The sequence below is a fragment of the Schistocerca americana genome, chromosome 5 (assembly GCF_021461395.2).
Source record: "Schistocerca americana isolate TAMUIC-IGC-003095 chromosome 5, iqSchAmer2.1, whole genome shotgun sequence".
In the NCBI taxonomy this organism is placed as follows: Eukaryota; Metazoa; Arthropoda; class Insecta; order Orthoptera; family Acrididae; genus Schistocerca; species Schistocerca americana.
The window spans coordinates 559,629,204-559,745,599 of NC_060123.1; the positions used below are offsets into that span (position 1 = coordinate 559,629,204).

The window sequence follows — 116,396 nt, forward strand, 5'->3', positions numbered from 1 at the left end:
AATGACGCACAAACTATATAAGCAACGTGTGGATGTTTTATCTCATTGAAAACTTTGTAAAATATATGAGCGGGAAATTTCTTGTGCTACCAACAATCATGTGACGTATTTAAAGTGTGTCCTAGCGTGCATGCTTTTGTATAAAAGCAGAAAGAACAAATTGTAGGTGTTAAATTAGTTAGTAATTCATTTCTGGGAATAAATCGTATTTTGCTTTACTTAAATTAATTTTGGTTTCTAATTATATTAAATTTCAGCCTCCAGTTGCACAAGTAAATAAACTTTACCTAGGTTTCGGCTATAATAATGTAGCCTTCTTCCGAAATGTCACAATATAAAATTAAAATTAAAACATGCCAGATATTGGCGTTGTCAAACTTAAAATGTTGGTGGTACAGTACATAGTCATAAGGCTGCGTCACTTCTACTGATGTTTTGCCGATAGCACCAACATTTATGTATATTGAGCAAGTAATAAAGGAAACAAAAGAAAAGTTCGGAGTAGGTATTAAAATCCATGGAGAAGAGATAAAAACTTTTAGGTTCGCCGATGACATTGTAATTCTGTCAGAGACGGCAAAGGACTTGGAAGAGCAGTTGAACGGAATGGACAGTGTCTTGAAAGGAGGGTATAAGATGAACACCAAAACAAAAGCAAAACGAGGATAATGGTATGTAGTCGAATTAAGTCGGGTGATGCTGAGGGAATCAGATTAGGAAATGAGACACTTAAAGTAGTAAAGGAGTTTTGCTATTTAAAGAGCAAGATAACTGATGATGGTCGAAGTAGAGAAGATATAAAATGTAGACTGGCAATGGCAAGGAAAGCGTTTCTTAAGAAGAAAAATTTGCTAACATCGAGTATAGATTTAAATGTGAGGAAGTCGTTTCTGAAAGTATTCGTATGGAGTTTAGCCTTGTACGGTAGTGAAACGTGGACAATGAATAGTTTAGACAAGAAGGGAATAGAAGCTTTTGAAATGTGGTGCTACAGAAGAATGCTGAAGATTAGATGGGTAGATCATATAACTCATGAGGAGGTACTGAGTAGAATTGGGGAGAAGAGTAGCTTGTGGCACAACTTGACTAGAAGAAGGGATCGGTTGGTAGGACATGTTCTGAGACATCGAGGGATCACCAATTTAGTATTGGAGGGCAGCGTGGAGGTTAAAAATCGTAGAGGAAGACCAGGAGATGAATACACTCAGCAGATTCAGAAGGATGTAGGCGGCAGTAGGTACTGGGAGATGAAGAAGCTTGCACAGGATAGAGTAGCATGGAGGGCTGCATCAAACCAGTCTCAGGACTGAAGACCACAACAACAACAACCAACATTTTAAGTATGACAAAGCCAATATCTGGCATGTTTTAATTTTATATTGTGACATTTCTGAAGAAGGCTTCATTATTACAGCCGAAACCTAGGTAAAGTTTATTTACTTGTGCAACTGGAGGCTGAAATTTAATATAATTATATTTTACAGTTGCTGACTCTGCTGCACCATGCTAAAAATATTCAAATTTTGTTTTCGTAAATTCAGGATTTCTTTTACAAATTCATTTTTGTAAATCTCTTACATGATTTAAGAAATACCACTAGAGCTGCTCTTTTCCAGCCGTTAGGTGCCTTTCGTTACTCAAGCGATCTGCGATAAATTACTGCTAGAAGGGGAGCAGCTTCTTTCGGATAATTGTTGTAGAATCTCATAGGTGTCTCGTCTGGTCCTGGCGCATTTCCACTACTAAGCGATTGTAGCTGCTCTTCAATTCCGCGATCGGTTGTCTCAATATCTGCCATTTCGACGTTCGCACGACCATTGAAAGGAGGGACAGTGTTACGATATTCCGGGTGAAACAACTTCGGAAGACCGAATTCAGTATTTCGGCCTTCTCTCTGTTATCTTCCGTTTCGGTGCCGGTGTGGTCGCTGAGAGAATGAATAGATGATCCGGCCGCTGTGGCCGCTTCAGTCCGGAACCGCGCTGCTGCTACGGTCGCAGGTTCGAATCCTGCCTCGGGCAAGGATGTGTGTGATGTCCTTAGGTTAGTTAGATTTAAGTACTTCTAAGTTCTAGGGGACTGATGACCACAGATGTTAAGTCCCACAGTGTTCAGGGCCATTTCGAATGCAGGATCATTCATTAGTTCCTTAAATTGTGGACCAATAAACATGCGCTCTTTGATCTTGGCGTCACTGACCCTAGGGAATATGATTCTGAGGAACTCAAAATCTTTGCCAGTGCGATCTCTCACTTTGACAACATTCTTAATCAACATCAGCTTGATGTGTAGTGGTGGAAGATGTTCTCCGACTTCACAACTACATTTTTCGTTTCAACAGTGAGAGTTTCTCTCTGTGGCCATTGTTTCCAAAGGTAGTGATTTTTTTCTGTCCTTACTGTCTCACTCACAAAGGAAACAACTTCGTATATCTTAGTTTTACCCCAAGAATCAGGACTATCACCTTCAGATCACCACATATATGCCGTTCACAGGTATCATATTTCATACTGTTCAGCACAAGCTTCAAGTTGTCAAACGATTCCATCATATAAGCAGCATACTGCAAGAGGGATCGAAAACATTGGTTGAGATAGTGCAGAAGGACTGTTTTGAAACTAAAAAGCTTCAAAGAAAAGTCGCCATTCACTGCGATTGAGCGGATTCCCCATGACTTCAAGTAAGCACTCCACATCATTACTGTACACCCAGTTATCTTACTGGAAGAAAAGATGTTCAAACTGTTGATGTCTTTTCGGAAAATAGTATGCCCTCGCATTTTTATCCAGAACGTTCCATCCTTTCAACCTTAAAGCCACAATCTCAGTTTGTTTCTTTGATAAGTCAGCACCACGAACGAGATCGTTTAATTCAGACTGTGTAATCATATGAGATTCAGTTGAAATGTTTGTGTAGGTATAAAAACAATGGGTCCTGTCTTTCACTATCAGAATGTAACTCAGCCTCGAAAAATCTATCATCTTTGGTCTCATCAGTATCCATACTCCATATTTCTGGTCTTTGAGGAATGGGTGGGCTTGAACTGTGAGGCTTAGGCCTTCTAGCTTACGCAATATCACATACTGGATAGCGTGCATGGACTGCACGATTACTCCAGAGATCTGTGCAATGTAGAAGCAGCAGTCTGTTGTGTGGTTCTATGGTTCTCTTCAAACCATAGCTCTCCAAATCGTATGTGATGAGATCCAGTTTTCAGCCATCTACTTAACAGCGTCACACATGAAGCACAACAAATGTATGGGGCCCAGGACTTATCCTGACCACCTATTTTACCGTCAAAATAACGTTCACATGATTTTCTTATCAGTAGGGTTACATTTCTCTTGAAAGATTTGAGTTATCTATCCACAGATGTAACAAAAACAGTCTTGGTGGTTAACATGTACATGGCATTGTTAGTATGCAAACATTATACGCGACAACAAAACAAAAATTTGGGACGTTCTTAATCATACTTCTTAACAAAGTTTATAACATCTCAAACATAGGTTTTTGATTTCACCTATATGCGTCTCTGGTTAAATACTCTTCTAACAGGAAGATATTATTGCAGTATAGTGGTACTTGCAAATAACAGAAACAAATGTTGGTATGCAATAATAACTAATTTAGCTCCAAATAACAAAAAATGTTAGTATGCAATAATAAACAATTTAGTTGAAAATATATTCACATTATGATAGACAATGGAGTTCAATAGAACGATTTTAACTTCATATTCAGCAGACCAAACGGTTTACAAAAAACTGGAGCCCAATATAGCAGTTCTAACTTAATATTCAGAATCAGCAGCCCAAAATACACAAAAATTAGTGAAAATTTATCATTTAACAAAATCACTGTTTCTCAGTGTTACACTGAAACGCAAATGAATTGCTGAAAATAACTTTCATCAGTGAATAAATGTAGTCAGGCTACAGTTAATATTCCAATCGTGTCACACAAATGCCTACAATATCATCTTACATGAATGCCACACATAGTCAAATTGCTTTACTTTGCAAACTGGATACTTGTTGTCTAAGTGAGAAATTATGCCAAAATAATATGCCAATGAGCAAGAGTGTGTAACTCACTGATTTATACGTTCCTAAAATTGCCATTTATTCTTGTGATGAACTTAGGTCAGAATAACCGCATTAGGTAATCTAGAATGTTTTCAGTTCAGGCTGTTGGCTACATTCATACATGAGATTAAAAATTTCTACTGTGTTTATTAGTTCTTGTTGTTGCAATACATGAAATGCAGAAAATAGATTTTTGACGGCGTAAAACAGGATGAACTGAGTTTCTTAAAGTTTAAAAGGCAGCTTATTTATTCAAAACCTTTTAGTAACATTAAAATAAATTTATTATTTTCATTGTTGACGCTTACCTAATTTGACAGTATAATTGTACAAAGCCATTTCACTCGTGTCGTTCTATATTATTTTAGGATTAGCACTGCGAGATAGGGTGCTGAACATTCAAAAGCCGTCCATCATTATCGTTATCATCTGATGCAGGTCACTGACATACATCAGCTATGTCTTTAGTTTTTGAGACTGCCGGCAACGAGTACGACCCGGTAGTAGTTTCAATAATTCAAAGTTAAGTCATTTCAGTATTACCAAGCGCTCACTGTGAACTATTTAGATTGGACCCCGTTAAGAGACTCACAGTGTATTGTTATGTGTGGATGGAGCAATAACAGCAACTTGAAGTTTGATCTAGATGTATATGCTGATTCGCAAACAAAAGGGTAGTTACAAATATTGGTTTTTATAGTTCAAGTGTGGATCATACGGTGAAGATAGCCTACAACTTACGGCAACCCTATACATTCGACATAAGTATTCATATATATATATATATATATATATAGCATTTATTTGAGCATTTATTGCATTAACGTGGTATTTACAGGTAATCACGCCGTAACAGCATGCGTTCTCAGAAATGATAAGTTTACAAAGGTACATGTATCACATTGGAAAAACCGAAATAAAATTTTCAAACGTGCCTACGTTCTGTATTTTAATTTAAAAAACCTACCTGTTACCAACTGTTCGTCTAAAATTGTGAGCCATATGTTTGTGACCATCTGCCACAAAGCGAAAAAAGTGGTCCAACTAAAACATTCATATTTCTTTACGTACTACACGAATATGTAATAAAAATCGGGGTTCCTATTTAAAAAAACGCAGTTGATATCCGTTTGACCTATGGCAGCGCCATCTAGCAGGCCAACCAAAGCGCCATCTGGTTTCCCCCTTCAAGCTAGACAAGTTTCATTCTTTGTAGTTTTTTCGTTTGATGCTTATTTCGTGAGATATTTGGCCCGGTCACTGTCAATGGACCACCCGGTATAGGAAGAAAAACGGCGTAAGATCGAGTGGTGGCTTGAAAGAGACCGATGCAAGAAGGTGAATACGGTTATGGCGGGGCAATGGAAGCGATCAGTGTTGAAATTCGTACTGAACACGCGTAACGAAACATGGAATGTAAGAAGTAACGTGACGATTTTCCTTTGGATTGCCGGTTCATCACGTGTTCCAAATGCAATATGGCCGACTTCCGCTGATCACCTCGAGATCTTGTGACAGAACGTTTGTTATCGGAACGACCTCAGCGGATGTCAGCGCTTAAAGATAACGACTGATAACTGGATATTGCACCACTGCTGGTACCGAGATACACAGTTTATATGCAGGGAGCAGGCACACTGGGAGTACCAACAGACGTTAGGCGCCACACAGGTGAGTACTAACCAATAGCTTATTGGAAAGATTACGGTAGCAACATATGTAGTGACGCGCATCAGCTACTCTGCTTTGCAGTGCGGAGAAATTTACTCAGTCTATGCAAATGCATACGTAGACATGGTTTTCAACTATTCTCCTTCCCAGTATGGCAAAACTTAATACCCCTGAAAGCCATGGCTTTTTTTTTTACTTTATTGAGTTTCGATTCCCCCCCAAAGCAGTCATCTAAGTTTATTATCCGCCCAGACCAAATAACGAGAACGATGACGAATAAAATGAAGAAAAAAAAGTGGTTAGTTTCGCTGTGTGAAGATGACGGGCACCTGCGTTCGATTCCCGGCCGGGTCGGAAATTTTCATCGCTTGGGGACTGAGTGTCTTGTGTTGTTCTAATCATATCACCTCACTTTCATTTACGTGCAAGTCGCCGAAGTGGCGTTAAATAGAAAGACTTGCAGCTGGCGACCGAACAACCCCACCTCCCGGCCAGTAACAAATACGAGCACTTAATTTTCATCGAAAGAGATCACATGGGACATGACGCGAAATTTGTGACTGGAATGAGGATTTCTTGGTAAAGAGGACGCAGCATGTTTTTCTTCGGCGGGAAAGTCATCGACAAGTGTAGATAATTAATACGCCCCTGGTAAGTGTGTTGAGATTTTTGCCATTCGTGTTATACTCTACTTGGCCATTAAAATTGCTTCACTAAGAAGAAATGCAGATGATAAACGGGTATTCATTGGGCGCTTCCAATGTGCGTCCACCGCGATGTAGCCAAACACGGATGCGACCATCATGATGCTGTAAACAGAACCTGGATTCATCCGAAAAAGTGACGTTTTGCCATTTGTGCACCCAGGTTCGTCGTTGAGTACACCATCGCAGGCGCTCCTGTCTGTGATGCAGCGTCAAGGGTAACCGCAGCCATGGTCTCCGAGCTGATAGTCCATGCTGCTGTAAACGTCGTCGAATTGTTCGTACAGATGGTTGTTGTCTTGCAAACGTCCCCATCTGTTGACTCAGGGATCGAGACGTGGCTGCACGATCCGTTACAGCCATGCGGATAATATGCCTTCCATCTCGACTGCTAGTGATACGAGGCCGTTGGGATCCAGCACGGCGTTCCGTATTACCCTCCTGAACCCACCGATTCCATATTCTGCTAACAGTGATTGGATTTCGACCAACGCGAGCAGCAATGTCGCGATACGATAAACCGCAATGGCGATAGGCTACAATCCGACCTTTATCAAAGTCGGAAACGTGATGATACGCATTTCTCCTCCTTACACGAGGCATCACAACAACGTTTCACCAGGCAACGCCGGTCAACTGCTGTTTGTGTACGAGAAATCGGTTGGAAACTTTCCTCATGTCATCACGTTGTAGGTGTCGCCGCCAACACCAACCTTGTGTGAATGCTCTCAAAAGCTAATCATTTGCATATTACAGCATCTTCTTCCTGTCGGTTAAATTTCGCTTCTGTAGCACGTTATCTTCGTGGTGTAGTAATTTTAATGGCCAGTAGTGTATGTTAATGACCTCGCAGACAATGTTAGTAATAACCTCAGACATTTTGCAGATAGTGCAGTTATCTGTAATGTAGTACTGCCTTAAAAAAGCTGCACAAGCATTCAGTCGGATTTTGATAAGATTTCAGAGTGGTGCAACGACTGAGAATGCCTCGTTAGTACGAAACTTAGTTTGTTGTTTTCTTGCATGATATCTTGCGTACCATGTATGAAGAGCAACAGGCAGATTCCATATTCCTAGATTTCCGGAATGCGTTCGACAAAGTGCCCCGCTGCAGACCGTTAACAAAGGTGCGAGCATGAGGAATAGGTACCCAGATACGTGAGGGGTTTGAAGACTTCTTAAGTAATAGAACCTAATACGTAATCGTCGATGGCAAATCTTCATCAGGGACAAAGGTGCCGTCAAGAGTGCCCCAGGGAAGTGTGATTTGACCGCGCATGTTCTCTATATGCACAAACGATCTGACTACGACTGTTTGATGACGACGTTGTAGTGTACGGGAGAGAGTTGTCGTGGAGGGGCTGTAGGAGATACAGGACGACTTATACGGGACTACTATTCGATGTGAGGAATGGCAGCTTGCTCTAGATGTAGAAAAACGTAATTCAATGCAGATGAGTAGGAAAAACAAAGCTATAATGGTTCAAATGGCTCTCAGCACTATGGGACTTAACTGAAGTCATCAGTCCCCTAGAACTTAGAACTACTTAAACCTAACTAAGCTAAGGACATCACACACATCACACAAAGCTGTAATGTTCGAATTCAGTTTTTGTGGTGTGCTGCTTAACGTCGTTCAAATATCAAGGCCTAACGTTGAAAAGCGGTATCAAGTGGAAGAAGCACGTGAGATCGGTAGTAGGGAGGACAAATGGTCGACTTCGATTTATTTGGAGAAGTGTAGCTCATCTGTTAAGAACACTACTGTGACCTATTCTTGAGAACTGCTAGAGAGTTTGCGATCCCCACCTGGTCGAAGAAAGGAACACATCGAAGGTGCTACATTTTTTAACGATAACTTCGAACAACACAGACGTATTACGGAGATGGTTCGGGAAATCAAATGGGAATCCCTGGAGGGATAGCGACGTTCTTGTCGCGAAACAGTATTGAGAAAATTTAGAGAAACGGCATTTGCGGTTGACTGCAGGACGATTCTACTGACACCAACGTAAATTTCACTTAAGGATCACGAAAAAAAGATGACAAAAATTAGGGCACGTAGAAAGCGTACAGACAGTCGTTTTCCCTCGCACTATTTGCGAGTGAAATAGGAAAGAGGATGAGTAGTTGTCGTACGAGGTACCTTCCACCATGCACCGTATTATGATCTAATTACAAGGGTCAAAAAGCCGCTGGAACAATTATTCTCCACGTGTTCCAATATGAATGGAACGGGGAAAGGTCTAATTGCCGATACACTGGGAAGTACACTCTGCCACGCACTTCGCAATGGTTTGCAGTATATGGATTTAGATGTAGATACCTCTAGGAGTACGTGAACTGTAACTAGATGTCACGGTTTCAGCTGCGGGAATGTTAAACTGTTGGTATATGCTAGGATAGACAGAAAACATATACCGTTCATAAGGGAACGGACTGTAGATGAAGCCGTAATTAAAAACGTGTTGAATATAAAACAAAAGTGGTATGGAGTTGTAGCCAGGTGAAAGAATGATAAGTAGAGCTGGGCAATCTTATGATGGGTTACAAGAGATGAGAAAATGAGATGTCACCTCAATGGCAGTTGGGTGGGTGACACAAGAAAACACGTGGGTACAAAGTGGATATGTATAGTTGAAGACAGTAGTGCATCGAGAATTCTGTAGAAGTCCAGTGTCCCGTACGTAGTCTACATCAAATTACTGATAATGATAATGACGATGCCATCGTTAATTAAAAAGGTCTATCATTGTTATATTAGGTGTCTCGAACTTGGTCTGAGGCCACTAAAAGAATGCAACAGTAAATTACACTGAAGAGTCACAGAAACTGATACATCTGCCTATATCGTGTTGGGCCCCCGCGAGCGTAATGAAATGCTGCAACACGACGTGGCACGGACTCTACTAATGTCTGAAGCAGTGATGGAGGGAATTGACACCATGAATCCTGCACGACTGTCCATAAATCCGTAAGAGTACAAAGGGGTGGAGATCTCCTCTGAACAGCACGTTGCAAGGCCTCCCAGATATGCTCAATAATATTCATGTCTGGGGTATGTGGTGGCGAGGGGAAGTGCTTATTCTCAAAAGAGTGATCCTGGAGCCACCCTGTAGCAATTCTGGACGTGTATGGCGTCACATTGTCCCGCTGATTTGCCCAATGCACAACTGACATGAATGGATGCAGGTGATCAGACAGGATGCTTACGTACGTGTCACCTGTCATAGTTGTATCTAGACCTATCAGGGGTCCCGTATCACTCCAACTGCACACGCCCTACACCATTACAGTCTCCTGCTGACATGCAGGGTCCATGGATGCACGAGACTGTCTCCAAACCCGACACGTCCATGCGCTCAATGTGATTTTTAACGGATTCCTGACATCCAAGGTACACTCTTGAAATGATCTTATGGGAAAATTCCCACTTCATCGCTCATGCGCCGACTGTAACACCACATCCTAACTCACTTAAATCTTGATAACCTGCCACTGTAGCAGCAGTAACCGATCTAACAACCGCGCCAGACACTTGTCTTATACAGGCGTTGCCTATCGCAGCGCCGTATTCTGCCTGTTTAGAAATCTCTGTATTTGAATACGCATGACTATACCAGTTTCTTTGGCGCTTCAGTGTAATTGACACGTGTGGCAAATCAACGAAACAGTGGAAAATTTTGTTACACTGTTACTGTCGATAAGCGTGTTTCTTCGATTTGTTTAAACGTTAAAATAAATAGGCCGCGTAGTTATTTGTTGGCAGCGCTCACACGTTTCATAGAAATAGACACAAAGTAATACAGTGCACTTATAAAACATTTTTATCTAAAGGCATGGATGGTAACATCATACAAACTGTGTTGGAAAAAGGGGTGAGGGGACGGGGATTCCGCAACAGCACCCAAGGCCGTTTATTGCTAACAAGGGAACCTCCCCATCGCACCCCCCTCAGATTTAGTTATAAGTTGGCACAGTGGATAGGCCTTGAAAAACTGAACGCAGATCAATCGAGAAAACAGGAAGAAGTTGTGTGGAACTATGAAAAAAAAAATACAAACAGAGTAGTCCATGCGTAAGATAGGCAACATCAAGGATAACATGAGTTCAGGAGCGTCGTCGTCTCGTGGTTAGCGTGAGCAGCTGCGGAACGAGAGGTCCGTGGCTCAAGTCTTCCCTCGGATGAAACGTTTACTTTCTTTATTTTCGCAAAGTTATGATCTGTCCGTTCGTTCAGTGACGTCTCTGTTCACTGTAATAAGTCTGGTGTCTGTGTTTTGCGACCGCACCGTAAAACCGTGCAATTAGTAGACGAAAGGACGTGCCCCTCCAATGGGAACCGAAAACATTTGATCGCAAGGTCATAGGTCAACCGATTCCTCCACAGGAAAACACGTCTGATATATTCTATACGAAATTGGTGAGGGCATGTGCGTCATATGACAGGAATATGTTGTCGACCCACCTAACTTGTACACTTGGCGAATGCGTAAAAAGATTCTTCTACCTTGCACGATATAGGTTTTCTTGTGGATGTGATAATCACTTCCAAAAAAGTGATGAAAACATAAGAGTTTGTCACATAAACTGCAACAAATGAATGCAACAGTTTCACAGTCGCACACTTTTCCCTGTGCTCTGTCGAAACATATGTTTTTAACGTTTTCAAATTTTTCCGTGTGTAGACCATCAAATCCTGCATATGTCCAAGCAAATCTGAACATGTCCTGGAATTTTGGAGAGGGAAGTTGATTATGTGTGAGTGCCTGAACTTTGATAATTGTCTGAAAATAAAACTTCTAACTCGAGGTGAGACCTCTCGTTCCGCAGCTGCTTACGCTAACCACGGGACCACGGTGCTTCTGAGCTCACATTGTCCTTGATGTTCTTATCTTGCGCATAAACTACTCAGTTTGTATATTTTGCTTATTTTTTTCATAGTTCCACACAACTTCTTCCTGTTTTCTCGATTGATCTGTGTTCAGTTTTTCAAGGCCTATTCACTGTGCCAACTTATAATTAAATCTGAGGGGGGTGCGATGGGGAGGTTCCCTTGTAAGACTTTAATCGTAGCCTGTAACCACTACTATCGGCGCGATCGAGAATTCCTCTGTGGAAACTGTTCACACAGTTGATGCTATCGTCATAGAACACCGTCGCACTGGGGTTCTTGAGATCGCTTCCATCTTATCTGAATGTGACCCCAATATTCCAATAAAATTGTGCGTACTATGAAGCAGTTAGCACGCAGTGTCACGTATGTACTGATTGCAGAACTGCGACTGGAAACGTTGAAGCACAATCATGCAGGCTCCTGACGTCATGAGGTGATAGTAGCCAAAAGTAGACCCCCCCCCCCATTACAATTAACGTTAAAGTTGCGTGCTAAGGTGAAAACGCACCGCCCAGTGCAAGGATCCTTTTGTCGATAGAAAAAGTGCTCATACCCTAGACACTACGATGACAAAAGTGCGCGATCTATGTTTCTAAATAGTTCTACCGTCCACTCTGTTGCACCAGATTTTGTCCCAAGTGCCTTATAGGTTTCCTGACCTCGGACAATTACTCGGAGTGAATATACTATCGTCAAGTGAATAGGCTATTCATGCTATAAATGAATATTATTTAGAATTATCAGAATTGCGTAGCTTCCCAATAGTGCCATTAACTATTCAGTGGTTAGATGTTTTGCTGTATCCAAGAGAATAATGGATATGTATCAACACAATGTTATGCAAAAGAAATGGGAATAAACAGAAATGGGAATAAACAGAAAATTTACTTATCTATTGTAGTTATCCAGTACGGTTCAAAATGGTTCAAATGGCTCTGAGCCCTATGGGACTTAACATCTATGGTCATCAGTCCCCTAGAACTTAGAACTACTTAAACCTAACTAACCTAAGTGCATCACACAACACCCAGTCATCACGTATTCAGTACGGCCATCGTTGTTTAAGTTCTATGATAATTCGCCAGGTCCTTGACAGCCATTTTTAATATTTATTCCCTGGCCATTGGTATTTCAAAAAATATATTTCTCCGAAAACATTTTTCGTTAGTGATTCCGTTTCATTTCGGAAAATTAAGCATCTGATTACATTCGCTCACCATGAGCTCAGTCCGAGAACTTTGTCACGCTGAGCGTACTGACTACTTCACAAAAGCCACATTTGCCGAAGTTGATAGGAAGTAAAAAAAAAAAAAAAAAGATAGATACAATTTTCATCTACCAAACGATGTCCGCAGAACTTCAGTATAAGATAGAAATATTTAAAAATATTGAACGTTACAAAACCAACTAGTTCATTCAATTTACAAGTTTTTGAACATAACGTAGAAAAATTAGAATATGATTACAATACATATTATTTTAAAGTTTACTTGGATTGGCAGAACCACAGCCATGTACGAAATATGCGATACCCCACGTCTCGATAGTAACGTATGGACATACGTGTATCCCCTCCCACAAAACCCTGTACTGAATGGCCCGATAGCCCTGATAATATCATAATTCTATAAAACTTTTTCTGAGAAACTAAAGAGGTTCAAATTTCGCCGAAAGAAAACTCAATGAGATCACTGACTGCGAATTAAATCGGAAGATAAGTTTCGTTTTGTATGTATTACAAACGTGTCAATCTATCCTTGTATCTTGCCTGACACTCGGGATCTGATATGAGTTAGAGAAGAGTTGGAATTTACCATTTCTTCGATATCTAATACACGGGAAAAAGAAGGTTAGTGTTCAAAGTCCCGTCGACAACTAGGTCATTACGGACGGAGAACAAGCACTGGTTAGGGAAGATTGAGGAAGGAAATCGTGCGTGCCGTTTCAAAGGAACTATCCCGCTGCGGAAAAAGGGAAGCTGGATCTTGAGGACCAAGTGTACTGAGCTAAACGAAGACTGTGGTGAGTTTTAAATGTTTCATTTTGGGAAAAAAATTATTTGCTATTTTACGACACGTGAAGTTCTTAGTTTTAGCTGCCGGTGGGCACTGATTTAGATGACGGGGGATGCAGAAGGCCCGGTTTCGCATCCCAGTCCGGCACAAGTTTTCAGCTTTCCTCATTGATTTAAATCAATGCCCATTGGCAGCTAATGTCATTAATTCCTTTGTGTCTTGATTCACAGTTGTTGCAGGATGAAAACGGTGCCCGTTCTTTCCGACACTTCCGAAAGAACACACACTACATATGTACTTGAAGTTCTGTCCTCGTAACTGCCTCCTCTGTTTAATGATCGCGATGTTGATTTAGTCGAGAATTCATACCGTCTGTGTTCAGTTTCAATGGTCCCACGATGCCGCTCCTTCCAACTGACAGTAATAGCGATAACAGTAGTTGCGTTCGGCAGATTTCCCTCCTACTCTTCTGCAACTTAGTTAATCCATGAAGGGGAAGACGTCTACAGTATGCTTGAACAGTGCTTAAGAAGATAGCGCAAGTATAAATAGCTTTTTCTGTCGAGATATCGCATAACGCTCGACACTGCAAATAGTTTAGTTTAGCAGACGTAATAGCAGATAACACAATTTGCAGAAATGCGCAGATACCATAACGTTCTGTAAAAACATTGAAATAATATGATGAACTTGCAAAGAAGCTTCGTAGCAACATGAGGTATGTACGGAATTGCATTCGATAAGCAGCAACTGTGTCACTGAAACAACATCCCTTCGATCTTCCAGAGGGATCAAGATGGGCATCTACTTCGACTCGTGGCTCACGGAGCTGCTGGTGGTGCTTTCACTGCCGATAATCTACATCTACCTCAAGTTCGTCTTCATCCACTACCGCTTCTGGAAGAGCAGGGGCGTACCTTACGACGAGCCGACCTTCCCATTCGGAAGTCTGCGTGACAGCTTCTTTGGCAAGCTCTCGATGGGCTTGACAATCGCCAAAGTGTACAGGAAACACAAAGGTAAGCTTTCTGCACCTGTAATTCGCTATTCATCCTCTCCTCAGAATTTTAAACTCTGAACCTCTCAGGCCTGTCATCATCTGCTATCTTCTCACTGCTTATGTTAAATCGCTAATATTATTAGTAGGAGTAGCAGCTTTGTTACTGTATGCAACTTTGTTAGAGTACGTAAAATGGTAAACAGCGCATCAAGTCAGTCAGGCACCATGTCTTAACCAGGGACCAAATGACTTTCTGCTGTTATAAAGTGAGCTTCATAAACAAAAATGTAAAAGATATATTAACTGTTGTCATAATTACACCCGCAGCCTATCTGCTTTTTTATGCTTTTTTTTAGGGGATCATCTGTGTCTGATGAGCAAGGAAATGTATTGAGTAGGCACAGGGTGGGAAGACTTTTCAGAACCGTGGAGGAGTGTGAGCAGCTAGGGTGCTTAATTTTTTTTTTTCCATCACGCTTCTGACTCGTTTGATGCTGTACGCCACGAATTTCTCCCTGTGCCAACCTCTATCTCATAATAGCACTTACACTTAACGTACTCAATTGTTTGATGGATATACTCCAAATCCTGTATTCCCATACAGTTTTTACCCTCGACAGCTCCCGCAAGTACCACGGACATACTCGTATGTCCTGCCATCCAGTCCTTTTTTGTTCCAAAAATTCCTCTCCTCGACCATTCTGAACAGAATCTCCGCATTTCGTATCCTATCAAACTACCTAATTTTCAACATTCTTCTGTTGCACCCCATTTCAAACTCTTCGATTCTCTTATTTTCCGGCTTCCTCACAGCCCATTATTCACATCCATGTAATTCTGAAATCCAAACATACATTATAAAAAATTTCTTCCTCAAATTAAGTCCGATGTTTGATACAAGCAAACTTCTTTTGTACAGGGATGCCATCTATTCCTGTGCTAGTCTGTTTTTTACGTGCTCCTTCCTTTATCCATCATGTGTTATTTTGCTTCAAACGTAACAGGACTCCCTCCCTCACTTCGACTATTTCGTGATCCCCAACTTTGGTAAGTTGATCGTTAAGCTCAGTCCCACTATTCCTTGTTACTTTCATTTTGCGTCACTTTACTCTCAGTCCATATTCTGCACTCATTAGACCAGGGGTGTCCAACCCGCGGCCTGAGGGCCATATGCTGCCTAAGGCAAGTATCAATGCTGCCCAAGAAGTGAGCATCTATCACAAGACTGGGGAAAAAATAAATCCCATAAATTCTATTTAAGAATTTATGATAAATTGAATATTTTCAATCTGAAACTCTCGCCAAGCGCTGCTATTCTCTCATTGGTCCACCCCGGCTTTTTTTCTATTTTTATTTAGCAGCAGTTATTGTCAGTGGTGTTGAGCACATTATGTGTGGCCCAAATATACTTCAAAATATACATCAGAGCTCGATGTTCTCTTCTACAGCATCGTTCATTGGGGTTCAATGAATTTTCCATTTCACTTATTTCTTGGTGCTGCGGATATCGATAAAGTCTCTCAGGACTAGCTCTGACGTCACGACATCGGCTGCTGCGACCCACCGTCGCCCATAGCCCAACGAATACTTCAAACAGAAGTAGCACAATCCCAACCTGAGATGTTGTTGTTGTTGTGGTCTTCAGTCCTGAGACTGGTTTGATGCAGCTCTCCATGCTACCCTATCCTGTGCAAGCTTTTTCATCTCCCAGTACTTACTGCAACCCACATCTGCTTAGTGTATTCATCTCTTGGTCTCCCTCTACGATTTTTACCCTCCACGCTGCCCTCCAATGCTAAATTTGTGATCGCTTGATGCCTCAGAACATGTCCTACTAACCGGTCCCTTCTTTTTGTCAAGTTGTGCCACATACTCCTCTTCTCCCCAATTCTATTCAGTACTTCATCATTAGTTATGTGATCTACCCATCTAATCTTCAGCATTCTTCTGTAGCACCACATTTCGAGAGCTTTTATTCTCTTCTTGTCCAAAGCATTTATCGTCCATGTTTCACTTCCATACATGGCTACACTTCATACAAATACTTTCAGAAACGACTTCCTGACACTTAAATCTATACTCGATGTTAATAAATTTCTCTTCTTCAGAAACGCTTTCCTTGCCATTGCCAGTCTACATTTTATATCTTGTCTACTCCGACCGTCATCAGTTATTTCGCTACCCAAATAGCAAAACTCCTTTACTACTTTAAGTGCCTCATTTCCTAATCTAATTCCCTCAGCATCACCCGACTTGATTCGACTAAATTCCATTATCCACGTTTTGCTTTTGTTGATGTTCATCTTATACCCTCCTTTCAAGACACTGGCCATTCCGTTCAACTGCTCTTCCAAGTCCTTTGCTGTCTCTGATAGAGTTACAATGTCATCGGCGAACCTCAAAGTTTTTATTTCTTCTCCATGGATTTTAATACCTACTCCGAATTTTTCTTTTGTTTCCTTTACTGCTTGCTCAATATACAGATTGAATAACATCGGGGAGAGGCTACAACCCTGTCTCACTCCCTTACCAACCACAGCTTCCCTTTCATGCCCCTCACCTCTTATAACTGCCATCTGGTTTCTGTACAAATTGTAAATAGCATTTCGCTCCCTGTATTTTACCCCTGCCACCTTTAGAATTTGAAAGACAGTATTCCAGTCAACATTGTCAAAAGATTTCTCTAAGTCTACAAATGCTAGAAACGTAGGTTTGTCTTTCCTTAATCTTTCTTCTAAGATAAGTCGTAAGGTCAGTATTGCCTCACGTGTTCCAATATTTCTACGGAATCCAAACTGATATTCCCCGAGGTCAGCTTCTACTAGTTTTTCCATTCGTCTGTAAAGAATTCGCGTTAGTATTTTGCAGCTGTGACTTATTAAACTGATAGTTCGGTAATTTTCACATCTGTCAACACTTGCTTTCTTTGGGATTGTAATTATTATATTCTTCTTGAAGTCTGAGGGTATTTCGCCTGTCTCATACATCTTGCTCACCAGATGGTAGAGTTTTGTCAGGACTGGCTCTCCCAAGGCCATCAGTAGCTCTAACGGAATGTTGTCTACTCCCGGAGCCTTGTTTCGACTCAGGTCTTTCAGTGCTCTGTCAAACTCTTCACGCAGTATCGTATCTCCCATTTCATCTTCATCCACATCCTCTTCCATTTCCATAATATTGTCCTCAAGTACATCGCCCTTATATAGACCCTCTATATACTCCTTCCACCTTTCTGCTTTCCCTTCTTTGCTTAGAACTGGGTTTCCATCTGAGCTCTTGATATTCATAAAAGTGGTTCTCTTTTCTCCAAAGGTCCCTTTAATTTTCCTGTAGGCGATATCTATCTTACCCCTAGTGGGATAAGCCTCTACATCCTTACATTTGTCCTCTAGCTATCCCTGCTTAGCCATTTTGCACTTCCTGTCGATCTCATTTTTGAGACGTCTGTATTGCTTTTTTCCTGCTTCATTTACTGCATTTTTATATTTTCTCCTTTCGACAATTAAGTTCAATATTTTTTCTGTTACCCAAGGAGTTCTACTAGCCCTCGTCCTTTTACCTACTTGATCCCCTGCTGCCTTCACTGCTTCATCCCTCAGAGCTACCCATTCTTCTTCTACTGTATTTCTATCCCCCATTCCTGTCAATTGTTCCCTTATGCTCTCCCTGAAACTCTGTACAACCTCTGGTTCTTTCAGTTTATCCAGGTCCCATCTCCTTAAATTCCCACCTTTATACAGTTTCTTCAGTTTTAATCTACAGTTCATAAACAATAGATTGTGGTCAGAGTCCACATCTGCCCGTGGAAATGTCTTACAATTTAAAACCTGGTTCCTAAATCTCTGTCTTACCATTATATAATCTATCTGATACCTTCTAGTATCTCCAGGATTCTTCCATGTATACAACTTTCTTTCATGATTCTTGAACCAAGTGTTAGCTATGATTAAGTTATGCTCTGTGCAAAACTCTACCAGGGGCTGACTCTTTCATTTCTTAGCCCCAATCCATATTCACCTACTATGTTTCCTTCTCTCCCTTTTCCTACACTCGAATTCCAGTCACCCATGACTATTAAATTTTCGTCTGCCTTCACTACCTGAATAATTTCTTTTATCTCATCATACATTTCTTCAATTTCTTCATAATCTGCAGAGCTAGTTGGCATATAAACTTGTACTACTGTAGTAGGTGTGGGCTTCATGTCTATCTTGGCCACAATAATGCGTTCACTATGCTGTTTGTAGTAGCTTACCTGCACCCCTATTTTTTTTATTCATTATTAAACCTACTCCTGCATTACCCCTATTTCATTTTGTGTTTATAACCCTGTATTCACCTGACCGAAAGTCTTGTTCCTCCTGCCACCGAACTTCACTAATTCCCACTATATCTAACTTTAACCTATCCATTTCCCTTTTTAAATTTTCTAATCTACCTGCCCGGTTAAGGGATCTGACATTCCACGCTCCGATCCGTAGAACGCCAGTTTTCTTTTTCCTGATAACGACGTCCTCTTGCGTAGTCCCCGCCCGGAGATCCGAATGGGGGACTATTTTACCTCCGGAATATTTTACCCAAGGGGACGCCATCATCATTTAACCATACAGTAAAGCTGCATGCCCTCGGGAAAAATTACGGCCGTAGTTTCCCCTTGCTTTCAGCCGATCGCAGTACCAGCACAGCAAGGCCGTTTTGGTTAATGTTTCAAGGCCAGGTCAGTCAGTCCACCAGACTGTTGCCCCTGCAACTACTGAAAAGGCTGCTGCCCATCTTCAGGAACCACACTTTTGTCTGGCCTCTCAACAGATACCCCTCCGTTGTGGTTGCACCTAAGGTACGGCCATCTGTATCGCTGAGGCACGCAAGCCTCCCCACCAACGGTAAGGTCCATGGTTCATGGGGAAGGACCTGAGATGAATGTCTACAAAACATTTATGAATCACAAGTTCGCAGAATAACATCATATAATACGAAACAGTACAAGAATAACGGTATAACTCCACACGTTTATTCATTCAGATCGTCATAAAAGGAACAAAAATTTTAGTGTGATAAACTTGCGCGTACGTTATCCCAAAGCGGCAAATTCAAATTTCAATCTCTTTGGTTGTTATGGCATTTCGTACCATTTCATTTGAACACTCCTCATATAACCTTGTTTAGTGTATTTTTTGCGAGGTAGTGAGGTTTAATCTCTTCTTGTTTTTAGCTCTCTACGGACGTCCTCTTCCATAATGGGATCAAATTCAGATAGCAATTATTTTTAAGAAATTACGGGTATTAGATTTGAACAACCTATCCCTTATACCTTGAAAAGCCGGACCAGTTTTACCAAGAAATTTAGGAATTGCTGCGATTCTTAGAAGCTTCTCGTTCCCATGATTTGTTTCTGTGTTAATAATTCTTTGAACGGCTATGCCCGTACAATTTTAAAATTCACTACGGCTATGTCTGTAGTTTTACAAGCCTTCAATCTTCGGTTCATTCTTAGCTACGATTTTTGGGCCTGAATATGATTTTTTGAAATTTCATGCTCTTTTTAAGTTCTGCCGAGGAACTTCCAAATTTTAACATCGTCCTTTGAAATAGAACTATCTACGCAGCCAAAATTTTTGCCACCCGAAACAGTAAATGCAGTTTTTTTTCAAAAAAGCATTAGACACTGTCATGAAACTTGCTCTCAATTGCTTAAAATTCGTTTACAATAATTTACTCTTAAATGTCCAGTGTCACTGGTAGGAAACTGGTGATTCTGCAATGGTTTAGCTGGACCTTGTCTCACTAAAAGACTTACTTTGATGTCTCCTAAAATTCTTTATCACAGATGTGGAGCTGTACTGAAAGTTCGTAGAACGCTTTTTGTGGGTACCAAGTTGGTGTCAATTTTTTTGATGATTTCATATGCTGATGAGAATCAGAGTGTAGTCAGTTCCAGTTGATTCAGAAGCATCGTAGTTTGGTTGTCATTGTCATCCGTTGATGATCCCGTATTTTCTTTTATGCCCATAATTGATGTTTTATATACGGTCTGTCTCCTCATGTGTTTTGGTATAACTTTGAATATAATTGTTGACGTATCAGCTTGCGTTTTGCCTTTCAGCTTCCTTTTCCAGCCTTCTTTGACTGCTAGACACTCTGGAAAAGCCATGCACGTAATTCAAATTAAGGAATGGAAACTATAAAAAATAAAAATTTATCCTTGTTCCAAACAAGCTAGAACCATGTTAGATTTTGTTAATCGGCATAAAAATATTTACGGCCTACACAAAATACTTTTCATATGCTGTTGACATTCGATAATCGATATGCGATAAACTAGTATATCCCAAACTAAAGAAAAGCTCAGTTATAGATGTACCTACTTAAAAAAAAAAAAAAAAAAAAAAAAAAAAAAAACGGCAAAGGGCGGTTAGGACTGCCGGCCTGAGGGTTCCGCACCGCGAATGGCGCATGGCTTCCACTCGCTTTACCGCAAGCAAAATAACAATAAGCCACACAACTGCGACAATGCTTTCTCTCAGCGAGCTGAGAAACTTCGCCACAACAGGGAGCGGCAAAGATCAGATGGGCGCTTTCGATCGCGTAGTGGGAGACGTCATCGTAATAATGAAAATTTAAATAACCAATGAGTCGGGAGCCACTCGCATGACTACAGTTTACATTTTATGTTTGTATGCACTAATACTTTTCTGTTATTGGATCTTAAGACGTCGATATTTTTGTCACAAAAAATGGTTCAAATGGCTCTGAGCACTATGGGACTTAACATCGGTGGTCATCAGTCCCCTAGAACTTAGAACTACTTAAACCTAACTAACCTAAGGACATAACACACATCCCTGCCCGAGGCAGGATTCGAACCTGCGACCGTAGCGGTCACGCGGTTCCATACTGAAGCGCCTAGAACCGCACGGCCACGCAGGCCAGCATTTTTGTCACATTTACAGCCAAAGTGGCGCACCTAAATTTTGTCGCCCCGGACGAGTTTTGCCCGCTCCTTTATCATGTTAGAGTACTGGTCGAAAGGTCATTTATTCGTTGTTACTGGAGAGTACTGGCATAGCTTCATCGAACAGAAAAAATGTGAGAGACTGGTATTTGGGCTTGGCACGGTTGCATCCCTTGTCTACCACTACCAAACGAATATATTGCAACATCCCTATGTTTCTACCGTTGGACACCCATGGCTTTCAGTAAGTGTTTTGGGAGTCTTGTGATCCTTGCAACTGATAGATGGGGACAGTGCACCCAGCTGACGCGCATAATAGTTCTATCGCCAGGTAGGATACCTTTTTTTTTACTTTATGAAGGCAACTTTTTGGTTCTTTTCGTTAGAGCCGGCTCTACTAAAACGATGTTGTGGGAGGAGCTAGCAAAATTTTGATGGGAAGCGCATCACTCATATACAACAATTCGATGGCTTTTTATTAAATGTTTGACAGTGAAAGATACTAGTGCACACTGCTCTTTGATTTGTTTTCGAATATTAAACGTGAACATCAGAATGAAAAGAGATTGGGAATCTGCCATGGAAAACAAAAAATAGTTTAGGAATAACATCGATCAAATGTTTCACAGTATGTACACTCCTGGAAATTGAAATAAGAACACCGTGAATTCATTGTCCCAGGAAGGGGAAACTTTATTGACACATTCCTGGGGTCAGATACATCACATGATCACACTGACAGAACCACAGGCACATAGACACAGGCAACAGAGCATGCACAATGTCGGCACTAGTACAGTATATATCCACCTTTCGCAGCAATGCAGGCTGCTATTCTCCCATGGAGACGATCGTAGAGATGCTGGATGTAGTCCTGTGGAACGGCTTGCCATGCCATTTCCACCTGGCGCCTCAGTTGGACCAGCGTTCGTGCTGGACGTGCAGACCGCGTGAGACGACGCTTCATCCAGTCCCAAACATGCTCAATGGGGGACAGATCCGGAGATCTTGCTGGCCAGGGTAGTTGACTTACACCTTCTAGAGCACGTTGGGTGGCACGGGATACATGCGGACGTGCATTGTCCTGTTGGAACAGCAAGTTCCCTTGCCGGTCTAGGAATGGTAGAACGATGGGTTCGATGACGGTTTGGATGTACCGTGCACTATTCAGTGTCCCCTCGACGATCACCAGTGGTGTACGGCCAGTGTAGGAGATCGCTCCCCACACCATGATGCCGGGTGTTGGCCCTGTGTGCCTCGGTCGTATGCAGTCCTGATTGTGGCGCTCACCTGCACGGCGCCAAACACGCATACGACCATCATTGGCACCAAGGCAGAAGCGACTCTCATCGCTGAAGACGACACGTCTCCATTCGTCCCTCCATTCACCCCTGTCGCGACACCACTGGAGGCGGGCTGCACGACGTTGGGGCGTGAGCGAAAGACGGCCTAACGGTGTGCGGGACCGTAGCCCAGCTTCATGGAGACGGTTGCGAATGGTCGTCGCCGATACCCCAGGAGCAACAGTGTCCCTAATTTGCTGGGAAGTGGCGGTGCGGTCCCCTACGGCACTGCGTAGGATCCTACGGTCTTGGCGTGCATCCGTGCGTCGCTGCGGTCCGGTCCCAGGTCGACGGGCACGTGCACCTTCCGCCGACCACTGGCGACAACATCGATGTACTGTGGAGACCTCACGCCCCACGTGTTGAGCAATTCGGCGGTACGTCCACCCGGCCTCCCGCATGCCCACTATACGCCCTCGCTCAAAGTCCGTCAACTGCACATACGGTTCACGTCCACGCTGTCGCGGCATGCTACCAGTGTTAAAGACTGCGATGGAGCTCCGTATGCCACGGCAAACTGGCTGACACTGACGGCGGCGGTGCACAAATGCTGCGCAGCTAGCGCCATTCGACGGCCAACACCGCGGTTCCTGGTGTGTCCGCTGTGCCGTGCGTGTGATCAATGCTTGTACAGCCCTCTCGCAGTGTCCGGAGCAAGTATGGTGGGTCTGACACACCGGTGTCAATGTGTTCTTTTTTCCATTTCCAGGAGTGTAGATGCCAAAAAGTAATATGAAAAAGTCTACTTCATTTCAAATGGACGTACACTACTGGCCATTAAAATTGCTACAGCACGAAGATGATGTGCTACAGACGGGAAATTTAACCGACAGGAAGAAGATGCTGTGATATGCTAATGATTAGCTTTTCAGAGCATTCACACAAGGTTGGCGCCGGTGGCGACACCTACAACGTGCTGACATGAGGAAAGTTTCCAACAGATTTCTCATACACAAACAGCAGTTGACCGGCGTTACCTGGTGAAACGTTGTTGTGATGACTCGTGTAAGGAGGAGAAATGCGTACCATCATGTTTACGACTGTGATAAAGGTCGGATTGTAGCCTATCGCGATTGTGGTTTATCGTATCGCGACATTGCTGCTCGCGTTGGTCGAGATCCAATGACTGTTAGCAGAATATGGAATCGGTGAGTTCAGGAGGGTAGTACGTAACGCCGTGCTGGATCCCAACGACCTCGTATCACTAGCAGTCGAGATGACAGGCATCTTATGTGCATGGCTGTAACGGATCGTCCAGCCATGTCTCGATCCCTGAGTCAACAGATGGGGACGTTTGCAAGACAACAACCATCTGCACGAACAGTTCGACAACGTTTGCAGCAGCATGGACTATCAGCTCAGAGACCATGACTGCGGTTACTCTTGACGCTGCACCACAGACAGGAGCGCCCGCAATGGGTTACTCAACAACGAACCTGGGTGCACGACTGGCAAAACGTAATTTTTTCGGATGAATCCAGCTCTTGTTTACAGCATCATAACGGTCGCATCCGTGTTTGGCGACATCGTGGTGAACGCACATTGGAAGCGTGTAATTGCCATCGTCATACTGGCGTATCACCCGGTGTGATGGTATGGGGTGCCACTGGTTACACGTCTCGGTCACCTCTTGGTTGCGTTGACGGCACTTTGAACAGTGGATGTTACATTTCAGTTGTGTTACAACCCGTGGCTCTACATTCGATCCCTGCGAAACCCTACATTTCAGCAGCATAATGCACTACCGCATGTTTTAGGTCCTGTACGGACCTTTCTGGATACAGAAAATGTTCGACTGCTGCCCTGGCCAACACATTCTCCAGATATCTCACCAATTGAAAACGTCTGGTCAATGGTGGCCGAGCAACTGGATCGTCACAATACGCCAGTCAGTACTCTTGAACTGTGGTATCGTGTTGAAGCTGCATGGGCTGCTGTACCCGTACACGCCATCCAAGCTCTGTTTACTACGGCCAGAGATGGTTGTTCCGGGTACTGATTTTTCAGGATCTGTGCACCCAAATTGCGTGAAAATGTAATCACATGTCAGTTCTAGTGTAATATATTTGTTCAATGAAAACCCGTTTATCATTTGCATTTCTTCTTTATGTAGCAATTTTAATGGTCAGTAGTGTATTACAGGAGATACTCTTTCCTTCGCCAACGTTAACCATAGTCCTCGCCAAATTACTAGGGGCGTTCAATAAGTAATGCAACACGTTTATTTTCTCAGCTAATTTCGGTTGAAAAAATGTGGTATTTATTTGGGGACAATGTGGATTATTCTTACTTCAGCCCGTAAAGTTTCACAAAGTTGCGATGGTTGGCGGCGCTATACGTAGTATTCGAAATGCTGTGTAACTGAGGTGCGTTCCAAGTAGAGAGCAGTCATTGAGTTTCTTTTCGCGGAAAACCAGAGTGTCGCAAATATTCGTAGGCCCTTGCAGAATATCTGGGGGGCCTGATAGTGAACAAAAGCATGGTGAGTCGTTGGGCGCGGCGTCTGTCATCGTCGCAACAAGGTTGCGCAAATCTGTTCGACTTCTCGCGTGCCGGCCGACCACAATCAGCTGTAACACCCTGCAATGCTGGAACGTGCAGACACTGTGATTCGAGGTGATCGACGATCACAATCAGACACCTCGCTGCTCAGCTATAGTTGGCGGTCGAGTTTAGGCTTGTTCTGCACACCTACGTCACTCACCCTCCGACAGCCAATGAGCATTCAATAGTGCTGTGAGCGGTCTGTTCTGAATACCGTAGCTAATGCGAGCTTTAAACGTGTTCGTATCGAGTTGTCTAGTGGATTTTTATTCCATTTGTTGCAAGTTGTCATTTTTGATGGTGGTGGCAAGTGATGCATTCCGCATAAGTAAGGGAGAGACATAATTTGCAGTATATACGCTTTCTTCGAGCGGAAAGCACGCGCACGCGCGTAGCGCAGCTGTCGCTTGGAATTGTCAACAATGTGCTTGGACATGCGCGAACCACCATCGTTGATAGTGCTGTCACACTTGTTCACCAGTTGGGTTACTCAAAGGTGAGTGTCCGCTGGGTTCGTCTCCAAGAGCAACGAAGGGCGACCCGTGCGGAACTGCTTGGGCGTTACGAGGCCGATCATGACAATTTTTTCTCGTACATCGTCACAGGCGATGAAAAATGGGTTCATCACTTGGAACCGAAAACAAAACGGCATGCAAGGGGTAGCATACTCCTCTCCTCCGAAGAAAAAGTTCAAAACCGCACCTTCACCTGGTGAACTGTCCGCCCCCGGTAGCTGAGTGGTCAGCGCGACAGACTGTCAATCCTAAGGGCCCGGGTTCGACGATTCCCGGCTGGGTCGGAGATTTTCTCCGCTCAGGAACTGGGTGTTGTGTTGTCCCAATGATCATCATTTCATCCACATCGACGCGCAAGTCGCCGAAGTGGCGTCAAATCGAAAGACCTGCACCAGGCGAGCAGTCTACCCGCCGGGAGGCCCTCGTCACACATTATTACACCTGGTGAACTCGTGGGAATAATCTTCTCGGACTTTGTAGGGTTATTCCGTTTGATGCCCTCCCTCACGATGAAACGATCAACTCTAATGTTTACTGTGCTACCCTCAGCTGCCCGGTTTGGCCGAGCGGTTCTAGGCGCTTCAGTCCGGAACCACGCTGCTGCTACGGTCGCAGGTTCGAATCCTGCCTCGGCCATGGATGTGTGTGATGTCCTTAGGTTATCAGTAAACTCTTCCGGGCTAAGATGCCGTGGTCGATCTGTCTCCCTGACGTTTCGTTCTTAACTACGGAAGATGTTCTCCGTAGTTGAGAACGAAACGTCAGGGAGAGGAAGTTCTACAGATCGACCACGGCAACTTAGCCCGGAAGAGTTTACTGATAAAGACGCCGGCCGTGAAAGCCTACATGGAATGGTCCTTAGGTTAGTTAGGTTTAAGTAGTTCTAAGTCTAGGGGACTGGTGACATCAGATGTTAAGTCCCATAGGGCTCAGAGCCATTTGGACCATTTGTGCTACCCTCAGGAAATTTAAGAAACGAGTGCAGCGTGTTCGTCGCCACAAAAATGAAAAAGAACTTCTCCCTATCCATGGCAACCCAAGGCCTCATACAAGTCTGCACACCAGAGAGGAGCTCACAAAACTTCATTGCACTGTTCTTCCTCATCCACCCTGTAGCCCGGATCTCACACCTTCCGCCTTTCATCTGTTTGGCCCAGTGAAGGATGCACTCTGCGGGGAGCAGTACGTGTATGATGGGAGGTTATTGATGTAGTAAGACGCTGGCTCCGACGTCGACTAATACATGCAGGCATACGGCCCCTCCCTGTAACGTGGCGTAAGGCCATCGCATTGAAGAGAGGTTATGTTGAAAAATAGAGTTTTGCAGAGAAGACAATGGGGAATAATATAGTGTATTGGAACCCTGGATAAAACAAACTTGCTTTTAGAAAAAAAGAATGTGTTGCATTAGTTACTGAACGCCCCTCATACTCAGAGGGTAGTGGTCACTGGAATGGTGCACCGCTGACCGAGAGCCAGATCTCGTCGCTGTCTGTCAATTTCGTGGAAATCCAACTGGGTGGGCCTGGAGCTGGGGAGGGGGGGGGGGGGGGAGGGGGGGGGGGGGGGAGGCGGAGAGTCAGCAGCAGGACAGCCTGGCCCAACTGCCAGCTCCCCGTGTCCGCCGCACATTACACGAGACGCCTTGAGGTCGGCATTCAGCGTTGCCACATGTAGCGGAATGGGGATAGACTGGTAGACAGAGAACGACAAAACATGACAACTTCTTGCGTGGCTATCAGGACAAGAATTAATTGACTTCCACAGGTCACTTTCTACAGCATATCGTAATGATGTGGAATGATTCGTTTTACGGAATATTATGTGACTGCGTGCCAGTCGTTTATGGATTGGTCACATAATTTTTGCACTAAACAGTCTTCCGAGGAATAGCAACACTTTGCGTTGATTGTGTTCTATTCATGATTGTTGCTAGCGTAAGGGTCTTCTCAACAGCGGCCATTTTCCTTCTTCTCATTGCGTTCATTGTAACAAATTTAGTTTATTATACGTTCTTTGGTACAGGTAAGTACGCTGAATAGTCAAAGAAACAGGTACACTTGCCTAATATCGTTCAGGGCCCCCGTGAGCGCGCAAAACTGCCGCAACACGACGTGTCATGGACTCGACTAATGTCAGAAGTACTGATGGAGGGAACTGACACCAAGAATAGTGCAGGGCTGTCCATAAATTCGTAAGAGTACGAGTGGGTGGAGATCTCTTCTGAACAGCACTTTGCAAGGCATCCCAGATATGTTCAATAATGTTCATGTCTGGGGAGTCTGGTGGAAAGCGGAAGTGATTAAACGCAGAAGAGTGTTCCTGGAGCCACTCTGTTGCAAATTTGGACATAAGCGGTGTCGCATTATCCTGCTGGAATTGTCCAAGTCCTTCGGAATGCACAATAGACATGACTGGACGCAGGTGACCAGACAGGATGCTTACGTACGTGTCACCCGTCAGAGTCGTATCTAGACGTATCAGGGTCCCATATCACTCCATCTGCACTCTTCCCACACCATTACAGAGCCTCCACCAGCTTTGACAGCACCCTGCTGACATGCAGGATCCATGGATTCATGGGGTTGTCTACATACCCCTACACGTCCATCCGCTCGATGCAATTTGAGACGAGACTCGTCCGACAAGGCAACGTGTTTTCAGTCATCAACAGTCCAATGTCGGTGTTGACGGGCCCAGACGAGGCGTAAAGCTCTGATTCGTGCAGATATAAAGGGTACACGAGTAAGGCTTCGACCACGAAAGCCCACATCGATGATGTTTCGTTGAATGGTTGGCACGCTGACACTTGTTGAGAGACAAGCATTAAAATCTGCAGCAATTTGCGGAAGAGTTGCACCTCTATCAAGTTGAACGATTCTCTTCAGTCGTCGTTGGTCCCGTTCTTGCAGGACCTTTTTCCGGCCGCAGCGATGTCGGAGATTTGATGTTTTAGCAGATTTCTGATATTGACGGTACACTCGTAAAATGATCGTGCGGGAAAGTCCACACTTCATCGCTATTTCGGAGATGCTGTGTCCCATCGCTCGTGCGCGACCTATAACACCACTTTCAAACCCACTTAAACCTTGATTACCTGCCATTGAAGCAGCAGTAACGGATCTGACAACTGCGTCAGACTGCGTTGGCATTGCCGACCGCAGCGTCGTATTCTGCCTGTTTACGTATGTCTGTATTTGAATACGCATACCTTTACCAGTTTCTTTGGCACTTCAGTGCACTACGTTTCAAAATGATAGTTTCGTAAGAGGCATCCCAGAGTATATGTTACTTCCGTGCGAAATCTGGAGGCTGCTTTCCTCTCCCGCCGCGTTGCAGCGGAAGGAAGAGCTTGATTGTGGCGCGCGCCCCATTTGAAGGCGGCGGTCTGGAACGTCGCGTTTAACGCTATGCGTAAATTGAGTCTTATATAGAGCGTGTGATGCAGTGCAGGGTAGCGCGCATTTTCTAATCTAACAGATTCAAGTGCGTTTGCACAAACTGGGAGCAGCGTAATGGTGACGCGACACGCATCTGCGACAGGTCACGTGCCATTCTTGTTGTGGCAGAATTCCTCGCGCCGCGCGCCACTGTGGGAGAGGGGAGATGGGGACCGGAAAAACAGTGCTCGCTTATGATCCTTTCGGCACCACGAATATGGACAAAGATAGTCTCGGGGGTCCGATAAATATTGCCTTATTGTCACGCAGTAGCGTTTCGTTTTTCCCCATTTAAGCTATCGGTCTTTATTCATTAGTACAATATATTTTTAAGTGATTCATATCCGTATAGTTTTGATGTTTTGTTCCGCTATTGTTTTTCCTTTGTCAAGAACAATGGACATTTCAATGACTGGTGAACCATTAGTCACTGGGATTATACCTTATGGCTCCACAATGTCTTCAAACTGCAAGAAGATTAGTGAAATGGGAAGTAATATTATAAAATCATCTGATCCAAGAAACAAGGCAGGGAATTTTAAATCTTATACAGTGAAACAAGATTGTCTAAGTGCTGTGTATTATACTGGTGTGTATGTACGATCTCTTACAAAAATTCTAAATCTGGGAAGTTCCACAGATGTATCCCCTTTGTGTTCAAGATCTGAAATATATAAGTTTCATTGTGATTACTCGAATATAGATGTAATGAGAGTACATGGGAACATCACATCTACACTGAAAGCTATAAACAGTCGATAAACATCCATGAATGTCAATGTTTTATTGGCGTATAGTGACGAGAAAATTCATTGGATACAAAACTGAAGGATGTGGTCAATATTATACCGAAAGTATGAGTATCCTGAAAGAGTCTGGTGATATAAAATATATTTAATTTGCTGAAATGTATTACTAACAAAGGCAGGCCAACATTCACGACAATCTTATGGATTGACTTTTTTCGGCTTCATAAACATTTTATTTTTATCTGTTATTACCTTTGTGTTCTAATCTCATCTACTGACATGTTCCATGACCTTGGAGATTTGTTCCTCAATTTGGTCCTGCGAAACTTGACGTGTAAATAAACAGATATAACGACAGGGGTAGACAACAATGTGATCCCATATGGGTTCCGTTTTTTCTGATTGAGGTAAGGAACCCAAAAAAGGCGTTATATGTTCCTTTGTTGTGTTTGTACATATAAGTTTTCGCGAGAAACGGAATTCTGGTGTTTTTAAATGTTTCTGCAATAATTTTTCTGCTCTTTCAGTTATTTGGCAGTCAGTATAATTTTTCAGACGACCTTTGTCGAGAATATCCAATATGAACTGCAGTACCATTGCTATTTCTTTAAGTTGGTGCTATATTCCGTCATTTTATAAGACGGGCGATTTCGCATAAGCTCACTTCATCGTTCACTACCGGGATTAAGCGATATGAAGCTAGGTTGACGTTCCGCCTCCTCTGAACACACCACCGTTTGATGACAAAGTCCCTTACCGTTGTTTTTCAGTATGGGTCCACCTTAATGCTACCGAGAGTTATCATATGACCAGAGAGGAATCTCCCTGACTGACTTCTCTCTATCAAGGCCTGTTGCAGTTCATACAGCTGAGGCTGCTAAAAAAATTGAAGCTTCTGCAGCAGTCTTGGATAAGGCACGTCTGCCTGGCTGAAACCGCTCTGCAATCGTCTCTAGAGGGTGACAAATAAAAATTGAATTTCACGAACAATGAGACAGGCTGTAGTGGTAGTACAGCAGCATCGACGGACAATTAAAAGCACTTCTCTGGTGTACTATTCAACTTAGGCTCACTGCAGCCATATTTATAATATAGGCAGTAATTGATACAGTTTGTAGCTAACTCTCGAACCAGGATGAATTAGCGAATATACACTTATGTTCATAAATTAAGGATAATTGCAGAATGTAGTGCCACACAACGTGGCACTACACAAAACTGGTGCTAAAAACATACGTACATAGGGAACACACACGACACAGACCAGTAAGTTCACGGCATTGGTGATAACCGTCCCGAAACACATGTGCTACAAAACGCTACTGTTTCCTGCGCATGTATCCTGACATTAATATGGGATATGATCACCATGCACACATACACAGGCCGCACAACGGGTTGGCATACTCTGGATCAGGTGGTCGAGCAGCTGCTGGGGTACAGTCTCCCATTCTTGCACCAGTGCCTGTCGGAGCTCCTGAAGTGTCCTAGGGGTTTGAAGACGTGCAGCGATACGCCGACCGAGAGCATCCCAGACGTGCTCGATGGGGTTTAGGTCTGGAGAACATTCACCTGATATCTTCTGTTTCAAGGTACTCCTCCACCTCCACGATAGCAGCTCGGTGGGGCCGTGCGTTATCATCCATCAGGAGGAAGGTGGGACCCACTGCACCCCTGAAAAAGCAGAAATACTGGTGGAAAATTACGTTCAGATACACCTGACCTGTTACAGTTCTTCTGTCAAAGACATGCAGGGGTGTGCATCCACCAATCATAATCCCACCCCACACCATCAAACGACGACCTCCATACAGGTCCCTTTCAAGGACATTAAGGGGTTGGTATCTGGTTCCTGGTTCACGCCAGATGAAAACCCAGCGAGAATGACTGTTCAGACTATACGTGGACTCGTCCGTGAACATAACCTGGGACCACTGTTCGATTGACCATATACTGTGTTCTTGACACCAGACTTTATAGGCTCTGCTGTGGCTAGGGGTCAGTGGAATGCAACTTGCAGGCAAATAAACCATGTCTATTCAGTCGTTCGTAGACTGTGTGCCTGGAGACAACTGCTCCAGTGGCTGCAGTAAGGTCCCGAGCAAGGCTTCCTGCAGTACACTGTGGCCGTCTGTGGGCACTGATGGTGAGATATCGGTCTTCTCTGTGGTGTTGTACACTGTGGACGTCCCGTACTGAAGCGCCTGGACATGTTTCCTGTCTGCTGGAATCGTTGCCATAATCTTGAGATCACAATTTTTGGCACACGGAGGCCCCGTGCTACGGTCTGCTGTATTTGACCAGCCTCCAGCCGCCCCGAGGTGATTTAAACCCACAAACCGCCCACTAGAGCGTTGTTTTACCGTGTATCAGCATTACCCTTAATTTATGAGCATTAGTGTATGATGTGCTGAACATCTGAGGCAAGCTACAGACTGTAAACTGTGTCGCTAGTGTTGGGGACAGCGTTCGTACCAATTGTGCTACTCAAGTGCGCCTTATCGACCCGACTAAGCTTGAGGTAAGAGAAATTCCAGTGATAAGTTGAAAATTTAGTAGCGCGCTACTTACGAAAGACAGGCATATGGATTCGATTCCCAGTCTGGTAAAAATCTTTTGCTTCTTACTCCAGGACGTCAGGGCAACGTGCAGGCCCCTGTTTTCCACTGATATCCCATCACATCGCTGTCACAATTCGCTTCTCTCTCTGCTTCTTTCCGCAGAGCGCCCGTTCTACTAGGCTTACACCACAGCTCTGTCTGCGCATCACTCCCTCTTCTCTCCGTCATTTGTTTTCCTGTTAGTCTTGTTCCCTGCTGTGACATTACTAATTTTCTCGGTTTACTAACTATTGTACTTTTCAGGCAAAAAGATCGTCGGCATCTACGCTCTTCAGCGACCAGCGCTGGTTGTCAGGGACCCAGACGTGGTGCGAACCGTGCTGGTGAAGGACTTCCAGGCGTTCCAAGACCGCGGTGTCACCATGGACAAGAGGGACCCCATCAACAGGCACCTCTTCGCCTTGACTGGAAACGAGTGGAAGAGGCTGAGGGTCAAGCTCACTCCCACCTTCACTTCAGGGAAGCTCAAGATGATGTTCTCTGTAAGTTTACCTAAAGCTAGAGCGTTTCTCGATTCAAAGTGACATTCAGATTCTGTTTACTATACAGAGATTAGCCACTTAATACCGAAATAAATTTCTACTTGAATGAAAAAATCAAAAATCATACTTTGTAACTATTAATGAAGCGTTATAGAGTATATAAGGTCAGTTATACCTGTTAGGTACAACTTGGTATGTCGTAAACTTGCTACAACAGGCATTCAAGAAATTAACACGTAGATCATTTAGTAAAATATTTTTAATTTAACATTTCGACAGTACATTGATAGGATTTACTTGATCAAAAATGAGGAATACATGGAGGCACACATTTTAAATGATTATGTATAATACAGGGTGCTTCAAAGAGACTGAGCCGCGCGGAGTAGCCGTGCGGTGTGGGGCGCCTTGCCACGGTTCGCGCGGCTCGCCCCGTCGGAGGTTCGAGTCCTCTCTCGGGCATGGGTGTGTGTGTTTCCCTTAGCGTAAGATGGTTTAAGTTAGATTAAGTTATATGTAAGTCTTGGGACCGATGATCTCAGCGGTTTGGTCCCATAGGAAATTACCATAAATTTCCAAAAAAATTCAAAGAGAATGACCTGATTTCAAAATTCCATATTTATTGATTAAAACATACTAAAAATGGTATCAATTTCAAAATACAAATTCTTAAAGTTATAGCTATGCTGTTAGAGATGTTCTGAGCGTCCACCAGCAGCTGCACGAACAACATCTAGACGATGGCTAAAATTCGTCATAACTTTACACAATGTACCTGCTTTCACTGAAACTATGGCGGCTGTTAGTCTGTCCTTCACTTCTTCTACGCCACGAAGTAAAGGGGAGATAAACACACTTTCCTTCACGTATCACCACAAGAAAAAATTCGCATGGGGTCACGTCTGGCGATCTTGGACGCCAGGAATGCAGGGCATTGTCTCGGAGTCCCGTGCCCCCTATCCAGCTTTGGTGCAGAGTGTCATTGAGAAAGTAACGTACTTTATTGTGACAGTGTTGTGCAGCTCCATCCAGTCGGAAAATGAAGTCATCGGAGCCCTCCTGAAGGGGTAGAAAAAAACAATTTTACAGCATTTGAAGATAGTTCAACATGATTAGAGCGCTTGGGACCCCGAGATACTGCCCCGCTTTCGTGGCCTTCAAAACCGCCAGACACGAGAATTTTTTCTTGTGGGGATACATGAAGGAAAGTGTGTTCATCTCACGTTTACCTCGAGACGTAGAAGAAGTGAAGAGAATAACAGCCGCCATAACTTCTGTAAAAGCAGACACACTGTGTACAGTTTATGAAGAATTTAGCTATCGTCTAGATATTGTTCGTGCTGTTGCTGGAGGACACATAGAGCATTTGTAATAGCATAGGTAACACTTCAAGATTTTGTATTTTGCAACTGTTCCCGTGTTTGTAGTATGTTTTTATCAGTGGATATGGAGATTTGTCATCAGTCCATTCCTTTTGAAACACCCGGTACGATTTCACAAAATTCGTGAAAATCTCGGAAACAGTGTATTGTCTTGTTTAGAGACAGATGAACATTACACTTGCTACACACAAATGATATCTGTTTTTACAAGTTGGTCTTTTACAGTTTTGCCTTGTGTCTGTAACGTGAGGCCAATGACACATTACATCAGACCATGCAAACTTATCTGGAACCGGTTTTGTTGAACGCTGATGCTTCTTGCGTAGGGATGATTGGAGAGTATCTCTGCTGTATTGGATTTGAATTCTTGTAAAGCATTTTGTTCGTAACCGAGAGTTTTGAAACTGTCGTAGTCCCTCTCCTCAGTTGGTACAGGAGCTTTGAAATCTTAAATTGTATTTCATGGAGCATAAAACTCCAGGGATCCATTGCTAATAAAAGAAAAGCTTCAGGGTATAGGCAATTCATTAAGTTTGCATAACGCAATAAAAGTGAAATGTAATCAGTCAAAACAGTGTTGATGCCGTGCAATACAACATGATTTACTGGGAACTTGTAGTGCAAATGGTTCAAATGGCTCTAAGCACTATGAGACTTAACTTCTAAGGTCATAAGTCCCCTAGGACTTAGCACTAATTAAACCCAACTAACCTAAGGACATCACACACATCCACGCCCGAGGCAGGAGTCGAACCTGCGACCGTATCGGTCGTGTGGATCCAGACTGTACCGCCTAGAACCGCTCGGCCACCCCGGCCGGCGGGAACTTGTAGTGAATTTAAGTATGTATATGTAAATAATGAACACAATCGGTCACTGAAGTATTCTGGTGGTACAGATCAACGGAAAGATCTGCTTTGACTTCAGTTGATTTCATCTCCTGCACACTCACACAAGGGTTCACAAACGCCTAATGGTACATACACTGCTGGCCACGTAAATGCAACACCAAGAAAGACAAGAGGTAGCACAACAAAATTTATTTTGTAGATAACATGTTGACCAAGTATCAAATGATTACGTTTACAGACGTATGTGACATGTGGTTCCTGCCAGAATCAGTAGCCAGAGTAGCCGCCATTGTTGGAGATCACCGCTGCCACACGTCTCGGCATTGAGTCAAAGAGACCTTGGATGTGTTCCTAGGGTACAGCAGCCCAAGCAGCTTCCACACGTTGCCAAAGATCATCTGGTGTGGCAGCTGGGGATGTAATCTGGGTCACTCGTTGAGCAACCATGGACCACATGTTTTCTATCGGCGAAAGATCCGGAGAGCGAGCCGGCCAGGGAAGCAATTCAATCTGGTTATTGACGAAGAACCTTTGGACAATGCGTGCCACGTGTGGTCGCGCATTATCCTGTTGAAATATGGCTGTGGCCGAGCCCTGAAGGTAAGGAAGGACAACTGGCTCCAGCACCTCGGATATGTAGCGCCGGCTATTTAAAGTACCGGTAATGCGTACTAGAGGCGTGTGAGAGTAATATCCAATACCGCCCCATACCATAATACCCGGTGCAAGACCAGTGTTGCGGTGCATAATGCAGCTGTCCAGCATCCTCTCTCCACGGTGTCTCCACACTCGAATCCGACCATCGTGGTGCTGCAGACAGAAGCATGCCTCGTCAGCAAAGACAACGTCATTCCATTCTGCCGTCCACATCCGTCTGTCATCACACCATTGGCGACGGAGACGTCTGTGGTTCTGCGTCAATGGTAGACGAAGCAATGGACGTCTTGTGGACAGACCACTCTGCTGTAAACGGCGTCGAATGGTACGCGCAGACACTGGATGATGCGTTACAGACGCAATGTGCTGTGCTATGGTTCGGGATGTCACTGAGCGATCCGTCACTGCCATGCGCACAATTTGCCTATCAGCACGTGCAGTGGTGCACCGAGGTGAATGCGATCGACCACGTCGGTCCGTCGTACCCTCCTGCATCCAACGGTCACATATCCACATTACAGTTGTTTGGTTTCGTCCAACACGACTAGCGATTTCTCTGTATGATAATCCACAATCTCGGTAAGCCACTATCCTTCCTCTGTCGAACTCGGATACTTGATCAAAAGATGTTCGCTGTTGTCTACGAGGCATAACTGATCGTCTTGTGAAACAACCACAAGGTAAAAACACGTGCCGAACGTACACTCGTCGAAATCGCCAAGCCTTAAATGGCGCTATGAGGTGGCGCCACAGGCGCGCGTGATGTGCGTCTGCGCTGAAATTCTAATCAGTTGCATATCTCATCGCTGCAAACTCATGGAGTAAATTTCACTTGATTCGGATGCTTCCTTCAGGGTGTTGCATTTACGATGGCCAGCAGTGTATTTTACACAAACAGTATTTTCGAATTAGCTTACACCTACAACTAGTTTAATAAATCGAAATGTGATTTGCATCACGTCACAAATACTATAGAACATATAAATAATTTTCAGAAATGAACTTTCCTCTTTATCTAGCTGTAATGATGTAAACAATGACAATAATTACTCGTGTTTGTGCCGTGTGCAAACACGCGAACAGCAAGTCGCTCTAGAAGTATTCGAAACGCTCAGGAGAGGGAAGCTCATGTCAGTGACGGTGTTAGGTTCGTGTTGATCTACAAATACCATCAATGGCGCTCCATTTATTAGCGTCGCTATGGTATGACACGAATTCGGGACGCTCGGCGTTAAAGGGTTAATAGTAATTAATGACCGTGCAAACTTCATATGGATAGATGTGATCAACCTTTCTCGTTTGAACTAGGAAAATTCAGAGAGCGAAAAAACTTCCACCCCACCACACATTTGACTTTAAGCGTTGTAACATACGTCCGTTAGTGTTTGAAGCAAGGGTAACGATAGTTGTTTGGGTGGTTTCTCTGTGACAACCCTGATGTTATGTCAGCTTAAAAGTCAAATGAGGTATGTTTTTAACTGATCTGTTTTACCTTATATCCAGTGACCGAAACCAGTAGATGACATATATGTCAAATAAAATAGCTGACAGTGAAAATGAATTTTCTAAAGTACTAAATGGCTGTTGGTTCTCACCTGATGAAAACCTCAAATAACAGCTGTGACCGTGTGCCAAGCGTCGCTTCCAAATTTCTTTTGTAACATAGACTGATTATACTGCAATTTCATAATTGTAGGAAGCACATGCTTTATATTCAGTAATTCTGATGAACGACATTTGCAGTTATAGTCACCATTTATTAGACAACAGTTTTATCCTAACAATATTTCAGGCCACTCTCATACTCGCCTTTGCCTTTACAATCCCACTTCACTGAGATTAGCGCCATTCTTCAACTACTTCTTCTTTGGCCCTGCAGCCCTTGATAGGCCTTGGCCTCCTCAGCAATCACCCTCCACACAGCTCTCTTCTCTGCTTTTCTCATCCATACTCTCATCTCCGTCGTGATAAGGTCAGCCAACACGTTATCCAGCCATCTAGCTCTTGGTCGGCCTTCTGACGGAGGACAATCTGCCTATCGCTAACGGTTTTGGCGTCCTGTCTTCTGTCATCCTCTCCATATGCCCTAACCAGCTATTCTTTGAGATTTAACATATTTCCCTATATCCTTCTCTTTTATAAGCTCTTGTATTTCAAGGTTGTACCTTACTCTCCAGCTCTCTGTCACTCTCACGGGCCCATAAATTTTTCGCGGGACTTTCCTTTGAAATTCATTTCTTAAAATTACCCCATGAAAAGTTCTGAAGTTTAGATGAGCCTCCTGTAGAACAACTACTCTTTTAATCATTGCAGCGATAGTTGTAAATCTTGAACACTCGAAGCAATCAAATCCGAAAGAAGCTTCCTTAGACCTAATGACTTATCATTACTCTCGTTTTATCCTGAATTAATGTTCTTCATCTCATCGCACTTTCACTTCTTACTAGTGTTCCCAAGTGTCAAGAGTTTCACGGAATGACCCAATTTTCACAGGCGTCATGACTGGTCCCACAAAAGCCATCCGTTGAAGACCCGACTTTTGGAAACCGCTAAAATTCCAAATGCAGTGGGTATTCAGATGAGTAAAACTCGAGAGCATCAAAGTTCTGGACGTGTCACTGGTACTATCCAAGAGAGTCAGAATACCGTGTGCTAGGACGTCCCGATAGCCAATGAACTGAAGGGACAACTCAGCGCATGTCCGGACTGTATGTTCTGTGTTGCGTACGGCTTTGTAAACAACGGCTAGTAGAGGTGGGCTACAGTGTGTTGCGGTAACTATCGCCGAACGAAAGCTGGACAGTAACAGAAATGATTAGACTGAGCAAGTTAACACAGGAAACGGAAGATTTTCTCAACTCGTATTTCTCCAAGCGTACAAAGACTCATTACAAGTAATGACGAAAGAAATTGGACTCAGCCATCTCAATAACGACAAGAATGAGGTTCTCTGAACAAAAGCACGAACTGTGGTGTCTAAGCTGTGGTTAGGTGGCGTCTGCATAACATCATTTAGCGGTGTGGCTCCAAGGCTGCTGCCAGCTATCCTATATATCATGGCAGCAGTGGGCGTTCATGATACAGTGCTGCTGGAGGCGTGGCTCACCCGCCGTGCTCCAATGGATCCTTCAGATCCCGCACGACCGCTGTCGACCTTTCAATTCTGTTGCCAACATTGACGCCCTTGGGATGGTATCGATATGTGATGTCACATTCTGAAACCACTCTGCTGTGCGAGGTCCATTGCTGTGTTATTACCGCCCCGCTGCCGTTTTGTCACATCTTCTTCAGTTCATCCACTCCTAAATCCTATTGGCTGGCCTCGTGACTAACCACGAATTCTCTTAGTACCAAGTTTTTACAGTTAAAGTTCAGCTACTCACGGAGGTGCAGTCTGGGGTGTAATTATCGTATGGCAGCGGAAGTTGGTAGATATGCTACTCAGTTAACGTGCGACCCATTAGTTCCAATTTTGGCCACCAGGTGCAAATCTGACGCTGTGAACGCAAGATAGCCGTATAGAAATGTTCGCAAATGTAATGGGTTAGGAGCAGCATGTGGGGAGAAAGGTCAAACGAGTGAGAATCGCATAATGTTGATTTTATTATGAACCAGCCTGCATGGGAACAGTGGTTTCTACAAAGTTGCGGTCTTCCTAAGCGGGAATCACATGCTGTACAAAGAGGTCTTCGTGTCAGCCTTACCGCACTCGTCGACAATATTCTGCGACCCGTTTTGTTGACCTTCATAGCAGGCAATCATGGGCCTACATTTCAGCAAAATAATTCACGTCCCCACACAGAGAGAATTTTTACTTCATGTTTTCGTGCTTACCAAACCCTACTGTGGCCAGCAAGGTCACCAAATCTCACCCCAACTAAGACCATTTGGAGCATTCTGGGGATGGTCCTTCAGCCAGCTAGGAGTGTTGACGATCTAATGCGCCAATTGGAGAGCATTTAGTACTAGCCCCACAAAAGGACATCCAGCATCTCTGTCAACCAATTCGAAGCCGAATAACTGTTTTATAAGGGTCAGAGGTGGACTGACGTGTTACTGACTTGTTCACTTTGTGAAGCTCTTTCTCTTGAATAAATCATTCAATTTTTCTGAAATTGTAATAATTTGATTCACCATACATGTACTTCACATCTATCAATTTCCGTCCCATTTGGTAAATTCCTTCGTGGCTTTAAAAAATTTTTCTTTTTATGGGTGTAAATCAGATGATGCTGAGGGAATTAGCTTAGCAAATAAGCAGTTCAGACATGAAGAGACTACAAGCTTTTGAAATGTGGTCCTACAGAAGACTGGTAAAGATCAGATTGGTAAATCGAGTAAGTGATGAGGAGGCACTGAATCGAATGGGGAAAAAAGATACTTATGGCACAATTTGACCAAAAGACAGGATCAGTTGATAGGATACCTCCTGCGGCGAGAACCTATCCTCAGTTTCGTAATGGAAGGAACTGTGGGGATCAAAAATCGTAGCAGAAGACCAGGGATACTTGTTCGGAGATTAAGAGGCTTGCACAGAATAGAGTAGCGTGGTGAGCTGCATAAAATGGGTCTTCGGACTGATTACCACAACACCAACAACAGCATCATCTTAGCACACGCATTATTATTCACTGTCAACCCTCTTTCCCCTAAAAACCGTGTTTTTAATTTCGCACGCATGAAACTGATTGCAGACTATGACAGACTGTGGCCGCGAGCTGGTGTCGGTGCTGGAGAAGACAGCAGCCAAGGGCGAGGCGGAAGAGATGCGCGAACTGGTGGCGCGCTACACCACTGACGTCATCGCTTCCGTCGCCTTCGGCATCAACGCCAACTGCCTGCAGAACCCGGACTCCGAGTTCCGCCAGTGGGGCCGCAAGATCTTCGAGCCGTCCTTCGCCAAGACGATCATCATTATCGCTCACTTCCTCGCCCCAGCACTGGGCAAGCTTCTCAAGTAAGAAACTTAATACTCCGACGTAACCACCCTTTGGTGTCCGGTGGGGAGTACATTAAGTATAACTGTCACTTTCCCCCTTCCTCCTTCCAATTGCGGATGGTTCACAGGGAGAACCGTTCCTGGTAAGCTTCCGAGTTAGCTGGCATGTCTGTCTTTTATGTTCACGATCTTTTCTCGAGATATACACAGCTGGAAGCAATACACTCGAAGAAAAAAAAAAGTAGCAAGGCACCACGAAGGACCTATCCAAATGGGTCGGAAATCGATAAATGTGATTTACATGTACAGACATAACAAATAGCTACAATTTCCATAAAAACTGGGTGATTTATTCAAAACAAAGCGCTTCACAAACTGAGTAAGTCAATAACACGTTGGTCCACCTCTGACCCTTATACAACCAGTTATTCGGCTTGGCACTGATTGATAGTGTTGCTGGATGTACTCCTGAGGGATATCGTACCAAATTGTGACCAACTGGTGCGTTAGATCGTCAAAATCTCGAGTTGGTTAAAGGGTCAGGCATCTAATGCTCCAAACATTCTCAACTGGGTAGAGGTCCGGCGACCCTGCTGGCCCTGTAGGGTTTATGAAGATGGTATCTGTTCCTTCGGGCATGTCCGAAAGAACAGATGCCATCGGTGACCCTGCATCTCTCTTAGAATGAAACGATAATTAAATCAATACCCTAAGCTGTCGACAGACGTTGATATACATCAACGGGGACAGATGAAAATGTGCGCCCCGACCGGGACTCGAACCCGGAATCTCCTGCTTACAAGGCAGATGCTCTATCCATCTGACCCACTGAGTGCACAGAGGGTACTGCGACTGTACGGATTTATCCCTTGTATGCTCCCCGTGTGACCCACATTTCCACCTTAGTGTCCACACACTACATTCGTAGTGCCCCTGCCCACTACACTCATTACTCGCGGCAGACAATCTTACAGAGTCCCGTAAGAGTTCGAGCAATGCTTGTGCATCCAGCACAGAAGAAGAAGGTCAATGGCCGGTTAGCCTTAAATATACGAAGATGGTATCTGTTCTTTCGGACATGACCTTCTACTTCTGTGCTGGATGCACACGCATTGCCCGAACTCTTACAGGACTCGGTAAGATTGTCTGCCACGAGTAATGAGTGTAATGGGCAGGGGCACTACGAATGTAGTATGCGGATATTACGTTTGCAATGTGGGTCTCACGGGGAGTGTGCAAGGGATAAATCCGTGCAGTCGCAGTATCCTCTGTGCCCTCAGTGGCTCAGATGGATAGAGCATCTGCCATGTAAGCAGGAGATCCTGGGTTCGAGTCCCGGTCGGGGAACACATTTTCAACTGTCCCAGTTGATGTATATCAACGGCTGTCGACAGCTTGGGGTCTTGGTTTACTTATCATTTCAATGTAGCGTTTGGCAAGCACGAAGGCAAGCAGTAGAAACTCCTGCCGTGTGCGGCCGGGCATTATCTTGCTGAAACTTAAGCCTAGGATGAATCGTAATGAAAGGTAACAAAACAGAGAGTAAAATCTTTTTGATATACCGCCATAATGTACGGGTTCTGCGAATGATAAGCAAAGGGATCATGCTATTAAAGAAATTGAACCGCAGACCATCGCTCCTGGTTGTCCGACTGTATGGTAGGCGACAATCAGCTTGGTACCCCAACACTGTCCAGGGTGTCTGCAGGCACATCTTCGGCCTGGAATCACTTTGAATGGAGTAGAATTGCCTTCAGTGATGAGCCCTGATGACCAACGAAGAGGTGGCTGGAGTCATTGCTGACAACAGTGAGATACCAAAATGACAGTGGCTCGTCATACGGCCTGACAACCAGGAGTGATGGTCTGGGTTGACATTTGCTTTCGTAGCAGGACCCCTTTGGTTGTCATCCGCGGTACCCTTACAGCACAGCGGTAGACTGACGATATTTTACGTCTCGTTTCGATACCCTCCATGGTAAGCCATTCTGGGCTTACATTTCAGCAAGATAAAGCCCGCCCGCACACTGGGAGAATTCCTGCTGTTTGTCTTCGTGCTTGCCAAACCCTACCTTAGCCAGCAAGGTCGCCGGATCTCCTCCCAATTGAGAACGTTTGCAGCAGTATTGGCAGAGCCGTCCAGCCATCTCGTGATTTTGACGATTTAAAGATCCAATTGGACTGAATTTGGCACGATATCCTTCCGGAAGACATCCAACAACTCTGTCAACCAGCGCCAAGCCGAATAACTACTGTATAAGAGCTAAAGGTGGACTATCGTGTTAACGTGTTATTGATTTCTTCAGTTTGTGAAGCTCTTTCTCTTGAACAAATTATCCAAATTTTTGAAATTTTAATCACTTGTTTGTCTGTACATGTACATCATATCCACTGATTGCCGTCCTCTTCGATAAGCCATTTGCGGTGCGTCCTTTTTGTTTTGTCTAAGACTGTATACTGACTGACTCTTCTAGGAACGTACGCTCTCGGAATTTTACGAGTAAACCACTCCGTGGTCTCCTACAATGTCTCCCACTGATGGATGAGCATCTCCGTGACGCTTTCGTTCTTACTACATGAGCCTATAGCGAAACTCGCTACTATCCTTTGGATCTTCTCTATTTCCACTGTCACTCTCATTCCAGACTGACGAACAGTGTTCAACTATAGATTGAAGGGGTTTTTTGTAAGTTACCCCCTTTGTGGATGAACTACACTTTCTGAGAATTTTTCCAATAAATCTCTTCCAGCACCTAAGTCACTTGAGATTTTATGTGGTCGTTCCACTTTAAATCACTCCGAACACTAACTCCCAGGAAGACCTGCATTTCGCTACAATCTTCCTACAGTAGCGACTTCGTTTGCCGAAACTCTTCATCTCAGTCACACAGTTGGTCTGTTATAACGTGCGCTGTTATTTTGTTCATTAGGCGACAGTGCGGAATTGTAACGAATGCCTTCCGGAAGTTATGGAACACGGCTCAGTTTGGGCGCCTGTATCTACTGATTTTTGGGTGTCATGGATGGGCGGCTGCGTTACACACGATAGTTAATGTTGGAATCCTTATTGATTCCTATATAGCAGGTTTTCGGTCCCCAGAAATATCAAAACATAAGAGCGTAAAGCAAGTTCCAGAATTCTACGTCAGACTGTCAAGATTTATGTGTGTCTATTCGACTACCCTTCTAGCAAGGAAAGGTCCTCAGCGGTGCGATCGACTTTCGGAAACTATCTATACGATGATGTAGGTTAATATCCCAGGTATCACACACTACAGCCATTCACTGTGGCGGGTCCTCGCTTGCGACTAATTGAGGAAAAAAATCCGGAATTTTGTGCGACACTCAATAGTGTTAAAGAAATGGCAGTATGCAGTGTGGTTGCGTGGTGTAATGGATAGGATAACAGCTACAAATGCAGGAGGTTGTGGACTCGAATCTCAGCAGGTGGAGTAAGCTTCTTTATATTTTTAAATCTTTTCGAAGTGACTTTGATCATCATTTTTATTCAATTAATTGATTTAAATGTAATTTTTAATTCCATTCCTTTGTCAGCTAATCTGAACCATAATTTCAAATTCTTCATTTGCTCTCATTTTTCTTTCTATCGGTCTTTCTCCAATTGAAATCTCTGTTCATGTGTTTTTTCGATTTAACTTCTTTTGTTTTATCACCCGGTTTTTTCGTCCACAATATTGCGTTCATTATATCTATTTCTCCTTTTGCTTGAATTTCGTTTTACTTATAAACCCGACTTTGATTTCAATTTTCTTCTGCGTTATTTTGTCCGTAGTGCAGCAGGTATTTACGCCATATTTCAAATGTTTGTGATACAATTACTGTGCAAATAAACTGCACATCTGGTAACAAAAATACATTTTTCACACCATTGCACAAGGATAAATAGATATTTCGTCTTTTGTTTTTTAACTGGTAGATCATAATTTTCAAAAAATGGATGTTATGAGACAAATATAATTAAATTCATATTCACGAAAATTCCGATTGGAAAAATAATGATATAAAGAAAAAATGATAGAAATGAAGTTCATATGGTGATTAAAATTATGTAGCGAAGGAATAGTTACAAAAAATAAGTGTTAAACCAATTAAATGTACAAAAATAATGATTGAAGTAATTTCGATAAAGATTTAAAGATAAAAAAAAAATCTGTGCACCTGACGAGATTCGAACCCACAACCTCCTCCACCTGTAGCTGTTATCCTATCAAGCAACCAGGCTATACGACACAACTGTTGTAATGTTATTGTCGCACAAAAGGCCGAATTTTTTTCGTCAATTACTGGGAAAGGAGATCCCAAGAGGGTGAATAGCTGCAATGCGTGATACCTGGGACCTTAACCTACATCACCGTCTGGATAGTTTCAAGAAGTCGATCGCCAGGCTGGGGACCTCTCCATGTAAGGCTTTTTGCAATCATTGGAACCAGCGGTACACGACTGCTAGCAGAGGATCGTGTTTTTTTCACAAACTCTGTGTTGCATAGTACTGCTGTCCCATCAGGTCCCGTGTCCTCTCCTCTGTTGAGATGCGGTAGTTGGTTTTCTGTCCAGTGATCACTTGTTTACACATCTGTCACTTTGAAGTTCGTGACACGGTTTTGGGAACAAGCGTTCAGGACTTCTCTGTGCCGTTCTCCATTGCGCCGCCATTACGGCCACAGAGTGTCTGGACAGGTGGAATCGATACGTTTATTAGGATTCCGTATCTTAACCGATAGAAACGGGACCCTTGTAAAGTCATTTAGTTCTCCATCTGGCTCTCTGTTTGTTCGTCCGACTGTAGAAATCCCCTTTTCTCGGGAAAGGATAGACGCATCAAGTTGAAATTTATGTTTCTTACTTAGGCCTACATTCCTTTGACGGTGTTAAAAATTGATGGTGGTACTCGATCTTAATGAGACCGTTAGCCCTGAGTGCCATCAGATATTAACTAATACCACCCCTCCTCTCCCACCTCGCTTCTCCATTATCAGCATTTGCCTCTAACTAAACTTTACAGTGAAAAAGAATCTTTGAACACTTTCGTTTTTAAAATGACGAAAGGTAAATGATACTCAGCGTTTGTGGGTGTTTCTTTAAAGAAACAACTAAGTCAATTGGAACTGATTATTCCTAAAAACCTGTTTTTATAGAATGATGAAACATTTGTCACTGCATTTCAGGTTCTACCTACAACTCTTGTGTTTCGTAACAGCCAGGATGTCATAACTACTCTACTGTCCATTAAAATTGCTACACAAGAAGAAATGCAGATGATAAACGGGTATTCATTGGACATATACATTATACTAGAACTGACATGTGATTACATTTTCACGCAATTTGGGTGCACAGATACTGAGAAATCAGTACCCAGAACAACAACCTCTGGCCGTAATAATGGCCTTGATACGCCTGGGCATTGAGTCAAACACAGCTTGGATGGCGTGTACAGGTACAGCTGCCATGCAGCTTCAACACGATACCACAATTCATCAAGAGCACTGACTGGCGTATTGCGACGAGCCAGTTGCTCCGACACCATTGATCAGACGTTTTCAGTTGGTGAGAGATCTGGAGAATGTGTTGGCCAGGGCAGCAGTCGACATTTTCTGTATCCATAAAGGCACATACAGGACCTGCAACATGCGGTCGTGCATTATCCTGCTGAAATGTAGGGTATCGCAGGGATCTAATGAAGGGTGGAGCCACGGGTGGTAACACATCTGAAATGTAACGTCCACTGTTCAAAGTGCCGTCAATGCGAACAAGAGGTGACCGAGACGTGTAACCAATGGCATCCCATACCATCACGCCGGGTGATACGTCAGTATGGTGATGACGAATACATGCCTCCAATGTGCGTTCATCGCGATGTCGCCAAACACAGATGCGACCATCATGATGCTGTAAACAGAACCTGGATTCATCCGAAAAAGTGATGTTTTGCCATTCGTGCTCCCAGGTTCGTCGTTGAGTGCACCATCGCAGGCGCTCCTGTCTGTGATGCAGCGTCAAGGGTGACCGCAGCCATGGTCTCCGAGCTGGTAGTCCATGCTGCTGCAAACGTCGTCGAACTGTTCGTGCAGATGTTTGTTGTCTCGCAAAGGTTCAAATGGCTCTGAGCACTATGAGACTTAACTTCTGAGGTCATCAGTCCCCTAACTAACCTAAGGACATCACACACATCCATACCTAAGGCAGGATTCGAACCTGCGATCGTAGCGGTCTCGCGGTTCCAGACTGTAGCGCCAAGAACCGCTCGGCCACCCCGGCCGGCTGTTGCAAAGGTCCCCATCTGTTGCCTCAGGGATCGAGACGTGACTGGACGATCCGTTACATTCATGCGGATAAGATGCCTGTCATCTCGACTGCTAGTGATAAGAGGCCGTTGGGATCCAGCACGGCGTTCCGTGTTACCCTCCTGAACCCACCGATTCCATATTCTGCTAACAGTCATTAGATCTCGACCAACGCGAGCGGCAATGTCGCGGTACGATAAACCGCAATCGCGATAGGCTACAATCGGACCTTTATCAAAGTCGGAAACGTGATGGTACGCATTTCCCCTCCTTACACTAGGTTTCAGAACGACGTTTCACCAGGCAACGCCGGTCAACTGCTGTTTGTGTATGAGAAATCGGTTGGAAACGTTCCTCATGTCAGCACGTTGTAGGTGTCGCCACAGGCTCCAACCTTGTGTGAATGCTCTGAAAAGCTAATCATTTGCATATCACAGCATCTTCTTCCTGTCGGTTAAATTTCGCGTCTGTAGCACGTCATCTTCTTGGTGTAGCAATTTTAATGGCCAGTAGTGTATTTACAGAATGATCCGATCACAAATTGCGCAGACTTACCCTTGCTAAAGAGGCATATACCCACATGTATCACAGTAGTTTATGGAAGTTATTTTGCATTCACTGAATGAATTATGATTGCTGGTGTTGTCCGGAACAGGTTTAGCCGCTCTAACGAGCCTCCCGTGACGGATCATTTCCGGAAAATGGTAAGCGACACTGTCAAGTATCGCGAGACAAACAACGTGACGAGGAACGACTTCATGCACCTGCTGATCCAGCTGAAGAACGTCGGTTCCGTGGAGGATGACAAAGCAGCCAGCGCCGGAGCGGACGCAGATGCTGCCCGATGGAGTGAGTATTCTACGAGACAGCCAAGTAAAGGGAGATAAACAAGGTGTGAAGGAATTAAATGAAGCGGAAAATATTGTTCCTCAGACTCATATTACATTTTACTGTATTGGTATCTTTAACTCTGTATGATTGCTCCAAACTAAAAATGGGTCTCCACGACTAATGGGCAACTGTGTAGTTATACATCTGTATAAGTTTTTTTCCTTCCACAACTGAACTCTTCATGGAAAAAAGTGTAATCTTATTAACAAGAAATTGTTCAGACTCAGAAGTCAGCACACTGGTGTACAAAACTTCAAGTCCAAAGTACCTTTTGCGTGTTGTGTATCATAGCTCGGTGAAACTTGGACCGTACACAGGAACAACTGCTGTAATATACAGGGTGTAAATTTTAAGTTGACAAATCAGAATAACTCGAAAAATAAGCTTCACACGAAAAAAATGTGTAGAATCCAAAGTTTATTATTTTCGAGGGGGACGTCTGCTGGTGCTAAAATTAGCCCGCCCCTATTTTTTATTGTAGAATCATATTCTACATAAAAATAACTACGTACATTTTGTCTTAAACATTTGTTTTGATCCTTGGTAGTTGGGGCTGTAATTCAAGAAAATCCATGTTCTCATTTTTTGCGTGGAAAATGGTTACAGATAAATAAAAAATACTTATTTACTTCGTAAATTTTGATTCACTAAAACTAGTGTGGGTGGGTTGAGAGTGAGGACCACGAAACAAACAAAACTTATCCGAATCTGAGGAAAAAATTAATATGCGGGTCAACATTCGTAAATCTCTAATTACTCTCTCTCAAACCCCACCCTATGGGGAGAGAGGGAGAGTTTTAGTTATAGCGAATCAAAATTTACGAAGTAAATAAGTATTTTTTATTTACCCGTAACCATTTTCCACGCAAAAATGAGAACATGGATTTTCTTGAATTACAGCGCCAACTACCAAGAATCAAAATAAATGTTTAAGACAAAATGTACGTAGTTTTTTATGTAGAATCTGATTCTGCAATAAGAAATGGGGGTTCCGATTTGAAATTTTTAAGTTGCGTCCCGCCCCGACCACAGTGGGCTGGGGTGGCGGTCTAATTTTAGCACCAGCAGATGTCCCCCTCGAAAATGATCAACTTTGGATCCTGCACATTTTATCATGTGAAGCTTATTTTTCGAGTTATTCTGTTTTGCCAACTTGAAATTTACACCTTGTAGTACAGACGGTACAAAAAGAAAACAAACACCATCAGAATAGGCCTTGATGGTCCAACGGTGCCGACCGACCGCCGTGTCATCCTCTCAGCCCTTATGCGTCACCTGATGCGGATACAGAGGGGCATATGGTCAGCACACCACTCTCCCACCCGTTGTCAGCTTTCGTGACAGGTGCCGCTTCTTCTCAACAAGTAGCTCCTCAATTGTCCTCAGAAGGGTGAGTTCACCACACTTGCCAACAGCACTCGGCAGATCCGGATGGTGACCCATCTGAGTGCTAGCCAAGCCCGACGCTGCTGAACTTTGGTTATCTGATGGGAACCGGTGTTACCACTGCGGCAAGATCATTGGCTGGTACGGAAGGTAACTGAAAGAAATAGACGAATTAAACGAACAGTAATGACACTTTTATTCAAAGAAAATAATTACGCTGCATTTACCACGATTTATGGTGGCCCCCTGTACATTACAAAAGGCGTGATGTGGTTCTTACAAGGGTGCGTGGCAACAAAGACAGTAATGCAAGCTATGCTGCTTGCTCCCATGCTGGTCGTGAGGTTGGTACAGAGTTCTTGTGGTAAGTGCGTTGCATTCCTCCACCAGTGCGGTTGACAACTGCTGGCAGGTCGTTGTTGCATGTGGTCGCGCGCTGTCATCCAAGAAAATGAACTCATGGCTGAATGCTCTCCTGAAGGTCGCACATGGGGAAGGAGTACAGTGTCGCAAGAACGTTGACCAGGAGTGCGCCGTACCTCAGAGATTTGGAGGTGGAACGCCAATGCAACATTATGCCTGCCCACTCCACAACAGCTGGGCCACCAAACAATAACTTTCGACAAAGGGTGCATTACATGTTCCCACCTCTCGCCATATGGGGGTGCGTCCAGATTAACTACTTGTACCGAATCTGTTCTCGTCCGAGTAGAGTGCGCTATCGCGCTCCTCGTTGCTCCAGTCCCTGTGCTCCTGACACCGCAGCAAAAGGTGCCGCTGATGTGCGGCTGTCAAATGGAACACAACGTACTGGGCGTCGGGCAGAGGGACCACCTCCATGCAGTCGCCGCGCCACCATGGAGAGTGAGACCGCGTGCCTTGCAGTCCTGCTAAATGTGGTTGCAATTGGACACGCTGCTTGACGTCGCGCCCTTCTTGCCTGTTACACAATGTAACAGTCATCCGATACCGTAGTCGACCATCTCCTCTCCTTTGGGTAGCAAGTGCCTATGGTTCGGAATGCTCTCCACGCACGTGAAAGAATGCTGTGAGCAGCACCAGACTCCTAGGCTACACTCATCACACTTCGTCCTTCTTCCAGGCTCCCGATGATTTTCACAGTATGGAGTTAACCAATTTTTTCCCCCGAATCATGTTGTAATGAAGAACACCATCAGATTGTACCGTAGGTGCTCGCTGATTGACATGCACTGTCTTTCCCCAGTCCTCCGACTGTCGCGTGTTGCGAGGCCAGCCCTATCTGGCACTGTCGTTATGCTAAACTCAAGCCTATTGTGGCGTCCAACTTTCAGTGCTCGACTGCGAGACCTCTGGCAACACGCCCCCGCACTTTCATTAACTTCCACCTACTACCCAGTGTGTTATGTTACTTGATCTAGCTCGTCCTTCAATTTTTATAGCTTTCTATAGAAGCTCCTTGAATTCATATAAAACGTGCCACACTGTTTGGGAACGAAAGTGAGGAAATTATACAGCCCGCCCGGTTAGCCGAGCGGTCTAACGCACAGCTTTCCGGAGTGGGAAGGATCGCCTGGTCCCCGGCACGAATACGCCCGACGGACTTGTGTCGAGGTCTGATGACCCAGCCAGTCTGATAATGGTTTTTAGGCGGTTTTCCATCTGCCTCGGTGAATGCGGGCTGGTTCCCCTTATTTCGCCTCAGCTACACTACGTCGGCGATAGCTGGGCAAACAAGTTGTCCACGTAATCGTACACCACCATTACCACGCAAACATAGGGGTTACACTCGTCTGGTGTGAGACGTTCCCTGGGGGGGGGGGGGGGGGGGGGTCCTCCGGGGTCCGAACCGCACAGTAACCCTGGGTTCGGTGTGGGGCGGCGGAGGGGTGCAGTGGACTGCGATAGTCGTGGTGGGGTTGTGGACCACTGTGGCTGCGGCGGGGACGGAGCCTCTCCGTCGTTTCAAGGTCTCCGGTTACCATACAATATAATACATACAATACAATACAAGGAAATTATACCAGTTTGCATCTTTTTGTCACCTTTGATTGACAATATCTGCGTTGCTAATAATGATTTGTTTAAGAGTTTCAACAGGTTCGTGGTTCATAGTCTTCCTCATCTGATTGTGTTATCAAGCTCTATTTAATATCCAGAATGACATTTTCACTCTGCAACGGAATGTGCGCTGATATGAAACTTCCTGGCAGATTAAAACTGTGTGCCGGACCGAGACTCGAACTCGGGGCCTTTCCCTTTCACGGGCAAGTGTTCTACCGACTGAGCTACCCAAGCACGACTCACGACTCCTCTTCACAGTCTTAATTCCGCCAGCACCCCGCTCCCACCTTCCAAACTTCACAGAAGCTCTCCTGCGAACCTTGTATTCCTGGAAGAAAGGTTGGCAGGAGAGCTTCTGTGAAGTTTGGGAGACGAGGTACTGGTGGAATTAAGGCTTTGAGGAGAGGTCGTGAGTCGTGCTTGGGTAGCTCAGTCGGTAGAGCACTTGCTCGCGAAAGACGAATGTCCCGAATTCGAGACTCGGTGCGGCACACAGTTCTAATCTGCCAGAAAGTTTCATATCTATTTAATATAATTGAGAGGTATCACCCTCTTCTACCACCACGTCCCTATATTTTATACTTACGCTGTTACAGGCTCTGAAGTACAAATAAGGAGTCTTTTCGAAGTTTATTGATAATGAATTCTTTACAAATGATTTATTAATTCTTAGAAAATATCATTAGGAGTCGTTTCTAAATTTGCATCTGACTTGTTATTTGTCATAATATTTGTATGAAGTGAAAACCAAACAATCTTATTGTCTGACAACGTAACTGATGAAAGGTCATTACCATTTGTAAGGAGGATCAATGACAGGCGACTGCTGCCTAATCAGATGAAACATAGAGTCACATCATTTCTGCAAGTCAGGGTCGCAGATTTCTTACGTGAAACACGCAGGAGTTTAACAGAAAAAAGAAACAGTCGTGTATCATGCTGTAGATAGCCATCCCTTTTTGTACCTATATGCAGAGTGACTGTACAGCCGCGGAATGCCGTAAAATACGCTGGACGCTGCTAATACGAGAATATTTGCCAATTTTTCTCGCCACAGTGTTCTAGCATTCGAGCAATCAGATGAGGACGTGCATATCTTTTTTTTAATCAAGTGCAGAGACGGATAACAAGGATATGCCGAAAAATGTCTCATTTTCTCTTCAGAACAGAATTGAAATCTGCGTAATTGTACCCAGAACATCCTTTATTTTCTGAATTTTCTCTTTTCTTTAGAGCAGATATACATATATCATCGCAGACTGCAAGCATGTGTAAGCGTTCGAACAAATTGAAAGTATGTTCATTTTTATAACGGCCAAAGAGGAGATTTAATTCAACCTTTGAGTTTACTTGATGGAACACTGTATCACTCAAATAGAACGGGCCCGCACGTGAATCTATTTGCACATTCCGTGGATCTTGCTGTCGAAAACTCTGTAATGTAGAACATATCTGGAGGTGTAAATGAGAAACATTTTTTTCTGTAAAAGTACGACTAGATACTGGCTTCCCCTTGATAGGATATCCACAGCTGATGTAGAGATCATTCGTGGCTGATGACAACTGCATATATTTCTATTAAACTTTATTGCTCAATAAAAGGGAAGCACAACCAGCTTTCATGAGAACAGTCTCATCTTCAGGAACATTTGAAATGTTACAACCAAATGTGATGACTATTTTCAAACTCAAAGAAAACCAATAAAACTATAGTAACATTATACAGAGGGTACCACAATACGTACAGAGTATCCGTATACATATGTAGCTCAATTGTGTTTTATGTAGGCCCAGTTCCTCGAGAGTTCTCTCCACGCGGCCGTAGAATATATGAGATGAATTTTCTGAGTACATGCTATGTACCAGAAAATCACTGCGTCACCCCCTTATAGCTGACTTGTATGTATATTCTGTACGTATTGCGGTATCCTCTTTATGTTATTACATATTTTTTTAGTTTTCTTAGAGTCACATAATATTAATAGTCGTCACATTTACTTTTAATTTTTCAGATGCACTGGAAGATGGGACTATTGTTCTGAAACATGGTTGCACTTTCCTTTTATTGGACAGTAAGATTTAATACAAGTATATACGGATGTTATCAATCATGAATACACACTGAATAGTTACATAATTGCATTTTTACTTTAATCTTGACCAACAATAAATATTAAGAAATATAATCCTACAAGAACAGATATTATCCATTCATAGATGTTTGAATATAAGGAGCATCGAATAAATACTAAATCAATTTGATTTCCAAATTTTCATAGCTGCCACTAACTTTAATCCACAAGGGCAGCTAGAGTATTTTTATGGTTGTGAACTTTTTTGTTGGAGAAATGTTACTTCGTCTACAGCGGAAATCATTTTTTATTCCTTGTGCTATATTTACGACTTTGTAATTTTTTTTCAAAGTATGAGTTCTTCATAACCAATTTCGTAAGAGAGTAATCTCATATATTTGAAGCTGCTGTTCAGATGCCAAGTTTTTCAAACAGTTGCCTACATGAGGTTCCAGGATGGACGCTACATATTGTCCTTACAGGATGTTTCTACGCAGTAAATACTTTTTGCCACATCTGGAATTTCTATAGAAAATCAATCCACACGATATTTATGAACGGAACTGAGCATAGTAAACAAAAAAGAGAACTTTATTATGGTGCTTTCATCACTAAAATCAGCAGTCATACGTAAGACAAATATTACTGAACTCCAACATTTGAAAAGATCTGTTGTGTGGTGTTCAGTTCAACATAAGATCGGTTTGCATGTTAAGGTACTTTGTACATTCGGTTTCATATGTTTCCTTTTCCCCATGCTCTATGGCTGATGGTGATGCATCCTGCTTTATACAGAATTCAATGAATTGTGTTTTTTCTAAGTGAGAGGCCGTTTACCAAGAACAAATAAAAAAGTTTCTGATTCTTTCAGTTCTTGTCTATTGTACTGTGAAACCTGTAGAGGGTTTGCATCTTCACCAAAGAGCACTATTTCTACTTTATCAGTGTAAGATGGAAGGTTATTTACAAACAAGAATGGTCTCAGTATTGAACCTTGTGGGACACGAGTAGCAATTTATTTCCAGTCAGAAGCAGATTAATTACAGAGGAAAATTTCGTTCTTGTTTCTAGCTTAAGCCACAAATCTCGTCCTACAGCAATTATGGAATGTTATAGTTTTTCAACTCATGAGCAATTACCAGTAAAGTAATGAAGTTACAAAGAAGCACATTTGTTTCAGAGCTGACACTGGACGACATAGCGGCCCAAGCTTTCGCGTTTTACCTCGGCGGCTTCGAGACGTCATCCACCACAATGAGTTTCGCCCTGCACGAGCTGGCGGTCAACCCAGGCATCCAGCGGAAGCTACAGGAGGAAATCGACAGTGTCCTGGAGAAGGGGGGACAGGGCCTGACGTATGATGCCATCAGCCAGATGAGCTACCTCGAGAAGGTCGTATCTGGTAAGAGACATAGATCTCCTTATGGACAATTGCCCTCGCCTAATACATGCCCAATCCTTATACGAATTAATGCTTTATAAATCTTTAACATACATCATCATTCTATGCATCTTCTTCCTTCAAGGATTAGGGTGTTCCTCTTTAGAAACTCACTCCATTGCTTGAGTGTCTGCTTATTCCTCTTTCTCTAGGTAGTCGACACTTTGTTATTCTTCAAACTTTCATATATGTTGTAGGTAGGGAGCGTGACTTTATTTGCTTAGATCTGGTTTAGCAATTATTTCACACTAAATTTTTCAATTTTGTTATTAATGCGAGTATGATGTAACAGCGTACGTCTTTTGACATTCATAAATTTCGTTTCTACTGCATGAGTTTTACTTTCATCAGCTTTGAAGACGATCCATGGATCAAACACAGTACAGCAATATTGGAATTTTGTACAATTTGGTACTATTTTATAAAATTTAAGTTTTATTTCTTTATCAATGATACAAACTTGTTTTAACCTTTTACTTCCGTCTCCTAAAAACAATGTGTCGATGCAAAATTCACTTTTACGGAAATAGTACTCGTGAACAGTATTGCAATACAGAAAACATTTTGCAGTAAGTAGTATTTATTGAATTACATTAGTTTTTTCTTCTACTGTTTCCGAAAATTATATTGTCTAACGCGGGACTGCAACAGGCACAATGTTTTTATAAAGTGCAGCATCATCACTTTTTCTTCTTCACTTCACGTTTAGACTTTAAGCCTTGCTTCAGTTACTGTCTACTCATCTCTACTTAAAAACTTTGACTGTCAGATGTTAATCTGACAGGTACTCGAGTTATGCGCCTAGCACAAATGAAGGGCTTATTTCAATAGTGGTACAAGTCCATTTTTGTTCATTCTGAGATACAGAGTCCTAAAGTTAAATGAGTGCTGAAAAATCTGCAGTTGAGATACCAGAAATACTCAGCTATATATACTTGAATATTTCTGGTATCTCAACTGCGGATTTTTCAGCGCTCATTCAACTTTAGGACTCAGTATCTCAGAATGAACAAAAATGGACTTGTACCACTATTGAAATGAGCGCTAAAAATCACGTCGCAATCTTCAACCTCCTACCTTCTTTTATTTCCCAGACATGTAATATCGAAATTTGAGCATCATTAGGGTTTTTTTATTACCTTTCTTGTTACCACATGCTGTGGTTATCCAGGAGTTTTGAGTTTTTTGTTGCAGTTGTTTTCTTTCACAGTTTATCATTTTTTGCTGGTTCCCGCATTTTTCTCACTGTGAAGACCTGCACTAAGTAACTTTCACAGTCACTGTTTACAAACTACAGTCACAGTGAAAGCTACTTTGAGCAGGACTTCACAGTGAAGATAATGGGGAACCAGAAAAAAATAAAAGTCTATTGATGATGCTAAAACTTCAGTGAAACATTTCTAGGAAATAAAAGAAAAGATAAAAATTGTGTTTTGCTCAAGGCGGACCCTCTCCAAAATCAAATGTGTTTGAAAGCAAACACAGTAGAAGACCTTCAACCTCAGGATGATTAGTAACAGCTGTTCGCTGCAGTCGACAGGGCGTGTCATGCTACATCAGAACCACCTTCTAGCATGTATAAATTTAAGTTACAAACCACAGCATAATATTTAAAGTAATCGGTCAGTTAGTTATCGTGTGCTTATTACCGAATTCTGAATATAGAAAGTGGTGGATTCACGAAACTGTATCACTAGCTTTATTATTGCCTGGACTTGAAACTACATTAACTCACTTAAGACAGGGAAAATAGCGTACATACGTTGCCCATGTGTTGTGCAGTAAGTGTTATATATTGTTTTGTGTTACAGTAGCTTGCTTAATTCGAATAGAAACTGGAAATCGCCCCAATATTAGCACAATGGTCTGTAAAAATGAGCTAAAAGTAGTGTAAGTCATTTTGCAGTTCAGTGTGAGAACTTGATGCAACAAAAAACTCCTCGAGTGGAGCTTTTTCAATAAGAATCTCGAGCTTTCGACAGTTGTCTCTGCTCTCGTCATCAGTAGTAAAAAACCACAGACTGTCATAGTTGACATGACGTTCCGCTTATACAGGGTAGTCCATTGATCGTGGCCGGGCCAAATATCTCACGAAATAAGCGTCAAACGAAAAAACTACAAACAACGAAACTTGTCTAGCTTGAAGTGGGGAACCAGATGGCGCTATGGTTGACCCGCTAGATGGCGCTGCCATAGGTCAAGCGGATATAACCTGCTTTTTTTTTTTTAGATAGGAACCCCCATTTTTTTATTACATATTCGTATAGTACGTAAAGAAATATGAATGTTTTAGTTGGACCACTTGTTTCGCTTTGTGATAGATGGCGCTGTAATAATCACAAACACTTGGCTCACAATTTTAGACGAAAAGTTGGTAACAGGTAGGTTTTTTAAATTAAAATACAGAACGTAGGTACGTTTGAAAATTTTATTTCGGTCGTTCCAATGTACCTTTGTGAACTTATCTTTTCTGAGAACGCATGCTGTTACAGCGTGATTACCTGTAAATACCACATTAATGCAAGAAATGCTCAAAATGATGTCCGTCAACCTCAATGCATTTGGCAGTACGTGTAACGACATTCCTGTCAACAGCGAGTATTTCGCCTTCCGTAACGTTCGCACTAGCATTGACAATGCGCTGACGCATGTTGTCAGGCGTTGTCGGTGGATCGCGATAGCAAATATCCTTCAACTTTCCCCACAAAAAGAAATCCAGGGACGTGAGATTCGGTGAACGTGCGGGCCATGGTATGGTGCTTCGACGACCAATCCACCTGCCATGAAATATGATATTCAATACCGCTTCAACCGCACGCGAGCTACGTGCCGGACATCCATCATGTTGGAAGTACATCGTCATTCTGTCATGCAGTGAAACACCTTGTAGTAACATCGGTAGAATATTACTTTGGAAACTAGCATACATGCACCATTTAGATTGCCATCGATAAAATGGTGGCCAATTATCCTTCCTCCCATAATGCCGCACCATACATTAACCCGCCAAGGTCGCTGATGTTCCACTTGTCGCAGCCATCGTGGATTTTCCGTTGCCTAATAGTGCATATTATGGCGGTTTACGTTACCGCTGTTGGTGCATGACGCTTCGTCGCTAAATAGAACGCGTGCAAAAAACCTGTCATCGTCCCGTAATTTCTCTTATGCCCAGTGGCAGAACTGTACACGACGTTCAAAGTCGTCGCCATGCAATTCCTGGTGCATAGAAATATGATACGGGTGCAATCGATGTTGATGTAGCATTCTCGACACCGACGTTTTTGAGATTCCCGATTCTCGCGCAATTTGTCTGCTACTGATGTGCGGATTAGCCGCGACAGCAACTAAAACACCTACTTGGGCATCATCATTTGTTGCAGGTCGTGGTTGACTCACATGTGGCTGAACACTTCCTGCTTCCTTAAATAACGTAACTATCCGGCGAACGGTCCGGACACTTGGATGATGTCGTCCAGGATACTGAGCAGCATACATAGCACACGCCCGTTGGGCATTTTGATCACAATAGCCATACATCAACACGATATCGACCTTTCCCGCAGTTGGTAAACGGCCCATTTTAACATGGGTAATGTATCACGAAGCAAATGCCGTCGGCACTGGAGGAATGTTACGTGATACCACGTACTTATACGTTTGTGACTATCACAAAGCGAAAAAAGTGGTCCAACTAAAACATTCGTATTTCTTTACGTACTACACGAATATGTAATAAAAATGGGGGTTCCTATTTTAAAAAACGCAGTTGATATCCGTTTGACCTGTGGCAGCGCCATCTAGCGGGCCAACCATAGCGCCGTCTGGCTTCCCCCTTCAAGTTAGACGAGTTTCGCTCTTCGTAGTTTTTTCGTTTGATGCTTATTTCGTGAGATATTTGGCCCGGTCACTATCAATGGACCACCCTGTATAGGCATGTAAGCAGTGCCTGGAGCATTCCAGCTTCTGGCAGCTCAAGCGCGCAGTGAAAATTCGTGACGTCAGTTGGAACGAGGGGCCGGTGCCACGACTGAAATTGTCTCTTCCACCTCCCTGTTTGCCTTTGTTTCCATTTGTGACCAGAGCTTGCCCCCAAGCCGTATACCTCGGTTTCCTCTGAAAATATTGCAAATTAATCTAATCTCACGTGCCTCTTTTGTAATTAAGTCTTCTTATAAAGAAGCAAAGGCCATAATATTCGTCTTTTAAATTTGTATTTTATATCTGTTCTCCAGCAACGTTCAGCCACTGCCGACTTTCCATGTTCGCCTACTGCATCTTCTTTCTCCGATTTCACGAATGGTATGAGGGACAATGTACGGTATCTTATCGGGTAATTCCCTTCCTTTTTTTCTCGAAGCATTTTCTTGTAAAAAATTGGGAGAAAATTATGCGAGTAGTAGAATGGTGCTTCTATGAATCTAGAAAGGAAGGGAATTGATGCATTAAGTTGGTAAAAGTTATATTTACGGTAATTTGTGAAAAGTGGTACCTACGGGTATTTGTTTTCGATTAACACGAAAGAACTGGATTCATACTACGGTTTCATTATGCCTACAATGAAGAGCAGCAGTGCATTGTTTCATTGTTTCTTTTCTCTCACTATTCTGCGGCCTCGCTTTCGTCAAAATCGTCACTATTTTCAGGCTCAGATAACACATCATCTTCTCCAGTTTCACTATTTCACAACATGTAGGCCTCAGAACCGTCAATGGCACAAGAACTTCCAGTTTTTATAAAACTCTTCTTAACAACATCTACACTAATTTTCTGCCATGCGCCTATTATACACTCACATCTTCGGTATTGATGGCTTCCTTATCTCGCCCCTTGGAGTCAGCTGATTAGATCCCCCCGCCATCCATTCTGAATACAGATGTTCTTTGAAAGGTTTGTTGAAGCCGACACCTAAAGGTTGAAGAATGGACGTTAAATCTCCAGGGATGATGACTGGATGGGAATTCATCCGTTTCATTTTCTGCTTTACAGTGTCTACCAGATGACCCCGTAAACCGACCAGGACGAGGTGGGACGTCTTTTGCAATAATGCCTCTAGTCGTCATCCCCAAACTTTCTCCAACCAATCCACCATCAAATCTGCTGTCATCCTGACTTTTTCCTGAATTCGTCAGTGAATTCTTTACTGGATGGTGTCCTTTGATAATGTCTTCCTTTTAAAGATGGCATACGGTGGAAGTTTACTGCCACCTGCTGTAATGCACATCATCACTGCGCATCTTAGTTTCTCCTCCCCAGTCGTCTTCACAGGGACACTTTTGGAGCCAGTTGGAGCAATGGTGGTATTATATGGCATATCAAAAAACACTGGTGTCGGGTCAGCGTTACCAGCCTGGGAGAGCGAATAGTCATATTGCTGTCGCACTTGTATTACGTAACAATGGAACTCGATTACCTTATCTGTGTAGTCTCGAGGTGAACGCTGGCACAAAGATACTCTCCTGACTGAAATTTTGCTCTCTCGTAAAACAAATCAACCCAACCAATACCTGCTTTAAAATCCTTTCTGTCAATGTTTAGCGTGGCAGCTATCTCGCGAGCTTTGTTCTGAATCATTTCGCAAGTGACAGCACAACCATCATTCCGAAGTTCATTGACATAAGCAATTACACCATTATCAATTTTGTTATATTTCTCTGTTTTAAGCCCACGGAAAGTTTTGGAGCTTTTCTTTGCAGCCACGTGTGTATCTTTTTGTCCCCGCCAACACCGCGTTGAATTAGGATCAACGGAGAAATGTCTTCCTGCATCTTTCACTCCGTTTGTATAGGCGTAAGATAACACATTAAATTTAAATTTTGCCGTGTAGTTTAAAAATTGTTTCGACATTATGACGACTTGTAACAAACTGACCTAGAAATAAGGCTGCAATCTCACTTTTAAAATTTACTGTATGTTGTGACAATGGAAATATTTTTATGCCGAGTATCGCTGTGTCTACTGTTGTTCATTGTCAAGTCATTTGAAGGCCGCTCCAGGAAGAACGAACCAGGAGAGGGAATTAAGCGCGATATTAATAAAATAAATAAAAAATCGTAGGAGAGGGGAATTTGCGAAGCGGAAGCTTGTACATTAAAATACGGTAATATGCTCTACTATTCTTCGAAAGTACTCTGTAACGGGACATCCTCCTCTAGCATTACTTTTCCTCAACAGTACTTGTCGATACCAGTATTATTTTTTTTTTTAGAATTTTGGACACGTTATTATTATCTCAGTTGCTTTTCTGAAAACTTTATACACGGTATGTTATATTTCAACTAAAATTTATGAAAAGGAATTACTTCATAAAATATTTTGGTTTCGATGTTATAATCGGTAAGTACTAGTTCTGAATGTACAGTTAAAACTATTTATTTTACAAACATTTGAAATTACGAATTCTTTGCAAACTTAAAATTTCTATTATTAATTACGCAATCCTGTACTGTTTGCTATGTTTACTTCTGGATTCATTTCTGAAATAATAATCGAAATCAATAATGTAACGAAAGCTAGCAGGAATTCATTTGTGGAGAAAAATTGTAAATCCTTTGGATTATTCTTATTTCCACATAGTGTGGGAGTCGTAAGCTTGCCTCTGATGTGATCGGACGTATTTTTGTATACTAGGTGCGAACAATGTAACTTCGGCTTTGTTAATGTGAGAAATCAAAATACTGTTATGACATACTAAAATCAGCGGAAAAAACATTTACGTAGAAAATTCTGCAACCGCAGTCTTCCAATTTATCTAGTCCAAACCAACCGTGAGGACCTGATAATAGATTTTCAGCTTCAAGAATCAGACGCCTAGACAAGTAGAACTGGAGCCATCTCAACATGACAAGTCAACTAAACTTGAAAGTTTATTGTAACCTTCGCTCGTCTCAAATCTTCATAAAAGACTTTGCGTATTCATTACTTGGACTGGGCGTTGTTTAATGTGGACAATAGTTGGAAGAAGGAAGGAGTTGGGGGATTACAGCACTCTCAGAATACGCACAGTAAACCTTCCAGTGGTGCACAATGTCTCTCTTGTATCATCTGCCACTAGAGTCTGTTGAGCATCCCCATAACGCTCTCGCACCGAATATAGGTTTCCGTCACGAAACGTGCCCAATTCTTCGGATCTTCACCATCTCCTATAGGTCCAACATAATAAGGGTCCCATACTGATGAGTAAAAGAGTTCGTCGAACACATGTTTTGCACTCCATTTCTTTCGTGGATGAATTATAAATCCTGAAGATTCTCCCAATGAATGTCAGCCTGACAACTGCTTTACCTACAACTGTGACTGAAGTCTTTCCACTTTAGGTCGCTCCGGATGGTTATTCCAAGGTATTTTATGGTAATTGCTGTTTCCAGTGAGTTTGTCGCCAATATTGGTTTTTAGTTAGTGGCTGCTAATAACAATAAATACTGTATGTGTGAATCGCAGAGACGCTGCGGAAGTACCCCATTGTGCCGATACTGAATCGCGAGTGCGGCGTGGACTACAAGTTCGCCGGCAGCAACATGGTCATCCCCAAGGGCACGCCGGTGATGATCTCCGTATTTGGGCTTCACCGAGACCCCGAGCACTACCCGGACCCAGAGCGCTTCGACCCCGAGAGGTTCACTGAAGAGGCGAAGGCCAAGAGGCATCCCTACGTCTACATTCCGTTTGGAGAGGGCCCGAGAAACTGCATAGGTGAGTACTCACATTTCAATTAAGGCTATCAGCGTAATACCGCACGAGAACTAAACATGAAGTAACATTATTACACTACTGGCCATTAAAATTGCTACACCACGAAGATGAGGTGCTACAGACGCGAAATTTAACCGACAGGAAGAAGATGCTGTGATATGCAAATGATTAGCTTTTCAGAGCATTCACACAAGGTTGGCGCCGGTGGCGACACCTACAACGTGCTGACATGAGGAAAGTTTCCAACCTATTTCTCATACACAAACAGCAGTTGACCGGCGTTGCCTGGTGAAACGTTGTTGTGATGCCTCGTGTAAGGAGGAGAAATGCGTACCATCACGTTTCCGACTTTGATAAAGGTCGGATTGTAGCCTATCGCGATTGCGGTTTATCGTATCGCGACATTGCTGCTCGCGTTGGTCGAGATCCAATGACTGTTAGTAGAATATGGAATCGGTAGGTTCAGGAGGGTAATACGGAACGCCGTGCTGGAGCCTAACGGCCTCGTACCACTAGCAGTCGAGATGACAGGCATCTTATCCGCATGGCTGTAACGGATCGTGCAGCCACGTCTCGATCCCTGAGTCAACACATGGTGGCGTTTGCAAGACAGCAACCATCTGCACAAACAGTTCGACGTCGTTTGCAGCAGCATGGACCATCAGCTCAGAGACCATGGCTGCGGTTACCCTTGACGCCGCATCACAGACAGAAGCGCCTGCGATGGTGTACTCAACGACGAACCTGGGTGCACGAATGGCAAAACGTCATTTTTTTCCGATGAATCCAGGTTCTGTTTACAGCATCATGATGGTCGTATCCGTGTTTGGCGACATCGCAGTGAACGCACATTGGAAGCGTGTATTCCTCATCGCCATACTGGCGTATCACCTGGGGTGATGGTATGGGGTGCCATGGCCTCCGAGCTGATAGTCCATGCTGCTGCAAACGTCGTCGAACAGTTAGTGCAGATGGTTGTTGTCTTGCAAACGTCCCCATCTGTTGACTCGGGGATCGAGACTTCGCTGCGCGATCCGTTACAGCCATGCGGATAAGATGCCTGTCATCTCGACTGCTAGTGATACGAGGCCGTTGGGATCCAGCACGGCGTTCCGTATTACCCTCCTGAAACCACCGATTCCACATTCTGCTAACAATCATTGGATCTCGACCAACGCGAGCAGCAATGTCACGATACGATACACCGCAATCGCGATAGGCTACAATCCGACCTTTATCAAAGTCGGAAACATGATGGTACGCATTTCTCCTCTTTACACAAGGCATCACAACAACGTTTTACCAAGCAACGCCAGTCAACTGCTGTTTGTGTATGAGAAATCGGTTGGAAACTTTCCTCATGTCAGCACGTTGTAGGTGTCGCCACCGGCTCCAACCTTGTGTGAATGCTCTGAAAAGCTAACCATTTCCATATCACATCATCTTCTTCCTGTCGGTTAAATTTCGCGTCTGTAGCACGTCATGTTCGTGGTGTAGCAATTTTAATGGCCAGTAGTGTATAAAATTTTTGTGCACAACCAATGATTTCATAGTTTTGTGACGGCTTCAGCTTTTCTTTTCTAAACATACCACAGATTTATCATCGTCTAACAGCCTGTTTGATTAACTATTATGCTCTCGTGTCCACTGAAGCCCTTAGTGGTGTCCAATCTGCAAAATTCTCTAGAAAACTCTTTTAACAGCTGGGCATACTTACAGTAGCCTTACTGTACATTTACACCCACTTGAAGCTTGTTGTCAACAGTCCCTCAGTTTGATAACAGCAACATTTATAAGTAATTATAATTGTAGAACGGCAGATGACTTACACTGCCCTTCACGTAGTCTTAGCATGACACAGCAAGAATGGACTATTTAGCAATAAGACTCTGACCACCCATTCACTGATGTAAAGAATTTAATAGGTTAATCCACACATATTGTGTGTGTGTGTGTGTGTGTGTGTGTGTGTGTGTGTGTGGAGCGATTTCAACCAAACTTATCCTTCACTGCCAGGGAACAATCGTTGTGGGGGAAGAACCACCTACCTAAAACAGTTCAAGAGACATGAAGTCATAAATAACGAAAAATTGCCGCATCGTGCACGACCTTTAAACGTATTACTTCTGTACTACTAACTGTATTCGCAATAAATTTCACAGTGTCCACATATGCCGTCAAATGCACCTACAAACGTATATCATGGTACCACAAATAGTTCAAGAGATGCGTAAAAGACAGTCGCATTGTCCATGATGTTTACATTTATTTCTTCTTTTCTACTAACTCTGTTCTCAACACATTTTTCCAACAGTATCCACATATGCCGCAGAATGTACCTACAAAATTACATCATTCTATGACATATAGATCAGAAGTATGAAGTCATAAACTATGAGATGCGCGAGAAACTGCCGCATCATGCTTGACGTTTAAATATTTTGCTCCCAACTCCATTCACAACATAATTTGCAGACAGTATCCGCATATGCTGCTGAATATACCTACAAAATTATATCATTATATAAGACATAGATCAGCGGATATGACGTCATGAACACTGAGATCTTGAAAAATTGCCGCAGCATGCATGAAGTTTGAATAGATTTATTCTTCACTACTAAGACACTCGACAGTCGAGTCAAATAAAGAAAGTTCTTGACACCTGGCAGTGCTTCTGACTGTATTCAACTGCTAAGCGCAGACGGTTGTAGGCGAAAATGGAAACGAAATTTTTTCGGTACTTCACTAGAAACACAGTTAATTTTTTTTTTTCGTTTCTAATACGAAATTGCCAAAACGAATACTCGGGCAATGCTGAGTTTGTAAGCTAGTAGATAAAAAATTAACTTCACACATAAATTGAAATAATATCTTCTTGATTACTCGTTCTGCTCCACTGAAGAATTTCTGAATATATGTTTGAGAGAGATATAGAGCGAGTTTGAACACTGTTAAGTGTAAATTACTGTATCTAAAAAAGTTACTTCGGACGATCATGTAAATGGTAAGCATTATGCCATATTTTTAAATTAAGAAGCCTGCTATAAACCAATAGTTGTGAAACTGTCTCGTTCCATATCATAGCGAAAAATCGCGGTTAAGATCGATGGGATGCTCAAATAACTGTGCTGAAATAAACTTTTTGTTCCAGGAATGCGATTTGGTCTGCTACAAACCAAAGTAGGCCTAGTGCAGATACTCTCCAAGTTCAACGTTGAGACCTGCGACAAGACGAGAGCGAATCTGCGCTTCAGCGCGAAATCCTTCAACCTGGGTTCTGCTGACGGCATACAGCTGAAACTGACAAAGCGGAGCTAGTCACGAAGACATTATATCACATGTGCTTCAGCAGCAGCTATTCATCTCATATGGACTCATGTGTTCTTCTGACGAATCTGAAACCTTTCAGTAGGAAGAAGTGGCACAAACATATCGCTCATTACGCGTACCCTTTTCTTTTCCATCACTTTGTTTCCACACTGTGTTCTAAAATCAAGTTTTTGCCTTACAATTTCTTTTGTGTTAATTGTTTTTGTACATTTATGTTTTTGACTGTATTAATAAACTCTATAACGGAACACTATAACTCTGCCCCTTCGGCAAGTGTTGCCTGGCGCGAGAAACAAATAATTTTACTACTGTTATTTAAGTTATCTTTGGCAGTAATGCTGAGTAAGATGATGTGAATGTTTATACAGTCTGGATGTTGGTTACCGAAACCCTTTTGGGATCCACATCTGTACCTTTAACTGCGATTGCTCTTCAAACTGCAATGTTGAGGCACATCTCAAAAACTGCCCGCAAATCCAGTCCATTGCAAATCTGGATGTATGAGACCTCATTAAATGAGAAAACTGTAACGGCCGGGGCCCGGATGATGGTGGTAGGTCGTCGAGGTCAGGATCTTGATGGACCACCACCCCTGAACGTCGGGTAACACTGGCTAGGTGTGAGATCACCTTTCTGGCACCCGGAACCACTAATGAAACATCGTTATCGTAGTAGACATTTACTGTTCAAAGATACACAGTTGACTTTATTCACGGGCTGCTTGCAGCAATGACGGGGCAGAGGTGGCACATGCCTCATCGGAATATGGTGACACCAGGATGAGGCACGCTGCCTCGAATGCAACGGCAGAGGGAGCCACTTGGACAGCGTCCAGTGACATCATGGGGCTGCTCTGGCGATGCCGTATTGGCGTTGTCATCCGTGCTCTCCACGGTCGCAAGCAGCCGTAGAAAGTGGGTAACGGGGTCATGCTCGATCACATTGTAGATGTCATCTAGGAAGAGACTTACAAACTCTGCTACAAGTTTGTGTATTCGTCATGAGTTATCCTGTGGCCTCCAGACAGGTGAGGGGCCCTCATAATGACAGATGTTGGTCTTGGGCCTGCTGGTTAGGCCACCAGAAAGCCAAGCGGATAGCAACATCCCCATTAGTCTTGACTCGGTCGACGGCTGTGGCGCTCACGGCAGCTGCGATCCTCAGATAGGACTTGTTGCTCCATCGAAGACTTCAGACAGCTAGGTGAGCAGGAGTTATACCGACATGTCCAACCACCAGGCTGGACAGTTGCGAACTGAGTACATTCCAGACCGACACAGGTCCCACCTCTGGGCTCATTGACTGCAGATTAGCATTGTTCGACTGCAACAGGAGTAATATGTATAAATTACCGTGTGATGTGCCACTGTGGGGCGACCATGACATCACTGGGTATGCTTTTTTCATCTGGTGAGCCACTCTGATTACCCTAGTTGCAGCTGAAGTGTTCCTGAACTTCACCGTCCAGGAGCAGTGGCGAACAGATTGTGCGAAGTCAGTATACTGAATGGTTATTCTTCCATCAAAGTTACACTTTCTTATTCCACTCTGCATGGTCTGGTCAACACAATGACGGCGTCCTTCTCTCTCTATGAAGTCACTCTGCTGCAGTGGCACATTGAACATCCAGCTCTTATGGTGTGTAGCAGTTAACTCTGCCTTGCGGCTGTATTACTTGCAACATCAACAGTCCTTCTCTGCCTGTCAGTTCCGTGCTGACCTGCTTTTCATGTCTCGTGCATTACCAACTGAAGTTTTCAAATTTTACTCAACTATGCAAATCCTTGACACGTGGTAGTGGTATGTCTGTCCACTGAGTATGGGCTTAGTTCTTGTCATCAATAATTGGATTAATTAAAATAGTGATAGAAAGACCTACGCAAGTATAAGCATATCTTGTTGTGTAGAGAATTTTATTACATTAATTGTGTTAAAAACAATATTGTGAGCCGAGTGACTACAAAAATGCACGTCAATGTGACGCGGATGCAGCCAAGGTGTCGGGAAAGTTTCGAATGGTGGCGGATGGAAACAATTTCGTCGCAAAGACCAGTCAAAGAGCAATTACTGAAATTCTCTAATTTTAACAGTAACATTTCGTCTGCGCTATGAGACATGTAAATGTATGTAAGTATACGATGGGAAATGACACTGTAGAATAGAAGTTCCAGTGTTGGTTGTTGCATAAACTAGAAGTCAATAATAATACTCATCCAGATATTTCGAATAAATTCGTGGCTCATTTCGTCATCCAGTATATTTTGGGGCATGATTCTTCAAGACGCCCAAGTTTCATAAGTTTCAGCAAAGATATTAATTAGCGGATAATAAAGCATCGTTATTTATTGCCAAGTTAAATTTATCCGACTATTCACTTCTCTTTTTGAAATAAAGCAAATCTTGTTACAGACAGTCTCTTCTTAATAATCACTGATTTCGTAATTGATAATATGGCATTTCTTTTCTTCTTTGTACAATTACAAAAATTGAAATTTTTGTTAGGCACGGTATTCACAATTATCGGCTCATGAAATAATGCATTACTCCATCTTACAAGAAAATTAGTCCAACACTTGACTTTTTACGATTGTCGCGTGCCCATCACTCCCAAAGACCACTACTTGGGATTAAACCAAGCTAACACAACTAGTTGGTGCAAAGCATCAAAGACATATTCTTACGATATTAACATTACGATCTTTTCTAGTGTTAATGAAAATTGTTACAGTTTTTATTTTTATGGATAGTGAAATGTTATCATGGACTTTTGTAATTAAGTATTTCATAATGTAAAATACTTGCCAGTTTTCATTCGAAAGAATTGAAATTTATAGGAATATTAACTTTTTTGAAAGTGAAAGATAAAAATGGCTTTCCAAAACATTACAGAGAATATGAAAAAGAAACAAATTTCTAATAAATGTTCTTAACAATACATCGATGCCAAATCTGGTACCGTGCGGCGCGGAATTTGAATCCCCTCCAGACGTCATGGACGTCGAAGACCCCTAGCGGTCTCTACACCGTCGCGCCGTAAGCTATGGCGGCGCGCGTCTCCTGGCCCGCTTTTAGTGGGAGGGCGCCATAGTGGAACACGTGTCCATCCTCACCCGACGCATCCACCAGCATCTCCTCCAGCACCGCCTCCTTCCCGTTACCCAGTGTGGCTTTCGACCGTCCTGCTCTTCTGATGACCTTCTCCTCCACCTCACTCATCTCCTTTCCGAACAGCTAAATTCCCGTCGCTCCGCAATCTTCCTCTCCCTGGACCTCGAACGTGCCTATGACCGCGTATGGCATTCCGGTCTCCTCTTCAAGCTCCAAACCTACGCCCTTCCCATTAACTCCGTCGGCTCCTTTCTCTCCCACCGTCCTTCCTATGTCACCATCCATAACACGGATTCCTACACCTTTTTCCCTCCGCTGGTGTGCCCCAAGGCTCCGTCCTCTCCCCCCTTCTGTACCTTTTGTATACGGCAGACATGCCGCCCCCGTCCACCTTCTCCAGTTTGCCAATGACACCGGCTTCCTTGCCATCGCCCCCACCCTGCAGCGTTCCCAACACCTTCTCCAATCCCATCTCGACCGGTTCACCGCTTGGTGCAACCAGTGGTTGCTCAAGGTCAATCCCTCCAAAACTCAGGCGATCATTGTAGGCAAAACCACCCCTTCCGTCCGCCTCGTTGATTTCTATCTCACCATCTATGGCCGTCCTATCGCCCTCACCTTGGCGTCACCCTCGACCATCGCCTCTCCTGGCCCCCCATCTCCGGACAATCCAAGCCAAGGCACGCACGCTCCTGACTCCGTCTCCTCAAGCTCCTTTTCGGCTGTACATGGGGTCTGGATCCCTCCTCCATACTCCACACCTATAAATCCCTCATCCGCCCCATCCTCTGTTACGCCCATCCTGCCTGGATCTCCACCCCCCCCCCCCTACCTTTTACAAATCCCTTCATATCCTTGAATGCCATGCTCTCCGCCTCGCCTATCGCATCCGTCTCCCCTCCCCCACTCGGATCCTGTACGACCTCATTCCGTTCCCCCGCCTCCTCCTTCTCCTTGAACGGATATGGATCCTGTAGACCTCCCGAAAACTCGATCCTCCTCACCGGCTTGTCTCCCCAATCCTCTCCCACCCCCGCCCGCTGCCACGACTGTATTCCCACGTCCCACCCGGTCTCCATCTCTCCACCCTCCTTACCCTCTCCCAAGGTGGCTTCCGCCAGCTCCCCCTCCCTGATGATGTCCTCCTCCCCTCCACCTACCCCTCCTCTCATCTTTGATCCTCCCCTCCCACTTCCTGTGTCTTTTCCTTTGGGCACACTCCCTCCCTTCTCTCTCTCGTTTTCCCCCCATCCACCCTTCCTCCACCCCTCTTCCCCTGGGCTTCCTCTCCCCCTTCCTCCCTTCCTCCCTCCCCCTATCTCCCCTGCCCTTGGCATCTCTGCTCTCCCCTCTCCCTCTCACACCCCCCTCCTCCTCTCTTGGCAGGTCCCCAGACTCGTGCACGCTCAGTGGACATTCGCGCGCTGGAGATCATCGCAATCAGTGTCTCGTGTATGTGCCTTCGTTTTGTGTTTAGTGTTCTTTCGCCGTCACGCCACCACTGTTCACCTGTGCCGTCGCAGTCGTCCGTGTTTTGTGCGCCGTGTCAACGCGTTTTAGTGTTTTTTCTCATCCAGTGTGAACGGCTTCATGTTTATTGTTTTTCGTGTCTGCCGTTTTTGCCCGCCATTTTTATTGTATTATCTGTACCACCTTTCTGTCATGTTTATTGTACCACTCGCGGCTGAAGAGCAGCATACTATGCTGTTGACAGCCCACCTTTGTATAAGGTGATTAAAATAACAATAAAGAAAAAAAAAGTGGAACACGTGGTTCCAGCGGCCAATTGCAGCGCCCCCAATAGAGTATTTAATGGCCTGTCTCTCGCTCAGCAGCCAGTCTAATCGTTGCATGAGTCTTGATATATCACCTCGACAGTAGACAGCGTGTTTACTGTTCCTTGTTTTCATTACTAGTGAACGTCTTGGATTCGTTTGGTTGTCTCTGTCACTCCATTGCTTCTTGCGTGTTGTCGTCGTAAGGTCTCTCTCCGCCGTCTGTTGTTGTTTCGTGTCCGTCTTTTCCGTTCATGGGCCGTTCTCCATTTGGTCCCCTGCGCTTTCTCAGCCACCCGTGACCATTCTGGTCGCAGCTACAACAGGTTACAATACCAAAGGTTCACTTGTTGATTATTAGATTAAAAAACACACAGTTGAAAAATGGGTGGAATCGAAGACTTCGTTAATCAGAATATGTATTGTAGTTTACTAATGAACAGAGCTCCTGTGATACAGATTCGTTGTAATCTAAACAGCTTCTTAAGCATAAGTGCTGTGTAGTTTACAGCAACTGACGTCCCTTCATCACGACCGAGTGGAAGAGTATGTGGTGTCGTAGAAACACAGAGAAAAAAATAAGGCGCAATAATGTTATGAATTATAATGGTTAGGAGAGAGGCAAAATACTGTCAGCTATAACTCTGCATATGTATCCCCGGGAGCAAATGATGAAGTTATTACACTATCAGAAACATTAACAATCCTGAAAGTTTGCAGTGTGATGTCATTGTCATCTATGACGGGCCGCAATGGGGAGGGTACGGCACTGTACAGACGAACGTGGCTAGAGCTTGGAGCAGCTGGACGTGATGCAAGATACAGCTCCACAGTTATCGCACAATATGCCTAGGGTTTGTACATATTAAGTAAATAATATATTTTCTGGTCAAGTATTGAAGAAAGTGAATTGGAGATTACAAGTATATTTTGATAGGTGACAAAGTTGCAGTTTTAGACAGTGTCAGGTAACCTTCAACTGATTCTACATACATACGTTGCAAACCACCATATGGTATGTGGTGGAGGTTACCCTGTACAACTACTAATTATTTCCTTTCTTATGCCACTCACAAACAGAGCAAGGCAAAAACGACTGTCTGTATGCCTCTGTAAAAGCCTTAATGTCTCTCACCTTATCTTCAGTAGTTCTGAGTTCTAGGGGACTGATGACCTCAGATGTCAAGTCCTATAGTGCTCAGAGCCATTTGAACCATGTCTAAGCCATCTGGTGTCCTCGTACAGTCACTCATCGATGATACCATTCTGTACACCACAGCATCATCAGCAAATAGCAGCAGATTGCTGTGCACTCTGCTCATCTGATCATTTATGTACATAGAGAATGCGCAAAGCTTATGCCAGTCATAGCACCATTACTACAATTCACGTAAGTTCAGTGCTTTCACTACTCCCAATTTTACTGCCTCAACGTTGTGGCTTTATCATCGTCGATGACGACTTGGTTGACACACTGAGAGTATTCTGTAAATTTTGGTTGTTAAGAAAGTGTTAGCATTTCCTAAAATATTCAAGTGGTGTGTTGCAAGTATAGTAATAATTATATGTTCAAAATATAGTAGAAGTGTGGCATCCCTGAGCAAATAAATTTCCTTGCATACCTGTCGTCTTGAGGTGAGGGTAAGAAGTTATATTCTCGTGAGCTCCGTGAATTCTGATTGCCGCGTTTGTAACTTTGAGCAGTTCCTGTAACGAATGTACACCTGAAAAATGGGGGGACACTGGGTCTCAGCAGTATATTAAACTATTACCAGACTCATCTGTGATTCATTTTCACGGGTGCACCAATTTCCCCAGAATGTTATTATAGTACCACATTCGTTCGTAGAGTTTATATATTGGAAGTGAAATGCGCTGGTAGCCTGTTCTGCTGCTAAGACCATGTCATGGTGATGGTGATGGTGATGGTGATGATGGGTTTGTGGGGGCGCTCAACTGCGTGGTCACAGGTGCCTGTACAAAGTCCCAATTTTGATACAGTCCAATTTTTCACAATCAAATCTAGACACTGTCACTAATGATGATGATGATATGATAACACAAACACCCAATTCCCAGACAGAGAAAATCCCCAAACCGGCCAGTAATCGAGCCTGGGAGACCAAGACTACGGAGTTTGACAGGTGGACAACGTCTAGAATTCAAACTGGCAGAATCAGAAAGGTAGGTCTGCTATTCACTAGACCTACGCACCCTCAGATTTTCGCTTCCTGCTACAGGTAGTTTCCATATGGTACATTGCTGATTAGGGTTTGGACTTCCATTATTTTCTCTCATAGCAAAATGATGTGTTTTGTTTGATACAAAATTAAAAATTTAACCAGTCAAATTCAAGTAAAGTATGAGAGGTATAAGGGAAAAGTTACCACATGGTGCACTATATGGGAAATGGGTTGGACTATTGCAGAAGAAACACTAAAAAATGGTTTCAAAATAGTGCATTGAGATGTCGGAAATGGTATGTAGTGTTTTCTGAGACAGTGGTAAGATAGCTTAACACTGAGCAGTAACAGTGGAGGTGGGAAGGCATCCTGCTTTGCAGCAGGACAAGTGTGACAGCATTTCAGCTGATGCAGATAGCTTTACCGAATGAGGTCGTACACCTGCAGCTATGGGTGAATCCAGTCAACCAGGTGATGGCAGTGTGGGACAGCATGGCAGCCCATTCTACACATGCAAATGATGCAATGCTGAACACGTCTGAAGCGGCACTCTCATATTATCAGCAGTTGGATGCGCTAGTAACATTACAGAAAAGAATGACTGATGCTGAAGGAGTCCCAGTGGGTTCCACTTCACCAGGTGAAACAGAAGGCATGATTCATATGGATTGGATCAAGGAGGAAGTAAGCAGCACAGAAGTGTTTAGTCATGATATGTGCTCAAAAAGAATTTTGTGTGTGGAGGGAATGGTGCTAGAATCTCAAAGTATTGTATCGTTAGCATAAATTAAAGCGGTGGCACTGGAAACTTAGACGAACATTGAAGGCATTGTGACACTCGAGCAATAGCAGATGCAGTGTAGCTCGTGTATAATAAGTTGGTCAAAATGGATAAAATACAACATTCACCTGTTACACTTCTGTCTTTTATTCCAGAACAGATTGATTTCATTTTAATCTGTCTTTTGGAGAAGCAGGCTTCAAAAAGTTTAAGAAATAAGTCCAGGAGTGAATTTAATTTCTCATTCATTGTAACGGCCTGGTTTTCATGGTGTAAGCTCTTTCTAAACAAGCTAGTACATTCTGTATGTATTATTCTAGTATGTTTAATCTTGGTGTGATCATTTACTGCTTTTCTACAGGTGAGCTTTAAGGTTGTCAGTTGAGCATCATGATCAGACAGACCATTTATTATGGCTTGTGTTTTTACATCATTATAATTTGTGGATTCTAGGAATAGATTGTCAATCAAGGTCTTGCTGTGACCATATACTTTTGTTGGGAATGAAACCATCAGGAGTATACTGAAAGTTGAGAACAATGATTCCAGTTGTTTATGACTGTTACTGTTTGAAAGAAAATTAATATTAAAATCACCACATACTGTAATCAAAATGTTATTTCTATAAAGGTTTGTAAGAACTAATTCTAGCTGCAAGAGGAACTTTTTAATGTTTCTCACAGGCACCCTCTAAACTACATTTTTATGAGGAACTAAGTTTCCGGTTCCAATTTGGCAGCACAACATTCAAAATGTTGTTAGATTCAGTTTATGATCTAAGAGTATTGTGCATATAAATTTCCACCCCACCTTGCCTTAAGTTGGTTCTGCAGTAGTGAGAAATTATTCTATAACTATTTTAATATATTTTTTTGATATCTGCAGCTTCCAGGTGATGTTCATTTATGCAGAGCACATCAGCAATAGTGTCCTCAGTGTCAGCTGTTTCTTGAAGAGAAAACTGTAGTTTGTCTCCTTTGTTTAAACAGCTTCTTACATTTTGGTGAAATCTTCTTAAGCTATTCAGGTAATCTGTTGCACTTCTGAGAGGTTTCTTAATGTTAGATTTAACCTGAGCTAAATTATTACTAAAGGGTACAACATTTACTCTGTAACTTTTCTTATTCTCTAATCTAAAAAAGGCTTTTGTTGAATGCTGACTACTACAGGAATATTCTGCATTGGCAAACAATCACTATTTCTCTTTTTTGCAGTGGGAGATACAGCATTTTTATAACTTTTCTCGCATCTGACCTGAGAGAATTACATGTGATTATTTCAACTTTTTTTTAGTTATGAACTTTTTATCAAGGCTATTCAAATGGAGACTATGTGTGGTATGAAATCTATGGTCAATACTATTGATGTCCAGAACATTCACGTTTACAAGCTGACTGCATACGATTGAGAGCTTTTCATTTGCAGTGCTGATCTCTTTGTTCACACATGACCAGGACAGTAAATGATATCGGTGTGGAATGTTGACATAAATAATATTTGTGTCCCAGATAGCTAAAGCACTTCTTTAGTTCATGGCAGGCTACTGAGACTTATTGATTTCCTCTGAATGACCATACTTTATTACTTGAGACAGCGTTGTCCCAGGCTTGACAAAACCTGTTGCTTTCACAGTTTCTGTCATTTCATTTACCCAAGAAGCGATTCCCCATCCATGACTCTCGGCAAGAATCACAAGCTTCCCCAGGCAGTTACAATCCCAAATATGTTGGCAGATGTTTTCAGCAATAGGAACAGCATGACACAGAATTTGTTCATCTTCATGTTGATGTGTAGAAAGAGTAGTGTTCGAGAGAGCAGTTATTGCAGCACTCAGTGTTTAGTTACATTCAGTGTGTTCTACAAAAGCATCATTGTCACTATGAGCACTTGAGATCCACTTGTTATGAGAATATTTGCTGGCCTATTAAGTATATCAGTGCACAGACTGCACTTCCATTATTTATGTAAAGTTCTCATTTCCTTTCCATGAGAAGTCAATCTTTGCAATTTGAATGTGAAATTGGTTATCTAATGTCTGTTATCTTGGAAATGCCGAAGTATGATTAAGAATCAGATTGTAGTGGGGCTGAAGATTGTTTAGTTACTGAGCAAAACTCACAGTTTGTAAGGACAGTTGTTAAAATGAAAAAAATGGAAGTTTCTTTACACAATGGCAGTAAGTTTGGAAAAAGTGTCTTGTAGTAATTGCTTTTGAAAGACGTTGGCAGCAGTAAGCCAACAACTATGTCCAGAGTGATGGAAAAGAGTGCTTTAAAGAAAATTTTAGTAAACTTTATAAAGGTGCAGTGAAAGTAGAATCTCTGAATATACCTGTAACAAGGTGAGGGATCACAAGTCTGGAAAGAGCATTAAGCTAATAGAAAAGCAAACTGAAACAGCAATAAAAGGAAGTAGGCCTCATAATGATAGTAAAAACACAGGTGCAAAATTCAAGAATGTTATACACATAAATTTCGTATCAAATCAAAATTATGGGAGTCAAATACTGATAATAATGTCATGTTTGGATTTTTCTAACACCGAAACAGTGTTAAAATTTGAAAAGCTATATTCACAAAACACAGCATGAATTGTAATTTTGTCTGCAGAATGTGAGAGATTGCGTATACCAACCATCATGACCTGTTTTTAATATTTCAGTACATGATGTAGTTCCCAGGTTTTTAATTAAAAAACTGCTGAGAGGCAAATGAACTACTGGCATGGGGAATTTTATGTGTGTTAAATGAATAAAAACTATGTGGCCATTAATAGTGGAGAGAGAGTTCCAGAAGAAGATAGGTGGTTGATGAAAATGCAGCAGCTCTGATCAGTAACGTGTGGCAACGTTTGTGCAGCCCACCTCATCTTGATGGTGGGGTATGGTCCAGTGCATCCCTAGCCTTGTGCTGCTGACATGACATTGGTGACCAACACAGAGGTCAGAGGATCAATGGCAGTGAACAGGGGTGTCACAGTTGGTGTGGTTGCTGTTTATATGGAGCAGGCTTGTTTGAAATTGCTCACTCAATTGCTCTCAGCAGCCTGATTTTAAATTTAACAGGTGTAGTCATCTGTAACAGGAAATTCAAATGGAGAAGGATAAGAATTTTGAGAGGGGTTTTGTGGCGTTCTTCAGAGAAACAGGTGGTTTTATGACCATATAAAATACTCTGGATAGTGATAACAATCCTTCCAGTGGTGATAAGGTTATTAGTGATAAGATTTAATTAACTTCCAGAGAGGGAAATGGTATAATGGAAATTCACTTTGGGAATGAAGAGGATTGGCCTCCTACTGAGTACAAACAGGGATTTGAAATTACCGAATCAAATGTGAAATCAGCAATCAAGAGTAGAGATGAGCTCTAATTTTAATGAGTTACAAACTGAACTTGTTAAATTATGGGATAAGCTAATCAATAGGTGTAAGGAGCTGAAGACAATTTTAGTAAATTAGAGAATAAGTCAACATTAATTATGAGGAACTAAGGAAGGAACTAAGAAAGGAATGAGATTCAGCAAGAAAGGATTATAAAAGGGACATTGATTATAGCATGAGGTTGAGAGGAATAGATAGGAATTGCTGAATCAATGCCAAGATAATTGTATAAATTGTTTTTATCCTCGCAAATCACCTACAATACCACATAATAAAGAGGGTAACAGGCAGAAACCTCAGAAATGTGTAGGGGTTGCTTGGCTATCTAAATCAATCAGATGGTTAAGAAAAAGGCAAAGCAAATAGAGGAACTCAAGACGGTATAGCAAACTGAAATACTCACTCTTGAGTAAAAGGTGGAAAAAACCCTCAACAGAAGCATGAGAAAAATGCTAATTATCACCCACTGAAAGGATTACCTACTAATAATGAAGCAACACGAAGTACTAAAACCATACTTTTGAAAAATAGGGGACCAATGGGTAGCAATAGGACCCATATTTTAAGGGAGAAATTATTGAATATGAAAGAAAGCCAGAAAACTTGGAGTGGTTGGAGGAATGCTCATATTTTGGACTGTGAAACCAGCAGGGGCTATTATAGAGCAATTAATTGAATCAAGTACAAATAATATGATTGAATCTTGTGATAACGAGAGGGTAATGCATATAATGCCTCAATCCAGGAAGTGGAGGGTACATTGTGTGTACCAGAGAATATTAAGTCATGACATGTATGATGTTCTCCTGGAGAGCAGAGTAATATTACAGGAGATAAACATTGTTACTCTTGTGGAATAAAATTTATGGTATGGATATCAATGGCACAGATAAGCTACATAATGCTGGTGTTAGCTGTATTCCTTAATGCAAGGATGTTTAGTTAGCACTTTATATTTACATAATTTAAATTATTTATCTGAGGCATTGGAGCCATATTATAAATTTATTTATTTACTATTGAAGAAAGGTTTGCATGCATGTGGTAAGGAAGTTATTGGGTATTCAATAGTCTTTGATCACATGATATAATGAGCTAATTAATTAAATGGGATTGCTGGAGTAATAAATGTAGTGTCTGAGTGCTACATAATCTCTGGCATATGCTGAAGCTTTGTGTACTATTAATTTAAGTAATTACTGACTAGAGAGCTCACATGAAATGATGCTTGGAGTTTGATGAAATATTTCACAGTGTGTAAGGCATGTTATATATGATAACAATGCCAGTGCTAGTTAGTAAGGTGGAACTATGTTTTATATTGTGTCAAAGGATGTTAGTAATAAAGTCGAATTAAAACTATTACTGGAGTGAAGAAAGCCTTGGTTCCTTTTGTTTGTTTTTAGGTAAAAGTAATGCTTTAATGTAGCTTAAATATTTGAGTAATGTATGCAAAGAAATGTTTGACATACAGTTATCTGTGAGCTGTAGCACATGAACAATATTGTCTCTGGCCTTGGTGAAATACACACGGTTTAGTTCAATACCCATGGGCAATAAATGATTATACATGAAATATGATGGGCAAATGTTTAAGAGAGCAGAATATTGAAAGTATCATCTTGGAGTGCACAGTATTTAAGTAATTATTAAAAATGATCAGGTAACTTGATTCTTGTCAGTGATTCTGATATCTCTGTAATATATTTCACAGATAAACGTTATGGAAAGACGTACAACAAAAGACAAAAATACGTCTTGTACTTCAACAGCTGTTTCCTGAACTAAATGGGGCTGTTAACAGCAATTTTTAGAGTGGTGTCTTAAGTTGGTTACATAGAAGGTAGAATACTAATGATACATGAAGGTAACACTGAAGTAGTGCATTAAGTACATAGCTGTTCTTTGGAGGAATATTTAATGCACAATGAATGCTGGCGTATAAGCAAAATGATACAAGTAAAGGTGAATGAATGTTTATGAACTATGCGTATTATGAGCATAAAAGATCCAAGATAGTATATCATAGAGTACTATGAGAACACAGTTTAATTTTAAAGGAAGATGTGAATAAATAATTTTCAAAGGAAGTGATATTTGTTGTAATAATGATGAATCACAAAAATGTTGATGAAGAGGTGATTATTTTAATTTTAAGTGTTATTCTAGTGTGTCAGTCTGAATACGTAGAATAAGAAGGAAGTACAAATTATAAAAATAATATTTAATTGATAAAGAAGAATGCCTAGTGATAATTTAAGTTAGGAATGGAAATGAGTGTACAGATAGCAGTCATGTATGTAAATGAGTTTATATGCCATAATGATATTTAAGATTATTCTCTGAGATGTGGTTTAACATAAAATTAAGGAAAGGGCACCCATAGTGGGTAATAGTGACCCCAAACAACTGGTGTGAAAAAGACTTATTAATGCGACTTAAAAGAAATAAATAATGTGTAATGATTGAGCAATACTGGACACTTGGTGAGACTCACTTTACTTAGGAAGAGTACTTATGTAACTAGAGTCATAAAAGGATAATGACTTTGATCCTGCCAGATACCTGTTGTGTTAACTCAGCAATAAAATAATGTTGCTCTGTTTGGGTAAGGAGATATGTGGCAGATCACCTATATCTGAGGATGCCATCTAGTTCCCAGGCTTTTAATAACATGACTGCTGAGACACCAGTGAGCTACTGGCATGGGGTTTTTCTATGTAATGAATGGATTAAAACTGTTTCAGAATGTTGTAATTGCTTGAGCTATCCTGCCACTTATGCAACCAACAGAAACTGGTTGTTGACAGCAAGCTGTCTGACAGCATAGTGATACTGCAGTGGGACCAACTAATGACAAAAATGTTTGATGACATTGTTAAGCCAGTCTTGTATCATCTTTTTGTGAATGATACCTTCTATTGCAGGTATGCACCAGACCAGGTCTGACATATATATCTGAAATGGATTTAATAATGATAGCTATCCAGGGAATCAATGGTACAATATCTACAAAGGAAGAACAACAATATAAGCCACTGATTTGCAGCATTTATTACTTGTAATCAGCAGTTGGATTCTGCTGAAGTGTGTGAGTCATTGTGTTGGTTGGTTGGAAGTTTAATATTGCTCAGCTATATTGTTACAGTGCAAAAAATTATTTACATGAATTTCACAGTTTGTTTATTGTTAAGAAGGGAAGTTGCAATTTTTGGCCGTCATAATAGTTCTGATTTCTCTCCACAGTGAGCATGAAGTCTGATAATGGAAATAATGTCCAGGACTTGTTAAGTGAGATAGTTAACAAATTACTAGGTGATGTTTATTTTTTTGGATTGTTTGTGTAGTATCTGCTTGGACTGATGCATCCAAGTTCATATTGGCTGTTGTGGACCTCAGACCTAACCACATACAATAAATTTGATTCCATTGACAGGCGGCTTACCAATATGAGCATCAATAACAATTATCATGATAAAGTTCTTTAAATTTTTGAAAATGGGAATGCTAAAAAAAAATTTACAGGATATGATCACTATGCAAAAGTGAATTTATTACATTAAAATTTACAATATCTGTTTAATATTTAACCTAACTTTGAACAATTGCTAGTGACCTGCATAAATAAATTAATATGTGAAGATTGTTTGAATTCAGAGTAGTACATGTTTGGCAAAGAGAAATGGAGTAGAGTGTGGGTTATCTTAATCAAGTGTGTTAGGGGACTAACATGTTTTGTAATTTCTATGTATGTTAATGTGTCATGCAGTGTTAGTCCTAACATTGCAACATTTTTATATGGAGCCAGAAGCACTGTTACAAATAAATCATGAAGATTACTTAAACTAACAAAATGTTATTAATTTGCCAAAGTTAACCTTACAGAATTCCACTATACAAACTTCTAAGAAGACTCATCTGGAGACATGATTAGTAATTATACAATTTTGACTTCTACAAGATCATCAACACACATGCAAATTCCAGTTGAGATTTCATGGGGAAGTCACAACATCCAGTCTGTCTATAGTGAGAACAGTAACTTCATTTACATTACAAGTAAAAGACAAACCTACTAGCTTTTGACAATGAAAAATAAACTAAGAAAAAGGTATCACTTGGTAGGAATTCACTTTAAGCTATTTTTACTTGCATCAGTATTAGACAAGATAACAAAATTTGTCTTACAAAACAACATGCAACATTCACTTACAAGAAAATTTTAATATAGGGAGGACTCTTGAAAGAAAATTGTACAACATGAAATTTATGATATCTCTGAGGAAAAATCAAAACAAATGTGACAACTAATGTTAATCTTGAAACCTGGGATTTTGTACATCAAAATTTTTCACGTGTGATAAATGTTTTAAAATTTGACTCAGTGAAATTCAGTTGAAAGAAAAGATTAAGACTTTGCTGTTGTGACATACCTGGTTATAAATCAGGTTGTAGTTCCTCAGTAACAATGACCATGGTGAAAAATTGGCTGTAAACATAAGAGAGTACAGCACTATATACATCCAGTAATATGGTACACACACACACACATACACTCCTGGAAATGGAAAAAAGAACACATTGACACCGGTGTGTCAGACCCACCATACTTGCTCCGGACACTGCGAGAGGGCTGTACAAGCAATGATCACACGCACGGCACAGCGGACACACCAGGAACCGCGGTGTTGGCCGTCGAATGGCGCTAGCTGCGCAGCATTTGTGCACCGCCGCCGTCAGTGTCAGCCAGTTTGCCGTGGCATACGGAGCTCCATCGCAGTCTTTAACACTGGTAGCATGCCGCGACAGCGTGGACGTGAACCGTATGTGCAGTTGACGGACTTTGAGCGAGGGCGTATAGTGGGCATGCGGGAGGCCGGGTGGACGTACCGCCGAATTGCTCAACACGTGGAGCGTGAGGTCTCCACAGTACATCGATGTTGTCGCCAGTGGTCGGCGGAAGGTGCACGTGCCCGTCGACCTGGGACCGGACCGCAGCGACACACGGATGCACGCCAAGACCGTAGGATCCTACGCAGTGCCGTAGGGGACCGCACCGCCACTTCCCAGCAAATTAGGGACACTGTTGCTTCTGGGGTATCGGCGAGGACCAATCGCAACCGTCTCCATGAAGCTGGGCTACGGTCCCGCACACCGTTAGGCCGTCTTCCGCTCACGCCCCAACATCGTGCAGCCCGCCTCCAGTGGTGTCGCGACAGGCGTGAATGGAGGGACGAATGGAGACGTGTCGTCTTCAGCGATGAGAGTCGCTTCTGCCTTGGTGCCAATGATGGTCGTATGCGTGTTTGGCGCCGTGCAGGTGAGCGCCACAATCAGGACTGCATACGACCGAGGCACACAGGGCCAACACCCGGCATCATGGTGTGGGGAGCGATCTCCTACACTGGCCGTACACCACTGGTGATCGTCGAGGGGACACTGAATAGTGCACGGTACATCCAAACCGTCATCGAACCCATCGTTCTACCATTCCTAGACCGGCAAGGGAACTTGCTGTTCCAACAGGACAATGCACGTCCGCATGTATCCCGTGCCAACCAACGTGCTCTACAAGGTGTAAGTCAACTACCCTGGCCAGCAAGATCTCCGGATCTGTCCCCCATTGAGCATGTTTGGGACTGGATGAAGCGTCGTTTCACGCGGTCTGCACGTCCAGCACGAACGCTGGTCCAACTGAGGCGCCAGGTGGAAATGACATGGCAAGCCGTTCCACAGGACTACATCCAGCATCTCTACGATCGTCTCCATGGGAGAATAGCAGCCTGCATTGCTGCGAAAGGTGGATATACACTGTACTAGTGCCGACATTGTGCATGCTCTGTTGCCTGTGTCTATGTGCCTGTGGTTCTGTCAGTGTGATCATGTGATGTATCTGACCCCAGGAATGTGTCAATAAAGTTTCCCCTTCCTGGGACAATGAATTCACGGTGTTCTTATTTCAATTTCCAGGAGTGTATTTGGTTTCATGAGTTTTACTCCCATAAAACATTAGACCCTCGTCACTGAATTAGTTATGGCCAGTGCATGTCTTAATTACATAGTTAAGTGTCATTTACTAAGTATGCACATACTACACATTCTAATTACATGACAATAGCCACTGTGCAGTACAACATAAGCAACCTACAACAGTCTCACTCTGATAAAATGATACAGTAGCACTTTTATATTAATCAGCAACCATTGTTAACTGTCCTTCTTCGTTTCCCATCTTCTTATCCACAACAATATATCATTACACCATTACATTGTTGCAGTTTTTACTGACACAGATCCCATATTTGAAAACAGCTTCAGATCCAGTTTTGCAAAATAGCTACAAAAGTTTCCATTGTTAAATACATAATTTCGATTATTTACACTTAGAATGGCGCCGAACAATTGGTTTTGGTCTGAACATTATCTTACAATAAGAGTTTCGATTGAAAGAAGACTTCTTGATGACAAAACTGCAAAAATAGCTAAATAAACAATACCATACATGGGAGTGTTAATTACATAGAAACTGACTGAATGCTGATGTTCCTACCGTGTTTTAGAAATTATCTGTATGAATTTCTGTGGGTTTTTTCCTAACATTATCAGTAATATAGTAATTGCATCTGTTTTTACATCAACAATGTGATTGGAATAGCAAATAATTATTGTTAGTTAATTGTTCTAAGCTTTAACAAAACTAGTTAGTTGCAACGGTTCAAATTAAATAGCAAATTATTCTGAATAATGTAATTTAGCAAAACTGAGCCCGGTTTTATGCTCAGAATTAGATAACAAAAGAAAATGGAAGTGGGTCCCAGCCTGATTTTCTACATTGTGAGTAAAGTCACAAGCCATTCTTTCACATAAGTTAGTCAAATTCAACAATAATACAAGAAATGGTTTATGTGGTTCTTTGAAAGTATATTAATTTTGGTAACTGATTCATAGTATCGGTGTTTGTTTTTGCTGAAACATGGCTATCACCCTCAGAGAAATGTATATGGACTAAAATATAAATCTGAAGTGAGTTAAGCTCTAGAGTATTTCATAAAAAAATGATAAATAATTAATAGCTAATCCTTCTATAATCCATAATAATGTTTAAAATGGAGGGTACAAACAGCTATTGACACTGATGTTCATATTAAACAGGTTTTTATTTTTTCCATTGTACAGATGACTATAGTTTCTGTAAAGTGCATAAAGTTATGTAAATGCTTATTACAAAGAAGTAGACATAAATAGCAGCTTAGTTGTGTCAAATAATGAGTAGTGGCTTCTCTCTCTCACTTTTCCTCTTTCATCATAGCTGCTTTTCTGATAATGTATGTAAAATAATGTATATCTAATTTATTAGTTATCACTGTGTGGCTTAGCACTGTTTATAACTTGTTGTCATTATACTTTACAGAAATTTTCTACACTGGATGCTTCTGCCTATTAATGTATATCCTTGATGTTCTCCTTATAATGAGATATAAGACAAACAAATTACTGACTTAGTGAATGAATGAATGAGTGGGTGAATGAATGTAATAAGTCAATGAAGCAATGTGTATTTTCTGAAAGCATGCTTGTAGAAAACCAGGTTGAGCCCTGGCATAAGTCTTGCAGGACCTCTGACATAACTGCAAAACGTACTCCAGATATTTTTAATTTTTGTTTTGAAGGCCTTCAGGGAGGTAATGAAACAATAATTTTGACAAAAGAGGTGGCTCTATTAAATTGTGTGTCATCTGATTACAGCAAAAAATGCACAGAAAAGAACTCATACATTGAAACTCCATGGTGGATATAGGGCTTACATTCCATTACATATTATGATTTAGTGGTATACAGTTCCTCCTATATTGTCACACATAACACACTATTGTACATTGTTATAAATCAGTACAACAGCTGTACACATAATGGATAGTTAAACCCATAAAACAACTTTCCTTGGTTTTCCATTGGCTAAATGATGCATTAAGTTAGTAACCAGTTTATCACAAGTCACAGGAAAACTAATTTGTTACCCAGTTTTCATTGATTGAGTGAGTCATTCGTGAATTCATTTTTCATGCTCTGTAGACCCCATCAAGAAGGAGAACATCCATGGTTGTAGAACAAGTCAGAGTACATATTAACGAAGAATGAAGAAATTGTAAAAATTTAATCTGTACCCTGTTTAGCAATAAAATATCACTATACTGCTTAGTGATTCTGGCAGAGATTCCCAAGTTCTTATCTTATGTTGGATGGGAAATTATTGAATATCTTACCACCAGAGCATGTAACTCCATTTTGAACCCTTAACAAGGTGGCAAACTCTACATGAAAATCATTTTTGTATCTAGTATTACAACTGTGTACACCACAGTTCAGTTGAATCTGATTTTTATTATCAGCAACACAAACCGTTAAGGAGTAAATGCCTTTGGTAGTTGGTATAAGAATTATAAGATTCTTAAAAAGGCTTCTCTGAGATGCAACAGTTATTTATTTTGCACAGTGTTTCTGCTGCTTGTTTGTGCTGAACAACATATTATTTACTTTATGTGCACCATCACAGATATAATTCTGTAAGGCAATAGAGAATTAAAATATGATAAATAAACAGACACTCTTGTCTTTAAGTCAACACTATTTTTGATTAGTCTATCAATGCACAATTCTGGTGCTAACACGTCATTATTGCTGGTAGGTATGAAATTGCATAATATGATTCCCTTTGAGATAAAGACTTAAACTGAAATAAATATATGATATTACTGCCCTAGAGAAGTTGTTTGGGATTGTTTGGTTGCCTGGCACAAGTCTTTCTATTTGATGCCACTCCAACATTTTGCATGTTGAGGTGAGATACATTGATTAGGACAACATAAACACCAACTCCCTGAGCAAGGAAAAACTCTGATGCAGCTGGGAATTGGACCAAGAATCCTGTGATAGACAGATGTGATGCTAACCACTAAACTGCAAGTACCCAATGAAAGTCTTAGCTGTGAACTGCTTTTAGGCAGCTTTAGCTATCATCTGAGTTGTGTCTGCTGAGGCTGAGTTTTAACCCTTGATGTTTGTGTCAGTAGTAAATATTACTAGTTTTGGACAATCCTTTAAAGATCATTTATGTAAGTTCCTAGCAGGTGGGCCTAATATAAACCCTTGTGGTATGCAACATGTAGTGATCCCCCATTATGAGTTTAGATTCTTGTCTGAAGAGCTGCCTGTAATGAGGCCCTATTATAAAAGGAAGATTCCATCTATCTGATATTAATGATATAACACTTTGGTCTAATAAGTAGAATTTTGTGATTCGCACAATTGAAGACTTTCGCAATGCCTTGGTGTATAGCAATAGGATAATTTTTCTTGTTTAGCTCCACTGCCACTTCATTTTTTAGGTCTTGTATCGTTTTCACTGCAGAGAGTCCTTTACAAAAGCTAAACTAAGAGGTTCTTAATAGGGTCTGGTCAATATTCTGTCAAAGTCCACTTTCTCCAATGCTTTTAAAAAGATGCAAAGAAGTGATATAGCCCTGTAGTTAGAGATGGTTTCATATCCCCAGCTTTATGTATTGGTATTAGTACAGCATATGTAAGTCTGTTAGGAAATAAGCCCTACTTCCTGATTGATTACCAAGATATTTTGAGAGCAATCCTGTCAAGTCAGAATAAGATTTTAATGTTTTCTTAGTCGTAGAATAACTACTTTTTGATGACCTGATGAATTCTATAATCTCCTTTGCATTATATTTTTGAAAATAACAATTGTTGGTGGTGCATCTAGTGTCCACACAAGTAAATATAATGCATCTGCATATGGTTTGTTTATTACCATGTGCAGTGTTTGCTGCTACCGCTGTGAAGTAATCACTGAACATCGCAGCAAATGATTTGGAAGTGTCACAATCTCTGCCAGAGCTAATTTCTGGATGCTCAGCTTCATTTGGATCATTATGTTCTTTTGCTTTTTGTAAACAATGGACTGGAGGATTCTACAAGACTGGTTGTAATGGAGTTTTGATCTTGAATATGATGTGTTCTCTGAACCACTTAGAGCTCTGTCTTTCTACCACAAGACTCTTTAACCCCAGAAATTATCCACTCATTTTTTTTGCTCCTGTTCAATTTTACCTATCCTTTCCTTCTCTGTGTAGATAGAACACTGTTTATAATCAATCACAGTGGCAGTAATGCAGAGGCCAGTGAAACAAACTGGTGGTTCCTGAGATCCATGATGGTGGAGTTCACAAAGTAAATGGCTAATAAAAACTGAAGTACACAGTGCAGAAAAGTTGTCACATGCATACACAAACAGTCCAGGTATCAATCTAAATCAAAAAAATAATGCAAACAGGGCCAACCATCCTACTAATCAGTCAATAGCACATATCAAAGGCTTCAATGAATTAGTGAGACTGACTGGCAAGTGTGTGACCAAGGTATTTACTGAAATTCTTGCATCACTGGATGGCATCAAGTGACACATTTGTGGCTGTTGTGGCACCTCATGCAAGAGCAAGATGTGGCTGGAATATGTAGCACAACCAGCTCTGACCTGCCCCCCACATCAGTACACCAACTGTCTGGGCTATTTGAATCACAGTAAGATACTAAATCCCTTCACCCTTTAAGTGGCACACAACGCTGGAAATGACCTGGCCTTTGCTGATTTTATCAAGGAAGAGGATAGAGAGATGTCATAATCCCTGAAAGAGGCTCCCACAGCAGTTCTTCAATGCAGTCGACAGAGTTGGATGCTGACATAGTAGGATTTCCTGATGACTAATGGGTTCTGGGGCACAGAGGGGTTCTGCCTGCAGAGGAGTGAGTGCTGACCATGTTGGAGAAAGGAATAACAGTTTGCCCTCCATGGCTTCCTAGTCTGAAAATGCTCCATTACTGCCAATGGTGAAGTGAATGGGACACTGGCATTGGTGGATGCCGGAAGTGGCTTAGAGGGAGGCAGCTTTTCCACCTCCATTGGCTCCCATCATTAGTCATTTTCAATCTACTATCAATGCTTAACATTAACATGAAGGCTGTAGTAGTAGAAGTCCGGTTTTTGGGTGGGCTCATTCCACGCACAGTTTCATAGATCTTGGAGAATCATCAGCTGAGGAACAGAGGGGGAGGGGGGGGGGGGGAGGAGGTGGAATGGTACATTTCATTGTGGCCAGAGCTGAATGCAATGCATGACTATACGTTCATGGTCACCTGCGGCCTGAAACATTTGCCAGCCCCATCTGCTGATGATGGTGCCCTGAGCCTTTCACATTCCCAGCCAAAAATATGACCCCAGACATGGGAGCTCTTGTGTTAACAACTGAATGTGTGAACGGTGGGCCTACTGAGTCAGGCACAGCGATTCAAAGAAGCTGTGGAGTGTGCATTTGTTTCAAATTTCAGCTAAGCAAAATCCATTTACGGGGGTGGACTCATAGATGGCAAGGAAGCTTGATGAGTGCTTTCCCAGGGTGGCAGTCATCATTACTCTGCACCACTGCAGCCACTGTGTTGTCTTATCAAGAAGTTTTGAACCAGAGCAGAAAGCAAAATGAGTGGCAATACTTGAGTATTGCTCATCAGTGTGGGATCCGTACCAGGTCGGGTTGACAGAGGAGATAGAGAAAATCCAAAGAAGAGTGGCACGTTTTGTCACAGGGATATTTGGTAAACGTGATAGCATTACAGAGATGTTTAGCAAACTCAAGTGGCAGACTCTGCAAGAGAGGCGCACTGCATCGTGGTGTAGCTTGCTGTCCAGGTTTCGAGAGGGTGCATTTCTGGATGAGGTATTGAATATGTTGCTTCCCCCTACTTATACCCCCCGATGAGATCATGAATGTAAAATTAGAGAGATTCGAGAGCGCACGGAGGCCTTCCGGCAATTGTTCTTCCCGCAAACCATACGCGACTGGAACAGGATGGGAGTTAATGACAGTAATGGCATGTAAAGTGCCCTCTGCCACACACTGTTGGATGGCTTGTGGAGTATGAATGTAGATGTAGATGTAGATGTAGACTGTGTTTGATGACCCTGACCACCAGCTCAGCTTCTGTATCGGACTTGGGAGGCAAATGGGTGGTGGTCAGGTGCTCAATGCCATTGTGTTCACAAAATCATGGAATGCAGATGCTATGAACTGAGGCCCATTCTCGAAATCCAAGTGGGAGGTGTCTGCTCTATAGAAAATATAATGGAGAGGGCATGGATCTAGCTGCTGTGATGGCAGAAGCCATCCATGCCACATATGGAAAGTTAGAGAGGGCATTGACAGTGAGCAACCACAACACTTCCTAGAATTGTGTGGCAAAATCAACATGTACTCTTTGTCAAGAGTGGTCAGAGTGTGGCCAAGGGGTTAATGCTGTGTTGAGTCTGTCAGTTCCATATGATGTCTTCTACGGTGGCATCAGCACCAGGACAGTACAAATGATGCCACTCTATTGCCTCCATTTACATATTCCCTAAGGTGTAGAGTGGGAGAGTTTGAGTCTGTGGAGACAGACTGTGAGAGAAACTACCAGCTAGCATTCTGAATTGCCCATAACAGATAATACGACACTATCAGTAACGTTAAGCCTGTGCATAATGTAAAACAGGTGTGCCATTTTGGGTCAGTGCCCTTTTGTAGGTGTTCTGGCCAACCCTGCCGTGCAGCAGACAACAATGCTGCAGAGTAGTGGATCACAGTGTGTTTCTGCTACTTTGCACTCCATAACTGTGAATTTGTTGAAGACGTGTTGCTGATTTGCATCTTGCTTGAAACATATCACTTTCTGCCTGTCAAATTCTGCATCTGCACCACACAGCAAGCAGGAAAGCACATCTGCATTTAAGTACTGCAAAGTCTGCCAGTAATGGGTCTTGTAGCTATAGTTACTCAGGAACAATGCCCACTGCTGCAGTCACTGCGTTGTCTTATCAAGAAGTTTTGAACAGGAGCAGAAAGCAAAATGAGTGGCTTGTGACCAGAGATCAGGTGACATTTCCAACCAAAGAGATATACTTGAAAGTAGGACAGAAAGCAGGTCAGCATCAGTCATACCGTCATCTGTACATTTTGCAGAACTAGATTTCAACTGATGGTGCTGCTATCACCAGTGCGTTACTGGTAGTCATGTAGACTCAGCATAATTATAACAACAAATATTACAATATAACTTTCGCATGAACAAGCATCATTCAGTTGAGTTTCACTGATGCTTGTATATGCTAAAGTTACATTTAACATGTGTCGTTATAACCATGCTCAGTCTACATGACTACCTGTAACACACTGAAGACAGCTGCACTTTCAGCTGAAATCTAAATCAAATTTCTGTCCTATGTTATGTCATGGTCATGGGACACAATTAGTCTCATAGAATCAAACTTCACCCAGACACGTATACGATGGCCAATATGTCTTTCTCAATTTGTGTATTGTTCCTCCTTGTCACATTAAACATTTTAGGTGAAAATGCAATGGGCTGTTCCATGCCATTGATATTTTTATGGGACAATATGACACCAATGCCACAATCTGACACACCAGTGTGATTTTAAGTGTTTGTTTGGATAAAATGATGCTAAACAAGGGGCTACTCTGAGGCAGATTTTAAGTTACAAGAAAGCTTGCTGTTACATATATAATGATACAAATAGACCTTTTTTACACATTTGGTTAAGTATGTGGGAAATCTGGGATGAACTGGGTATACATTTCTCACAATAATTTATTTTGCCAATGAATGATTGTAGTCCTTTGAGGTACACAGGAGCTGGTAAGTTAGTGACTGCATCCACATGATCCTGTATTTTACACTTGTCTCGAGTGTACTACATTTTTTTAGGCAGCAATGCAGACCATGGGCTTGGAGCCCTCAAGCAACTTCTGAAGACTGCACTGGTGCTGCTCCCACATGGTTCCAAACAACATCTGTAGATTGTGGTGGTGCTGCTCTTGTGTGGCTCTGGTGATTAGCAAGTCTTCTAAATAATTAAAATAGTTAGAGACATATTTGATGAGTTCCTCAAGGTATCTCTCAATTGTTGTGGGAATATTGTGACTCTAAATGCCAAACTGTTAAAATGATATGTTCTGAATGGCACATTAATCACTAAAAACTGTTTTGTCTGATCGCTTATAGGTAACTGAAAGTAGGCACCAGGTGGATCTGTCTTTAAAAAATAATGCCCCCAACCAATTTTGACAACAGTTCCTGTGAACTAGAAATTGGATATAGATCAACATTTGCTTGGGCATTAATGGTAGATTTAAAATCACCACATTAAGTACTGCACTAACTACTGATCCTGTGTTGCTGGACTACTCGATGAATAGGTGGTAGATAAACTGGATGACAATGTTGATGGGATGTCATCAGCTGACTGTATAACAGAATGGTGACAATCGCTACTGAGAAAGTCACCACTGGAAGTATCAAGAAACATAGCTCGTGCAGATGCCCTTACTTAGTGAGCTTTGTCAATTTTTAGCACATTGAAAGGGTTGGACCGATGACTCCAAAGCCTTTGCACTAACTTCTCTCTCAGGAGTGAGACATGTAATAACATCACAGATAATGATTCCATGTGCAATGCACCACACTGTATACAGGAGAAATCACACTGGCATGCTAAACCTTGCAAGTCAGCAGCCCATGCTGCATACATTTGCTTATGTTGTGTAACACATTGATTAAACTTAAGCCTATTTGCAACTACATGGGTTTGGTGACTGTAACAGTCAGTCAGCAAACCACAAACAGCAGAAGAGCTTAAACTACAGAGGTCCAAAAGTGGTCATAGGTTTCACACCATTTCATACATTTTATTACTAAAAGACAGCAGAAGTGTGCTTTGATGGCCTGGATATGTTATTTGACTTGACTAGCAGTGACGAACAAAACAATGTAAATAGACCTCTCAGCCCTCGTTTACCTTGTTGAAGCAGGCAAATGGCAGAGGAGAAGGTGAGGAAACTGCAGCTGCAGCCGGTTGTTGGTTTTGCTGCAGTTAAACAACAATTTCTGCTATTGCTGTTGGAATTACCACTGCTGTTCTTTCTGTAACTATTGTTGTTGCCGTTGCTGATTATGGAATTCCCAATGCTTTTCTTGCTGCAGCTGTTGTTGCTACATCTATTGTTGTTGTTGTTGCTGTAGCTGCAACTGCTGCTCCCACAGCTGTAGAAACTCGGGACCCATACTTCACTGGAATAGGTGCACAGTAAGAAAGTCCTCAGCATCACTGTTCTGTCCTACTCTGCATAGATAAAGTACAGTTGTTAAGTGTAAATCACTAATGGTCTAAGTTCTAAGTGCCAAAAGACTGATTCTGAGTTATTCAGTTTTATTTATTTTAATTTACTTAATTAATTAATTAATTTACTTATTTTTTTGACAAAAATATTTGAGTGAGAAAATCTGAACAATATTTTTATTTATCGTCTACAGAAAGATTCAATTAAAATAAAAATTTAATTCTGAAAAACACAGAAAATGCTAAATTCCATAACGGTATCCGCAAAAATGATGTAACTGCCAATTAAAGAAATTTCAAGCATTTATCGGTTTTGTTAATAACAAATATTTTACTCGTACATTTTACAGATATAATATCTTGTGATTAAATTATTTTGGAAATATTTATTTTCATTGTGTTAATATGTGTATCTCCTGCTTTTTAAAAATAAAAGTGCTCGGGTTGGAGCATAGTAATCACAAATGGATTCTTAGCTGTCACATTCTCCATAAGTTTTCCAAAGTACTTAGGTACTTGACACTCTGACATTCTTCCAGCCTCTTATGTTTTTCAGTCTGGGCAATGTCTGTGTCACAAGCTGCTTTGTGGCACTTAATCTCACCAGTGGGCCGGCACGTACCGTTCATGCTATCTTAGGTGCCTTATACACACAACTAGAAATGATCGTAGTACTTAGCCGACTTTACAGGTTGTTGGCAATGCCACTTAGGTTCATTTTTCAGGTATAACTAAAAAAAAGTGGCACTCAGCTCATTTTTTATTTCCACACTATAGTTTATGATCCCTCACAATGGCAGTAACACAGAGATCAGGGAACAAACAGATATTTCCTGTGGTCGATGATGGTGGAGTTCACAAAGTGAATGAATGACTTATTTGCTTTAGAGAGAAGAAGATACAAAGTTATGTGTGAGTATGTTTAAGAAAGAGTTAAAGTTTACATCATCAACACTGTCTGCTTCACAAATTTGACTACACTGTCCCTCCCATAATTTCTGTCTTGATACTGTGACTGAATGATTTTTTTTCTGAATCTACTATACAATACTTTTCTTCTATAGCAACTTTCCTTATATAACCTGTACCTAACTAGTCAGTAAAATTTACTGTTAATATTTGGCCCTCATGTTAGGATAAAATTGGTCTTAGAACTAAATCAGTTCAGGTTGTTGGATCTAAAAGTAAACTGTCAATAGATTTTGAGCTTTTGCAGTAATTCCTTCAATCCTCAAAGGGAATTTTATGGTCAGAAATAATCCAAAACTGAATGTCAACAACTATAGTTGCACTCTGTAAGTAATATCTGTCAGAATATCAACATTAAAGTATCCACAAATACTGAATATACAGTTAAGTATACATAACCTTATTAAAAAAGTTTCTAGCTACTTCATGAAGCTTAAGATGCTTCCAGTTTGTGGTCTGTAAACTGTCAGCATTTTTTCTGATCAACTATTGTGGCACAGTATTCAGAAAGTTGTTCAACACAACATTTGTTAGCCTGAAGGGCATGGGCCTTAGTGTCAGATTTATATGAGTTCATCTTCAGATCTTTCTATGTAAACAACCTACATTTATCAATTAAATTTTAATGATATATCTGACACACTTTCCAGCAAAAATTCAAGATAGCCTGTTTCATGTGTTTAACTACACTGAAGAGAGGGCCCCGCAACCACACTGAAGCACGGCAACGTGATGTGGCATGGACTCGACTAATGTCTAAAGTTGTGTTGGAGGGAATTGATACCATGAATCCTGCGTGGCTGTTCATAAATCCATAAAAGTACAAGGGGGTGGAGAAGCCTTCTGAACAGCGTGTTGCAAGGCATCCAACATATGCTCAGTAATGTTCATGTTTGGGGAGTTTGGTGGCCAGCAGAAGTGTTTAAACTCAGAAGAGTATTCCTGGAGCCACTCTGTAGCAATTCTGGAAGTGTGGCATGTTGCATTGTCCTACTGGAATTGCCCACGTCTGCTAGAATGCACAATGGTCATGAATGCTTGCAGGTGATCAGACAGGATGCTTACGTACATGTCACCTGTCGGAAGCTTTTCTAAACATATCAGGGGTCCCATTTCAGTCCAACTGCACATGGTCCACACTGTTACAGAGCCTCCACCAGCTTGAACAGTCCCTTGCTGACATGCAGGATCCATGGATTCATCAGGTTGTCTCCATACCTGGACACATCCATCCGTTCTGTACAATTTGAAATGAGACTCCTACACAAATGAAATGGTCTTATGGGAAAGTTCCCACTTCATTGCTACCTCAGAGATACTGCGTCCCACTGCTATAACACCATGCTCCAACTCACTTAAATCTTGATAACCTGCCATTGTAGCAGCAGTAACCGATCTAACAACTGTACCAGACACTTGTGTTATATAGGCTTTACTGACCACAGCACCATATTCTGCCTGTTTACATATCTCTGTATTTGAATACACATGCCTGTAGCAATTTACTTGGTGCTTCAGTGTATTATAGGGGGTATCTGCCTTTTGAGGACCAAATGCTTTTTGAAATTTCTTTCACAATTAACTTGGCAAAGCCTATGTCTGCTGGTGGATTATGTAATGCTCTGTAAGTAAATCTAATGGATGTGCCTTCAATAGTCAACTTCTCCATGTTTTTTCGCTGCTGTTAGAAAGAATTCATCAAATGTAGTGCCCAGTTACTTGAATTTAACATCAATTGGTCCCCATAGGAGTTGAACATCATTTTCCTTACCTAGTTGACTCATTTAAAACCTAATAATGCTCCAGATTGTCTTCAGTTGTACTTTGGGTTTATAATTTTTGTGCACACTATGTTGTTTTGCTAATTTTGCGATTCTGTTTGGTGTCATCTTTTAAGTTCTGATTAGAGCTTTTGCTTTGGATTAAACAAAACTGTCTCTCCAAGTTACATATACTTTGATCTCAGATGTTAAACTCCTCCTTTATGTTAGCTGTTTTTATAATTGTTCCTGTCTCATGCAAGCAGAATACTGGGTTGTTACAATACTATGAGTAGTTTTAGGGAAGAAGTAAGCTTCTCCTCCTACTGCATGACATATGTATAATTTGTCTTTTTATCTGTGCAGTAAACTCTCCAAATTATAGACTGAGTCATCAATTATGATTCTGTGAAACTGTATTTTTCCATTGCTATTTAAACCTGACTGATGGAGATATTTTATTGCTGCCATATAACTTTTATACTCAGACAAACCATTTATTTTGGGGTTCACACAAATTTAATGAAAGACAGTGGTATTTAGAAATTAATCACTGTTGGACTGTTGCACTATGTCATCCTGTTCTTCCTGGGGAAAAATCTGAAGCTGGACATCAATAACACTAGGTACCCTCAATCAATTCCATACAAGATGAAATCAATACTGAAATATTCAGACTAACTTCCTAGTTATTTATATTACATCTTACAAAGTAAGTGCTTGTACACTTCATAGTCTATTACCAAAGCACAACACTCAAAGAATTTTTCAATGCAACCTAATTAAGTCAATAGTATGAAACTTTATTCAGATTAAGTTCCCAGTTATTTCTACAACATTATACAAAGTAAATGCTTGTACACTCTTAGAACCATTGTGATGTACATTTATTAGTCTATTACCAAAGCACCAAAGCACAATACTCAAAGAATTGTTGAATTCAGTCTAATCAAGTCAATAGTCTGAAACTTTATTTCGCTTTTCATGTACATAGTTATTCCTGCTTTCCTTATATCAGATGCAATGATCTGATAAAAACATGTATCTGTGTAGGAGCATCTACTCATTTTCTGTGGCACTGAACTGGTTCCCTTTTATTTCTGTGCGTAACACATCTGTGGAAATGCTTTCATGTTTTTCTCTCTTGTGTTGATATGAGAAGCTCTTATTACTTGTTTAACAGGCAGCTAATGTTTAGACAAAAATGTACAAATGTACTATGACTGATATCTTTTGTGTTATTCAAGCTGCTTTTTTGTATCTACACTAATGTTTGCAATTAAATCTATGGCTGTTCAGCAGTGCTGCCTTTCCAAAACACTTACCTTACAATATACATAGTAAATTGAGGTGCCCATTCCATCCTCCTGAATTTTCTGTCATGGCATTTCAATTTTCTATATCTGAAGAAAACAAAAGCTGGTTTTCTACCTGAAAACTTGATTCTGCATGAAGTTGCTTCAGGCAATGGTCCTGTCGGATATGACACACCATTTGATTCACTTGTTCCATCGATGCATGCTTAATATTTAATGTTAGATTCAAATCACAGTGAAACTTTGCATTTGGCACATTTGGCATTTTTAATAGGTAAAAGTCTTGTTAAGAACCCAAAGGCCATAACTTTGGGCCAGCTGTATGTTAAACCTTGAATATTTCAAGTAACAATAAACAAACACTGAGTGACTGCACCTAATTTCATGCTGGTGAATTATGTATGGCTCATACAAACATGTAACGGATCAGATCATTGCACTTGTTCATGCTATTGTTCTTTCAGATTTTTCAGTTGCATGTATAAAGGTTTATTAACAACTCTTGACCACGGTTTCAACAATTGTAAAATTGTCTTCTCCAGAATCTATGTAAAATCATGTGGTAGTGGTGATAAATTTCAGTGCAAAGAAGCTCATATCAACTAACATGACATGTATGACTATCAGTAAAACCAAATAAAATCCATTAAACGATGTTTCCATTGGAGCTGGTATAATCATAAAGTTCTATTAGGAAAACAGGAATGCTATGGTGTTCAAGCCACTGAATAGACAGAGAACTATCTTAACAATAGAAAACAGAGGGTCACATTAGCAAGTAATATGACAGGAATCATTGCCCTCCCTGTTTCTGTTCATGGTCTACATAAATGATTTACTCAGGGTGTTGGGACACGCTTCAAAATCTGCAGTGTTTGCCAGTGACATAAATATACTAATAGTGGGCTGAAATACACCCATAGCAGATACAGCCAGAAGAATAACAGAATAGGGTGACAGAACAAGCTTACAAAAACTTATAGTATGCAATTTCAAACTTATAGTAATGAATTAATATAACAATAATGGAAATTCCTGGGCAAAACAGTATGTAAAATAAGAGAAAAGCAACTACTCGCCTGTAGCAGACTAATGTATGGAGCATAGAAACACATAAGAGAAAACAATATTCACACTAGCATTTGAGCTCTTGCTCTTTTTTTAGTAAAAGTACACACTTTCACATGCAAAATCATACAGACACCTAAAATCTCACTTCTATGGCTATGGTGAATAGTTGTGTGTGTGAATATTTGCACTTCTTCTAGAAAAAGTGCAAGAGCACAAAAGCTGGTATGAATACTGTTTTCTGTTCATGTTTCTGTGCTCCACATATAAGTCCACTAATGGTAAGTGACTGCCTTTACATTATTTTATATAATAATGACATAGAGGTACCATGAGTTGAGATCAATGGACACACAGTTGGTGAGGCTTCATGTGGAAGCTCCTGGGAATCCAGGTGGATAATGAACTCAGGTGGCACAAGCATGTGGGGACATTAACCAAAAAACTCAGTTCTTCCTACTTTGTACACAAAAATCTCTCCCACTGTGTTGAGTTGCAAACAGGATATTTTGCATACTTTCAGACAGTTACGTCCTATGTGTAATCTTCTAGGACATTGCAATTGAGGTGAAAAATGTATTTATTCTATTGCAGTCTTGTGTGTATGAGATGTGGGTGCTTTGTGAATGTGTATGCATTTTCTTTCTTTTCTGAAGAAGGCTTTCGCCAAATACTTATTGTGTCTTTTCATTGTGTCTGTCTGCAACTCCACGTGTCATCTTTACAGTGTAGCAAACCACCCTCTTGTAATTATGAACGTGAAACTGACACACTCTTTATTGGGCATAAAACTTTTTAATACATATGGATTGCTAAAATTATTGTAAGGCAGTTGGTTTCAAGTGCTGTATGTGGGCAGCTTCGGGCCATACAATAGTTATAGCAGCAACTCAACATAGTCATCTCATCTCAATTAAATGAGTATGCTAAGGTCTGATTAAATAACTGTAGAGTTGCTGCTATAGCCATTGTATTGCTTGAAGATGACAGCATAAAATAGTTGAAACCAGTCACCTTTTTGTAACTGCAGCAAACCGACCATGTTAAAAGAGTTTTATACACTTCATTTATTCATGTCAAATCAAATCACTGGCCACTAAAACAATAAATTATTCCTAATAAAAGCTGAAAACAAATGGGATGGGAGTGAGGAGGGAGAAATTGGAAACACAACAAGTATCAAGTTTATTTACTTTTTTTTTGAGAGATCATAAAACCATTAGGTTTTGGTAGCCTATGACGATATTTTTACTGAAATGGAAAAATTGTGGTCACTCAGCAGTAATCACCCTACTTACTTTTATAATCAGCTGATATTTCAGAGAATACTTCCTTGAAATAACAAAATGTGTAGTAGTAATAAGCTGATTCATTTCTAAATCCACAGCAAATATATCCAGCATGAGTAAATATATCAAGGTTCATTAAGTTATAGTGGATAATGTGACAAATTTTCTGATGTATACAAGTAACTTTCAATGTCTGTAGCTACCAAACTGTGATGCTGGCTTTGTTTTTCCTAAATGGGACTACATTATTCTTGTGTTGCTCAGGACAGAGCCTCTAAGAGCACTTCAACAACATAAAGTGTGTAGCTTGATAATAGAGTAACGAGATACATAAGGACATATTGTGCACATGCAATCTTAGGTCTAATTTCACAGGAACACAAGTTTTGGTTTTTAATGGTTGTTTTAAGTGCATTAAATTATTATGTTAATAATATACGTACCACATAACTTGAGCAACTCTTGTGATCTGTGGTTAATAGAATATTACTGTTATTGCCTACATAAATTTTGGCAAAATATTGTAAACATCCATGAACAAGAAGCGATTGAGCTGCCACAGGATAGTTAGTTCTGGGGTTCTGTGCAGCTGTTGTGACAGATACTTACATTGGGGGGAATGTAGTGGCATGGGAATTGGGATAGTAAATGAGTCTCTTCCATGGTATTGCAGAGTATGTTCAAGGGATAGAAAGATACCTGAACAGGAAGGGAAGATTAGAGCCCTTTAGGCTGAACTGGATAGTGCTAGGGAGGAACTGATGAGGTTAAGGGGGGAGAACGATGAAGACAAAAAAAATGGCTCTGAGCACTATGGGACTTAACATCTGAGGTCATCAGTCCCCTAGAACTTAGAACTACTTAAACCTAACTAATCTAAGGACATCACACATATCCATGCCCGAGGCAGGATTCGAACCTGCGACCATAGTAGATGCGCGGTTCCGGACTGAAGCACCTAGAACTGCTTGGCCACCGTGGCCGGCACGATGAAGACAGATGGGAAGTGGTAGCAAGGAACAGGGGCCACGGAAAGAGGGTAGTATTTGACAGTTTCATCATTGGCACAAATAACAGATTTGTATTGCTACCTCAGTCAACGAAGGAAGAAGCTCAAGTGAATGTAAGTGTAGTCAACACTCAACCGATTTAGCTATGGAACCTGTTAAAAAAAAATAAATAAATAAATAAATAAATAAATAAATAGAAATAAAAAATAAAAAATAAAAAAAATGGGATCATTGTGCAAGGGTTTTACAAAGCAGGATCATATTGTGGTAGAAGATGGATTGAGAAGTAGTACTGATAGAGATCAAGGCAATAATATTGAGTGTGATCTAGTAAAAATAGCATCTGCGATGAATCATACAGATGTTGGCTTGAAACTGCTTTCATGCGGTATGATCGTCCCCAATTGAAGAGCTCTGTTAGGAGGGTTAATATGGAGCTAAATTAGCTGCTTTGGGTGGCTACTTTGTCAGACATAGGTTTGGTTCCTGTAGGTGGTATTAGTAGGTGGAACTTCACAAGACATGGCCTGCACCTCAGTAGGAAAGGGAAGGGTAAACTGGCTGGGATGATACCAAAACCTTTAATCGGGGGCTACTGAAACTCGTGAGACTACCTATTTTTTAGACTAAGATCAGTGTCCAATCATCCAACATTGATTGAAATTAAGCTTAATGAGAAGTTCAGACAAACAGTTTCTAGAGATGTTAAAATATCACAAAATTCTTGTAACACTACAATGAAAAATAATGTTAGTATGTCACAAGATACTCATAAAAGCACAGTGAAATATAATGTTAGTGTATTGCTTGAGAATATCAGGGGATTAAAAAGCAAAGTAGATGAGCTTCTTGTTTGCTTAGAAGATTTAGAAATTGAGGGTGGAATAGATGTGCTATGCCTGTCTGAACATATTACAGTCACAGGTACGGAAATGATTACTGTAGGTGGATATAAGCTTCCAGCACATGTAAGTAGAGACACTATGGAGAGAGGCAGAGTTGCCATATATGTTAAAATCTGTCACAGGCTGAAAAATTTGGAAACTAAAACTTTTAATGTAGAGCAACATATAAAAGCATGTGCATGTGAGCTTAAACCAAACAATGGTACTTTTATATTTGTATTTTCAGCTATTTTTGAAAAATCTGGATTTTGTTGTGCTGTCTGGCAGACAGAGAGAAGCAAATTATTGTTTGTGCAGATTTCAGTGTAGATGTTCTGAAAGAGTCAGAGCTTGACCTTGAAGTATTACTTGGTTCCTTCAATTTGACGTCAGTTATTGATTTTCCTACTTGTGTGGTACAGGAAAGCAGCACACTCATAGATAATGTTTCTACAGACCAAGATAAATTTAATTAAATAAAAACTTTTTCTGTTAAGAATGGTCTGTCTGACCATGCTACACAGCTAGTTACAATACATGACATAGCTCCACATAGTAATGGAAAACAGTCCTCCAAAATAGTGCATTCAATTAACAATTTCACAATTGAAAATTTTAGGGAAAGCTTGTAACAGTTAGACTGGAATGAAGTATACAGGTAAGCCGATCCTCATGTGAAAATTAACCTATTTCATGATACCTTTATGAGTATATTTGAAAACAGTTTCCCTAAGAAAACAGTGAAATATAATTGTAAGAAACCATCTAAAAAGCCATGGTTTACTAAAGGGATAAAAATATCTTGTAAACAGAAAAAGGAAATGTATCTTATAGCTAGGGGGAGTAATGATCCAGAAACAATGAAACATTATAAAAACTACTGCACTGTGTTAAGAAAAGTTATTAAAGGGTACAGAAGTGTGTGAATTATGTCTGAGATTAGCACATCTGATAACAAAATTAAAACAATTTGGAATAGTGTTCAAATGGAAACAGGGCAACTGAGAGAACAGGAAGACTGTATTTCTATCAAACTCAATGAAAAGTTTGTTAACAAGAAGTCAGAAATAGAAAACATTTTTAATAATCATTTTTAAGTGTTTTAGAGAAAATAGGATCCAGCTATTCATTAGAAAATGCAAGGCAGTATAGGGAAGAGGCAATACCTATGAAATTTGATAAAATGGAAATTCAATCCACTTCTCCTACTGAAATTAGGAAAATAATAAATTCACTGAAAATTAAAGTTCACATGGAACTGATGGTACTTCCAACAGAGTACTAAAAGCTTTTTCCCAACAGATAAGTAGGATTCTCAGCCATATATGTAGTAGCTCACAGAAACAGGGCATTTTTCCATATAGAGTAGAATACGCTATTGCTAAACGAATGCATAAAAAAAGGGATAGATCTGATGCAAACAACTACCATCCAATCTCAATTCTGACAGCTTTATCCAAAATTTTTGAAAACATAACATATTCAAGAGCAGCATCACATATTTGTAAAAATGAAGCCCTAGCAAAATGTTAATTTGGTTTACAGAATGGCTTTTCAGCAGAAAATGCCATATTTGCTTTCACTGATCAAATATTAAATGCACTGACTAACTGAACATCACCCATTGGGATATTTTGTGATCTCTCAAGGGCTTTTCATTGTGTGAGTCATAAAATTCTTGTAGATAAGCTGAAGTATTGCGGTATGAGTGGGACAGTGCACAAATGGGTTAATTCATATTTAACTGGAAGAATGCAGAAGGTTGAATTTAACAGTACAGATAGTCTGCAAAAATCAGCAGAGTCCTCTAACTGAGGAGGTATCAAGAATAGTCCCTCATTGTTTTTGGTATATATTAATGACCTTCCACTATATATTAATGAAGATGCAAAGCTAGTTCTTTTTACTAATGATACAAGTATAGTAATCACACCACAAAAACAAGAATCAGCTGAGGAAATTGTGAAAAATGTCTTTCAGAAAATTATTAAGTGGATCTCTACAAATGGACTTCTCTAGATTTTGAGAAATTACTGTATAAACAATATAGTACAGTAAATGGCATAACACCATTGATAAATATAGACTATGAACAGAAGTCTGTTGCTAAGGCAGAATATTCAAAATTTCTGGGTGTGTGCATTGATGAGAAATTTAATTGGAAGAAACACATTGATGATCTGCTGAAATGGTTAGGTTCAGCTGCTTATGCTATTGGGGTTATTGCAAATTTTGGTGATAAACATATCAGTAAATTAGCCTACTATGCCTAGCTTCATTCACTGCCTTCATGTGGCATATTTTTGGGTAATTCATCATTAAGAGAAAAAGTATTCATTGCATAAAAGCCTGTAATCAGAATAATAGCTCAAATCCACCCAGGATCACCTTGCAGACATTTATTTAAGGAACTCTGGATATTCACGATACCTTTGCAATGCACTTATGAAATTTGTTATTAATAACTCCTCCCAATTATAAAATAATAGCAAAGTGCATAGCTACAGCACTAGAAGAAAGGATGTTCTTCACTATTCTGGGTTAAATCTGACTTTGGCACAGAAAGAGGTGGATTATGCTGCCACAAAAATCTTTGGTCATTTGCCAAATAGCATTAAAAGTCTGACAGATAGCCAAAGCCAACCAACATTTAAAAACAAATTAAAAGAATTTCTGAATGACAACTACTACTCAATAGATGAATTTTTACATATGAAGTAGTAACTGTAAAAAAATAATAGTAATTAATTAATTAATTATTGTGTGTAAAGAAAACTTATCTTAAAGTGACACATTCCACATCATTACAAATGATCTATGGTACAAGTATTAATGTATGTATATATGTATTATATGCCACAAACTGTAGTCCCCTAGTCAGCAGAAGATACCCCACAAATGTCTACCATACAGATACTAGAAATATTCAAGAATATTTCTGGTATCTCAACTGCAGATTTTTCTGCCATTCTAAAAACCAAATCGACATATTCAAGTATACATACTTGAATATTTCTGGTATCTCAACTGCAGATTTTTCAGCACTCATTTAACTTTGGGACTCAGTATCTCAGAATGAACTAAATTGGACTTGTACCACTATCGAAATAAGCCCTTCATATGCAACAACAGAAATAGTGTTTAAATGAACAACTGACCATTTGACTGCATTGTTGGTTATTCAATTACGACCCAGGTTTCAGCCTTTTATGCCATTTTCAAGTGACTGAGCTTGTATTTAACATATATTGCAGGATATCAAGCTTAAAACTGGCCATAAATTAACAAAAATTTTCGCTTTATATACCAGAGTAAACCAGTTTGTTAAATATGACATGGTCCCACTATTATTTAGTTAGTTTTTTACAATATGATGATTTTACATCTGGTATTTCATGGAGGCAAATGTTATTCTCAATTTATCGGCAAATCTAAGCTTGAAGTCCTGCAATATATGTTAATGACATAAACCCAATCACCTGAAAATGGCATTAAAGGCTGAAACCTGGATCATCATTAAATAAACAACAATATAGTTAAAGGAGGTGTGTTCATTTAAAAATTATTGTATGACTGCTGTTCAGCAACACCAAAAACTTAACAGAAATAGTAGATATGGTTTTTGAGTATGGCGAAAATCATCAAACTCTTAGAGCAGTGGTTCACTTTGTAATTAGTCCCTCAAAAATAAAATAAGCAAAATTATGAAGTGGTTTTTTGAATGTTAATTGTTGGAAAGGTGGGACACATTGCATTGCAACTGCAGGAGTATAATAATAATGACATGGATGTATGTATATTCTTTTATTATTGATGATATCAATATAATGGAAGGAAACATTCCACGTGGGAAAAATTATATATAAAAACAAAGATGAGGTGACTGACCGAACAAAAGCGCTGGCAGGTCGATAGACACACAAACAAACACAAACATACACACAAAATTCAAGCTTTCGCAACAAACTGTTGCCTCATCAGGAAAGAGGGAAGGAGAGGGGAAGACGAAAGGAAGTGGGTTTTAAGGGAGAGGGTAAGGAGTCATTCCAATCCCGGGAGCGGAAAGACTTACCTTAGGGGGAAAAAAGGACAGGTATACACTCGCACACACGCACATATCCATCCACACATACAGACACAAGCAGACATGCTTGTCAAAAATTTATAATACAGTTATAATGATTTTTACTTTAATAAATAATAGCAGTGCAATAAATAATAATACTATATGGATATTTCTTGGAACGTGTAACATGTAGTATCCAGCTCAAATATCCAATTTGTCCTGCATGACTTCATCCACTGAGTAATAACACTTCAGTGTCAGTATCTCATATAGCTTTCTTTTAAGTGAACCTAAATTCATCTGCATCAACTTGTTCCCTTTTAATTTATTACATTTTCTTTCCCACGTGTTGAGGTCCCTGGGCATACAGTCTGAGGTGGTGGGTGGGGAGCATAACATTTTCTTTGTTTCTACTATCATGTGAATGGACAAAACGGTTTCCCTCAAGTAATTCATGTCTGGTGTACAAAACTATAATAATCTCTTATATGTATAAGGATGGCAGAGTAAATATTTTAAGTTTTATAAATAATGGTCAACACGGTTCTTTGTGGTTTGCAGTGCACATATTTCAAATGATTTTTTTCTGTATTTTGTAGTATCCGCACTATGTTTGTTGAGTTACCCCAAAAAACAATACCATACCTAATAATGGATTTGAAGTAGCTTGTATACGCTACTTTTTGTATGTCCATGTCAGCTACAGTTGATAATATTTGCATAGCAAATGCAAAGCTGCTCAGTTTGTTTGCCAGGTATTCAATGTGTGCCTGCCAGCTCACATTTTTATTTACATTTAAACCTAAGAATTTGGCTGAGTCAACTTGTTCTATATCTTGGTTGTTGTGCACAATCTTAATCTGCTCACATTTTGACTGTTTGGTTTTGAACTGCATCATGTGAGTCTTAGATATGTTTAGATTCAACCCATTTAGCTGCAATCAAGTTTCTAAGGTACTGAGGGCACTGATCACAGATTTCGGAATTTTTTTCTGAATCCTGATCTTAAACAAAGACAGAAGTATTATCTGCAAACAAAACTGATGTGGAGCTGATATTTAATGGTAAGTCATTAACATAGAAGAGAAATAGGACTGGGGCTAATATGGAGCTTTGTGGAACACCCTGAGATATTTTTTTTCCACTCAGAAAAATAATATGCACCATTTGAAGAGATGCTAACTCTTTGCTTTTTGTTGGATAAGTAGGATTTAAGCCATTGTAGGGCACTGCAGCTAATGCCATACTTTTCAAGTTTGTAAATAAGCAATGCATGGTTTACAGAATCAAACACCTTTGTGAGGTCGCAGAAAATTCTCGCCATCTTGTTTTTCATGTCTAATGATGTACTTATTTTCTCAGTGAAACTGTTTACTGCATCTATAGTGTTTTTCCCCTGCTGGAAACCATATTGATTGTTTAGAATAACAGTATATTTTGCATTGAAGTTTTGGATTTGTGCAACAGCAAGTTTTTCAAATATTTTAGATAGGACTGGGAGAATCGAGATAGGATGATCATTTCCTATGATCGCTTTTGATCCCTTCTTGAAGAGTGATTTGATTTCAGCGTATTTCAGTACTTCTGGGAAGCAGCCCTCTTCAAAACATTGATTTATTATTTGAGCTAGTGGGTTTGTCATTCTATTGTGTACCACTTTAATAACTTTGGTGGGTATTCCATCTCAACCTGCAGTTTTTTGTCACTTAATGTTAGAATAGCATTTTCTACATCCTCCACAGAAACTTTTAAGAATTTTGTAAAGTTTTCAGAGTTTTCACTTAGGCCAAAGGGATTTACTTTGTTGTGATAATCTGTTACATCTACATCAGACTTTGCCACATTTATAAAGAAGTCCTTAAGGAACTCTGGTATTTGAGTTGGATTTACAATAGTATTTCCTTCAATGTCAATTTTTTAAATTTTGTAGTTACACACATTGACACCTAACTCTGATTTAATGACTGACCACACAGCCTTTGTCTTATTTTTATGTTTTAAAATTAGCCTGTTATTTATGAGTTACTTTGCTGCCCTGACAATTCTTTTAAATATGGTCTTATAGAGTATAACATATTTATTGAAATCACTATCTTTATTATATTTTAGTTCTCTGTGCAGTTAGCTTTTCCTTACACCAGAAATTTTCATGCCCTGGGTAATCCACTTTACTTTGTTATTTTATTGCTGCAGAGTCTAGGTGTAAATGTTTCATTAAAGAAGCCAAGAAAACTATTTATGAATTTCTCAAAGTTTTCGTCACTTGAGTTACAATGATCAAAAGGCCATGTTTTCTCTTTTAGGTTCTCACTAACTGTTAGCAAGTTTTCTTCGCTAAATCTCCTGTTCATATCAGTTCTCATATGTGAAATGTTCCTGTCTGTGTCAGCTCACTCAACAATGCACAATGATCTGAAATACCGAGATCTAGACAAAATTTATACACATCTTCATATACCAGTATATAATTAGTTAGAACACTGTCAATACATGTTGCTGATTGCCCATTGTCTCTTGTAGATTCAAAGAAATTCAATTTGAAACCATATTTCTTTACTAAGTCAGTGAATGTTGAAGTGCAGTTTCTATCACATGTGATATCAATATTAAAATCAGCAGCTATTACATTTTTTTCTTTTTTCTCTAGAATGGTGTTCTACCATAATTTGAAGCTTAGATAAGAATAGTTCTGTTCTTGACATCCCTGGAACTCTGTATATTGAGATTATTACAACATTTGCTAGTGGGCCCACTATTTCTACATGACAGCGCTCAAAGATACATTCTTTATTTAAATAATTAAAACAGTTTCTGGTCTCATAATTTATATCACTATATAGAAGTATACATGAGCCTCCATGTGACTTGTTTCTTCTGCAAAAGCTACTTGCTAATCTGAAGTTCCCTATTTTGTTTAGAATTTTAATTATGTCCTTAACAAACCAGTGCTCTTGTAAACAAACAACTCTAATATCTGCACATTCTGACAGAATGATTTCCAATTCATCTATTTTGGAGCTTTTATTGTTTGAAGCATCAGTGTTTAAACCACTTATATTTCGGTGGATAACATACCTGCTTTGACTATTAATTATCATAAAATGGTGGTTACTTGAAACACTTTTGAATTTCCTCAGCATCTAGCTTTTTCTGTTTTACAAAAATATTGAGTGAATGAATTTTAAAGTACAGATCACATTGTAGTGGAGATCCTGCTGGCAGAAGAAAAATTATTTCTTAAATTTCTTTATGCTGATTTTTTACAAAAAGTTGATGTTTCAAGTTCCCCCATGGAAGGGTGTTATTGAAACACCTGTACTTTTATACTGAAAACTTGCAGTTTTGCAAGTTTGAAATACTGTGGGATACTTGCAACAGTGAACTAATTACAAAAGAAGATGTGTGATATATTTTCATCTAACAAAAATACAAAATTGTGTACAAAGTGTAAACATTAACGAAACTCTCTTATTGATGTAATACATGAGGGTGAAATGCAGTACAAATTTCAAAATGATGACAGAATTACTTCCAAATTAAAGTAAAAAGTTATATTTCCAATGGAAAACAGTAATGTCCTCTTCTTTCAAATAAAAGGATGACAGCACAGATAACATTTTTTATGGTAATGGAGCCTATACCTTCTTCTTGAGGGAATATATATACATGTGTGATGCTTTTGTTGACTTTCTCAAGAATTTCACACCATATTTGTCTCCATTAATGCTCTGTATTTGAGCCACAAAGTGTTTCGGAGTATGTTTTTTCATTCCTTCATCATATGTAAGACACACCAAGATGAAATCATTTGGCTTTAGCTGTCTGTGGTTAATATTTCCAGGGCCTGCAGTTGCATGTGTTGTATGCTGATGAAACTGACTTTCATACTTGTCCTGGTAATAATACTCTTCATTTTCATGTTCAGGAGAACTACCAGCAAGGGCTAGGTCACTGCTAGAGTCAGGTGGAAAATAATCATCAGTATTACTGCTAGCATCACAGCCAGTGCAAATCATCTTTGCTCTGTTCTGTTCCCTCATTTTATTACTGCTCTTGACCTGATGTTGTCCAGATTGTATTTGTTGGTCCTCAGATGGGTTCTTCAGTCTCCTCTTCTTTTGTTTACCAGTACCGGAACCAGAAGGCTGCACATTTTTCATCTCAGTGTGCTGTAGTTCCTGAACATCATCCACCAAAACACATCATCCTGTTAATATAGCAAGGCACTTCTTCTTCCTGGACTGTGGTTTGGAGCACTGAGTGACTGAAGGTTTTGCACTGGTGTGTGAGGTTTCAGATCTCTTAAATTCATTCAAAAACTATTTTAAGCTGTCAGACCAAGATACCCCATCTGCAGTATCTTAATTTACTTCTGGTAGGTTTTTCAGAACATTATCTTTATTTGAAGGCATAATCTCGGTGGAGACATTTTATCAGACTACTTGAAGTATGTCAAGGCAAGACTTCGAAACCAGTCCTCAAAATCAATCCCATTGAATCATCCATTTTTAGATCTGTTGTATCGACAGCCAGTAGGGCCCCCTTCAGTCCGTGAGTCATACATGTGTTCACTGGTGTAACAAACATAGACTGGTAGAAGAACTCTAGAGGCTGAACCACTAAACATTACAGATACACTAGACTCTGAGTGATCAATTATTTGGTCTGGATGCTTACATCCTCTGCAAGTAATAACTTTTTTCCTTTGTGTATCAATGGTCATGTAGCTCTCATCATAATTTACAATTGCACCTTGAGCCACCCCATCCAGTGATTTTCTCAGTTCCTCAAAATACTCTACAATCATTTCTGCAGTGAGAGCTGTTCTTGCTCGAGTCATATTTTGGCACAAACGCTCTGGCAGAACTGATCGATGTCTATCAAGGAACCCTCTGACCCAATCAATGCCAGGCATATTTTTTGTAAAATGATTCTCTACAATGCCTCTTCCATCTAAAAACCCTTTCACAATGAGACAAATGTATAATTGGGTCAACAGAAACCCCCATTCACTTGCCAGAATAACTCCCTCTGCAAGGCATTTTTCATCCCTAGGTGTCAATACTGTTGGTCAGCCAACATTTTTCATATGTTTTCCATGTAATTTTCTGCTGAGAGTTCATGCAGATTTTCCTTACTTCTGTGCTGCCTTATTCAATGAAATAGCACCACTGTGTATTTCCTTCAAAGCCTCTTCTAAGGAGGAATAATTTCTGTATTTTCGAGCACCAGGGGTAGTTTTATACACACTTGGCATCTTTGTCTAAAATAAAACAAAAGAGAAATATAAAATAACCATATTCTGTCGACCTACCTATGTAATTACATGGTAAAATAGTATTTACATTTCAACTTAGGGTAACTTGAAATGTATAGGGATACTTTAAACATCCATTTCAAGCTACCCCACTCCTGTCATTAAAATTTGAAGTGAAATATATATCAAAAAGATGGAGAGCTATTGAGTGATTGTTACTGCAGCCATTTTGACAAAGAGTGAGGTTAGGTCCTTCAGAGTTTCAATAACCTTACTCCTCAGTATTTCGTTTTACAGCAGAAGTTTACACATGTCTATTTTTAGGTAAAGAAATGTCTCTGCGATTAAAATTTCTTAAAAAGTACTTACTGTATTAGTTTATGACGAATTTCTTCCAGAAATCACATGCAAAACTTCCTTCAACTTCTGAATACACAACAAATGAAATACACTACAGATCAGTGTTTCCAACAATGTAGAAGCATGACACAAGCATTTCAAGTAACCCCACTGTTTCAAGTTACCCCATTTGACAGTATGGGCTTTAGCACATTTCTTGCCAGATAAAGGTTTGGTTTCGTCTTTCTTAATGCTACAGAAGTTTTTTCACCTCTATCACTACTTATCAGTTTCCCTTGTTTTTTATGACCTGGAAAGTACTGGTTCAAAATGGTTCAAATGGCTCTGAGCCCTATGCGACTTAACTTCTGAGGTCATCAGTCGCCTAGAACGTAGAACTAATTAAACCTAACTAACCTAAGGACATCACACACATCAATGCCCGAGGCAGGATTCGAACCTTCGAGCGTAGCAGTTGCTCGGCTCCAGACTGTAGTGCCTAGAACTGCACGGCGAAAGTACTGTTATCTATGAACTTCTTACTGAATATTTTTGAGCCCAACCTGTTCAGATGTAGACCATCTTTGGCAAGTCACTTTGCACTTAGGAATTTGTTGGGACCAATGAAAACGACTCCAGGTTTGTTGCACTGTTCTTTAATATTGCCATACATTCTCTGCACATAGCTGTCACCCACTGATCTTCTGTACACGAAGCCACTTATTATTATTCTGGATTTCGAGTAGGTCACTTTGAAGAAGACGAATAATTTCGTGCTTAGAACTTAGTGTGGATGTTAATCGCGCATTTTCGTCACTTATACAGTCGAGGCATTTCTACTGAATATCGTCATTTATAAATTTCAGACAACGTTTGCGCACTTCTTGCGTAACCAAAAGTTGCACCGAATTCCTTTGACTACAGGTTTTTTACATTTTCTGCACGAAGAATCATTTAATTTCAACTGATTTTGGAGCATCCTATGACCACACAATCCTACCGGCGCTATCTTTTACTCAAAGTTAATTACAGAATTACAGGACTGCCCACACAAGCCTAAATAGCTTGTGTTTGGTTCAGTCTTTCTTATCTGGCCGTTCGGATGACGTTCCTAGGGTGGTTTACAATTTCTTCCTCGTGGTTGTTTCGAAGCGAATTTGTTCGCATATGGATAAAAACACCTTGTGTATTTCTGCTACGGTTATCTGCTGCGTTCTCTCTTGAGTTTAATACGTTGTTTAGTTGTGGATGAAATTGATGCATCCTGTTTCTAGGTCGAACGTCGATTTCGGGGTTCGGAACGACTATGTTTTACAACAATTAGTCACCTATAATAATGAATTCACTTTCTGTCTTACTGTAATGCTTCTTTCTGTCTTTCTTGTACGTTACGTTGGTCCACTTATATTTATTTGGTTTTTCCTTATCTTCAGTTTCTTTTCCTTTCGTAATGGCGGCTGAATTTTTTTCGTGGTTTGTCAGTTGTATCACTCCACGTATTTGCCGAAATAGGTCCATCTAATACCGGAGTTTTTTTTTCACATACACAACACTTTTCACGTTTGAATGCAATATTTTCTTGCTTTAGCAACGTCAGTTCTGCTTTCAGATCATCAATGTCACTTTGAAGAAAATGAATAAATTCGTCCTTAGAAATCAGTGCGGATGTTAATCGCACATTTTCATCACTTATATAGTCGAGGCATGTCTACTGAATATCGCCATTTATAAATTTCAGACACACATTTGCGCACTTTATCGTGTAACCAACAGTTGCACCGAATGCCTTTGACTACACGTTTTTTTACATTTTCTGCATGAAGAACCATTTAATTTCAACTGATTTTGGAGCATCCTATCACAATCCTACCGGTGCCATCTTTTACTCACAGTTGATTACAGGACTGCCCACACATGCTAATACAGCTTGTCTTTGGTTCATTCTTTCAAGACAAACTGCAACGCATCTGAGCTTCATCTTGACATGTCCAAAAATTACTTACTTTTAAAGATAAATGTAATAATATTCTCATATAAAGCATTTAAGTAAGAAGAATATGTGAATCTGTATAAACTTTAACATACCTGCTCTCTGTATTACACATAACGTATGTCAGAGCACACATTACCTATGTTCGTCCAGTCTTTCGTCAAATGACCCATCCCTCTTGGTCTATGATAGGACTGTAGACAACCAGAAGGAGCACATTAATCAGGAACTCTAATTTATTCACCCATTAACCTGATCCACTAGCTAGATGTTTTACAGTTAAATGACTGCCGCCTCACTTCGCTCCAGTTGGGCTCGTTGTTTCTTAGGGTTGGTGGTTTAAAAGAGTGATAGAGGGACCAAACTGCTAGGTCATCGGTCCCTCGTTCCGATTAAAATAATTCCTCAAGGGTGAGAGCAAAATAATCGAGACATACAAAAAACAGCTGGAAGAATGGAGAAAACCACAAGAATGACAAAAAGGCAACAAACACAAAAATGGACAAAATAGGACAACAAAACCACAGAGATATGCAAGAAACATGTAGAAGAGGTCACAACAAGAGAACAGATTACCATGACTGGCTGACCATGAGAATGATAAGGAGAAGCCAGCCACTCTGCAACACGTTAAAACTTCCACCCTAAAAGCACCGAGGTGGATGACACAGAGGCACAACGGACATGTGCTAAAACTTAGTTCAAATGATAAAACCCACCCTCATGAATAAAACGTAAAACTAAAGCTGCTGTTGAGACATTGTCGTCCAAAACCAAAGGAAGGTTGCTGGTAAAGTTAAAAGTCTGCTGCAGAATGGCTAGAAGTGGGCAGTCCAGCAAGAGGTGGACAACTGTCATTTGTGAGCCACAGCAACACTGAGGTGGGTCCTCACGACGGAGGAGGTAACCATGCATTAGCCACCTATGGCTAATGTGGGGCCGGCAGAGGACAACTGAGTCCCTGCGAGAGGTTCGCATGGAAGACTTCCATACATTCATACTCTCCTTAATGACACGCAGTTTGTTATGCATACTGTTACGTCATTCGAACTCCCAAAGCCGAAAAACCCTGTGGTGTAAAACAGAATGCAGGTCAGTTTCGGAGATGCCCATCTCCAGAAGCGGTTTCCGCATAGCCTGTTTGGCCAGCCTGTCGGCAAGTCCGTTTCCTGGGATTCTGACGTGTCCTGGGGTCCACACAAACACCACTGAATGATGGAACTGTTTCACAGCATAGATGGACTCATGACTGGACGCTCCTAGAGGATGGCGAGGCTAGCATTGGTCGATAGCTTGTAGTCTGCTCAAGGAGTCAGTACACGGGAGAAATGACTCTCCAGGGCATGAGCAGATCTGCTCAAGAACATGAGATATAGCCACCAGCTCTGCAGTAAAAATACTGCAGTCTTCTGGCAAAGAGTGCTGTTCAATATGTCCTCCATGAACGTACACAAAGCCTATGTGACCATCAACCATTGAGCCATCGGTGTAAACCACTTAATGGTCCTGGTACATGTCGAGAATCGAGAGGAAGTGATAACGGGGAGCCACAGGGTTAACGGAGTCCTTAGGGCCATGCAAAAGGTCCAGAAGAATCTGTGGCCTAGGTGTACACCATGGAGGTGTATGTGAATGGACTTCAAGGAGAGATGATAACAGGAAGGACTCCAGTTCAGTCAGAAGAGACCGGACGCGAACCACAATCGTAAGCCCTGACTTGGGCTGCCGATGCGGGAGATAAACCGCTGTGGTTGGGAAAAGGAGATGGTAATTCGGATGAGCAGAATTATGAACATGTGCAACGTTACTCGCAAGCAGTTATGCACACCTAACCTTCAATGGAGGGACTCTGGCCTCCACCAGGACACTGGTCACTGGATTCGTTCTAAACAGCTCTCGTTGCTAGGTGTATGCCACAGCGGTGCACTGCATCGAGTAAATGCAACGCTGAGGGTGCTGGCGAATCGTAAACCAGACTCCCACAGTCAAGGCAGGATTGAACAAGAGTTCTGTAGAGCTGCAGTAGCATAGAGCGATCTGCACCCTAGTTGGTGTCGTCAGGCAGTGGAGGGCATTGAGGTGCTGCCAGCACTTTCACTTAAGCTGATTAAGGTGAGGAAGCCAAGCCAATCGGGCATCAAAAAAAAATCCTAAGAATTGATATGTCTCCACTACAGTGAGTGGATAGTCATTAAGGTAAAATTCTGGTTCTGGATGAACGATGCAACGCCGACAGAAATGCATGACACATGACTTCACGGCTGAAAACTGGAAGCTGTGGGCTAGAGCTCAAGGCTGCACCTTGTGAATGGCTCCCTATAGGAGCCGCTCAGCAACACCAGTACTGGAGGAGCAGTATGAAATGCAGACGTCATCCGCATACAGAGAAGGTGAGACTGACGGCCCTATAGCTGCTGCTAGACCGTTAAAAGATAGAGACACACTCAATACGGAGCCCTGCGGAACGCCATTCTCCTGAATATGGGGCGAGCTGTGGGAGGCACCGACTTGGACATGGAAAGTACAGAGTTACACGAAGTTTTGGATAAAAATCGGGAGCCGGCCCTGGAGACCCAACTCATTCAATATGGCAAGGAGATGATGTTCCCATGTCATGTTGTATGCTTTATGTAAGTAAAAAAAGATGGCAACCAGATCTTGGCGGCTGGAGAAGGCTGTTCAGATGGCAGGCTTTAAGGCCACAAGATTAACAGTGGTAGAGCGACCCTGGCAGAAGACGCTCTGACATGGAGCCAGTAGGCCACATGACTCCAGGAGCCAACCCAACCACCAACACACCATTTGTTACAGCAGCTTACAAAGAAAGTTGGTGAGGCTGATGGGTGGGTAGATATCCACATCAAGTGGGTTTTGACCAGGTTTGAGCACCGGAACGATGGTGCTCTCCTGCCATTGTGATGGAAAGACACCATCGCACCAGATTCGGTTGACGATAATGAGGAGATGTAACTTGTAGTCAGATGAGAAGTGTTTAATCATCATACTGTGGATCTGATCTGGCCCAGAAGCTGCGTTGGGGCAATGTGCAAGGGCGCTGAGGATCTCCCACTCTGTAAATGGGGCGCTATAAGGTTCATAAGGTTCACGGTGGCATGTAGCGAACGAGAGGACTTTGAGGTTGCGAAAGGCTGGGGCATACTGCTCAGCAAAGTGCTCGGCAATTGCATTTGCATTGGTAGATAACATGCCATTGATGTTAATGCCAGGGACACCTTTTGGGGTCTGGTACCTAAAAAGACGTCTGATCTTGGTGCAGACTTGGGAAGGTGACGTATGGCATCCAATAGTCAACATGTACCTCTCCCAACACTCCTGTTTCCATCGTTTTATAAGATGGCGAATGCGGGCAGAGAGCTTCTTAAAGGCTATTAGATGCTCTAGGGAATGGTGCCGCTTATGTTGCTGTAGAGCTCGCTGACGCTCTTTAATGGCCTGAGCGACTTCTGGCGACCACCAAGGGGCTGTCTTTCGCTGGGGGCATCCTAAAGAACGAGGGATCGTGTTTTCCGCCGCAGAAATTATCGCCATCTGGAGGAAGATATACATTTCAGACAGTTATTTCCTGCATCGTCCATATCCTGACAGCCACAGCTTCAAGAGGGGTTTGAAGGGGCACAGGTTCAATACATACTGAGTTCAGGACATAGATGCAAACTCCACCTGACACCCTATTATATCCCTTATAGCCACAGATGTTAGGGGTCCGCATTGCCGGGAACCAAGTTTCCTGGAGGGCAATGCAGAAAGCAGGTGTAAAGCTTAACAGTTGCCATAGCTCAGCCAGGTGGTGGCAAAAACCGCCACAATTCCACTGGAGGATTACGTGATCGTGAGACTGGGAAGGTATGAAAAGCTCAGTGAGGCAGTCAACGCCTCAGTGTCACCTGCTGCCACCAGATGAGTACCTGTGTGATCGACATCCATTGTGTTTGAGGTTCCATCGAGATCTAGGTCCTC

At 41.5% G+C, this 116,396-nt stretch overlaps 1 protein-coding gene across 1 annotated transcript; it reads left to right on the forward strand.

The window, feature by feature from the left end:
- The first annotated feature begins 5,715 nt into the window (after positions 1-5,715).
- LOC124616044 (cytochrome P450 6k1-like) lies at positions 5,716-66,260 on the forward strand. Its single transcript, XM_047144271.1, has 8 exons — positions 5,716-5,759; positions 14,162-14,394; positions 32,780-33,018; positions 40,603-40,865; positions 47,808-48,001; positions 54,725-54,946; positions 62,423-62,674; positions 65,829-66,260. The coding sequence occupies exons 2-8, from the start codon at positions 14,172-14,174 to the stop codon at positions 65,993-65,995; spliced, it is 1,560 nt and encodes a 519-aa protein (XP_047000227.1). The 5' UTR covers positions 5,716-5,759; positions 14,162-14,171; the 3' UTR covers positions 65,996-66,260.
- Positions 66,261-116,396: the final 50,136 nt, after the last annotated feature.

Coding starts and splice junctions, on each gene's coding strand:
- LOC124616044 (XM_047144271.1), top strand. CDS start 14,172: ATGGGCATCTACTTCGACTCGTGGCTCACGGAGCTGCTGGTGGTGCTT. Junction 14,395..32,779: donor AGTGTACAGGAAACACAAAG/GTAAGCTTTCTG, acceptor TGTACTTTTCAG/GCAAAAAGATCGTCGGCATC. Junction 62,675..65,828: donor GGGCCCGAGAAACTGCATAG/GTGAGTACTCAC, acceptor TTTTTGTTCCAG/GAATGCGATTTGGTCTGCTA.